This window comes from Myxocyprinus asiaticus, chromosome 25, assembly GCF_019703515.2.
Source record: "Myxocyprinus asiaticus isolate MX2 ecotype Aquarium Trade chromosome 25, UBuf_Myxa_2, whole genome shotgun sequence".
Lineage (NCBI taxonomy): Eukaryota > Metazoa > Chordata > Actinopteri > Cypriniformes > Catostomidae > Myxocyprinus > Myxocyprinus asiaticus.
In genome coordinates, this window is record NC_059368.1 from 5,320,163 (window position 1) to 5,435,811 (window position 115,649).

Consider the following 115,649-nt stretch of genomic DNA (forward strand, 5'->3'; position numbering starts at 1 on the left):
AAAACACAAAGATACATGTACTTCAAGCTTGAAATGCTCTGGGTGAAGAAGAATGATTAATTGCATTAATTTTAACATGTAACTTTTTTTTTTTTTTTTAAATCGCACTAAAATAACAGGTCAAATGGACAGAAATAATAAAAAATATTTAAAAAAACAAAAAATGTTGCAAAAAAATTCTATTTGTGGTGAAGACAATGAAAATATTGGGAAGGCAAGTAAAAATCTCAACTGGGCCAACTGAGCCCTGACCCACATATATACACATTATCATAACCTTTGACCTACATTCCACCCTTCTGTCTGCATGATCAGACTTTAAACCCCCTTCACATCTCTGCTGATCTAGAAGGTAGAGAACTTCACATTTATACCATAACAACATTAAAGGAGATAGGCGAAATGCTGAAACGGCTCACCTTGTCCCACTCTCCTTCCATGACGTGGTTTCGGAACTTCGTAGCTGACGGATGCTCCAGTCTACAGCCCGATTCCTGCATTAGCAAGTCCACCGTCTGACTAGAGAGAGAGAGATAGAGAGAGAATGTGCGGATTTCAGAGATTTCAAGTTTCCAACTGCAGATCATGCTGTAACACATTTCATTAATATCAGCAACTGGTTTTTCAGGAACTGAAGTAGCCAAACCAGCACACAATCAGGAGGTTTAATACTGTTTAAATGGGTTGATTTTTAAGTTCACTTTATTCAGCTCTTAACATACTCAAATTACCATCACCATTACCATCTTCAAAGACATGGATGCAAACCCAAATGGCTATCATTGATTCAAAACAGATCCAAGATGTTAATATTGAGTCACACATTTTAGACATAATATGGCCAGTTATTTTGACTAGGCCTATTTTGCTCCTCTAATGACAATAGTTCCAAATGATGCCAAAGCACAGTGTACACACTGTTTTATTGACCTAATATTCATTTTTTGGTTAACTATCCCTTTCATGTATTTATTATGTAGTAGTTACTATTGAATAAAAGCAATAAGGCCCTACAGCCCATGCTATATTTTGAATATGGTCAATATGGTCTGTTGCCTGTTTTCAATAACAATGGCCAACATGGGGTTTATACTCAAGAAAGCTTTGAGGGCTGAGTTTGAAAACAAGCAGCATTCTCTAACATTATGTAAAAACATTTGCCTTAAGCCAAGACTATATTCAGATGTGCAGATAATGCATGGCCTTTCAACTCTTATTGTTTAAAGGGATATTTTACCTAAAAATGAAAATTCTCTCATCATTTACCAGCCCTCATGCCAACCCAGATGTGTATGACTTTCTTTATTCAGCAGAACACAAATGAATACTTTTAGAAGAATATCTCAGCTCTGTAGCCCATATAATTCAAGTGAATGGTGACCAAAACATTTAAGCTCCAAAAAAAACCCCATATAAATGCAGCATAAAAGTAATCAATATAACAGTGGTTTAATCCATGTCTTCTAAAGCGACATGATGGGTGTGGGTGAGAAACAGATCAATATTTAAGTCCTTTTTTTACTTTAAATTCTCCTCCCTGCCCAGTAAGATGCAATATGCAAGAAGAATATGAATTGCCAAAAACAAAAAAAGGCAGCTATTTTTAGCCTTCAAGCGGTGCACAATATTTGAGTGCTACTCATGAAAAACATCTCATATGTAGATGGTAAATAGTTCAGTTCACTTATAATATGCATTTAGAATGGCACAGGATGTGCATTTTACCAGAATTTGAATAAGAAGCAAATTAAACTACTGTGAACTTGCCTACAAACAGACACATACAAGACTTCCTGGAGAGTTCAGAATGTCAAAATAAAAGCCAGAGGGTTTTAAAGTTAAAGGTGCACAACTGAGAAATATTACTGTTGTATTTAAAATTCTAAAAGTCAATAATAATATTAATAATATATTATTATTATTTGTTTACAAATTACAACAATATTTAAGTTGAATGGGTTCCAAAAAAAATAACTGTGAACGAAAATTGAACCGATATCTTAACTAAATTGAACAAAAAAATAGATCTGAATCCTTTAAAATCAAATTACAAAATTACACTTTTTTGCAACAAAAAAATAATAATAATAATAATAATAATATATATATATATATATATAAAAATAAAACTGTCTTCTTTTCTACAGAACATTTAGACTGGAATTACTGTTAATTTTGCTGCTACACAATCCAGTAGATGTGTTAACATTAAAGTTTTTCTTAATAAGCTATATATTTATTTGGAAATAATGTGTAGTTAGAGGTTTGTGTTTCTTTACATATTACAGAGAACCCCCAATTAGTTCCACACAATAATGTAAAGATATTTTACACTGATAATGCAAAACAAAACAACAACACTGGTATCGGATAGGCCGATACTGAGATTTCAGATATCGGAAGAGAAAAAGTGGCATCGGTGCAGACCTAGTAAAATGACTTCTATTTCTCACCCACACCTATCATATCACTTCTAAAAATATTGATTTAAACACTGAAGTCATATGGATTACTTTTATGTTGCATTTATATGCTTTTAGGAGCTTCAAAGTTCTGGCCACTATTCGCTTGCATTGTATGGACCTACAGAACTGAAATATTCTTCTAAAAATCTTTGAGTTCTGCAGAAAAAAGGAAGTCACACATCTGGGATGGCATGAGGGTGAGTAAATGATGAGAGAATTTTCATTTTTGCATGAACTATCCCTTTAAATTTAGTATTAAAGACACTAAGTCATGTTAACCTGACACTACAGTCAGGTGAAGGGTTTCTGAGTCTGAAAGTGTTTTTCTGTGCCTGAATGCAGGGTCTGAAATGAATGACGTCATCCTATGATTACGAAAGAAAGAGAGAGACAGGCTGATAGAGTGATTGTGTGAGGGGGGAGGGGTGAATGTTTTAATCTTTCTTCATGTTTTGGGTCCATTTTGTTTTTCAGTTCTTAGACAACAGTGTGTTCATATACTCTGCTTTGGATTCTGGTATGAATTAGTGTTTTGGTTTGAATCTGCACTGCAGTTGATGGCTTTAGCAGATCTTCACTAAAATTAGATTCAAGCTTCAATTCTAATGTAAACCAGCTGCTACACACACACACACACACACACACACACACACACACATTCCACAGCCGCCATTAAACCACAAACACATACAATCAAAAAACACAAGTATTTCATTAACCATCTCATGATTGTCTGATCATCCATCACTGATCAACATAAACAATATATTAAGTGTTAATCAGACACACTGATCAACGTGATTGTCATCTGTTATGCGGCACATAAAAAACAAAAAACAAATGTGGATTTCGGGCCATCTGACTGAAACACACAGCTGTCATCTGATAACATCTCTCTTTGTGTGTATTATATGACTGTTTAACATTTGTTTGATTTTATTGTTTTGAATGATAGATATGTACGTTATATATTCTTGGATTTTAATGTGATTTAATACATACGATATTAGTTGGTTTGACGTTGTGGGCTTGCGGTACAGACTGATTTTGGTTCTGTCAGCTAGGTTTAATCAGAACCGACCCGGTCCGGTTTGAATCCTCATGCCTGAAACACTTACTTCAGCCCTAACCCGTGTAGATGCTGTCCGATGAGGCGGATGACATCTTCCTCCGCCTGAGACAAACGCTTCTTCTTCTTCAGGGAGCCCAAACCCGTGCCCGAGGCCCCCGAGCCCGCTCCGCTAGGGTTCGCGTTGTTCTGGAGGCCGTTTGCGTCTCCGTTCTGCGCGCCGGGCGGATGGTTCTGCTCCTGTCCGGTCCCGTTTGACTGCATGTTGGTGCCTGTTTGGCTGAGGTGAGTCGCTGACGGAAGGCCCGCTGAAGCCCCGGGCTCTCCTGCTCCCTCCGCCGCCGAGGCTCGGTGCTTCTTCCGCGGGGGCGGCGACGCTCCACCGGTGTCCGAGTCGGAGGAGGAGGAAGCTGAGGCCAGAGTTTCCTCACCGAGAGCGGCCGTGGTTAGAAGCCGGTGAAGCCCGGGGTAGGGAAAGAGGCGTCGGGCTCCCGCGGTCCAGAGCGCGTTCCGTCGTGCGAGCGTCGTTCGTTTTGTTGTTGTTTCTCTCCAAACAGCTGCAGCGCTAATGGCGTACAGGCACTCTGACGTCACCGGACATTCTTCTGCTGCCTCACTTCCGGCCGGCGATCTAGCTAATAGGGGGCGCAGTTTTCCAAAAAAAAAAAAACACTTTTGGACAGTTTATAACATATTCTCTTTTCTTAGGACAGATTTGTCGAGCTGTGGATCTATAAAAGGTTTACAAACCTGTTATTGTTTGATGATAGCCCTTATAATATAGTTCCCACCAAAATGCCACAGATAAATTTCTTATTGAATAAACACTCATTCAAACAGCTACAATCTTTACAATTCACATTTCAATACATTTCTTCATTTACGATTAGAGTGGCTAATAACAAGTTACCAGTTTTATTGTATTAGCAATAACTGACCAAGGTATTTTGGCTGGAACTACTGTCTAGTCAAACATTAACATAGGCAAACGTTGCTAAAGCTCGGTGTTATTACCTCAATAATGGCTTTAATAGATGGTTAAAAAAAATCAACAAGAAGATATTAAAGTTCTGTTTAATGTACACTGGCGGCCAACAGTTTGGAATAATGTACAGATTTGGCTCTCATGGAAAAAAAATTGGTACTTTTATTCACCAAAGTGGCATTCAACTGATCAAAATGTATAGTCAAGACATTAATAACATGAAAAATTACTATTACAATTTAAAAAAAAAAAAAAAAAACTAAAACTACTTCAAAGAGTTCTCATCAAAAAATCCTCCATGTGCAGCAATGACAGCTTTGCAGATCCTTGGCATTCTAACTGTCAGTTTGTCCAGATACTCAGATCCATAACACAATTTTTCCAATTATCTGTTGTCCAATGTCTGTGTTTCTTTGCCCACTCTAACCTTTTCTTTTTGTATTTCTGTTTCAAAAGTAGCTTTTTCTTTGCAATTCTTCCCATAAGGCCTGAACCCCTGAGTCTTCTCTTTACTGTTGTACATGAAACTGGTGTTGAGCGGGTAGAATTCAATGAAGCTGTCAGCTGAGGACATCTGAGGTGTCTATTTCTCAAACTAGAGACTCTTGTACTTATGTACTTATCCTCTTGTTTAGTTGTACATCTGGTCTTCCACATCTCTTTCTGTCCTTGATAGAGCCAGTTGTCCTTTGTCTTTGAAGACTGTAGTGTAAACCTTTGTATGAAATCTTCAGTTTTTTAGCAATTTCAAGCATTGTATAACCTTCATTCCTCAAAACAATGATTGGCTGATGAGTTTCTAGAGAAAGCTGTTTCTTTTTTTGCCATTTTTTTGCATACTGTGGCAACTCAAAAACAAACATAAAGACAATGTTAAACTTAATTTAATGAACCAAATAGCTTTCAACAGTGTTTGATATAATGGCAAGTGATTTTCTAGTACCAAATTTGCAATTTAGCATGATTACTCAAGGATAAGGTGTTGGAGTGATGGCTGCTGGAAATGGGGCCTATCTAGATTTGATCAAAAACGTCTCGGTTACTGTCGTAACCTCCATTCCCTGATGGAGGGAACAAGACGTTGTGTCGATGTAGTGACACTAGGGGTCGCTCTTGAGAGCCCCGAAGACCTCAGATCTTTGAGAAAAGGCCAATGAGAATTGGCGAGTGGAATTTGCATACGGGTATAAAAGGAGCTGGCTCATTCAGGTTTTGTGCTGAGGAGCCGAGACAGGGTCCCAGCCATTTCAGCGGGTAGTACAGCGTTGTGGCAGGGGGGACACAACGTCTCATTCCTTCCATTAGGGAACGGAGGTTACGACAGTAACTGAGACATTCCCCTTCTGTCACTCACTCGACGTTGTGTCAATGTAGTGACACTAGGGGTCCCTATACGAAATGCCACAACTAGCTGAACCGTGTTATGTGGACTGCCGGTGCAGGTGCAAGCAAGCTGTTGCGTTTGTAGTAGCAGGTGCACCGGTCTGCAAGTAGACTCCCCCAACGCCCCAAAAAACGTCCCCACATATATATTTCCCCACTTCCCTGGGGGGGAAAGAGACATATCTAGTATGGAAGCAGGCCATGCCAGCTGTGGCCTTTTCTCTCTATGTTTTCTCTCCACAGAGTATTCAGTTATTTGGCTGGGGCCATTTTAACGCTCAATATATACGCCGGGGAAGGTGTTCTTTTCCTATCCTATTCTTTCAGGAGGAAAAGACCCCACGAAGACCACATCCTGCCCGGAGGGGAGGTAACATGTGGCAAGCATGTCATGTGGGCTCAGAGCCACACATGGAAGAGGCACGGTGGTAGGTCCTGCCTGAAAGTGGAAGAGCTCTACAAACACAGTGACCGGGACAGAGAGGGCTCTGTCGAAGGGAGACGCAGGTCTGCTGACAGGGAGACCGTACTGCGGAAAATACATCACAGGGGGTTACCAGAGTAACCGGCACCTGTGGGGCACCTACCTCAGTAAGGGCATATTAGCACATGTACCGTTTCCGGCTGTGAATTCCTCCGCTGAATTCGCGAGCCATAGGGCTAGGGAGGAAGGACATCCAGGGTTCTCAGGTTCGTGAACTCGCATGGGAAAAGAAGCGCACATTTTCGCCTCTTTGGAGGGGAAAGGCGCTATACGCAAGCGAAACACCTGGCCAGCTGTTTGTATTCCCGAACTTACCTATTCGTACCTGACAGAATATGGGACGAAACCGGCTCAACCCGGAGATTGTAAAATCTCGTGAAGGTATTGGGTGTCGCCCAGCCCGCTGCCCTGCAGATGTCTGCTAGAGAGGTGCCATGGGCCAGTGCCCACGAGGATGCCAGACTCCTTGTGGAGTGTGCTCGTATTCCCGAAGGGATGGCACGGCCTGGGCCTGGTATGCCATAGCGATGGCATCCACGATCCAGTGGGCAAGCCTCTGTTTGGAGACAGCGTTCCTTTTCCGCTGTCCGCCAAAGCAGACAAAGAGCTGCTCAGAGCCACGTGAGGTGCACTATCATCGAGACTGAGTCTAACTCCATGCTGAGAAAAGAGATGCTCTGAACCGGGGAGAGCTTGCTCTTTTCCCAGTTGACCCGAAGCCTTAGCCGGCTGAGTTGCCTGAGCACGAGGTCCCTGTGTGCGCATAGCAACTCTCGAGAGTGAGCTAGAATCAGCCAGTCGTCAAGGTAGTTGAGTATGGACACCCACTTCCCTTAAGAGCTGAGCAAGAGCTGCCTCTGTGACTTTCATGAAGACGCGAGGGGACAGGGACAGGCCGAAGGGGAGGACTTGTACTGATACGCCCGGCCATCGAAAGCAAACCGTAGGAAGGGGTCTGTGTCGTGGTAGAACCGAGACGTGAAAGTACGCGTCCTTCAGGTCTATCTCCGCGAACCAATCTTGATGCCAGACACACGCCAAAATGTGTTTTGGCGTCAGCATCTTGAACGGGAGTCTGTGCAAGGCCCGGTTCAGAACTCACAGGTCCAAGATTGGCCGCAACCCACTGCCTTTCTTCGGTATGACGGATTGATTGGGCTGTAAAACCCTTTCTTCATCTCGGCTGGAGGGACAGGCTCTATCGCGCCCTTGCACACAAGGGTCGCGATCTCCGCACGCAAGGTGGCGGCGTTCTCGCCCCTCTCGCTACGTCGAGGAGCCTTGCTTCATCTCGAACTCATGGCTGCGCTGAGGGGACCCTCGAAGCACTTACCTTGCTCCATGTACCCGGCGTCAGGGGGGTTGACGACGGGGAGGAGGGACTTTTTGACCATCCTCGTAGTCCGTCACAACCACCGGATGCGTGAAGGCGGGGAGCCCGCGTTTGCGGCATCTAAGTCGCAGGTGCTCAGTGCCCGGTTGCCGTGATAACGGCGGTCGTAAACACTGGCTATGTGACCCAGGGAGTGAGGAAACTACTCTTTTATTGAGAATGTGGAAGAAAAGGAACATAAAAGAAAAGGAAACCAAGATTTACCTCCCGGCCCTCCACCGGGGGATGGAGTGGTCTGGATACCAGCTCCGGGTTTGCAGCAGACATCTCGCTACCTGGATCGTCCATCTCAGGAGCGCTTAGGAGCCTTCCGGGTCCTCGTGCCGGCCCGTGAGGCGGTGGGGCGTCAGCTTCCTGTGGGGGGCTCTACGCTGGGGCCGAGAACTGGGCTCGGGCTGAGCCACCTGGGCTTTCACCGCCACAGGGGGACGCCCTCAGCAAGCAGACGGGATATGGGATCTTGAAACGCGTCAGGGCAAGATGTGTTGTATATCCTCCGTCTGCTTCCTCACTGCCGAGAACTGCTGGGTAAAGTCCTCGACGGTGTCTCCGAATAGGCCGATCTGGGAGATGGGGGCATTGGGAAAGTGAACCTTGTCCACGTCCCTCATCTCGACCAGATTCAGCCACAGGTGGTATTCCTGGACCACGAGGGTGGACATCGCCTGCCCGAGTTCTTGCGCCGTGACCTTTGTCGGAGGTCGGTTGCCGAGAGCAGCTCCTGCATCACATCGGGATCAGGACTACCCACGTGCAGTTCTTTAGTGCCTTGGCCTGGTGTACTTGCAGGAGGGCTATGGCATGCCCAGAGGCGGACTGACCAGCGGCATCAACCTACAGGCCTTGGAAGGGAGTACCGGGCGATCCCGCCAGGTGGCTGCGCTTTCCAGGCACAGGTGCACCGCAACCACCTTATTCACCTGAGGGACCTCCGTATACCCGTGGACCGCCCCGCCATTGAGGGTAGTGAGAGCGGACGAGCTGGGAGGTCGGTTTCGGGCAGAAAAAGGTGCCCTCCATAAACTCGTCATGTCATTACACATTTCCGGGAAGAAAGGGACCGGGGGGTGGGGGAGGGGCGTGGCTGTGAGCGGCACCCCAAACCCAGGAACCAATCATCTAGCCGCGAAGGCTCAGGGGAGGGTGGAAGGTTCCACTCCAACCCGACACATGCGGCGGCCCGGGCAAGCATTGCCATCTCGCCATCAGCCTCAGACTGGGCGGGCCGACCCGAAAGTGGCAGCCCAGTCGAGTCCTCGGCATCTGACATCACCAGTACGCTCTCCGATGCAGCGATCAAGCACTCATCCCGCTCCGGAGCTCCAAAAGGGACACAAAGCTGGCCCTGGGGCGAGCTGGTCTCCTCTCGGAACTCGCCGGGGGCAAATGAGTGTGCTGGGGAATGGGAGGTCTGCGGGGATTTACCCGGTGGAACCACGCCCATTGAAGCCCCCAAATCACCTCCAGTGCAGGCCGGGATGGCCTCATACCCGGAGGTAAAAGGCGAGGCGTGGGGGGCGGCTAGAGTGGCTTTCCCCCGGAAGAAGGAAAGCCGCGAACGCAGCGTTGCCATGGTCATATTCTCGCAATGAGAACATGAACCATCCACGAACGCTGCCTCAGTGTGATCGCTGCCCAGACACGTGAGGCAGCGCCCGTGGTCGTCAGAAGCGGAGAGATAGCGACCACATCCAGGAATCACACAAAGAAGGAAAGACACGTCTTTAAAAAGACGTTCAACGTCAATGTGTGTGCTCTAAAAGAGAAAATATACTCTTTAGCAGGAACATACACTCTTTTAGCGCTGTCGAAGTACCCAGGGGCGAAATCTGTACTCGTCTTGCAGATGGAAATGTGCCATATATCCAACAGCATACGCTTCTTAAGAGGTGAATAGAACAGCAGTAGTATTCAGCTCGCTGACAGTACAACCGCTCAGCTCCGAAGAAAAATTCTGAATGAGTGGTTGCGAGCCAGCTCCTTTTATACCTGTATGTCCTGGGGAGTGGCATGCAAATTCCACTCGCCAATTCTCATTGGCCTTTTCTCAAAGATCTGAGGTCAAGGACGACCCCTAGTGTCACTACATCGACACAACGTCGAGTGAGTGACAGAAGGGGAATGACTTTTTCAAATAGTGATGGTGCTGTTTTTTTCACATCAGTAATGTCCTGACTATACTGTGTGAACATTTGAATGCCACTTTGGTGAATTAAAGTACCAATTTCCTTCCGAACAGCAAAATCTGTACATTATTCCAAACTTTGGGCCGCCAGTGTACCTTCAATAGAGTCCTCAATATTTTACATCAGGCGAACAAATGATTTAAAACACTGAGAATTTCAAATATACACACACAGCTGCTAAATCAATAATCTACAGTTATGGGGGCCTGGGTAGCTCAGCAAGTATTGACGCTGACTACCACACCTGGAGTTATGAGTTCAAATCAAGGGCGTGCTGAGTGACTCCAGCCAGGTCTCCTAAGCAAACAAATTGGCCCGGTTGCTAGGGAGGGTAGAGTCATATGGGGTAACCTCCTTGTGGTCATGATTAGTGGTTCTCACTCTCAGTGGAGTGCGTGGTAAGTTGTGCGTGGACCTACTAAGTAGTGGGAATTGGGCATTCCAAATTGGGAGAAAAAGGGGATAAAAAACAAAAAAAACAATCTACAGATATTCCACACACATTCTGAGAACTGAATCTATAACCATGAGTTTTAACAGAGTACACATAAGATAAACAGAGCATTGGAAGAGAAATGCGAGTTGATAACAAAGCATTAAAATATCAGACAGCCTCTCTGTGTTTGAGCTATGTAGATCTGGAGATGTTTGACTAGTAAAATGCCATTTGCTTAAACACAAAAGACCCTGACTACATCTCTACAAGAATATGATTTCAGTGCACTGTTCTCAGTTAAATCTACAATTCAATCAATTGATTATAAAAATCTGCCTGTTGTTAATGATCCCAAGAGAACATTCTGTAGCCTTTAAATAGTTGATTTTATCCATCAGGGATTGATTGGATCAAGACCAGTAAGAGTTCCATATCAGAATGGAATAAGGTGGTTTTAAAGGAGGGATCGAAAAATAAGACGGCTTAGTGATGGCAGCCAAAAGAAGACAGCTGTTTCCCAAGGACACCAAGTTATTGCATTTTGAATAAAAAATACAGAGACAATTTTAATAGGCCCAATTTTGATAACACGTTGACCTACATGTTGAACATGGTGCTCATGTGGGAGACACAGGTGTGATTCCTGTCAGTGTGTTGCTCTGATTCCCATCTCTTTCCTCAATAATTTACTCTCCCACCTTTGTCTCTATTAATAGAATGTGGAAAAGTAACAAAAAATAAAGCAACATGTCCTTGTGTTTTAGAGTCTTCTCAGGATTTGTCTATTATTTGATGTGGAAGAGATTTTTTATTTGCAACAGTTTTGTCTTTGCCCTTCATGAAGTATGTGAACAATTCTCCTTTTCCTTTGACATAGATGGGTCCTCTTCTGACAAATTGGAAACCGTACTCCTTCAAGATGTTATAGCAGTCCTCAACCACCTGAGAAACACCAACACCACACCATAAAAATACAGACATCTGTATGTACATTTTTAAATTAACCTTATTCTATCCCTCTGTCTTTTGATTTTATCCTAACTTTTAACGCTTAGTAACTCTGAAAGTGTTCTAAGTATATAAGGCCTATAAAACATCAAATTTTTAGGTTTTTAAAACTGTCAAATAAACCGACATCAAAGATTCTTAACAAAATGTTCTCTTCTAGTTATTATTATTATTATTAATAATAATAATAATAAGATAAATGCTTCAGTCACCTGTATGTTACCCATGACCCCAGTGGATTCCATACGACTGGCCACATTCACAGTGTTTCCCCAGATATCAAAATGAGGTTTACGGGCACCAATGACTCCAGCTAACACACCTCCCTTATTCAGACCTGACAATTAAACACACACAATAAAACAATACTGTCAAACTACTATACTGTATACCGTATGCATTAGTGTTGCTTTCTGGTGTCACGCATGATGCAGCCATATAAGTGCTACCGATGGTCTTAATCTTTGTGATGAAACGAAACTCAGAGCTACACAATAAAAAATGTATATATATATATATAAAAAAAAAAGCTCAGCAAATTATTTTGAAGAGAACTTCTGCTAAACAAATGATGAAACATGCAAGTACTGATCACTAAACACAGCCTCAGGAACACAACTGAGAAATAAAGAGAAAAAGAAAGAGGGACTCACACTGTCAAAGTCAGAGATGATCTCATTCAGGATACAGAGACATTCTATTCCTCCATTGTTTATGCTCTCCTCTGTGTAAAAGTCAGAAAAGTTCGGAATAGAGGTGAACATCATGCCAATCTCATCATAAGACTGACTGTAGCGCTCCTGCAAGAGGCAAATAAACATCAGTACACACATTCATTTTTAACTATACTCAGTTACAACCATACTCTTGCTGGACTCAGAACTAAGCTCATAAAGGACTGTACTAATTCAAAACTATACTCTTGCTGGACAATCAATCCCAACTAAACTCAAACAGGAATATGGTTATTCAGAAACATACTCAATCAAAACTACGCTAATTCTTAATTATACAAAATCAGAACTATATTCAATCAGGACTAAATTCAATCAGAACTATAATAATTCAAAATTATACTCAATCAGAACTATACTCAATCAGAACTATACTCAGTCAGGACAATACTCAATCAGAACTGTCTTCAATCAAAATTATACTTATTCAGAATTATACTCAATCAGGGCAATACTCTTTCAGAACTATACTCAATAAGGAAAATACTCATTCAGATCTACTGTATACGCAATCAGAACTATACTTATTCAGAACTATACTAAATCAGAACTGTACTCAATCAGAAATATAATTAATGAGAACTGTACTCAATCAGGATAATACCCAATCATAACTATACTTATTCAGAACTATACTAAATCAGAACTGTACTCAACCAGAAAAATACTCAATCTGAACTATACTCAATCAGAACTGTAATCAATCTGACAAATACTCAATCTACTATACTCTACTATACTAATTCAGAACTATATTCAGTTAGAACTATACCATTCAGAACTACTGTACACTTAATCAGAACTGTCTTCAATCAAAATAATACTCATTCAGAACTACAGTATATTAATTCAGAACTATAATCAATCAAGACATTACTCATTCAGAACTATACTCAATCAGGACATTACTCAATTAAAACTTTACTCATTCAGAACAATACTCAATCAGAATTGTCCTCAATCAAAATTATTCTCAATCACAATTGTACTCAATCAGAAATGTACTCAATCAGGACAATACTTAATCAGAACTATACTCAATCGGAACTATATCCAATCACAACTGTACTCAAAAAAGAGTCCTTTACTTAATCAGAACTATACTTATTCACAACTATCCTCAATCAGAACTATACTCAGTCGGAACTATACTCAATAAAACGTAGGTGGGAGTGTTTGCGCTATCTGTAGGTGTATGTATGCAGACTGTACCAGAATTGTATGTAAATTAAGTGGCACAAAGAGCAATTTGCTATTTTCCTGAGAAATAGGTTATTGCGCTAAGCCGTTTGAGAAGCACTGCTATTCTCAGCCCAAAGTCTAAAATCAGTTCCTACATTTGCAATTTGGAGATTCCATCAGCTGGTGGTATTAAAGTTCTTGTCTAAAATATGAAATTATAGTGGAACATCAAATTATGTCCCTGACAATCACTGTTATAGCCGTTTTATGGAACTAAATTTTACTGAACTTTCTAGAGGTCATGGTTTATTTTTCATATATTAATATTATGTGTTTATATTTACAATTGTATTTATGATCTAATTTGAATTGGTATTTTTCCACCTGTTAACGTTACTTTTTTTTTTTAACACTCGTTATTTATAATTATATTTTTGTTTAGTTTGAAATGTAATTGAATTTAGAAATATTTTTGGTTTAAGTTTTTTGTGTTTCAATAAATGAATTTTGCACTTGCCCACTTGTGCCCCTAGACTAAGTGCATGCTTGCATGAAGACACCAAAACTTAATGGCCATGCCCAATGACTTTGCACGTATGATATAACGCACAATGCTGTGCTTAGCACTTAGCGCTCTTAAAATGGGGCCCATAATTTCATATTTATTCTTTCAGATTTAGGGTGAAATATGAACCAGACAGTTTTGTGAGATTCACCCTAAATCATTTGTTACTGTCAAAATCCTCATGGTGATGCTGGACTCACTCGAGGGAAGATGGCAGCCAGTGAACACAGAGTCAGAATCAGCAGTAATACCTCACCCACAGCCACAGTCACATAGTTCACAATCAACCTGTCGCAAACGAATAAGACACTGAATATTCCATTTATCGTGTTATATGAGTAATGTAATGAATTATACATAAGGTTCACTCACTGTGGATCTATCAGTACTTCCATGGCAGAGGTGAAGATCAGAACAAAACAACTGCAGCTGAAAGCAACACCAGTCTGTCTCTCTTTCTCTGCAGAATAACGAGTCTCCAGATCAGAGTCGACAAACCTCAGAGACAGAACAGCTGTCTTCCTCTCCTCCAGACTGAGACAGAGAGAGAAAGTGATGTGAGACCAAAATCATTATTTCAAATCAGTTATAAACTTTTGGTCTGTCATTACATCTCTTCTGCCTCTCTCTCCAGCAGAGCTTCATTCAGCAGATGGGTCAGATCCTGCTCATTTTCCATCCCTCCATCTGCTATATCAGCCAGCTGCAACTAATGAGAACACACAGACATGCAGGTCAAAGTCATAGACAAATAGATAGATAAATAGATAACCTTATGAAAAGCGTCTCACCTGTGTTTCTGTCTCCTCAGGTATGTTTTTTAATGATGTGTTGCTGCAGCTGGTCTATGTGGTGTTGATCAGCTGAAGAGAGTTCCAGGACAGACAGACAGTTAGAGAAGAAAACCACAGATCAGAGAAACAGAGTGAGTTAATGATACTCTCCCTCTCGTTGATCACTCCATTAGTTTTAGTGGTTTCTTTAGACATGAGCACCAGATATGTGTCGATGCCTTTCTCCATAAGATAGTCGCAACGCTTTCCTCTGTTCCCCGGCTCCAGTTCAAACTCACCACGCAAACAGTCCTTTGTGCTCTGAGAGATGTGCACACGCCTGCAAACACAATCATGCACATATAAACAAGTTAAGGCTACTCTATGCATGCTCAAATTCTGTGTAAAGACTCAATGCCGCAATGCAGCAAAAAATCCAGACTAACTTTTGCCTGAATTTCCACTTCAGATGCAGTTTCTGTGCCACCATTGCAGTGTAAAGATGGCTACAGATTTCTATTGTTTTATTTATTTCTTTATTTTTATAGTGATACTGATATACTGATCTCACCCTGGGATGCTCCCCGACCCCATCTTGTTTGCCACGGTAACGTCAGTGGAACAGACATCAAACTGCCAACGCTTATGTCCCAGGACTCCTCCTAGAACGGTCATGTCCACCCCCATCTGAGTTTTCTCACGCATGTAGCTGAGCACATTTGCCAAGCATATGAGTCATTATTAATTATAATATCTATAAATGTTTTTTTTTTTTCACATGTGCTTTGTGACATACAGTAAGTACTTTAGCTACAAATGGACAGACTGATGTGTTATCAGTGTATTAAGCTATAAAATTAAATAATATCACCAGACCTGGTATATATGTAATATGACATTAAATGAAACTTATACATTTACACTAAATTTAAACTAATTAAACTAAATAACACCCTATTTTTATTACAACGGATTCAAAATATACTGATTATCAGCAGCATTTAACTAAGTATTTCATTAAAAAAAAAAAAAAAAAGAAGAGAGTGACTTCAAGTAAATGATTGAACCATTTATGAGCACTAGTTCTTTTTCATGAACGTCCGAATGAACCAACTCACTAAAATGAATAGGAGTACCAGACTAAAGCCAAACTAATTATGCCTGCTCTAACCTTTCTTTTGACAATATCTTTCAGTTCTACTGCATTTTCTTTTTTGGAAACATAGATCGAAATAAACAGATAATTACATGACAAATTAATTCGATTTTACACACTTTTAAAAAATGATTCTACCTGAAACCACCTGCAATTACACCACGGACCACTAGGGGTCCACAGAAACACTGAGGTGCTAAATAAAAAGCACCTCACAGTGATCACGTTCTGTGGGTGAAGCCCCTCCCTGTGGGCGTGCACTCACCAGATGCATCTACCATGGCCAGGGCCATCATGATGAAACAGGCCACGTGATCTTAATGGTAATCTGACAAACTGCAGGTACAGTAATAACGATCACAAAGAATCTTAATCCTCAGCTGATTGTGTTGCTGTTAAAACACACAAACAAAAGTGTAAAAATACATAACTTCTTAAGGAACTGTCCATAAACAATACAAATTCTTTATTTCCTTTTTTGTATTCTCTTTGCAATGTGTATATCAATGAATATATAAAATGTGCATGTTCTGCTGTTCTCACTCACTTGTGCTAGTTTGTCGACGCGAGCAAAGTGCTAGTTTAACGAGTTCTTTTGGAGTGACGGCAGACGACAGCTGAGTAAAACCTACAATATCTGCGAAAATGATACTACCCAGAGAGGAGAGTGGCTGTCAGCTGATTACACCAGTCTGTTTTAATTCATAAAGTTTGGACAGCTTTGTTTAAAGTCATTTTACTTACATATTTTTTTAGCATTAAATCAATATTCACCAGATTTTAGAAAGGCTGTATTACCTACAACAGTAGCCTGAAACCATTTTTTACCTGACATTTTCATGGCGGTACATATACATGGTGTTGAACAGTTGGGCATCTGATTTTTGATTGGCTCCTTTCTTCATCCCCTGAAGCATTTCATCTGCTATGTGCTTTGGCAAGATTGATAACAACAACTCCTACACACACACACACACACACACACACACACACACATTATACAAGAGTATGCCATGAATGTGTGTAAAAATTTTCTTCTACAATGATATCTGACAAACATAATTTTGTATCTTTTGGTGTTGTTTCATTTAGATCTTGACAGACACCATGTGAGTTATTAGAAGACTTACAGTATATTGTCTTCTTCTACCTGCATGTTTTTGGAGTTGTGGGGGAAACTGGAGCACCCAGAGGAAACCCACACAAACACAGGGTGAACATGCAAACTCCACACAGAAAGGCCCAGTTGAGGACCTTCTTGCTGTGAGGCAACAGTGCTAACCACTGAGCCACTGTGCTGCCCATAGAAAACATCATGTTAACATAACTTTAAATAAACTTCACATTTTCTAACAATGTTTGAGCATCATTAACCTGTTTTTGTGCTTTCAGAAATTGAGGGGCTCAAACACAGCACTCGACTTGAGTGTTAAATTACCCCTTACAAACTCCATTAATGAACTAGAAAAGGAAGATTCGTCGAGACAAACATTGATGTTATCTGAACAAAGTTGTGAACTTTGTAGGTTATATTATTATTATGGACTTAAAGACAGGGTTGGGCAGATTACTTTAAGAAAGTATTCTGGGCTGCATGGCCTGGGTAGCTCAGCGAGTATTGACGCTGACTACCACATCTGGAGTCACAAGTTTGAACCCAGGGGTGCTGAGTGACTCCAGCCAAGTTTCCTAAGCAACCAAATAGGCCCGGTTGCTAGGGAGGGTAGAGTCACATGGGGTAACCTCCTCGTGGTCGCGATTAGGGGTTCTCGCTCTCGATGGGGCGCGTGGTAAGTTGTGCATGGATCACGTAGAGTAGCATGAGCCTCCCGTGCTGTGAGTCTCCGCGGTGTCATGCACAGCGAGCCACGTGATAAGATGCACAGATTGACGGTCTCAGAACTGAGACTTGTCCTCTGCATAGACCAGTTGCAGCAACACATCATTAAAAAACACACCTGAGGAGACAGAAACACAGGTGAGATGCTTTTCATAAGGATATCTATTTATCTATCTATTTTTCTATGACTTTGACCTGCGTGTCTGTGTGTTCTCATTAGTTGCAGCTACTCCACAGATTTCATATTAGCAAACTATAGTTTTGGCAAATCGTTTAGGACACCTACTATGTGCATGACATGAGTAATTTTTCCAACAGTTGTTTACAGACAGATTGTTTCACTTTTAATTGACTATATCATAGTTCCAGTGGGTCAGAAGTTTACATACACTAAGTTAACTGTGCCTTTAAGCAGCTTGGAAAATTCCAGAAAATTAAGCCTTTAGGCAATTAGCCAAATAGCTTCTGATAGGAGGTGTACTGAATTGGAGGTGTACCTGTGGATGTATTTTAAGGCCTACCTTCAAACTCAGAGCCTCTTTGCTTGACATCATGGGAAAATCAAAGAAATCATCCAAGACCTCAGAAAAAAAATTGTGGACCTCCACAAGTCTGGTTCATCCTTGGGAGCAATTTTCAAATGCCTGAAGGTACCACGTTCATCTATACAAACAATAGTATGCAAGTATAAACACCATGGGACCACGCAGCCATCATACCACTCAGGAAGGAGATGCATTCTGTCTCCTAGAGATGAACGTAGTTTGGTGTGAAAAGTGCAGATCAATCGCAGAACAACAGCAAAGGACCTTGTGAAGATGCTGGAGGAAACAGGTAGACAAGTATCTATATCCACAGTAAAACAAGTCCTATATCAACATAACCTGACAGGCTGCTCAGCAAGGAAGAATCCACTGCACCAAAACTGCCATATAAAAGCCAGACTACAGTTTGCAAGTGCACAGGGACAAAGATCTTACTTTTTGGGAGAAATGTCCTCTGGTCTGACAAAACTTTAACTGTTTGGCCATAATGACCATCGTTATGTTTGGAGTAAAAAGAGTGAGGCTTGCAAGCTGAAGAACACCATCCCAACCATGAAGCATGGGGGTGGCAGCATCATGGAAAATTATGTGGATATATTGAAGCAACATCTCAAGACATCAGCCAAAAAGTTAAAGCTCAGTCACAAATGGGTCTTCCAAATGGAGAATGACCCCAAGTATACCTCCAAAGTTGTGGCAAAATGTCTTAAGGACAACAAAGTCAAGGTACTGAAGTGGCCATCACAAAGCCCTGACCTCAGTCTGATAGAAAATTTGTGGGCAGAACTGAAAAAGCGTGTGCGAGCAAGGAGGCCTACAAACCTGACTCAGTTACCCCAGTTCTGTCTGGAGGAATGGGCCAAAATTCCAGCAACTTATTGTGAGAAGCTTGTGGAAGGATACCCAAAACATTTGACCCAAGTTAAAGATTTAATGGCAATGCTACCAAATACTAACAAAGTGTATGTAAGCTACTGACCCACTGGGAATATGATAAAAGCTGAAATTAATGATTCGCTCTAATATTATTCTGACTGTGGCAAGGAGGAGGGCGGGGCCAGGCTGTGAAGATGCACGCCAGCCCCTAATCAGGCTAATCAAGCCGACGAGAGGGATAAAGGCCACCGGAGGCAGATATTCAGGAGAGAGAGAGCTACAGGCAGCTGCCCTGTATGTGTTAATGTTTGTGTGTTTTTGTTTAATTAAATATTACTTTGATGCTTCATCTGGTTCTTGCCTCCTCCTTTCCCATTTACCCCGTTAGACTGACATTTCATATTCTTAAAATAAAGTAGTGATCCTAACTGACCTAAGACAGGGAATGTTTTCTACAATTAAATGTCAGGAATTGTGAAAAAAAAAAACATTTTTTTTGAGAGTTTAAATGTATTTGGCTAAGGTGTATGTAAACTTCTGGCTTCAATTGTACACAGCAACAATCATGGGAAACAATGTATCATGCGCGCAAATGTCCTATCTGTGGAAATAATGTTCCCCACTGTATTGATACTGCTGCACAGCTGACAGCGCTCTGATTGCCAGATATTAAATCTGGGAATCGTTATACATGAATAAGACATTGTATTTCTATTCTTTAGTGCCTACCATCAGACCTTTTGGTGAATGCGGTCCATGTTTAAAGTATCTCAAAAACACAACCTGCATTTCCTTGATTTTAACCCATGACTGTGTTTTCAAATGAGCCCAATTTTGCATGAAACCTGGAAACAATGCACACACGCTGGAGCTGATATGGGGAAGAGAGAGCGAGAAGATGTGTTTGCATCACGCATCTGTGCTGTTCAGAAAAACTGTTCAGAAAAACAATAATGTTTCTCACTTCACTGACAATAATTATTTTTTTTAATTTTTTGTTTATTTTTTTGTGGTCATTATGAAAGAAGTATTCTAAAAGTATTCTAACAAAATTGTATAAATTAACTGTATTCTGAATACAGGTGCTTGAAAATGTAACAGGGGCTGAATACAGTTACTTCACTTTTGTATTCTGAATATGTAATGACGTTACATGTATTCCGTTACAGCCCAACCCTGCTTAAAGATATACTAGTGTTAAGGTTTGGATAAGAAAGAAAGAAATAGATAGAAAGTTAGATTGACAAAATAGATAGACAAAATTGTGTTTCTCTTCTAAACTTGTTTTCTTTGCTTTCAATTAATGTATTTTTCTAAAATGTGCACTCTACTAGATTACATTATGTAGAGTAAATGTGAACCAATCAAGTATGTTCACAACAGCACAAAAATAATTTTTGCTGCTTGGTAAATCTATCTACACAATTCTTGAACATTTTGTCAGAACTTAATTGCATTGCATTCAATATACTTATTTATTTATTTATTTATTTATTTAAGTTTATTTAATCTATTTCTGCTTTTTGTTGACCTAACTGAAACTGGGCAGGGGATTTGTAGTTCCCAGCATGCTTTGCATGGGACTTGATGTAGAGAGTAAAATGTGCCAGTAGCAGGTAACAGGACACCTGGGTCCCAGAGCAGAGCTCCAACTCTGAGCCCAATTAGAGCATCTCTATAACCTGTTCATTATACACACACATATCTGCAATAACATAGCTACCTAAATGGGGAAATACCATAGATTTCTATTTATTTTATATAAAGCTAATCATTCATAATAATTACTAATATTTGGGGGTCTGGGTAGCTCATTGAGTAAAGATGCTGACTACCACCCCTGGAGTTGTGAGTTCAAATCCAGGGCATGCTGAGTGACTCCAGCCAGGTCTCCCAGGCAACCAAATTGGCCCACTTGCTAGGGAGGGTAGAGTCACATGGGGTAACCTCCTTGTGGTTGCTATAATATGGTTCGCGCTCAGTGGGGCACGTGGTGAGTTGTGCGTGGATGTCGCAGAGAACAGCGTGAAGCCTCAACAAGCCACATGATAAGATGCGCAGATTGACAGTCTCAGACGCGGAGGCAACTGAGACTCGTCTTCCATCACCTGGATTGAGGCAAGTCACTATGCCACCACAAGGACTTACAGTAGAGCACATTGGGAATTGGGCATTCCAAATTGGGAAGAAAAAGGGGAAAAAATAAAAATTACGAATATTTAGGGCTGTCGATTTAATGCATTAATGAAGTGCGATTAATTATATGAAAAATAGCGTTTTAATCAAATTAGTGCAAATAATCATGCCCTCGGTCCATACGTAAATTCCATAAAAGGGAATGTTCCTGCCACTGCAGCAATTAAAGCTTGGTGTACCACTTTGATGTGGCAGTAGGGGGCAGTCAGCTCCAGCTGTACAGGAAACCAAATAGAGCAACAGGCAGCACAGCCTTTCACACATGTGCTTGTGCACTCAAAGACAGCTGGACCATGCACAACAGAATGCAGAGATCTCATGACACTTTTTATTTTTAAACTACATTGAACTTGATAGCGTCCTAAAAACACAGCACTAATGACTAGAGAAGCTGAAAACAAGTGAAACGCGAGGAAACCAAAGTGAGACACTCCAAAAGTCTGACGCATGAGTACAAAGACCAACAATTAAAAATATCTAAGATGGAAGTAGGCCATTAAAAGTGTTATGTTCAATATGGAAATAAAACAAATAATGTTTTGACTTTCAAGCCACTTTTTGTATTGTAGAAATGCTTAACTTGTCTGCTGCCAAATATATATATGTATATGATATCATGTATTTTAATTATCTGTATTATAATATTTATTTTAAATTATATTTATAATTACTATATACTAAATTATATTTTTTTCAGTAAATGTTGATATATGTGATTGCAATTAATTAGATTAACTGTGATTGATTAGCACATCATGTAATTAATTGGATTACAAAATTTTAATTGTTTGAAAGCCCTACTATTCACTGTTTTCCTGACCAACCACTGGGTGGCGGCAATGATGATCCTGATTGCTGCTGGACTGTTTTCTGGTTCTAGTTTCCATACAAAGCGATGAAAAACTACTGAAACGAGTGATCCACAAGGAGAACAATAACCATTTTAAGTGTTATTTGGAGGAAAATGAGAGAGGCTCATCTTGTCCAGTTGCTGGCTGTCATAACAACTTGAAGAAGTCAGTGATATCAACGTAACTAACCTCGGGCCATCGCTTCATGTCATCTAGCCACTCCTTGAACTTTGGCGAGTGAGGCACAGTCAAAAAACGGTCATTGTGACTCTGTGAAGTATCAGCAGTATGAGCTACATGTTTTATATTTAGCAATTTTACACATTTATTACACTGAACTAACTAAACATCACATTATCTGCTAAACACATGCGATGTGAGTGAAAACACTTAAGACCGGAAAACGAAAACAGGCATCAATTATGAATCTTGAAACAGAGGTTTTGTCAGATTTAGTTCAGTTTTAAACATAAGTCAAGGTTAATGCCATATTTTATTCGTTCGGTCAACAAAACATTGTTAAAAACATTGTTTGTAAAACTTTTATGTGATCTAAGACAGCCTCGCAGCCTTGTTTTCAGTCAGGTCAAATTAAATATGGCGTCTACCTGGACTAATATCTTTTGAGGATATAATGCATTTAATAATGTGTGTTTGTGTACCTGTTGTTGACTCTGCTCCTTCAGCGTCAGACTGACTTCCAGAGATTGTTTGGCATCTAGAAACGCTGTGCGGTACTTTTAGTCAGCCATTAAATAAGACATCACGCCAACCAAGATGACACCAAAATACAGCATCAGATTTGCCACAAGCTACACAAAAACAAACAGACTTGTGTCACTGTTGCCTGAATACACACACACTAAAACAAAAACAGTAAAGTTTTTGGAGATTACTGTTGCTAAGAGACCATAGCCTAAACATAAAGCCCTTTTTCATCACATGATGTCAGTATCCTTTTACAGGCTCCAACCTCTGTATGACACGTAGCATAACACATTTCTCTGATGTGACCCAATGTGTCATTCAATCAATAAACTTGAACGGATCATTCAAGTTTAGTATTACAAACTTACAGACTCCAAAAAACTAAACAAAAAAAAAAACCTTTTTTGATTGAACTTGATTCAATCATGGACAGTGGTTCAACATGTTTGAAATGACTTTTCTTGAATTAAAATGACCATGTAATTTCAATTTAAATATGTCAAGTGAGGGAACCTAAATCAAGTAAACCTAACAAAATTTAACATGTCAAAATAACTCAAATGAAGCTCTTTTAGTGATGTGCTAGCAGTTTGTGACAGGAAATGTTAGCATGCTAAACACATGCAGGTGGGGAACAATACTGTATTGATGGTAGCTTTCGAAACACTGCTTCGTGAATCTTCGAAACCTTTACGAATCATTTGTTTCGAACCAATGCTTCAGAGCACGTATCAAACTGGCCAAGTCACGTGACTTCAGCAAACGAGGCTTCATTACGTCATACTGTTTCGAAACGTTTCGAAATGTAAAAAAACAAAAAACAAACGTTTTGAAATGTTTCGCGGGTGCGCTAGGGGGCGTTGGTCCTACAGTTAAACCGTGAATCAGTGTTAAATGTAGACTGTAACTGATCTCGTGTCAGTTCAGCAATTACTTAGGTGTATAAAATCAGACAGATTCAAATGAGTTACTGATTTGAATTCAGTCATTTTAATTTCCCTGTCGATCAACTTGAGTTGTGTTCCTTAAGGAAAAAAAACAAAATGTTGAGTTTCTGAGAAAGAAAGTTAAGAGACATAAAGATTTTATGACATTTAAAGAGATTTGTTTGTTTTACAAAATGTGAATACGGAATTTCAACTTTTGTACATAAAAACGTGCCTTCACTTACTTTTTTTATTTAGTACACCCAATATTCGACCATTTTTCATGCTGTGTAGCGTAATGGTTAATGCACTCATCATGTTATTTTAAGAACTTGATGTGTGAGTTGGAGTCTCATACTGACCGAGCGAAACTCTTTACAATAACGTTTCTTTATCAAATGTTTATCAAATGTTTCTTGCACAATCTGTCAAAGCATTGATATTTTGAAAAAAACTTTTTTTGCACAAAACAAAGTGTCAGAATGAAAAATATATATTGGTTGATGTTTAAAATAATTTTAAAACAGCAATCTTAAAAATATCAACTTATATAAGAATGTATACATATTCTGCAAATATTCAGATCTGTTTATTCCAGGATATTGTAGACAAACATGAAAAATATATGATAAAAACAGGAACAAGAATTTCAATGCACTGTGAATTGTAGCTGCTTTTGACTCGAGTGTTCTCATTGCATTAACACGCCTGTGACCAGCAGATGTTCTTAGTGTGCGGTGTTTCGAGGGCTTCGAAACAGCAAATCATTTTAGAAGCAATTGGTTCAAGTGACTCAAAATTTGGGACAGTTTTGTTTCTGCCATCATTACAATACTGTGTCCAACTAATGCTTTGGTTAGCAAAGCAATTGCTTAATTAACAATTGTTAGCTAAAGCAATATGTAGAGTACTCAAAGCTCCACTCTTCACCATGACAGTAACCCCTAAGACTACAACAACAGAAATTCTTCTAAATCTCAACATAACAAAACATTAAACACTAATAGTCTCCCCCTTTATATTCATCTTGCACAAAGACACATAAAATAGCACTTAATTTGAAAATGTACTCTCTCTAAACAGAAAATATTTATGCTGCATCAATGCACATGGATGTAGTAACGATGACATGATATTGTTTAGTTGAATCAGCTCAGTTAAAATAAGTTCCATTTGTTACATGATTTTTTAAAAAAAAAATTTTGTAATGTGAACATGGGAGGATTGCTTAAAACTAGTACATTTTGCAAAAAAGTGCAGACTGTACAGTTAGAGGTGCTGTAAGCGATCTGAAGCCTTCACAGGACTGAGCCGTTGAATATCTATGCCCCCTCATTCCACAACCCCGCACTCCAAAGATAATTTTGAGACCAAAACCGAGCAAAAGATCAGCATTGTTTGTTCCTGTGGCTGTCAGTTTCAACAATGGCACAATAGCACCCTCAACTGACAAACATTACACTATGTAACACAATGTTTGTTCCTGGGTAGTAAGTGTTATTTCCTAATTGCTTATGCCTCAAAAGTATAGAAAATGGCTATTATTCCCCACAAACTTTGCTTTTGTGACCAGGACAGTGATATTTTGAAATTTACCTATTTCCAATGAGAAAATGGGTGAATTTGTGTCTTTTTGTTCACAAAGTCAGAAAAAACAACATATGAATCCAAAATCCTTCTTTATCTGTGGTCTGACGAAGACACCGGCTTTGACCTTTGCCTCAGACAAGGGAAGAAGTCTTGAAGATTCTTGAGGGCTGCCGACTCCTTATCTAGAGCTCTGACGAATTGTTTCATAAGGCCCAATTTGATGTGCAGCGGCGGCATCAGCACCTTCCGGGGGTCCACCAGTGGCTCCCACTTGACATTGTTCCTCTCCACAGAGAACTCGGTCCGCTGTGTCCAGTCCCGCCTGTGGTAGTGCGCCTTGGTGCCCCTGCTGTCCCAAAGGCGTCCCAAAAAAAACATTTAACTTTAACTTTTTCGCTCTTGTCTTGAAAATTTGGCCACAGACATAGCAAAATGCGTCTGCCGGATGCTTGCAGCCTCTTGATGCTATCTCAGAAAAATGCAGATATGTATCCACTTAGGCAGCTGGAACTAAACTGAACTGGTGGGCTTAAGGCCCCTGTATTTATACTACTATTTATATTACTGGAAAGTTCTAGAAAGTTCTAGAACTTACTCCAAGTTTACTCAACACTGAATCTATCTGGAATGTTCTGGAAAATAGGTACATTTCAAAATATCACTGTCCTGGTCACAAAAGCAAAGTTTGTGGGGAATAATAGCCATTTTCTATACTTTTGAGGCATAAGCAATTAGGAAATAACACTTACTATCCAAGCAACCAAAAAAAAAAAAAAAAAACATTTGATACACAGTGTTATATGCTGATGCTTTGCAGATGAAAAGATCTAAAACAGACATTTTAGAGATGTAGGCCTTCGTGTGCTATCTGGATTACAACTATTAAAGATCGATTGTCAGAGCGTGTATTTTTACCTGGTGCCAAACAGAAGTTGCACTCACCTGAGGAGGTAACTATAGCAACAGGAAGGTGCTCAAGGGCTTTGTGTTTGATGGAGTATCAGACAGTAAATCTACATCAAAACATCAATATTAATATCTTTCTAAATTTATTACTGATTTACACTCACACACAGTATATATAAACATGTTAATTATATGGTCTATATTATGTGTTTTGTTTTAAAGTTTTTTTAAAGACTGATATGATATCTGAACTGTGAGCACACACACACACACACAAAGTGAATTTGTCACGCCAGACGAACCTCAACAGATTGAAAACCTAGAATTTGTTTTTTTAAACTTGTTGTGTAATTCTTCCTGTAATTATAACAGTTACAACAGCTTCACTTTCAATGTTAATACTAAATATTATATAAATAAAACCTCAAAAAGCACATTTATTTCTCTCCTGATTCAGAAGGAAATTGTTAAGGTTATCAATGTTATTGCGGTAATAACACTTCCTGTTAATCCAAATAAAATAGCTGGAACCTATCACTGAAATCTAATATTAATCCTTCCTTGCGTACAGTGAATAATCCCCACTAAAGTCAGAAATTCCATCTTCTTGGAGTTTTGTTAAATATTCATGTCACTGAAGGTGTTCAAATAATCTTCATACAACTGTCAACATCCACACTAAGCCTCAACAACAAAGATCTCTCTCTCTCTCTCTCTCTCTCTCTCTCTCTCTCTCTCAAGTTTTTCCTGTAATCAAACCAAACTCTTTCTAGGTTGCTACAGTGTGATCTCTCAGGAGGAAGGCCAATCCTCAATGGAATAAATGCGTTGTGGCATAAGTTTTCCATCCTGTAATATGTTGTAATGTTCCAAATGTTTAAGCTTGCTATGTTTAATCATATTTATTCCCATGTATTTTTATATGAACTTTAAAATTTCATTCTGATTAGACATCTGTCTGTATATTTTACATATTTTTTTATTTACTTTTCACAGGTGATCACAGAAGATCACAGGTAAGAAAATTCCCCTCACCCACATATGAGATGTAACAGCCATTCTTGGCACCTTTAGGGTACCAAAGAGTTTAGAACAGAAATAGTGAAAACATTTGATAAATTCAATATCTTAAATGAGTCGTATAGAAAAACATTCGCACACAATATTTGTGACAGCATACACAATGAACATAATTTTCTTGTTAGAACCTAGTCCAGTCATTTAATTAACATTTCACAGAAATAGAATAAACTAAATGATCATATGAATCAGACTTGTCATCTAATGAAATCTAAATTTAAAACATTCATTGTGTCATTGCCATGCATCTTTGCAAGTAGCCTATGTTGCACACTACAGATAAGATGCTTGCATTTTACAGACATGTCATTTATACTTAAAAAATTGCGTTGAGTTTTGTTCAAGGAGCAGGAGTTAATTAACTTAAGACAAAAATCTATCTATCTATCTATCTAACTATATATAATGAGATAATTGTCACCAAAATTCTTATATTTAGAGGCTTTTGTTTTATTTCTCTTATAGTTAATCCTCCGTAGGATATTTCAAGATCACTGCAATGCTGATGATTATTTACGTGATTTTTGACTCAACCAAAGTTCAATGACTGCCTTTCATAGGCAGATTCCGCGCAGGACTCTGGCGGCCTCTGCCGGTCAGAGCGGGTAGTGCGGCACGCTGATATGCTGGTGAAACGCGCCGTGGTGCGGGCTGTACAGCAGCTCCGTGGACGTGCCGCTCAGACCTGTGCACAGCGGCTCGTGGTTGCTCAAGACCGTGGACAGATATTTGGCCTCCTCTGTGAGTCTTTTCACCTCTTTCCTGAGCGCTGCGTTTTCCTTCTCCAAATTTTCACTCTCCTACAGCACAGACAGAAAACAAACATGGAGTGAACAAGACTGGTAAAGCTGAAGCATGAAATTCTGCACCACCAGCGCCACCAAACGGAATTGCAAAAATAAACATTGGCTGTTTCATACGGTGGCCGTGAAGTGCAAAACAAAACAACAAATCTAAAAACACAACAGAGCAAATCCAAAGGCAAAATAACAATCCAGAAACGCATTAACAAATCATAAAACACAAAGGCAAATCCGAAAAATAAAACAGCAATTCAGTCGAAACAGTAGGAATGTTGTCAGTACTTTATAGAATAAAACAAAAATTTTCATTTTACTCAAACACATACAGTTGTGCTCAAAAGTTTGCATACCCTGGCAGAAATTGTGACATTTTCGCATTGATTTTGAAAATATGACTGATCATGCAAAAAAAAAACAAAAACTGTCTTTTATTTAAGGATAGTGATCATATGAAGCCATTTATAATCACATAGTTGTTTGGCTCCTTTTTAAATCATAATGGTAACAGAAATCACCCAAATGGCCCTGATCAAAAGTTTACATACCCTTGAATGTTTGACCTTGTTACAGACACACAAGGTGACTCACACAGGTTTAAATGGCAATTAAAGGTTAATTTCCCACACCTGTGGCTTTTTAAATTGCAATTAGTGTCTGTGTATAAATAGTCAATGAGTTTGTTAGCTCTCACGTGGATGCACTGAACAGGATAGATACTGAGCCATGGGGAGCAGAAAAGAACTGTCAAAAGACCTGCGTAACAAGGTAATGGAACTTTATAAAGATGGAAAAGGATATAAAAAGATATCCAAAGCCTTGAAAATGCCAGTCAGTACTGTTCAATCACTTATTAAGAAGGGGAAAATTCAGGGATCTCTTGATACCAAGCCAAGGTCAGGTAGACCAAGAAAGATTTCAGCCACAACTGCCAGAAGAATTGTTCGGGATACAAAGAAAAACCCACAGATAACCTCAGGAGAAATACAGCTGCTCTGGAAAAAGACGGTGTGGTTGTTTCAAGGAGCACAATACGACGATACTTGAACAAAAATGAGCTGCATGGTCGAGTTGCCAGAAAGAAGCGTTTACTGCGCCAATACCACAAAAAAGCCCGGTTACAATATGCCCGACAACACCTTGACACGCCTCACAGCTTCTGGCACACTGTAATTTGGAGTGATGAGACCAAAATAGAGCTTTATGGTCACAACCGTAAGCGCTATGTTTGGAGAGGGGTCAACAAGGCCTATAGTGAAAAGAATACCATCCCCACTGTGAAGCATGGTGGTGGCTCACTGATGTTTTGGGGGTGTGTGAGCTCTAAAGGCACGGGAATCTTGTGAAAATTGATGGCAAGATGAATGCAGCATGTTATCAGAAAATACTGGCAGACAATTTGCATTCTTCTGCACGAAAGCTGCGCATGGGATGCTCTTGGACTTTACAGCACGACCCTAAGCACAAGGCCAAGTTGACCCTCCAGTGGTTACAGCAGAAAAAGGTGAATGTTCTGGAGTGGCCATCACAGTCTCCTGACCTTAATATCATCGAGCCACTCTGGAGAGATATCAAACGTGCAGTTCATGCAAGACGACCAAAGACTTTGCATGACCTGGAGGAAATTTGCCAAAACGAATGGGCAGCTATACCACCTGCAAGAATTTGGGGCCTCATAGACAACTATTACAAAAGACTGCATGCTGTCATTGATGCTAAAGGGTGCAATACACAGTATTAAGAACTAAGGGTATGCAGACTTTTGAACAGGGGTCATTTCATTTTTTTCTTTGTTGCCATGTTTTGTTTTATGATTGTGCCATTCTGTTATAACCTACAGTTGAATATGAATCCCATAAGAAATAAAAGAAATGTGTTTTGCCTGCTCACTCATGTTTTCTTTAAAATGGTACATATATTACCAATTCTCCAAGGGTATGCAAACTTTTGAGCACAACTGTACCTATAAATAGTAAATCCAGAGAAACTGATCATTTTGCGTCTCTTAATTTGTTTCCAGCTGTACATATCTATACGCCAAATTTTAACTAGCAACATACTCTTTATAATAATGAGCTAGAAGTGTGTGTAAATGATTTGTTTAAGTTTTCAGAATGAGTTAAATTTTAAAAACATTGTTAACCCACCTACTCTTTATTGTCTTTATTGACCATTATTTACATGGTTGAGAGAAGTTAATTTAGGGGGTCATGATGGTTCCCGCTCAGAAACGTCACCGATCAGTGAGCTACAGCTCTACTAGCCGCTCCGCTGCCTTCCAGTCACACTGGGGTAAAACCCCTCTGACAAGCGTCATTCAACTTTATCTGCCCACGGCCCCATAGCGACACCTTACCAGAAATGACAGCTGAACACTCCCCTTGACGGCCCACGTTTCTCAGGCAGGCCTAGACCAAAAAACATGCCATGAGAAGACACTACAGGAAACGTGTCATACGGAGGGAAATTTCAGCTTCCTGTTTATCAAGCATAGCCGTGAAGAGCGAAACCGCATACTACGCTGAACACAGAAGAGTGAGCCCTACTCACACAGACCCAGTTGACAGAATCTTACTTTCCCATTGTATATTTATCTATGGACACAAAAAATGGTGTCTTTTATTTGTTTGGCGTTTAGCAAATTCTCAAAATTCTGTTATCATTTACTCACCCTTTCTTCAGAAGTACACAAACCGAGAAATTTTTAAGAATGTACTAGTTGCTTTTTCCATGCAGTTAGCTACAATGAATGGGGACTGGAGCTTTATAGCTTCAAAAGGATGTAAAAGCATAATAAAAGTGATCCACAAGGTGAAGTCTTATTAAGTCATACAGTAGTTTTGTATGAGGAACAGATCCGAATTTAAGCTAAGTCATAATGCAGCTAATATAGTGCATAATATAGCTAATTTAATGCATTCATTGTAATTGGATGGGATTAAAGTACATTCTACAAAATGTCTCTGTTTGTGGGTTAGGGTTTTATGCTGCTCTAGATAATACATTAATAAAGTTACTCATATCTGCTGATTTGTGACCTATATGTACATTTCCCAAAAGCTGTACAACCTCAATAAAAAAAAAAAAAAAATGTAATGATTTGCGGTTCCTGGTAAGTCGTATGTGCCTGTTGGGGAAGCATCTCCCACTTTGTGTTTAACCGATTGAGTTCAGGGGAACTCAGATGAGGTCAGTGTGTGTGTTATCAGAAAACAAATGCTCAGAACTGCAGCATGGGACTGTCAGGGTGGACAACAGGTCATCTAGCTATTCAGACCACTCTTTCTGAGAAAAAATATATACCTCATTCTCAAGCACGATAAAAACCGAACACTTATTTGTTGTCTATTAATGCTTTTGTGGTTTGACTTTGTTTTTAAGTGCTTAAAGGAATAGCTGAATGAAAAAATTATGAAAGAAATTTCATTTTTGGGTGAACTTTTCCTTAATAACCAATCAGTTATATAGCAGAGGAACTATACTTTTAGCAATAATGGTCATATATAATGATGTAAAGTCGTATGTAATTGCACTGGGCTGTTGAGTTTTTGGAACAGTGTGTTAAATGATCATATACGTTGAGGAGCAAAATCTTCAGAAGCAGTGAAAGGACATGAGTAATAACAGAGGGAAACACCCATGTAACACATACACACACAGACACTGAATGAAAGTGATAGAGGGGTTTGGCTCTGAGAAAAGGCCAAATGCAATCAAACGGTTTGATGACAGTTAGACAGGCGTGTGCTTGAATTCAAAACTGGCAAATTAACATTTGAACACAAAATAAATGCAATAACGGATTGTATTGAACATGCAGAATGCACAAAATCACGACATTTCTTTATGCAGGCATACAGAAATGAGGATTGTTGTTGTGTTCTTGATCAAATACAGAAAGAATTCACTAGGTGCACGGCCGCTCGATTCAGCAGAGCGTTTCACCCACGCGGCGTAATTAATGCCAGAATCTGAAGCAAACAAGACCAGAGCCACAACAAGTGTGAAACACGACAGAAGCCGTGACGCATCACCACATGGTCAGTAAAGCTTCATGTAAATACAGTCAGAGCAGATCAGCAACGACGCCTGTAACACAGCTGGACACAATGATGCTATATGCATTTCTTTTGGATCCCTAAAACTTAAAACTCTCTCCTTTTCATGGCCAGGGCTAAGGGGGGCTAGATTTGACTTGAGCCCCATCAGAATCTTCTAAAGCCCCCAAGTCACAGCAAACGATCAAGGAGCACTCCACTCCTGGACTAATGGCAAAAAGATCAACAACCCCCCCCACCTCAACATACAAGTGCCCCACCAAACGCATCCTAGTACCAGCCCTGATCATTTTCCAGCTAAATATGCAGAGACGACTGTAAGTAAGCCATTCGCAGGTTGATTACAGTGAAAAGCGTAAACACTGTGGCTCAGTATCGCAATCAAAACATTGCTCTTTTTGAGCATCTAGACCAGCCTGACCCAACAACAATGGCCCAACCAATGGTGTGACTTTGGGTGGAACTACCTGCTTAAAGCCAACTGCAGTCAGGGAGGGAAACCTGTTTCTAAACAATCATTATTTTTGCAATTTCGTTGGTGATGCCAGTGGCAGAAATACACACTTCATATTCAAGAAGTGTTTTCAGGGTCTCTTTGTAACCTCTCACACTGATAAGTCACTATTTGTATATAAGTAAAGCTTTAAGTTTGTTTTGTCGAAGAATCGCCATAATTGGTCATAAGGCCATTCAATGAACAATTTTCTTACTTCTATGGAGCTAAATCTCAGATGTGTATTAGGTTGGTTTAGGGATGAAATTCGAAAGCTCTCACCAGGTGCAGGCTGTCTGCTTTCTGAGTTTGTCGCATTCGGCTCTTTTGCGCCGCGATCCGGTTCTTTTCTCTCCTCATGACCTTCCTCACATCATCCGTTGAACCCTGAAAATCAGCACACACGAGTTCACGTACTGTTTATATCAGCAGGAAATACACAACTTCAAAACCATTTTATTGCCTTAATGTGATGGATTTCAGAATGAAACAGGATGTTCAACAAGAACTTAATTTTATCTATTGTGAGGAATTGATACGATGATGAAAAAAAGGGCATTCTATGCCAGAATGGTGCCAGACTTGAAGCGAGTTTGCAGTTAATTGTGGAGGACTAAAACATGATAGCACCGTCTTTTGACAAGGCTTTTTTAATGGCAAGTTTTTAAAAAGGCTGCATTACCTAACAGAAGCCTAAAACAATGGCTAAATTGCTATTTAGTAAAAAAAAAATGTATTCACAATAAGAACATGTATTAAGACCGTATTAAAGGAATTTAATGCAAGTTCAATACAAGTTACGCTCAATTGAAAGCATTTGTGGAATCATTTTGAAAACCACAAAAAGTCATTTTGACTCGTCACTTTTTTATTGAAACAAAAATAAGCAAAAATTGTTACATTAAGGCACTTACAATGGAAGTAAATGGGGCCAGTGCAGAAACACTTAACTAAACACTGTTCCAAAAGTTTAGTCACAAGACAAACATTTTTGCATGTTAACATCATTTTAGTATGATAAAATGGCTTACTAACCTCATCTGGGTAAAGTTATATCGTATAACGACTTCGTTGTCAAGACGTACCACCGGTATACCCTGTAATCCCGGCATTGGATATAACAACACAGATAAGGTTAGTAATAAATCATGTTTACACTTATAATGTTTACATTATGTGGCTATACTTTTAAAACAATGTGTATTTAAGTGTTTACAGACTGGTCCCATTCACTTCCATTGTAAGTGCCTCAGTGTCACTGCAACTTTTGCTTTTTTTATAAACAAGGGTTAGGAATTTTATATATATATATATATATATATATATATATATATATATATATATATATATATATTATATTTAATGTTTTGTATTAAATCAACATTATTCCACAAATGCTGTTGATTGAGCTGAACTTGTATTGAACCTGGAACATTCTTTTAAGAAGGTCAAAGTGAAAAGGATCACTTTTTCTCCTACAGAGCTGATGTTTTTTATTTTTCTTGGTAGTTTTAAGCACAACCCCATGGTTGAAAGGTAGGGCCCACCTCTGACAGGTATGACTGCATGTTTATCACATGTAGAGTTACTCAAAGGTGTGACATTTTCAAAGATAGAGGCCTTTCTTTTCCCACAACCCCATGACGTTCTATACTGAACCCACATAAATTATACTGACTTTTTCCACATGACAAATTCACCACAACAAGAGACCCTCCAGAAGAGAGTGTGTGTGTGTGTTGTGATGTTAAATGGCCTTTGCTGTCATATAGCCACACATGTTCCTGAGTTTACAGCTTAGCTGCTTTCCTCTCTATTTCACTCCTGTTTACCTCTTTTCACAAAATTAGGTCATTGGGCAGATCAGTTGAGTTTTCAGATGTTGTAAGCTACGCTGCTTCAGTGGACTCAAAAGGTATTTGCAGTTACTGACAACTGATTGCAAGGTGTCCAAGCAGAGCAGCCACAGGTGTAGTTCATCACATTAAGGCTGGACATGTTCTACTAACATTTGATAATGATATATCTATTGTTTATCATTTAAGAAATAAACTTTTTTGCTTGAAAACTGTGCTTGTGCATTCTTTTTTACAATGAGTCATTTTTAAGTGTGGCTTAAAGGAATTCTCTCATCATTTATTCGCCCTCATGCCATCTCAGGTGTGTATGACTTTCTTCTGCTGAACACAAACGACATAAAGGCAGCATAAAAGACTCCAGTGGTTAAATCCATGTCTTCATAAGCTATCTGATAGGTGTGGGTTAGTAAAGGATCAATATTTAAGTCCTTTCTTTGTATAAATCTCCATTTTCACATTCTTCTTCTTGTGTTTTTGGCGATTAACATTCTTTGTGCATATCGCCACCTACTGGGTAGGGAGGAGAATTTATTGGAAAAAGGACTTAAATATTGATCTGTTTCTTACCCACACCTATTATATCGTTTCAGATATGGCTTTAGCCACTGGAGTTGTATGGATTGCTTTTATGCTGCCTTTGTGTCCTTTTTGGAGCTTAAAAACGTTGGTCACCATTCACTTGCATTGTCAGGACCTACAAAGCTGAGATATTCTTCTAAAAATCTTTGTGTTCAGCAGAAGAAAGAAAGTCATACACATCAGGGATGGCATAAGGGTGAGTAAAATGATGAGAGAATTTTCAATTTTGGGTGAACTATTCCTTTAAGTGACCAAAAACTCTTTGGGGCCACTGTATTTTTCATGCAGCATGTAAACAAAATAAACTAGGTTTTACTGTGTTGTTATGGGTAAAAGATGTCCTCTCATTATACATGTCTCTAGTCCAGCGAGGTTGGAGAGGATGTGGTGACCGTTGCAGTCAGATCACCCTTGATTCATCTGTGCCATCTTAACGGCAGTTTCACAATCACTAACGTTCTAACAAACTCTCTCTCTCTCTCTCATTAGTCTCTGCACTGCTGATCAATACTAAAGATAATTATCTTTCTAAATGTTGAAACCTAGCATTTCAGGGTACCAGCAGCATGAGAAAGGTTCGATCTAAGGGGTTAAAATCACCAACTGCTTCTTGAATTACACTCAACAGCACCTGTGAGGCCTGTGTGAATCATAATCTTTCACACATACATACGCACATGTGCAAATATACATATACATGCACAAACACACACACACACACACACACACCCATCCATAATTAATTACATAGACAGTATTTGAATTGCCTGTAAGACTGACAGTAAAATAAGTGGAATGTACAAAATCACTGAGTCAAATCCAACCTGACCCAAAGTTTTGTAAGTTCATGCACTGTTATATTACCTTTGTTCAGATTATGTGCATGTTGTATCACTTTCAGATGTTTAAATGTAGAAAAAAAGCTCATTGTAAGAACCAGGCATGAAGTTGCAAAATAGTATCTCTTTCATCAGAATTAATTAATAGTGATTTGTAATTATTAGATTTAATTTAATATAACAATGTTTCCTGATTGTAATCATCATCGTCATTATTAAATAATGTTTTAATGCATTTCCAGACATGGTCTTGTTTTGCCTACATTGTGGCAACCAAATATCCCCACAAAGACAGTTAAACCTGAAATCACCTGCATTGTGGGGACCAGCCAACGTTCCCCTTGAGGAAAACAGCTTAATAAACATTAGAGACAGACAGATAATCGGTTTGACCGATATTTTAAACCGATATTTACACTTTTCCACTTTACTGGTTATCACTTCTTTAATATCAGGTTTCCATATTAAGTTAGACACAAATACCTGAGATTTTAAATACTAATTAAGTGAGGGACTTTGAACAAGTGTATATTTCAACTTAACTACTTAAATGAATTTTTCGTAGACTGTGCGTTGTATTAATTTTGTAATGCAACCTATTCACCTTCAGAGGATAGTGATACATGATTACGTTTTATTGTGCCTTAAAGTAGAAATAAAATGACAAATCGGTTATGCATATAGGTTATCGGACACTTAAACACAAAAATAATCAGTATCATATCGGTCATTAAAAACCTACTAAATAATGAAAAAAAAAAAGCCCCCCCAAAAAGGTTTGTTTGAAGGTTAGTTTTAGGGGTAGGGGATAGAAAATATAATTAGCTCTGCATAAAAACAAGAAAAGTCAACAGAAAGTCCCCATCATGATAGAAAAATGTGTGTGTTTGTTTATAGGGAGTACTGAGTAAAGAGCTGCAACTGGTGCTGTTTGAGTCTCTCTTACCTGTTTATTGCCCGGTGATGGGGATTTGGTGTAGCTGGTATCGTTATTGTCAGAGCCCTGTGCCATGCCACTTCAGTCCCTGTGAAACCTCTGACCTCCTTCAGCGTCTGTCTCTGACTTTCAGTCTATCTATCTGTCTGTCTGTCTCAGGGTATGTAAGACTGCATGTGCTCAGCAGAGAGAACTGAACTAATCACTGTCCACTGACGAATGAGTAGATACAGCAGCTCTAGCACTCTTTCTTTCTTTCTCTCTCTCTATTTCTCACTCTAACTCTTTCTCTCTCTCTCTCTCTCTCTCTCTCTCTCTCTCTCTCTCTCTCTCTTGCACTGCCTAATTAGTGATGTGTGATGTGGTCTTAAAAAACCTCTACAGCACTAGACTGGAAGTCACATGGTTCCTGGAAACTTTGCATAAAGCTAATTCACAGCAGAGCCGGTGAACCTTCAGAAAGAGGGCAGACGGACAAAGCGTCATGTCATATTTTCTCCAAATGTACTGTAGCACAAAGAAGTATTTGGGGACTTATGAATGTATTGCATTAGATGACAGAATATCAATGCAAACAGCATTTATTTTAATTAATGTTTGCATAAGCACATAATTTTAGGCTTTAAAATTATAACACAGTATAAACTGTAAAAATATCTGGACACTTTCTGGTTGTCAAACGTTAGTGGATCATGTTCATAGTTAAAGTCTTAAACTACACCTGTGTTTATTTTGATTGGACCTGTACCTGTGTTAACTTGAGGGGAACTGACTTCATACCAAAACTCGGACTTGAGACCAAAAAATATCCATGAGTTTTGAACGACATGAGGGTGGATAAATGATGACAGAATTTTCAAATGTATATATAAATGCTAATCACGATCATGAAACCTGTCACGAAAATGTCCTGGTCATATATACACTACCGTTCAAAAGTTTATGGGAATTATTTTGTGACTAAAAAAATCCCAAATAAATCAGAACTATGTTATATTTTAGCATCTTCAAAGTGGCCACACTTTGCCTAGAATTTGCAGAAATGTACTCTTGGCATTTTCTCAACCAAGAGGGATCACCCTGGGATGCTTTTGAAACAGTATTGAAGGAGTTCCTATCTATATGCTGGGCACTTAGTGGCTGCTTTTCTTAATTATTCTGTCCAAGTCATGCATTTCAAAAACAATTTTTCTTTTTTTTATACAAATTTTGTTTTGTAATTAAATAAATGAATATGTTGGCACAATTATATTTTTGTCTACAAAACTAATTTCAAACATTTAAGCATACGCCTACAGATCAAAAGATTTTTAAGATCATGAGAAACATTTCAGTCAAGTGTTTCAAAACTTTTGAACGGTATATATATATATATATATATACAGAGGTGGCCAAAAGTTTGGAATAATGTACAGATTTAGCTGTTTCGGAAGGAAATTGGTACTTTATTTCACCAAAGTGGCATTCAGCTGATCACAAAGTATAGTCAGGACATTACTGATGTAAAAAACAGCACCATCACTATTTGAAAAAAAATCATTTTTGATCAAATCTAGACAGGCTCCATTTCCAACAGCCATCACTCCAACACCTTATCCTTGAGTAATCATGATAAACTGCTGATGTGGTACTAGAAAATCACTTGCCATTATATCAAACACAGTTGAAAGCAATTTGGTTCATTAAATGAAGCTTAACATTGTCTTTGTGTTTGTTTTTGAGTTGCCAAAGTATGCAATAGACTGGCATGTCTTAAGGTCAATATTAGGTCAAAAATGGCAAAAAAGAAAACGCTTTCTCTAGAAACTCGTCAGTCAATCATTGTTTTAAGGAATGAAGGCTATACAATGCTTGAAATTGCCAAAAAACTGAAGACTTCATACAAAAGTGTACACTACAGTCTTCAAAGACAAAGGACAACTGGCTCTAACAAGGACAGAAAGAGATGTGGAAGGCCAGATGTACAACTAAACAAGAGGATAAGTACATCAGTACAGTCTCTAGTTTGAGAAATAGACGCCTCACATGTCCTCAGCTGACAGCTTCATTGAATTCTACCCGCTCAACACCAGTTTCATGTACAATCATAAAGAGAAGACTCAGGGGTGCAGGCCTTATGGGAAGAATTGCAAAGAAAAAGCCACTTTTGAAACAGAAAAACAAAAAGAAAATGTTAGAGTGGGCAAAGAAACACAGACATTGGACAACAGATAATTGGAAAAGAGTGATATGGATCTTAACACCATTGAGCTTTTGTGGGATCAGCTAGACTGTAAGGTGCGTGAGAAGTGCCCGACAAGACAGCCACATCTGTGACAAGTGCTACAGGAAGTGTGGGGTGAAATGTCACTTGAGTATCTGGACAAACTGACAGCTAGAATGCCAAGAATCTGCAAAGCTGTCATTGCTGCACATGGAGGATTTTTTGATGAGAACTCTTTGAAGTAGTTTAAGAAGTTCTGAATTTTTTTTTCAAATTGTAATAGTAATTTTTCATGTTATTAATGTCCTGACTATACATTGTGATCAGTTGAATGCCACTTTGGTGAATAAAAGTATCAATTTCTTTCCATAAGAGGAAAATCTGTACATTATTCCAAACTTTTGTCCGCCAGTGTATATATATATATATATATATATATATATATACACAGTATATTATTTTTTCTGTACCAGAGTAATTTTTTACAGTATTACCGTAAAAAAAAAAAAAAAAATGCTGTTGACCAATAATTTTCTAAATTAAAATCAGCAAAAATGAAAGCAGTACCAAGGGAGTACTAGTATGATGTGTAATTATTTAACAATTATAATAATTTATCTTTTTATTTTTCACAAAGCGGTAATATGATAATGACCATCTTTGTTCATATTTCGGTAATGAGAATTGGAGTGTAAACAATGTAAAAAATCTTGGCCCTAAAAATAAGCTTCATTTTCAATATGCAAAATATTATTTCTTATTGTTTCTTATGAGTTTGGAGTGAAGTAGGACCAGGACATTTTCTTACATTTTCAGGACATTTTCAATCACCCCAAATAGATGAGATCAGGATCTTGAACTTCCTATATAAACATACTTTTAAATGGGAATCCTTAAAGGGTATTTTTTGCTATTACACTATTATATTTGCTATTGTATCATTTATAGGATATCATATTTGTTAATACTACTTATTTACTCCATTTGCTATATTTTTATTGTACCTATTTTGAACTGCTTTGGCAATACAAATGTACAGCTTCTTTTTCAAACTAATAAAGCACACTTAAATTAAAACATTGAAATGTAATTAACTGAAACTGACAGCAAGAAATAGATTGAGACAGAGAGACAGACAGACAGGTGTTTTCCCTTATGATCTGGAGTATTTCAGCAGGTGCACACTGGTATAGGCTACTATATCACCACTTATGCTCAAAAATTCCATCTGATCTCACCCTCTACATTACCATAAGATGCATGCAGCCAGAATTCTTTAAGCAGCAGGTTTTCATAAATGCTGTTGATCACAAATCTCCCACCTGAAGCCCGCTGGCAATCCAGTCGCGCCAAAAACAGCGCACTTACTGTCAGTGATGCAAATTACGCCCAGCAGCAAGCAATAAAACCATTACACTCGGTGATCTATACACTTTGCGATATTTCCCCTAAATGACACAAGCGTGTAACATGATGTCTTTTTTCTCTTTTTGAGAAAATGTGAATTGCTGTGTTAAGTGTGTAATATTTGTTTTTTTCCTGCTAGACATGTTCTAATGGAATTTCCATCCCTATAACAATAACTGCTCATACTTAGGGTTGGTATTTGAGCAAGCACCCCTATTTGTGCAAGAGAAATGTGACACCTCAGATTGCCAGTTGAGGAGATGTGTACTATTACTTTGCTTAGCAATCTAACTTACAATTTTCTCCTGGTGGACAATAAAACAAGAGAGGACTCACATTGAATGGGAAACCCAAGCCATATCTAGGGGCCAGAAGATCATAGAAACTTCATAGAGACTGAGTTGGGTCAGTAAGTGACCACCTAGCAATGCATTTGAACCTATTTTTATAGAGCTCATGGCAATGATCTTGTCAACCATAGTAACATCACAAGACCAAAACAAACACTCTAACATCTCCTTTAGTGCCTTAAAAACCTAACTTTTAATAGTTTGTTCATTTAGAGATGGAGTCAACAGAATAAGACAATCCTGAATTCTGGTTGCATACTCATTCGATGGGCTTGTCTGGAACAGATTTGAAGACAACATACTTCATCAAGTGAGCATCTGTGAATCTTCTATGTCTAGTAATGTTTCAAAATTCAGTGCAAGCCCTCGAAAACACACGCTGAGTGATTTCTGATGTGTGTGTGTGTGTGTGTGTGTGTGTGTGTGTGTAGGAGGAGTATCCAGTAAATGCAACACAATAGAAAAATATCCATTCACATCTCTGTGGCTTTGCGTCTTACTCATACACACTGCCCAGCGAACGCAATGACTTTAGAAGATTAGGCGTTAAACAGTGAAAAACGTGTATTGTACCATTCTTTGTTTGGTAAAGTCGTGACTTTCCCACACAGAACATCCCACTAAACATTTCTGGACTGATCTTCAGAAAGATGCTTTTCAACACTGTTCACAACTCTCTGACATCGGGCCGTTTAGTTTGCATTTATACAACATCAATCTTTATTGTGATGGAAAATGTTATTCTGTGGTCACTCCCATTTATTCAGTATGGACCTTATTTGGTGCAAGATGCTATTTTTTAACTGATGTGCATGAAAATGAGGCAGTGGGGAATAGACGAACACTCCTTCCTATAGGTTGCAGCGGTGCTGTAAACAATTTAAGCATTTTACCAACTTCTGCCAGTCTTCTCCAATGAATTAGACCACCTCACTCTCTTAATTCCTGACCTCCAAAGACATGTTAGCAAGCCTGAATGCACAAAATGACTGACAGGCAGAGGGTGTCAGTCCAGTGGACCGTGGTCAGATTCTTATTGGAGAACAACAGTGCCTGTCCACTTTTTCAGCCTTCTGGGTTCCCATTCATATTTTCCATAGACTTTTCATAAAATCCTTCATAAAAGAGTTCTAAACCATCAACCAAAGTAACCAGCTCCGAGGTGAATCACAACATTACAAACTTTTATTTAAAGCAAAAAAGTATTTGAAAATCTGACATAAAGAAAAAGGTGCAAGACTGTGTACTTAATATCTTTCACGACGCCTCGAACTACAATCCCATCAAGCATTGCGAATGACAAAATTGCATAAAAAATTATGGAAACATAAAACTACTGACTTTAGGGTGTTGATTATAAGTAAAGAAATAGTATATTTTAGGGTATCTATAGGAATCCAAATAAACACGATTAGCACAGTCAGTGAGCGACACATGCGGCTCTCGCGAGACTTTAGGTAACCGGGCGGTTATCTTATAAACACGGCCCTTGTTTGGCGGGCTTAGATGGCCGCGGTTCTCTGATTGGTGGATCTTTCTCTGCTGGACCATGGGTAGTGTAGTTGTTCAACAGGGGCCGGTTGCACCAGCTATACGTAAGTTACAACTTAGCCTAGTTGCGGCATAAATGGTCACTAAGTCACAATTTGCGCACTACTAAATATGTGAGCGTTGCACCATTAAACTTAGGTAGAATGTAACACTACATATAAACTAAATATTTACGTAAGCCTCTGATCAGGAGTAACGATTGGAATAAAAGAGCAGACTGATATTTTATGAAATCAGTGAGCTCATGTTTTATGTGACAGACTTCAGTCCTTTCGACATAGTTTGATGTTGACATTTACACTCGTTTACATTTACGAGAGAGAAAAAACGGACTTCTAAGAGGCTCTTCAGCTTGAAACTGTTCAAACGGTGCCATTTTCATGGTGCGTCGCCCAGTGTCAAATTTCAACACATTCAAAATATATATAGGATATTAAAATGAATAAATATTCATTTGTCCAGCCTGTTGTATTAGTATTTATTTATCACCCCTTATTTATTTTGGTTACCAGTTCCTATATATTGTTATTTACACAGGGCAAATCTACTCTTTATCAAATCTACTTTTATTACGTATCGTATTTTAATGGGGATATAATTTATTACAGCTCACTGTTATGTGAGCAAACAAGGTTTGAACATCAATCGTAACAAGATCAAATTGAAGTTCACTGCTTTTTAACACTTCTGTGTACAAACTTAAAGGCTGTTTATTCAATCAATACAGGTAAACGTCATATTATGCGACTACTCATAACTTTACGGAGAGCTTACGACCTACTAGTTAAGTCTTGCCTTAAGAACAGGTGATGCAACCAAATTAAGCACTGACTTAGTTACAAAGTAATTAGTAGTTACTATGCCCTTAGTGTGAACTTTACGTCCCAACTTACGTGAGACCTTACGCACAGCTGGTGCAACCCTACCCAGGAACTCCGCTATTAAACACGTTTTTTTTTTTTAATGTTTTTTTTTTATCCCCTTTTCTCCCAATTTGGAATGCCCAATTCCCACTACTAAGTAGGTCCTCTTGGTGGCGCGGTTACTCACCTCAATCCGGGTGGCAGAGAACAAGTCTCAGTTGCCTCCGCTTCTGACACTGTCAATCCGCGCAACTTATCACGTGTCCCCATATGTAGAGGCTCATGCTACTCTCCGCGATCCACACACTACTTACCATGTGCCCCATTGAGAGCAAGAAGCACTAATCACGACCACAAGAAGGTTACCCCATGTGACTCTACCCTCCCTAGCAACTGGGCCAATTTTGTTGCTTAGGAGACCTGGCTGGAGTCACTCAGCACATCCTGGATTCCAACTCGCGACTCCAGGTGTGGTAGTCAGCGTCAATACTCACTGAGCTACATAATCTGACATAATGCAGACAGATGGCTTCAACAAAGGCATATGCCATCGATGAACAACCTCTGAGCTCACGGTAGGTCTGTCTTTAAAGGTTTATAAGTTCTCGTTGAAAATCAGTTTGTCTATGGAAAAAATTAATGGGAATTTTACTTCTGGCACCAAACTGTTGCACTCTGTTGCTGTTTACAGAGCCTAAAATGCTGTCACAAAGGGAAGTGTGATATCTCAGGACACCTGCTATCAGGCATATCTGTCAAGTAGTGGGGGCATTTTCTGTGTACTATTAAAAAAAAGAAAAAAAGAAAAAAAGAAAAAACTCCAACAGCAGCACCTTTAATTTCCTAAAAAAATTAACATTTTTGAAAGACAGTAGTTCAACATTTCAATAGTTCAAACCAACCTGACTGTACGTCCACCCTTTACAGTCTCGTTTTCATTCATGTCAAACTAAATATGGCATCTTCCCTGACTTAGGTCCCATTGCAAAAGCTTTGTTTTTTTATATGAAACTTTACAGATGACCTACTAAACACAGAATGTTTGAAGAAGTTCACCTGAGTTTGAAGCTGCTTCTCAGATAGCACATGTACATCTCCAAGATGTCTTTTTAAGAATGTTTCATCTGGAAAGCATCGTATTCTAATTAACATCTGCTAAACATCTTAAAAAGATTGATATACAAACATTCAAAATCATGAACGTCTCATCTTTTGAATGTTAATTTGACATATGCAAGGAACGTCTTATAGATGTATTGCAGATGAGCAAACAACCTAAAAAAATATGTCTTCCAGATGTAAACACACACATCATATATTCGTCTAACAGGGCTGTGATATGAAGAGGTTCTTTAGAACAGAGACTTTCAACCTTTCAGGACATGCTCCCCCCTTCGTTTGTTTGTTTATTATAAGCTCGTGCCCCCCACCTCAACCCAGTAGCGGTTCTAGCTTTTATGGCGCCCTGGGCGAAACACGCTTCAACACGCCCCCAAAGTTGTTGACTGGGGGGTTGTGATTTTTTTTTCATCTGGAAAGCATCAGCATCTAATTTACATCTGCAAAACACCTTAAAATGATCAGATTTACAAACATTCTAAATCATAAACGTCTCAAAGACATCTGCTGAATGTCTTATTGACATCTGAGAGAAAATGTCTTATAGACGTTTTGCAGATGAGCAAAAAACATAAGAAAATATGTCTTCCAGATATAATCACACACATCAAATAGACATCTGGATGATGTACGTGTGCTAGCAGGGAAAATATGTAGACCTTCACTCTCTATATACATGTGTGATGATGGATGAACCTGTTTCTGAGAACATCATGCCAACCTGTAGTTCAATACCCAACACAGCTAGTCGTAAATCATTCTCCACTGTCAATAAACCTGAGTGGTAGGCCTACTTGTTGTTTTATATGAATGACAAACGTGGCTTCGCACTGTGGTTTGGCTGGTCATTGATAGCTTTTGGTGTGACTTTAAGGCAAAAGTCATGTCTACGTGCTAATCTTTGAACGTCGGGTGTTTGGTTTGTCTGCTTCACAGTTTTTCAACCAGAATTAATTGAATTACAACACTAGTATTTCGTTCATGAACAAATTGGTGTTTTTGAATGAATCTTTTAAGGGAATAAAATCATTCTCGTACATTTCATTTGTTTTGGTTGTGAATAACCAATCAGTTGTATCATTGATTCATTGAATCTTTGAATCTTTGATTTGAATCAATGGTTCAGTGATTCACTCACAACATAAAAGCTGCTTATTTGTTGCCACCTGGCACAGAAATGACCGAAGAAATCTTTTTGGTGAGTGAATTCAAAAGACTCGACTCACTAGGGTGAATCAAAGACTGTTTCGCCTAAGACGGACCACTTGTATTAAAGTGAATGGAAGAAAATGGAACGCCCAATATGGCAGATGTAAAAAGGAAGTCCCGCCTTATAGAAAAAAGAGCCAATCACATTTTAGAAACAGACATCGCCTGTCAGTCAACTCGAGAACTTGCATGCACATTAGCTGGACCGGCCTGAAAAATATAATTTTTTAGCGTGATTTGAGCTAGAGAAGCACAATTTATGATACCATTTTTGTCAGATTTTACTGCTGATTTGAAATATGTACTTTGATCGTAATCTTGACCAACCGTTTAGGAGATTTCTTTCTTTCCCTTTTCATGTAGATAGGAGCTGTACTTTTATGTATCTTGTATCCATAAAAAACAGCTGCCCTGGAGAATTCCAAAGATGGTCACTGAGTGGACTGACTTGGGTGAAGTACCATGTTGAAAACCCTCTGCTTTAGAATATCAGTCCAATAGAAGTGCTGTGTTCTTCACAGCAATGATTTTATCTTCAGCAGGAGGTTTGGAGAGGATGTTCTCAAACAATAAAACATGAAAAAAAAAAAAAAAAACCTTTGTTCAGTACATTGTATGATTCTGAAAGTGAAACATGTAAAAATTGTGGTAGGCCTTATCAGAATTATCACACCTAATTACACATTCATTAAAAGAGGAGCATTGGAACAGACAGCAATCCACCCAAACACACCAAGTCCTTACCACATTGATTTTCAGTGTGTATTTCAGTTATCTGGGTTGTTGGCGATTCTGCTGAATGTGTTTTGATCTAGTGTGTGCTATTGTGTTAAATAACATTTTAAATCACTTTAAATTTCACTTTAACCCTTGTGCTGTGTTCCTTATTGGCTACCACTCCTTGTGTTCACCTGTCAAAATGACAGACCCACTAAGAGATGTCTTTTTAAAGACTAGACTCCGGACTCTACAATGCATATAGCTGATCCTACTAATTCATAAATAATGCTTTTAATTAGCTGACAAATAAGAGCTGTTTCGTTCTTATCATTTGCAAATTTGTTATCACAACAATTATACTCAGAGTTGGTAAAACCATAAAAAAGATGAGCTAGCCTTGTGTTATATATCGTTGGAAATGTCTCAATTTGTAGAATGCAATGAGTACATTTGTTTCACTCAGATGCCAAACTACAGTGAGTATTAGTGTATGAAATTCCCACAGACACACATAAATATAATAAGCAGAAGTGTCTTTTTGTAATGTTTTTCCTTATTACTCCCTGAAACATACATATCACACAGACAATGATGTACTGTAACTTACAGCAGACTATGCCAATTCAAACGAGCCCAAACACGACATAATATGATAAGTAGATCTTGAAATATTCCTCAAAGAGTGTACATGGAAAAACGATGCACAAAAGGTTGCTCAACACACATTTTGTGTGTGTGTGTGTGTGTGTGTGTGTGTGTGTGTGTGTGTGTGTGCGTGGAGTATGTGCACATGTCTGAGGACTTTGTGCGTGGAAACACACATCCACAAATGTGCTCATCTAAAGGGTTGGGATGCTCCTGAACACATAATATTTCTGTATTTTGTAGTCTAATCCATTCATTTCCAATGGCCGGTCATTTCTGACCAGGAACACAAGTGTAACAAAGTGAAATAAAACTATTAAAATGTATAGGAAATGGTCCAATTTTATTTTTTTATTTTTTTCATGTACCATATGTGAACAAAGTCAAGGAAATGCATTCCAATTGGATTAAGTAAAAAAATAAAATTAAAAAAAAAAAAAAAGATTTTAAAAAAATCCGGGACAAAATGACTGAAACACAATATAATGGTTAAAAATGGTCTGTATCTGCTTTGGAGTCTCTTAATTATTTTGAAGTGAAGCTTTTGCGAGGCTGGAGGTTCCCATATAGAGAGAGAGAAAAAAAAAAACTTTCAGGACTCTGAGAAAGCAAGATTACTAAAATACTGTAACACTGGCATACTGAAATGATAAAACACTCAAGTATGAATGAATGAAAATACTAAGTGAAATACACAATACTGAGATGCTGACATAAATACAGAAATGCTGCATAATTTAAATACTGATTAGTCTACTCTCAGGGATAAAACTAGACCACATTAATTGTTGATCTCGACTAAGAACTCTTGATTTTAGGTCACTGTGGTGGTCTCGTGAAGGATCTCAGTCTGAGCTCTGAGCTGTTCTTGAGGTAGCACTAAATGGCACTCAACCAGCATTTTTGTTTCCCTCATGCGCTTGGAGAAACAGGGTGAGGAGCAGATTTTGACAACCGCCCACGTGAGAAACATGTTCTGCCAAAAAGACGTATTTTTAAATGGCTGGAACTGCTGAGCAGAAGGTCAGACATTTGATCAAAGCAGCTTTCAGAGTGTTAGAGAGACTCAGGAAAGCTGATCAGCCCAATTCTGATGTGACAAAGAGAACTTAAGACAAAGAATGAATAAACAACAAGCAACCCACTCAGCTCTGCTTCACTGTGAACTTTCAGCAGTTTTGATTGTAAGTCAGAAACAATATACTGTTGCCCCAAAAAGGTATTTAAACGCCTAACCAGCTCTTACTAATGTATGAAAGTCAAGTAGGAAAAGACAGAATGAAGTCTTTTTTTTAAACAATACATACCATTCAAAATAAAGCTAATTTCGACATTTGTTGTTATCCAACTTTAAGGCAACATGTCCATATTGACAGATTGAACTACACCTGTGGTTACTCTGCTGGGACATCTGTGTGAACTTGATGGGAACAGACTTCATGCATCCACTATCACACCGAGACCAATTATGGCTCAAAACATTAAAGTAAGTTCTCTAGAAGAGGTCTAGTATTATTTGTTTGCCAATGCGTGCAATAAGTGTGGCTTAAGTGTCCAAATACTCTTTGGGGCCACTGTATCATATGACAGACAGAAAGAAAATAATTCAGTTATTATTAAACTGAAATATTATAAGCCATTAGTGTAAAAGAGTCATGATATATTTAAAAAATAGGCTTTATTTTGATGCCCCATGTAACAAAGAAACATTACTTAGTAACAAAAGTGCCTGTTCCACAGGCATCCTGAATACACAAATACATATAACTCAGCACATAATATGATATCACAGTATAAAAGATTACATATCTTAAACACAGAGTGCAGTATACATTGAATGTATTAATGCAAACAACTGTGAACAATAGGTCAATTGAGACGCCAGCGTCAGTGAACAATGGATATGATCCAACAGCGACATCTGGTGGCTGCTGTGAGAATTTGCCTTGATGTAATTAAATCAAAGCAAAATCTTATTTGCAATCTAACAAACAACTGAAAGATGCTACACTTGTTTCTCAGCAGTACAGCCACACCTGCTGTCAGGCAGGTTTATGACAGTGGTTGCAGAGGTCCATAACTCTTTTGGTTAATCTCAGGGAAAGTTTGTTTAGTGTCCACACAGCAGACTACTCAAGGGCTATGTTTGGGATTGACAAACACAAGAAAAGGGCTTGAATTTGGTTATTCGTTCATACAGACGGTATGTCACTTTTGCCAATCCCAAACACTGACTGTGTGATCGTAGCCATGACTGATGACTCATGGAACAATTCCATGATTTGCAACAGAAAGAGTTATTTTTACGTAACATTTCCGATCACAGACATTTTATAGAGTTTTGTTATCACTTTTTGTCTGACAATAAAAGTGAATCCTGCTGTGGTTTAAAGAACACGTTCCAACTTCAGTTTCTTCTTCCTCATCTGCTGCATACTGGCGTCATGGCGCATAATGCAGGCAACTCAATGCAGTTCAGTTTTTGATATGTTTGCTTGTCTTCCTCTCTTTGCCAGCTCTATCTGGTTTGTTGTTTCAGTCGGACTGCTCTGCGAGTTGATCCATGATGTGTTCGTCACCCTCGGGGGTTTTCACGCTGTCTGTGCGGACGATGCAGGTGGGCCGATGGAGGTTGAGCATCACAATGAGTTGCTGTCTCTCTGATTTCAGCTCCTCAATCTGAGATTTCAGCTCTGAGTTCAACGTCTCCAGCCGCTCTGACTCCTAGAAAACCAACAAGAAAGCATTCAGTCAATAAAACACCTCAATCCTGCCTCAATGGACACTTTTTTTTTTTTTTTTTACAAAATTGTTGAAAAACAACCATGATTCTACTGATAAGATTTTCCGGTAACACTTTATTTGACGGTATTGTTTATGTAACTGTGTATTTGGGTAACTGACAAATGTACATCAGGATTTTAGGTTAAAGGAACATTCCGGGTTCAATACAAGTTAAGGTCAATCGACAGCATGCGGCATAATGTTGATTACCACAAATATTTATTTAGACTCGTAACCTCCTTTTCTTTCAAATAAGCAAAAATCGAGGTTACACTGAGGCACTTACAGTGGAAGTGAATGGGGCCAATTTTTGGAGAGTTAAAAGGCAGAAATGTGAAGCTTATAATTTCATAAAAGCACTTAAATTAATTCTTCTGTTAAAACTAGTGTATTATTTGAGCTGGAAAATTTTTAAATTGTCATTTTTAATCATTTTAGGGTTTGTTGACATTACATCATCATGGTAACAAAGTTGTAAAATTGGCTATAACTTTACACAGAAATGTTAGTTAGTGATTTTATCACACTAAAATCATGTAAACACACATATTGTTTATGTTTTATGTCTATACTTTTGAAAAAGTGAGTATTTTTACATTTAAAATTTGGCCCCCATTCACTTCTATTGTAAGTGCCTCACTGTAACCCAGATTTTTGCCTTTTTAAAGAAAAGGAGGGGTGAGTTGAAATTATTTTTTGGGTAATCAACATTATGCCACAAATGCTGTTGACTGAGCTTAACTTGTATTGAACCCGGAACATTCCTTTAAATGGATACGGGTGTATCAAAGGAAATGCTGAAACTGGTCACCATTTCAGTTATTCACCACTTTTAATCAGTTTGATTTCACTTGTTCCTGCAGTGAGACAAAGAATTTTTTGAAAGTACATTGTAAAATAATTTTAGGGCAATATGTAAATTCATGACCAGTCATTTTTGAAAATATACCTCATTTGGATAATGCCACAATATAATTAAAATTGATACTTTATTTCACAGTTCATGATGAGGACAATCACACCACAGGACAATGTCCACATTTCAAATTGATAAAAAAACAAGACAAAAAAAAAAAAACACAATTTGAATAAATAATTTAACGGTTATTTGCAAAATCTCTTTGCCTATGAAAATATAAGCAATAAAATAAATGGCCTTTTTTGTGGATAGTAAAATTACATGTTAGTAATTTCTGAGTAATTAATTATTTGTAATGTGTAATTATAATGTAGAGCTGATTGTACTTATACGTCATTTATAGAAACTTGTAACACGTGTAACATGGACAATGTAAAATAAAGTGTTACCCATTTTTCCTGTCTTTCCTCCTTTTATACAAACACTGATCTGATGGTAATTCATTAGAAGTGGTTTTTTTATTTATTTTTGTAACTCACCTTCTGGAGATAGTCTGTTCTTTCCTTCTTTCTGTTCCGACAGCGAGCGGCTGCAACTTTATTTTTTTCTCGCCTTCTTTTTTTGCGTTCGTCATCGTCATCTATCTGCAGGTCAGAGGTTCAGATGTGATACTTTAAAAATCAGCTTATTAATTTACGCTCAGTGATATTACACACAAATTTGCTTCCGTGGTTCAAAATAGTTTGTCAAAGATTCGTGGTGCATTAAATTAAATATTGATGCAGTATATACGGAGTTCACACGTGCAAGGCAACTCAAAATATATTATACATTTGAATAATTTTAATTATTATAATAGCAATAGATTTTAATTAATTTATATACATATGTGTGTATGCATTTTATTTTATTTTTTAAAAGCAAGATAAAGAAAGCTAAACTGATATGTGAAAGACACTTTTCTTAAAGACACACAGCCTATTTTACTTCTGTCCACCAGGTGTCACTCTTGGCTAGGTAAAAAAAAAATCTTTCAAACGATGTTTCTCAAACTGTTGCACATACTGTATAATGTTGTAACATTGAATTTGAAACAATTAAATATGGTTGTTATAATACCAGTTCTAATTACAGACATTATTAGATACAAGCACAAAGAACATTTACTTTTAGGTTGTCTCTTGTATCAGTGTTTCTTAGTTCTTCGTTAGTAAATGTCATGTTAATTTCTCACCTCACCCTTGATGACACTCAGTGGTCTCTTGGCGTGTCTGTTTAGGATGCTGAGAGGAGACAGAACAGCGCCTATTCTGTAGAGTTCGGCTAGTTTCAGCTGGTCTGTGAGAGTGGTGGCGGGAATGCCAGCCAATGGGCCGACACTGGGCAGAGAACCGGCCGTAACCATGGGATCAGGGATTTGACCAGGCATCATTGCTGATGAGAAAGAGAGGATGTCATTATTAATCTTTGTCATACAGAGAGTTTTAAAGAGTGTGTTACAGATACAAGTGCAACTATGGCTCTGTTCCAAGACCTAGTGAGCTGCCTTTGCTCAAAGTCTGAGAACAAGTTTTTACTTGGGATTAATGCTGATATGAGTCTTCATCAAGCACAGTGGAAAGCCACAGATAATAATGAAGTTTCCACAGGAGGAACACATACTCTGTAAATCTGCTTCTCAGAGAGTTATAGGGAAATTTCAAGATTCCCAAGTGTAAAACAACACCTACGCATATTGAAACCGATGCTCAAAACAGCCCTTAAATTGCCTGAAAGGGCCATTACAGGATTATGTAACAGAAGTTATGCTAATGTTTCTGGCCTGACAAACTAAGGCTAAAATAAGCTGATCTGCAGCACAGATGAATATATAAAAATGATCCTAGCTGTCAACTGCACATATCTTAACACTGACTTCTGTGCAACTCAAGTACATACTGTGTATATTTTACTCATTTGAAGAGATTTAAAAATACATTTATTTTTAAGGTAACACTTTACAATAAGGTTGTATTTGTTAACATTAGTTAATGCATTAGGTTTATATTTTTACAGCATTTATTAATCTTGTAAAAATAAAATTGTTCATTGTTAAATTATGTTAGTTCATAATGCATTAACTAATGTTTACGTATACATATTTTAATTTAAAAATGTATTAGTATACAGTATGTTGAAATTAACATTAAAGATTAATAAATGCTGTAAAAGTGTTGCTCATTGGAAGTTCATGTTAACAAATGAAACTGTATTGTATTGTAAAGTGTTCCCATTTTTAATTTGACCTTTACTTAACCAGGCAATGTGTGCTATTTCACATCCTAAAAAAACTGTATTAACTGGACAAAGAAAACCGATCACAGCAATTGCACAAGATATTTCATAATTTTAGGCTACTGGATTTTACAGTGTCTTTGTTAATTTCAAAATCATATTTTAAATATAACAGAGAAATGAAATGTCAAAACTGCACATGGGCAGTTGACAAATAACATGCACGTGGAACTTTTAACTTGTTTTAAATACTTTTCTTTTAGGTCAATTATATGTGCAAGGGGAAAGTGCATTTTAAAGGGGATTATTTTGTATTATTATTTACATTTATGTTTATTCCAGTTCACTTAAATAATCCTTCAGTGTAACAAATAGCCTATATTTTTAAAGTACAAATATTGCATTTCTCTCAGTTCGTATAAAGCCATAAAACCTGCATGTATAATAATAAGAAACAGGATGTATAAGACGTTGTTGGATAATATGAAGTTTATATGTACCATATCACACTGACTGGTTGAAACATTTCATGTCAACTACACTGGGGAAAAAAAAAGAAAAAAAAAAGAAAGTCATTGCTTTTACATAATTCAATTATGGGCATCAGTTCCACATAATGAAAATGCATTTCCTTAATACGAAATGAAAATGTAGGCTCTACTTAAAAGTTTTGTATTGTATAAACCCAAAGGAATTAAGTTAGTCTCACTTAAATTAGATCTGTCCAATTTACTTCACTCGATTTAACAACTTGCTGCTAGCTAGCCACAACACACATTAACATATTATAGTTATCTTTCTGTTCAGTATGACCATGATGGTGCTTGTTAAGAGTCTATTGTTCCTCAATCAGTCTGTATGCTGATGATCTTTCAGTCTTTGCTTCATGACCAAGAAAAACATACAAGTTGTTCAACAAAGTTGTGAAGCACCCATCCTCAACCTAACCATTAGCTTCACTCTTCTCCACAATGGTAACCTCCAAAAAATTTCCACCATCACAGAACTTCTCTAAATCGCAACATAACCTGACATAAAACACTAACAAGTCTCCTCTCCTACTTTCATTTTGTGCAGAAATACATTAAAATAACACTTAATTTCAAAATGTACTCTCCCAATCCAGTCTCATACAAAGCATGCTGGGAAATGGAAACCCCTTGTCCTGTTTCAGAAACACTTTGATAAAAAGTAACATATATTTCAAATATATGTTTTCTAATTTAACGCCGGCCCCTTAAATTCTTTGGCCAGTTCATGAATAATTTATTTGATTTTATATGATTGATTTGAAAGAATTAAAAGAACAGTTTCATGTCTATCCTTGCATTTTTCATCTGGTCGAGGTTGATAGGGGTTTTAGAAAGTAATTAGTTTCAGATAGAGTAATTAGTACAGTAATATAATTACACTGTAGAAGATGTAATTAGTAGTTAGTAATTAATTACTTTTTTAGAGTAACTTACCCAACACTGATTCAATAGAGCTGCATTCCATTTTTTTAGTGTATATGATACTCTAATCAACTATTCAGTTGTAATCAAGCCATTTTCACCATAAAGTTGAAAGCTACATTGTTTCATACAATAGCCTAATAAACAACACATCTGTTTCAGTCAAATATTAAGGATGCACCTGCAATTCTGCAATTGACCAAGTCATCTGAGGCCGTCATTGGTGAATGTCTTTTGTTCTATCGAGTCTCAGCACTCTTATGTAACTGAGCAAACAACTGCAGACCGGATGAAACTTTCCCTGCCATTAAGCCCAATGTTTAATATGTTTAACAGCTACAGATGCTTAAAAACATGAAGAATCGTTCGTCCTGCTCGATCTTTAAACCGCGTATGATATTGTCTTATAAAACAATATTTTTCTGCTGTGATTGCTGCTAACTAACTCTATCAAAGCTCTTCTTCTGTCACTAAATAACCCATAAAATAGCAGTAAAATAAAACACTTACTTGTTTGTTTTTTTGCAACGAGTTCGTGATTGTTCGACCGTTCAGCCCGTTTGTGGAATGATTCGCGTTGCATCAGCGGGTTTAAGTATAGATGAGCGCGCTGGAATGCGGAACTCTCCGCGTCCTGACGTCAGCACACGTTATAAAAGTAAGAGAAAGGGAGCTTTCGGCCCCGCCTCCTAGCAACCAAAAACACACAACACAGCAACGCGCGGAACTCCCTGTTGTTTGTGTAGCCGCGAGCGGGATATCCCATCAAAACATACACAAATGACGACGATGAACTCATATCTGAATCTAATTATGATGAGGCTTCAGGAAAATTCGAGTTTAAGTATGGACTGAACTTGAGATAAATTCCACCGTTCCACAAATAATAGCTTAATCTTAAAGCTCGTGCACGCCTGTTATCAAATTACACACAAATTACATTATTTAGTACGATCGATGGTAATATCGCGTTACCAATGATCACTTATGTAAATATTCAGCAAATATCTTAATACTCATGTTGCTGTCTAGACTACAAAGTTCCCAAAAAGTATTTGGAAACTTAAAATGTCTGTATTTAGTCATTGCTTAAGATAACAAAACATCAAACCAAGTGCCATTTGGTTTAAATATAGCACAAGCAAAACATTTTTAAAGCAAAACGTTTCACTAAATAATTTTGTACATTTTTTAATTATGTAAAAACTAATTTTAAAATGTACGCATTTAAATGTAATTTAATTTAGTAACCTTTAATCAAATAAAATATTTAGGAACTAAATGCAACTAAATATTTTGTTATAAAACTGAAACGCGTAAATCTTAAAAATATGCTAATATTTACTCACTGAGCACTTTATTAGGAATACCTGTACACCAACTTATTCATGCGATTATCTATTCAGCCAATCGTGTGGTAGCAGTGCAGTGCATAAAATCATGCAGATACGGGTCAGGAGCTTCAGTAAATGTTCACATCAACCATCAGAATGGGGAAAAAATGTGATCTCAGTGATTTGGACCTTGGCATGATTGTTGGTGCCAGACGGGCTGGTTTGAGTATTTCTGTAACTGCTGATCTTCTGGGATTTTCACACACAATAGTCTCTAGAATTTACTCAGAATGGTGCCAAAAACAAAAAACATCCAGTGAGTGGCAGTTCTGCGGACCAGGGGCGGACTGGACATAGGGAGAACCAGGACTCAACCGGGGCTGACACGGGCTGCCGCATTATGCCGAACGTGCCGCGACTAGCTGAAGAGGGCCGCAAAACGGCGCCGTGATATGCAGAAAACGGACAGCTGCGGACGGAAACGCCTTGTTGATGACAGAGGTCAACAGAGAATGGCCTGACTGGACTGAGCTGACAGAAAGGCTACAGTAACTCAGATATCCACTCTGTACAATTGTAGTGAGCAGAATCGCATCTCAGAATGCACAACATGTCGAACCTTGAAGCGAATGGGCTACAACAGTAGAAGACCACGTCGGGTTCCACTTTCTGTATTACATTCGTAATATTAAAAGTCTCTAACATGTTTTACGCTTACATACATTTCACATTTTTTCTATCAGACATATCAGAGCATATCACACCTCAGGCACATGAGAGGAAAATTCACCTAATAAAATGTCCATAGAATGAGCATATGTGTGTCTCTCAGAATCTATGTGTGCATGACTTATACATATGATTAAACAATCTAACAGATTCCTGTATATTTTTGTGTGCACTACACTGAAGCACTGACAATACAGACAGACTGCAGACAGAATCACCTCTGTGCTTCACCTATTACACACAGACATGCTTCCTCTTCCACATTTATTGTCCGACAGCATTATTGTATCATCAGTGGAGTCATCATGATTTATGAAGCCTGGAATTTTTAGTCTGAAGTCAAATTCACTATAAGCTAATTGTGTAACAGGTTCTATGCCTTTAACAAAAGCACAAATTTTAAATTTTCCAAATCACTATATGGGAAAAAGGGTCAAAAACGGCATAAAACCTGAAGAGAAATGTTTCGAGAACTTCTCTTCTTTCTCCATCAGTGGCTGTACGTTCATATCCAGTACCTGATGAGCAATGCTGAGTAAAGCACTTCTGCATTTTGTGATAAAATTAATAATGAACGAGAATGATGAACAGTTTTTTCTGACCAAATTAAACTGAGAAAACAGCAGCCAGACATTGTTCCAATCTGACCTTTTTTGATCCTGGAAACATGTTATAATTGGATAGACAGTCATTTGGAAATGCACAAGTGGTCCATTCTAAATGATGCACATTCATACACTATTTAGGCATTTTTTTGGAAAATGATGCTAATACTGCAGCCCTGCTCTGTGTTATCAAGCAGCCACATTTACACTGGTGGCCAAAAGTTTGGAATAATTTACAGATTTTGATGTTTGGAAGGAAATTGGGACTTTAATTCACCAAAGTGGCATTCAACTGTTCACAAAGTAGTCAGAACATTACTGATGTAATAAAAAAAAAAAAATTAAAAAAAGCACCATTACTATTTGAAAAAAGTGATTAAATCTAGACAGACCCCATTTCCAGCAGCCATCACTCCAACACCTTATCCTTGAGTAATCATGCTAAATTGCTAATATGGTTCTAGAAAATCACTTGCCATTATATCAAACACAGTTGAAAGCTATTTGGTTCGTTAAATTAAGCTTAACATTGTCTTTGTGTTTGTTTTTGAGTAGCCACAGTATGCAATAGACTGGCATCTCTTAAGGTCAATATTAGGTGAAAAATGGCAACAACAACAACAACAAAAAAAAAAGAAAACAAAAGAAACAGCTTTCTCTAGAAACTCATCAGTCCATCATTGTTTTGAGGAATGAAGGCTATACAATGCTTGAAATTGCCAAAAAAAAAAAAAAACTGAAGATTTCATACTAAGGTGTACACTACAGTCTTCAAAGACAAAGGACAACTGGCTCTAACAAGGACAGAAAGAGATGTGGAAGACCAGATGTACAACTAAACAAGAGGATAAGTACATCAGAGTCTCTAGTTTGAGAAATAGACGCCTCACATGTCCTCAGCTGACTTCATTGAATTCTACCCGCTCAACACCAGTTTCATGTCCAACAGTAAAGAGAAGACTCAGGGGTGCAGGCCTTATGGGAAGAATTGCAAAGAAAAAGCCACTTTTGAAACAGAAAAACAAAAAGAAAAGGTTAGAGTGGGCAAAGAAACACAGACATTGGACAACAGATAATTGGTGTTATGGATCTTAACCCCATTGAGCTTTTGTGGGATCAGCTAGACTGTAAGGTGTGTGAGAAGTGTACGATAAGACAGCCACATCTGTGACAAGTGCTACAGGAAGTGTGGGGTGAAATGTCACCTGAGTATCTGGACAAACTGACAGCTAGAATGCCAAGAATCTGCAAAGCTGTCATTGCTGCACATGGAGGATTTTTTGATGAGAACTCTTTGAAGTAGTTTATGAAGTACTGAAATTTTTTTTTTCAAATTGTAATAGTAATTTTTCATGTTATTAATGTCCTGACTATACATTGTTATCAGTTGAATGCCACTTTGGTGAATAAAAGTACCAATTTCTTTCCATAAGAGCAAAATCTGTACATTATTCCAAAATTTTGTCCGCCAGTGTATATTTGTAACATTTACTTTATTAACAATTTTCTATTGGAGAGAATGGTTGGTTTATAACACTTTTTTGCATTCTTAAAAAAAAAAAAAAAAACCATACATTTTCAGCAATGCTCTTTGTCCATAATGAATCAACCTTCCTTAGGGAAAAACCCCTTTTTTCAATGTCTTTTCAATAAAAGTGAACTTATGGATTTTTTTTATCTATATTGTAAACATTACTTACATTTGAAAAATTGCAAGAAAAAAATCAATGCAGTCTCACGTCAAAATCGTATTAATGTATACGATTAACCAAGTTAAATCGTACGATAATGTACGATTATTGCTCGCATTCAAGAAGCGAGACTCAACTCTCGTACAGATACAGAATACATCGCGATATTTGGCAAGAGTTTACCTGTGTCCCCCTATTTATGTTTTATATTAAACCCTTAATTTACGTTATTAATCAATTTTTCCACATTTATATTAAAGCACTGCATTATATCTGTCCACTATACTTAGGCTGTCTTTGTATTCTATTGCTTTTTACCGAACACATTGCTGGCCAGCTAGGGAGATTAAACGCGAATGTCTCTCACGTTGATATATCAGATATTTGATCAATTTTATCGTTTTCATATAAGTAACTGATAATAGTTCGGTGTTCAATTATTACGGTTCCAGTGTTGTTGAAAACATTCCAGACACGTGGCTGTAAACGTCAGTAGCCTAAATGCTGCTATATTAAAAACTGCACCCTGAATTCGTCATGCAGAAAAAAGAGGAAATCCTGCAGAACATGTTTGATTTCAGCCAGTTTAAATTCAGATGAATCATGTGCCATGGCACATGTTGACTAATCCAGAGTTAAACTTTAATAAAACTGACCATATACCATCGTCTTTCTGTCTGACGGTCTGTCTGTCTCTATCAGGCACACTAACATTTATTTTCTCAGCATACACTTTCTTAAAGGAATAGTTCACCCAAAAATTAAAATGACCTCATCATTTCCTCAATCTCATGCCATCCAAGATGTGTTTGACTTTCTTTCTTCTGCAGAGCACAAATTAAGATTTTTAGAATAATATTCCAGCACTGTTGCTCTATTCAATGCAAGAGAATGGTGGCCAGAACTTTGAAGCTCCAAAAAGCACATAAAGGCAGTGTAAAAGGAAATCACAAGACTCCAGTGGTTAAATCCATGTCTTCAGAAGCGATATGATAGGTGTGGGTGAGAAACAGATAAATATTTAAGTCCTTTTTTTTTTTTAACATAAATCTCCACTTTCACTTCCACATTTGTCTTATTTTGGATTTTGGTGATTCACATTCTTCGTGCATATCGCCACCTACTGGTTGGGGCTGGTCAAAGGTGGAGATTTAGAGTAAAAATGAATTAAATATTTATCTGTTTCTCACCCACACCTATCATATCGTTTCTGAAGATTTAGATTTAACCACTGGAGTCGTATGGATTACTTTTATGCTGCATTTATGTGCTTTTTGGAGCTTCAAAGATCTGGCCACCATTCACTTGCATTGAATGGACCTACAGAACTTCTAAAAATCTTCATTTGTGTTCTGCAAATTAAAGAATGTCATACACATCTGGGATGGCATGAGGGTGAATAAACGATGAGACAATTTTTAATTTTGGGTGAACACCCTTTAACAAAGTGACATTATATTGTGTGTGCACCAAGAACACTCTGTTACTCAACGCATATATTGCCACCAGCAGAGGATCACCTTTCCAGAGTGATCTGAGCAGTAAGTGATGAAAAGCACATTTCTTCTGTAACAGCAGGAGAGTTCCATTCTGCTCATATTACAGTGACATCTGAGTGTTTGATGATATTCTGAGCAATGATACAGGTGAACACTGAGGTGTGTTACAGTATGGAATATCAATCATCTATGATTGTATCTCAGAATAATAAAGAAAATCTATCCTGTGACATTTAGTGGGTCCAAATTTCTGAGACCACATTGAAAATATGGGATGTTTTCATTTAAACCTAGATATAGAATGTTTTCGGATTGTAAAAAAAATTTGTTTTTTTTTTTTAAATAAAAAAAATAAACCTCTGCAAATGTAAAAAGAAGAGGAAATATTTAAGAGTCTAAGTCACTAATCAAATGTAAGTAATCACAAATAGCCTACTTAGAAATTCTGAAATTCATGCAAAATTTTCAATTCAACTTTTCACACAGATTATTATGCTGATAATATATTGTACAGCCTAATGTAAATGTAGGCCCATTAAATTATAAAAGAATACAAAATAGAAGCATTTTCACTATAGGCTCAGATTTTTGCACCAGCTGTATACTGTAGGACGTAAAAAATAAACAAAAACAAATGTATTTTTATACTTCATTTAATTAAACCAATATTTCTTGTATTTTAAAAGAGTGAGTTTAAAACATGCAGTGCTTGAACATTGTGCGCAAGAATGTTTAGCCACACACAATGATTTTCTTTATCTTACATTTAAATTCTTGCAAACTCTTTACAATGGAACAGTGGCCAGTTTATTCCATTTGACCTCATCGTAACAAACTGTCCAATATAACAGCAGCATTAAACGCTTCTAATGTACATTGGACAACCAAATCAAGATATTGAATGTTGTATTATTTAATAACTTTAACAATACAAAACGGTTCCCGTAAACTACCGAGAGCCTCTCTCTCTCTCTCTCTCTCTCTCTCTCTCTTCTCTCTCTCTCTCTCATTTCCGGAAAACCTTCATGGGTGAAACGCGACTCTGCTGTTTCCATAGAGACCGAACAACAGGTCGTTTTCATATCCATATTTGGGCACGGAATTAAACCGAGAGAGAGAAAAAACTGTGTGGCGTACAAATACGCATTGACGTCATGCGCTTTACGTTGCGTACCAGGTGGAGAGAGAAGGAACTAGGAGAGAAACGTTCCGAACCGCGACAAAAATTGTGTATCGATAAGTCACGGTGGATGAATCGTCACACAGAAACCTTGAAATTCTACTCGAACGACATAATCAATGGTTGCATAAAAATAACGAGACGCACGCCCCATTTTAAGCGTTTTTGTAAAATGAAAGCGTTTTTGAAAGAGATTGTTAAGCTCATCGCAAGGATCATCGATAGCCTATAGCCTACATGACCAAAATATTCCTCACGATGCATTCATTTTGTTGTAGACATTACATGCACGTGACAGAATAATTGCCCAAGCTACTTGAAAGAGATGCATCAAACACCTAAAATTCTGGCTTTTCCGACTCAGTTTATAAGTAAAGCAATAGCAGCAGTTTTTCTCATAACAAAAATTTAAATAAAATACACAAAAAAACATCCACATATTTCCTTATTCTTTGTTTATTAGAGGCATGCCAGACCACAGAAACGGAAGTAGGAAGAACAAAACTGCATTATAGATTTTCATGGTCAGGATCACATTTGACTTTTGACAATACCACAAAGTACAAGCTGTTAATCAAACAGTTAGTGTAACAGACTGCACTGTACAGCACAAGATCACCTGATACAGATAGACCCACAGGAACAAAAGTGCATGAACACATTGAAAAGCATATATCTTGATGAATAACAATACTTCTAACATGTTGAAGAAACATATCTGCCTTGGTACATAGGTATAGTGACTTCACTGGATGTAAGGACCAAGTTACATCTTATTTCTTTTGAATGTTATTATTACACAGCATTCATTATATTCTGTGAAGCATAGAACATGTTGACCCATTTATGAAAACATTTGTTAGGGTTTTTCGTTTCATCCACAATTCTTTCACACCAACAACATTACCGTCTTGTTCCCAATGTACCAGAGCCTTCATAAAGTCATCAAGACTTCTTTGGATGCATTAGATTTACTCAAACTCTCTTTGTTACTGTCATGTTTCTCTAAATCTGCATTGTTGAAGTTGAAAACAGGTACAGCGTTGCTGCTGCTACAGGTCGGGCTACATGTAGGGGAGCTTATGGGTTCTAACCCACCTCCCATGGACATATACAGGGTTTCCCATTCGCTCAAGCCCAAAGAGCTACTTAAATCGATGTCTGGCACTAACAAATCCATGTCATCACCACTGTCTATCACATTGCTAATGTCTTCCATGGTCACATCCCTCATATCAATGTAGGGTTCCACCTCAATGACACTGGAACACAGAAGGACGTCGGAGTCCCCGAAGATCGCAGCGCTGGTGGGGTCGGGCTGCTGGGGAGAGGTGGGCACCTGATTATGTTCTGGGGTGGTGTTGGGGGCCTGAAGGGGTGTCTGCTCCTCCTGGGCTTGGATTTGTTCCTCGGTCTCCCCAGCTGTCTCCTCCTTTAGTTTACAGTGGGGTTTGTGAGCAGAAAGAATGTGTTCGAGACTTTCTTTCTCTTTTAAAAGACTAGCAATCTCAGACTGCAGTGCTGCCTTGTCTTCCTCAAGGCTATCAGTTTCCTGGAAACACATGCATGACAGGGTCATAAATTAACAGGCGCTCGCAGCAAGGATGCACTGAAAGTGACAAAAATGCCACCAAAATGTTAATGTTGGGGTACAAAAATGCCATTGTTATGAATTCCTTATTTTTACATCTAATAAATGTCATTATATTGTATATAGGCCTATTATAGGGATATCACATAAAATATGAGCTGATTTGATTTTAACAGTCTATCTAGTTGTTCCGATAAACTGTTTATTGTTATAAATTGATTACAGATTGACATGTTTGACAGTGAAAGAAGTTAGTAGTTTCTCATAAATGTTAAAAATGCCCCTTGGGCAGCTGATGCACAAATTTCAAAAGTAACAATTTCTCACAAGGCAATCCTGTTACAGAATACATTGAATTGTATACTTACAGCTTGGAGACTGTTGGTTAGTTCTCGTCTGCGATTTCTGCACTTTGCAGCTGCAAGTTTATTCCTTTCTCTTCTGATTCTCTTCCTCTCCTCTTCCTCTGGAGAAAGCTGAAACACACACACACACACACGCGCGCGCACGTGCGCGCACACACACCTATTTAACTACAATTTATAGTGACCAAGCAGTACCAAAACCCTGAAATCTACATATTTAAAATGGCATTGATGCACCATTTTGGGGTCTGAACATGGATGCGAATGAGATTTCAGAGCTGTTGCGCAGGGGAAAATTTTAAAGCGAACAATTACTGTACAACTTCATAAGACTTGGAATGATGTGCACGAGTCATATGGACTGCTTTTATGGTGCATTTATGGTCTTGTACGCCCATTTTGGAGCATGACAGCCGTGGTCACTATGAACTGTTGTTGTATGGAAAATAGCTGTGTGAAGATTCTGAAAAAAATCTCCTTTTGTGTTCCACAGAAAAATTACACAATGATACACTGTAAAAAATGTCCATAATTTTAACAGTAAAAGACTGTAAAAATGCTACAGTAAAAAAATGTAAATTGGTTAACGAGTATTTACTGTAAAATATATGTAATATAATGTATATAATTAATCGTAGAAATGTATATTATGTTTAACAAGAAGTACATGTACTTTTTTACTGTAAATCATTGTTAAAATTACGGTAAAAAACAGTAATCTGGCTTTCCCAGAATTATATTTTATGGGAATAGTTATGATTCTTCTTATTTTTAATATCAGTTATGCACTGTGGGGTGTTCTGTGTTATATTTTATATTTTATGTAGTTTAGTTAATGTTTATTGCATAATTTAAATTTCACATGTTACCCTGATGGTGTTAAGAGTTTGTGTGAGTAACACTGAGCACTGTCTCTACATGTTTATTCGTCATTGCTCCTGGAAGGGCCACTATTGATGAGCTTCATGTCATCATGTGCCTTTCTGTAATTACTATGGTGATTAACAATACATTATTAAGTGAAAAGTAGATTTTTACAGTTTCAGAAGGTTAATATATTAAGTTTATCATTATAAATGATGGTACTGTACTGTAAAATATACCGTAAAAACAACAGTTTTAAACTGTAAAATGTACAAGTTGTTCTGTAAAGTTGTTTACATTTTTATGGTATCTTTTACATAATTATTCTGGCAATCACAGTTGCCAGTTTTTTGTTTTGTTTTGTTTTTTTGTAAAAACAACTGGATTTTTTTAACAGTGCATTAGAGTGAGTAAATAATGACAGAATTTTCATTTTGCATGAGCAATTCTTTTTTTTTTTTTTTTTTTTAAAAAGCCCATATTTACCTGATCTTTCACCCATTTTCTCCGGCCAGAGAAGATCTTTCGAGAAGCTTGTTTATCTGTGGAGTGCCATGAGCTCTGTGGTCTCTCGTGTCTTGCAGTTTTGCAGGGTGACACTGAAGAGATGTCAGTGGACAGAACCATCCACTTCAGATCTGGAGCTGAAGCTACAGCAGTGACCGTTGGAACAAAGGGACCATCGGCTGCATCTGTCTTTGGACACTCGTCCTTTACAATACCTGCCTTCTGAGAATGAGCAACATATATGTTCATTTTGTATGCTCTACATAACACACACATATACTGTAATATATATATATATATATATATATATATATATATATATATGCATATATGAAGTACATATATATATAAAACTGTATGCAAAACGGATTTTATCTTCAAAATCTTCTATATATCATTAATCATTCATTACAGCCATTTTAAATAGTCCATTTTGATTATATTAACATGCAATGGATTTTACCTGCGTATCCTTCATCTGAGCGGCTGATGTGTGCAGCTGTTCTTCTGCAGACACCTGACAAACACTCCGGTACGAGGATGTGTTTTTGGGCATCACTTCTGCTAGATCACGCCAGGAGATGCTGAGAACTAGATTACTGTGTGACTAATGCCACCAAATTTTGCTTAGCAGTTCCCCACCCCCCCTTAAATCTAGATTGAGGTTACTATACGCTAGGAGTCACGAGCCATCAGCCCCGTTTCTCGTTATAGTGAGGCAGATTTTTATGAATGAAATCTGTGAGACGAGACTGTACCACTGATCCGGAGGGGAGACAGTAAATACCAGCCAGATATATACAGAATTTCGCAAATATTCCGCATTCATCGTTTTATTCAATTGCATGCATTTGTATTTTATGAAATGCAAGATTTCTGATTAGGTTAAATAATGTTAAAGCGTTCACATGAATGAACAAGATACGTCATTTTACGTGCCTTGCTTGCAGCTTGTGCCTTTTGCATTCCTTCGTGTGGTTGTGATATAATTGATGCATATATTACACAGACGTACAGCCAAATATGATAAACTTGGTTCATCTACTGGTCCCTTACACGGTTACTGTGCTATTTAAGGAGGAATATATAATTAATTCAAAAAATACTTTATTTGACGTAAAGCTGTTATTTTTTAAAAAGACAGTTTTGGTCAAGATTGACTAAATGAGCAGGCTAAATCACAGTGAAAGAAAAAAATGAACATGCTGCGTTAACAATCGGATGATTGCTGTGATATTTCAACCGCACCCAATTAAAAACGATGAATTTTTTTTCCGTCTCCCTTGTCTTATCAATCAGAATCATGGATCTCCCACTCAAAGCGCTCCAGCAACAACCCTGTCGCTATTGTGAGCAGCCAATCAGAGAGCAGCATGTCCTGACCATATATGGCGCATCCGGTGTGCAGCCTGTGGCTACAGCGCTACTGCGGCACAGACTATTTTTATCATATCACACTTAATTCAATGACATTCTAATGACGACATCTTCGCCAAGGTACCCAAAATGATCTACTCGTGTGTGTTTTTAATTTCTTCTTATAAAAATGGGCTATTTCATAACTGCTGGTAAACATTTCCCAGTAAATTATATTTCTTAAAGTCATTTTATAAAATCAAAGGTTTTTTATTTGCTAATTTGCATTTGAACTCTACGAAAACGCGATTCGGCTCCATAACCTGTGTGAAAATCTCTATTCATAGCTCAGATGAGGTAATCCCTGCTTTCACACAAGGGCGTGCGAGTGGGGCCTCCCTTCTGTCGACAGTCCAAAGTCTTTCCCGGCAGATCCGCCTCTAGTTGCTGATCTGTGTGACCTTATGAACGGAACAGGGCCATATGCAGGAATGAATGCTCAGTGCAGTTGCATTAAACAATTAGTATCAGCCAAGTATAACACAGACAAATTTCCTGTTTAATTTCCCAACTGGATGCCAAATACAAATCTGATCTTTTCCAGTAAAATAACGTGTACTGTTTTGTTCTGGCTACCCCTGGATTGGCCATAATGAAAGGACAAAAAAAAAAAAAAAAAAAAAAAAAAAAAAAAAACACTTTGTTTACTGTTGGTAATAGACTCGTTGTGTAAAAGGAGAAACTTCAGACCAGATTTGCAAAGGTTCAGGTTGCAGTGACGTCCGAGGGAGGGGCGTCGCTCAGACAACGCGGAAGATCAAACAAAACACGCACAGAAAAGTAGAGCAGACGATTGTGACGTAACATGGGAACGCTGATCGAGCTGTTTTCGTTTGTTAATTAATGACAACGTCTGTCTGTTTCAGACGCGTTTATTCGCTGTTAAAGGCTGAAAGTTAAATGTAAATACGCAAACATATACAGAACACGTAGTTACTGATCAAAAGATCAGATGAAAATAAGAAAAAATAGACCAGAAAATAAGTTTTAACTCTTTTAACTAAGAACTGAACTGTAAGTTATATTCTAAATATAAGCCATTTAATCAAGAACAGAAGCACTGATATAGGTGTCTGAATAAACATGAGAAAAAAATAGTTTTACCTTTGTCTATTAGGTTCTAAAATACAGGTCCTTTGAAAAATGTAGGCTACATCATGTGATTAACTGTTGGTGGAATTAGTAACGCAACACTCACTAAATAAGTGTATATAAAAAAGTTTCTTATATATAATAACATAATAATAACACTAAAAATACTAGAAATATCTATTTTTATAAATGTCTTATATATCGACTATATATATATACTAAATATATACTATATATATATATATATATATATATATACACACACACACACAGTATATATATATGTATATATATATATATATATATATATATATATATATATATATATATATATACATACACTGATCAGCCACAACATTAAAAACACCTGCCTAATATTGTGTAGGTCCCCCTTGTGTCGCCAAAACAGCGCTAACCCGCATCTCAGAATAGCATTCTGAGATGATATTCTTCTCACCACATTTTTACAGAACGGTTATCTGAGCTACTGTAAACTTTGTCAGTTTGAACCAGTCTAGCGATTCTCTGTTGACCTCTCTCATCAACAAGGCATTTCCGTCCACAGATCTGCCGCTCACTGTATACTTTTTGTTTCTGGCACCATTCTGAGTAAATTCTAGAGACTGTTGTGCATGCAAATCCCAGGAGATCAGCAGTTACAGAAATACTCACACCAGCCAGTCTGGCACCAACAATCATACCATGATCCAAATCACTGGGATCAAATTTTTTCCCCATTCTGATGGTTGATGTGAACATTAACTGAAGCTCCTGACCAGTATCTGCATGATTTTATGCACTGCACTGCTGCCACACGATTGGCTGATTAGATAATCTCATGCAAGATTGTTGGTGCCAGACGGGCTGGTGTGAGTATTTGTGTAACTGCTGATCTCCTGGGATTTTCACACATAAAAGTCTCTAGAATTTACCCCGAATGGTGACAAAAACAAAAAACATCCAGTGAGCTGTAGTTCTGTGGATGGAAACACCTTGTTGATGAGAGAGGTCAACAGAGAATGGCCAGACTCGTTCGACCTGACAAAGTCTATGGTAACTCAGATAATCGCTCTGTACATTTGTGGTGAGAAGTATAGCATCTCAGAATGCTATTCTCAGATGCTGGTTGGCACTGTTCTGGCGGCACGAGGGGGACCTACACAATATTAGGCAGGTGGTTTTAATGTTGTGGCTAATAGGTATATATATATATATACATACACCCTAATAGCACACATACATTACCCAGACATCTATTTGATCTGGAAGAATCATTTATTAGGTCACCTGCAATACGTCTGTAAGACGTTTCCTTTCGGATGTCAAATATACATGTAGAAGATGTTTATTATTTAGAATGCTTGTAAATCTAATCATTTTAAGATGTTTAGCAGATGTTAATTAGAATGTAATGCTTTCCAGATGATTAAACAGACGTCTCGGAGATGTACGTGTGCTATCTGGGTGTGTGTATTCTTAAGAGGCGAGCTCAGCATTTCATTAAGGGATTCCTCAAACGTGGTAAGGCAGTTCAAACTGGAAATCTGCGTGTTTGAATACTGCTGTTCCGTCATTCGACACGCCTATCATTGCGCAAGGCACGAACGTTGCCCGAGGCCATGCATGTCTTCTGTTTTGAAGAAAGTATGAAATCCAGGTAAACATGGTTTGAAGGTGAACTGTAATTAACAGGCCTTTTAGCGTCGGAACAAATTGTTCTACATCACAAAAACTGATTAAACTGCCGTTAAAGCAATTGCATTTATACAAAATAATGTTATAATGCAATGCTATTGAAACGACTAAACTATAAAGGGGTGTTTTGTGAATCATAGTTATTACAATGTACCCAAAGCAGACTTTATTTTTGGTTTTTGACAACACTGAAGTCTTCTAGAAGTCGCTTTACATAATTTATGAGTATTTCCCATCAGCGCTCCGCCTCTTCAGGATGCATTCCATATAAGGTAAATGACGTCGTGGGATACCCTGCTATGGAACATTATGCATTCAGCTCCGTTTTAAAGATTTATGCTAGACTAAAAACGCTTTCACAAACTTAAAAATAATTTATTAAGACTAATGTCCCAAAATATGTATTAATCCAGTAAAACGTGCTCGTAAAGTCGTGGTTTTCTAATGTTTCAGCGCAATCACTGGAAGTCATTGGTAACGCCTTCAACTGACGTCAGACAGAGAGAGCAATATAAGCACCGAGAGCGCAGCAGAGCAGCATTCAAACTTTGGATACCAATAGAAGGAAGAGCGACAGACGAACACGGAACTAACCGATCGCGGCTCTTTAAAATCAGCAGGCCTTCTGACTTTCTGGATATTTTAATACTGGATAGATTTTACTCATCGGCTTTTGACAGGATGATGTTTACCAGCCTTAACGCCGATTGTGACGCGTCTTCCCGGTGCAGCACGGCGTCACCGAGCGGCGAGAGCGTCGCGTATTACCCGCCTCAGGTAAATATGATTTACTTTGTACTCTAAAATAGAGCTACTCGTTCATAAATAATGTATCGATTATATTTGATTTAATTACAATACACAATTCGATTATTTACAATACAAAATTGAATCTTTAATATTTATTTAAGCTTAAGTCATTAAACTAGTGTACTATTAGAACACACTTGCATGCATACACTCATACTCGTCAGTTACATACATTAAAAATGAATCCTTATGTGCGTTTTTTAGGAGTTCACGGACCTGAGCGTCTCAAGTGCCTCTTTCGTTCCGACTGTCACGGCGATCTCTTCATGCCCGGACCTGCAGTGGATGGTTCAGCCTATGAGTTCATCTGTGGCGCCCTCCAACTGCGGAGCTCGATCTTACACCCCGAGCCCGAGCCCTTACCCCAAAATGAGGGTCACTGGAACTAAGTCCCTGAGTTCAAACAAGAGAACCAGAACTGAACAGGTAAAAATTGCACTGATTGGTTGCTTTTAAGGATTGGTTAAGAATTGCTTCCACATTTGTTCATTTATATGCAGAATTGGGAAGATAACATTTTTATGTTAACCTTTTTACAGCTCTCCCCAGAGGATGAGGAAAAGAAAAGAGTCCGCCGTGAACGCAACAAGATGGCCGCAGCAAAATGCCGCAACCGAAGACGAGAACTCACTGATACTCTGCAAGCTGTAAGTATTTCTCAAATCCTTAAGGAAATTATTAATAGGCTAAAGCATTTGCGCAAAGTCAAGTCTAGTGTCTATCAAACTGACCGTATTTTTATTTATATTTTTTTCTATATCAGGAAACAGACAAACTCGAGGATGAGAAATCCACCCTCCAAAATGACATCGCTAGCCTTCTCAAAGAGAAGGAGAGGTTGGAGTTCATCCTCGCTGCACACAAACCCATCTGCAAGATCCCCTCAGGGGCCGATATCCACTTCCCCAAGCCGTCCGTCTCTCCCATCACCTCTGAATCAGTCCCGGAGATCCTCAGTGTTACTACCTCAGGAGTTTCCACACCAAGTAAACCAGCTGCAACCTCTTCTAGCACCTCGCTGTTTTCTAGCACACCCTCCACTGACAGCTTCAACTCGACGGTGAGGATCTCAGACCTGGAGCCCTCACTGGAAGAGTCTCTGGAGCTCTTGGCTAAAGCAGAGATGGAGACCGCTCGCTCGGTTCCTGATGTGGACCTGTCTAGCTCTTTGTACACCCAAGACTGGGAGCCACTCTACACGCCGGCTAATAACGACCTGGAGCCCCTTTGCACACCTGTCGTCACCTGCACCCCAGTCTGCACTACGTATACGTCTTCCTTTATGTTTACCTACCCAGAAAATGACATCTTCCCCACCCACCGGAGGGGCAGCAACGACCAGTCATCCGACTCCCTGAATTCTCCAACCCTCCTCACGCTTTAAATCATCCTATAGACATTTAGTATTTGAATTCTGACACACAACTTGACTTAAAATGGCATAGCAGGGCTATGGAACTGACTCCTATCAAGCAATCGTTATTGCTTCCTATATTTATCGATACCATACATGCCTGCCAAATGTAGCAAGATAAGCATGGGTTAACTACTTTTAAATTAATGATCTAGTTATTGTTAAATTAAACTTATAATATAGTTTTCAGTTGGTGCTAGATTGAATTGTTGTATTAGTGTGTTCTGGGCAATATAGAACTAACATGTTTTGCCTTTATGGTTGATTTTTGAATGTGTGAATTTTGTTATTTGCTCAAATGTGTGCTGCCTAACCATTGCATTAAATGGTCTAATGTCCAAGTATGAAGTTTTCTGTGAAAACGTAGTCTTTTTAATTTATGGGATTTTTATTTTTGTACTGAAATGTGAACTTGCGAATTGTTTGCAAAACTAGTCACAATAAATATATGTACGGTAACTATTTGATGCCTTTGTTTTATTACAAGCATATCTCAGTTCTGTCCACAAATTCTGTTTGTCATAGTGTGCATCGCAATGTGAACACATTTAATAGGCAATATTAGTTTAACTAGCTACTTGCACTCAATTTTAAGATTTATGCATTTAAATTTCATAACAAAATTATATCAAATTGAATTGCGTTCAATCTTTAACAAATTAAAATTAAACTAAAAATTAAGTTTTATCAACTTAATTTAGTTAATCACAATCAAATTAAATTTTGTTTTGAAATTGAAAAGCGTTAATTTAAAAAATGGGCTTAGTTTAGCTTTTTTGAGTGAAGAAAGAGCTATTTCCTTCACACATTAATGTTAGGGTAGGCATCAAAATAATTTATTGATGTCCATAAGGTGCTGTTCTATGTACATAGTTTCTTATTTCTACAGTGATACTGATAAACATGTTTATTAAATTGTCAAATTATTCAGTCAATTAACCAAGACCATTTATGGCTGTAACTAGAACTGTTTGCATAATATTCTCCAGAACATATTGCAGCCCAATAATATTACAGAGGAAATGAGGATGATTATGTGCGTAAGAGACGGTGATGCAATAACACTATTATCTTTTTGTCACTTCCTTTCACTCTTATCAGTTACATGCATTCAGTGACCTATACACAGAAACTGTGTCTTCCAGAAATCCCAGAGCTGTACAGTTTGACAATATTCCACAAAGTTGTTTAACCTAAATTCAATAAGTGGCGATTCAAATGATACCTTCTAAGAGAGGGGGCAGTGAGGTATTGACAGAGTGAAAAAAAAAAGAGAAATAAAACATTTGGAACAGACTAAAAAGTGAGTTTCAAAACTACTGCTTCGTGTCTCAAAAAAAGACACAGCCAGTCATTTACAGTAGTGGCCCTGACGTAAAATCACGTAGCATGCAATAACCCTCCGTCTATTAATACAATTGGCAGACCCTGGAGAGAGGCTGAGACAGAAATAGCAGGTGCGCTGCCTTCACCATCAGCATCAACAGCAGTAAAATTAGAACACAGTGACGCCGACCTGCGTCGATACTGCAGCTCAGGGGAGGAAACAGGCAGGCAACGTATACTGGAGAGCAGAGGGAAAAAAAACAGGAGAAAAGGGAAAAAAAGACAGAGAGAATTCAGGCTAAAGATAGACCATAATGCACTGCTGCCTCACTAACACTGATGAAGACACACAATTGAATGGCTGCCATTTTCAACATCAGCTGGTGGATTATTACCAATCTCAGACACAATCAGGCAATGTCTTGAGAGGGAAAAAAATTATAAATTCAAAGAAATTAGCTTTTGTTTCTGACTCGCCCTCCACACATCCCTTACACATTATGGATTATAGATGATATAGATTTTCTATAGAGTCTCCAGTTTGGTCTGAACTGTGGAATGAATGTTGGATATTTGTAGTAAGAAGGTTAGTGTGTGACTGACCACTAATGTTAGAGTAGAAAACACAATAACAAGAGACCATCTGCAGTAAAAAGCAGCAAATGTGCTCTCTGTAAACTGTATATTATTCACATGACACCACACCATCAAATCTCCTATCTTTTGCCTACAAAGATTTAGCCTCAAGGAAGACTACTTCACAGATTTTAGGTTGTTTTTCAAAGAATTCCCCAAATGTATGCAGGTTTTAGTTTTATATAAACAGCATTTGTGGCAGAATGTTGATAACCACAAAAAAATTTTTTTTTTAAAAATAATAATAATTTTGACAACCTTTTTTTTTAAAAATGAGGTTACAGTGAGGAAATTACAGTACAATGGAAGTGAATGGAGCCAATTTTTTAAGAGGTTAAAAGCAGAAATGTGAAGCTTGTTATAATTTTATAAAAACACTATAATTGTGTATTATTTATTTGAGCTGTCAAGTTGTTTTTACGGTCATTTTAGGGTTTACGCAGTTATGTCATAATGGCAACCAAGTTGCAAAACTGGCTATAACTTTACACAGAAAAGGTTAGTAAGTGATTTTATCACACTAAAATAATGTTAACATGCATATCGTTTACATTTTGTGGCTGTACTTTTGAAATGGTGTGTATTTTAACATTTACTGATAGGACCATGCACTTCTATTGTAAGTGCCTCACTGCAACCCAGATTTTTGCTTTTTTTTAAAGAAAAGGAGGGACGAGTGGAAATGAGTTTTTTGTGGTAATCAATATTATGCCACAAATGCTGTCGATTGAGCTTAACTTGAATTGAACCCAGAATATTCTTCTAATTGTTCTGTTCTAACCATCAAATCTCCTATTAACCTGAACAGGTAGTCAAAATTGTGTCAGTGCTAAAACATCTCATAAAGAGGCAAACAATGTAATGTAAAAATATGAAATAATATATTAAAGAGCACTGTGTATTTATTAGCGCAAGTCATTTTAAATAAAGCCATTCTGCTAAAAAAAGAGAACAAATATATTTTCTGTACACTGGCTGAATGTTACCTCAGACATTTTTTTAATTAAATGTATTATTATTAGTGGTGCTTGCGAAGTAAAGCATCACTATTATAATCTCACATACTTATTATTATTGTTCTATACAAAATTCGGCATCTAACTTGTCCCGCACTGTTTGTCGTAGACCCACGAATGAGGTGTTAAATCTAAGGAATGGGGGGTACGGTACCCTCCCAGGGGGGCAAAAAACTGTCCCGAAAAGTCCCATAGATTACTATGGACATGGATTTTTTTCCCTACTATGACAAGACATTGACCAAAATGTGTCTTATATCTCCCAATCAGAATGTCGTAGAGACATGGGGGCGGGCTCATTTAACTCGGGCTACCAATCAGTCTTTAAGTATCATCTTGGAAACTATCTAGCCACGCCCTAGCAACCATTTAGAGCACCCTAGCAACCAACCCTAAATGGCTCAGTGGATTATCTTTGGATCAGACTGTCAAAGAAACTTTGGGGTTGACTCGTTTGAATCGGGGCAGCAAGCAGCCATTAAGAATCACCCTGAAAACTTAATAGCTATGCCCTAGCAACCATTTAGAGCACCCTAGCAACCAAACCCCTATTGAATTCCATTCAAAATTGCTTAGATGGAAATTTCCAGATCAGAATGTCATAGAGACCTCAGGTTTGGCTCATTTCACTCAGGACAGCAAGAAGCCTTTTTAGTATCACCCTGGCAACTGCCTAGCAACCATATGGGCTTACTCTAGCAACCGTATTACAAAGCCCATACCTTTGCACCAGCTCAATGTAGTAAAATAAGCTCATTTGTCTTATTTTACTCAGTATAGCAAGTAGCCTTTACATATCATGCTTGAAAATACTTAGTTACACCCTAACAACCATTTAGTGCACATTAGCAACCCAAACTCATAGACTTCCATTCAAAAGGTTAAAGAAGTATATCTATGAATCAGAATGATATAGAGACCTCAGATTTGGCTCATTTCACTCAGGCTGGCAAGAAGCCTTGTTAGTATCACCTTGGCAACTGCCTAGCAACCAGATGGGGTCACCCTAGCAACCGAGTAACAAAACACATATCTCTGTACCTGAACATTGTAGAGACTTCCAGGTTGGCTCATTTGACTCAGGCTAGCAAGGAGCCTTGTTAGTATAACCCTGGCAGCTGCCTAGCAACAAGATGGGGTCACCCTAGAAACCATGTAGCAAAACACATATCTCTGCACCAGAACATCATACAGACTTGGGGGTGGGCTCTTTTCACTTGGGGAAGTGTACTAAGGCCCTTTGTTGAAGAGGTTTGCCATGGCAAGCACCACTCACATTTTCCTCAGGAAATGTACCTATCTAATTATTATTTTTATTATTATTATTTGTGAATAATTGTGGGCCAAGTCCAACAGGGAAGAGGAGGCTTGGGGCTTGGTGAAAGACAAACTCACTGGAACAAGGCATTCTCACTAGAGCGGAGGAAGCTGGTTGTGGCTGAAATCCGCAGACAGGAGGAGTCAATATGGCCATGTTGCAAGCCAAACAGGGCCAGTGGATGAAATGGGAGAGTGTGGAAAAAATGAAGATCAGCTGGAAGGACTTGTGGGAGGTGGAGACAAGCAGGATAAGTTTCTTCATTTGTGCAACCTACAACGTCTCAACCAATGGTGAGATGAAGATCAATCATGCCCCCTGTGTTCATCACCAGCAACATTAAGGCACATCCTTACTGGGTGCAAAGTGAGCCTCTCCCAAGGACGGTACAGCTGGAGACAAAATCAAGTCCTCGAGTGCTTGGCAGCAACTCTGGAAAACAAGAGAACAGCCTTCAATGCCTTGCCGACCAGGAGAACAGATCCAGCTCAGCCAGTAGCATTTGTCCGGGAAGGGGAACAAAAACAGTGGAAGATCCCACCAAGGACCAGCATTGGACAGCTCGATGCAGCCCAGGACTGGCAAATGCTAGTGGATGTGGGCCAACGGCTTATGGTCCCATCAGAAATAGCCAATACAAACTTGAGGCCAGATCTGGTGCTGTGGCCCAACTCTCTGCACACAGTCTACATTGTGGAGCTCACAGTCCCTTGGGAGGATGCCATGCAAGAAGCCTTTGAGAGGGAGAAGCTGCAATACACCGAGCTGGCAGCAGAGGCAGAACAGAAGTGATGTAGAGCAAAAATCTGCCCAGTGGAGGTAGGGTGTCGGGCTTTGTGGCAACATCCACTGTAACGCTGTTGAGGGACCTGGGGATTAGTGGACAAGCCCTACGCCAGACCATCAAGACAACATTGGGTGTGGCAGAGTGGAGTAGTCAGTGGCTGTAGCTCAATAGAAAGGACTCCAGTTGGTCTCCCAAGTGAGTAGGCTAGGCAGAAGCTGAGGGGGGTGGTTCTGGGATGCCAGAACACACTGCTGAACCTACTGGAGATTTTGTGGACCCAGTCAGCGAAACGTTATTGAAAGTAGGTGCCCACTTGACAACCCCAATGACATGTCTGCCCAGCCTTCATCACCTTCACAATATTGGAATAGTGTAGGTCAGTCCTCCCATCACCATCAGGAGGAAAGGAGCAAAGGAGAGGTACTTTGGACTTTATCATGTCCTGTGTATCTGAAAACATTATTATTCATGAAAGTTGCCCCTTGGAATTGATTTTCAGAGGCATTTTACTTTTAAGGGCATTTTTCCTAACCAAAACACACAGTGTGTTCAATTGAGTCAAGTAATGGAAGTAAAGTCTCTCTCTGAGAATCTGAAAAATAATGGCTGTTACTTATAAAATCAAATTAAAGGGAGCTGTTAATGATAGAAGACAATTATAAAACAATAAGTGCTCTGATTTGTTATTTACATTTTTTATTGATTCTTATATATGATACAGAATAAACAATAGTTACAAACATATAAACAAACAAACAAAAATATGTGAGAAAAAAGGGCAAAAAGAACCTCAAGGATTAAAAGAATAAAACATTTATTAAAGGAATAATTTAGGTTCAATTAAAATTAAGATCAATCGACAGCATTTGTGGCTTCATGTTGATTACCAAAAAAAAAAAAAAATGATTCTACTTGTTCCTTTTATTTAAATAAAGCAAAAATTGAGGTTACAGTCAGGCACTTACAATGGAAGTCAATGGGGAAAATCCATAAACATTAAAATGCTCACTGTTTCAAAAGTATTGCAACAAGACGTGAACAATATGGATGTTAACATGATATTAGTGTGATAAAACTGCTTACTAACCTTTTCTGTGTACAGTTATATCCAATTTTACAACATTGCTCCAATGATGACGTAATGCCCTAAAGCCCTAAAACGGCTGTAAATCAATTATTGAAACAACTTTAAAGCTCAAATAATAAACAAGTTTAAACAGAAGAGTTAATGTAAGTGCTTTTTATAAAATTATAAGCTTCACATTTCTGCCTTTTAACCCTCCAAAAATTGGCCCCGTGCACCTCCATTGTAAGTGCCTCGCTGTAACATCCATGTTTGTTTTTTTGTTTTTTTTGTTTGTTTGTTTTTTAAGAAAATGAGGGATAAGTAGAATTTTTTTTAATTTTTTTATTTTTTAAATTTGTTTTGGTAATCAATATTCTTCGCAAACGCTGTAGATTGAGCTTAATTTGTATTAAATCCTTCAATGTAAAACATGTACTTGTGTTTTAGAAGGATCTGTGTCACTCCAGCAATATCCACAGGTGTCGCTCCTGATGCCGAGAGCCACGCAAGTCAGTGCGCATGCGTGGAGTAAGAGCGCAGGCGCAGAGTGAAACGCGTCCGGGGCCTGCAGCACAGTGGAGCGATCAGCTCATCATGGCGCGGATCAGTGTGTTTTCTCTTTTGCTCATACCGGTTTTGATTCAGTCTGTCGTGTCGATCTCATTCTATCTGCCGGTGCGCAGCAGAAAGTGTCTGCGGGAGGAGATCCATAAAGATGTGCTCGTTACCGGAGAATACGAGATCAGCGAGCAGCCCAACACGAAAACCAACCTGAAGGTGACGTCACCACAGGATTAACTACATTAAAATTCATACATGTAATATTTACTGCTCTAGTTAACTTTTGGAACACATTAAACTGAGTTTCGTCGTAATTTGCGGTGATTTCAATGAATCTGTACCTTTAAATTCAAGGCCGTAGGGGAGCGCTACATGGCGCTTCCTGGTTGGCCGGTGACTGAATGACACAAATAACGTGTTTATGTTCGTTTTAGTAACATTCAGATGTTTGAATGTATGTCTGCTTTTTGTAAATGATGTTCTGCGGTTCTTTAGCATCACTACGCGTTTAAAGATAACTGGGATGTAGTTTTTCCGGTTCTCTTTGACCATGGTTGTAACACGTCAGTCTTATACATTGACCAGACACTGCACCTTTAACGCTGTAAATCAGAGAAATGGTTAAATCTAGTAAATGTGTCAGTCCTTTATGGCACATAACATTCACAAACTCCCAAAACAGTATTATGTATAAAATCTTAAATTAAGACTTCAGGTTTTGTGCTACAATACTGGACAGTATTGTGCTATTAAAATAAGAATATTAATAACTCAGAAGATAATACACATTTGCTCTTAATAATGCCTCCTGTCTTAATCAAACAAGTGCCTTAAAATAAATTGTATTGATGCTTCAGATATTTATCTGTAGTGCCATATGTTGCAGTCCTTTTGTGTGTAGCACATGTTTAAAGTTTATTCTGATTGAATGTTGCGACCCTTTTAGATCACAGACTCCTCTGGACACATCCTCTACTCGAAAGAAGATGCGACCAAAGGCAAGTTTGCCTTCACCACAGAGGACTATGATATGTTTGAAGTGTGCTTTGAAAGCAAATCGCCCATGGGTGAGTATTTCTAACTTTTTTACACTTTAAAAGATGGGGCCTGTTTACATGCACAGACATATGCTGATTACTCCTAAAAATCAGCTTGACCCTCGTGCACTGTTTGGTCATTTTTGACCAAAATCAGTTTTGTTTCTTCAATAAAACTGATTTCCTTTATCTGACGGGTACAAGACTTGGTGACTTTTCGTTGATATCTGAACACACACAAAGAAATTGGAGTTGATTCGATCAGTGGTAGCAAAGTTACACTTCCGGTCAAAAGTGACCGCCATTGGAAATGAATGGGAAACACTAAAAATCACAGATTTTTTAAAAAATTATTTATTATATAAAATCTAAAAAACAGCCACAATGCAGAAAAAACACACACAGACATTAAGGGGTGGGACTACCAAACATCAAGAGTGCAAAACACAAACACACACACAAAACTGAACTGGTCAGACTATAAAACAGAATTATTTTTTGTGGAAATTTGTTAACAATAAATAGCCACAATGCAGAACACTTACACCAAAATGAAATGGTGAGACCATAACATAACATAAATGCTGAACACACACACACACACACACACACACACACACACACACACACATTCATCTTATTACAACCAGGGAAATATTAGTTTATTACTGGTTATTCTACTCATTTCAAGTATGCAAAAACTGACAAAAATAACCTCAAACAAAATGTTAAACTTTGACAAAAGTAGTCTTTGATAATGTTTAAATATATATCTACATGCAGCACTTGTGAAAAAATCTAGAAATGATCTTCTCTTCAACCAAAGATGAACAAGTAGCTGTCTTCAGCCATCTAGTATTTATACTTGTAATTTCAACTGGTTTTTTTTTTTTTTTAAATGGACAGCACAGATTGATTCTTGACTTTCAGCTTTCAAATGGTATATTATTTGAGGATTGGTTCAGTATTTGAGAAAATATTCAAAAGAAAAGTAAAAAAAAAAAAAAGTCAATTTTCAAGCTCAAGGTCATATAGGTAAATAAATTAGTAAGTAAAATAAAAAAGGTCTAAATACCCCCCAAAAAAACATCCAAAATGCACAACTTTAGTAATTTTACATTATTTAATTTAGAGTCATTACATTTGTTTCATAACAATTAAAAGAATTACACGTTTATTGTGATGTAATGATGAACAGTGCATAAGGGTTAAGAAATCGGACAAAGCAAGAAATCTGTTATATGACATATGAAATAATCACGTTATCTGTTTTGACATCAACCTGTGAGGCATGCACACAGAGATAAGCTGGTAAGAACGCTGGTTAAGGTGTTTACATGCAACACGAAATCGGCGTAATGGGCTAAAATCTACCGGTGTCAATCAGTTTATTTTTATGCCATTTATGGCCTGAAAGATAAAGGAACACTGTTTAATGTGTTTACATGAACACACATTGTCTGGTTATTAAGCATAATTGGTTTAAGAATGTGCATGTAGGGGGCCTGGGTTGCTCAGTGAGTAAAGACACTGACTACCACCCCTGGAGTCGCAAGTTGGAATCCAGGGCGTGCTGAGTGACTCCAGCCAGGTCTCCTAAGCAACCAAATTGGCCCGGTTGCTAGGGAGGGTAGAGTCACATGGGATAATCTCCTCATGGTCTCTATAATGTGGTTCGCTCTCGGTGGGGCGCGTGGTGAGTTGTGCGTGGATGCCGCGGAGAATAGCGTGAGTCACTACGCCACCATGAGGACTTAGCGGATTGGGAATTGGGCATTCCAAATTGGGGAGAAAAAAGGGAGAAAATCGAAAAAAGAATGTGCATGTAAATGCGTTCTAATAGGAGAGGTGTCATTTGTAACAAATTAACATTTAAGACATTGGCTGAAATGTTCAACTTGAAGCTGATGAGGATCTGGAATTATTTCAAATAGATAGATAATTGCCTCATTAATCTGATAAGTATAAGGCATAAAACTATCTATACATTCTTAGAGAGGTGTAATAGTAATAATTGTGTAAGATATTGGATCAGAATGTGAATCAGCCTTGATATACTCCGTAAATTGATTTACATGATTTTTACCTTGACTCCTTAGGAACTGGAAGAGTTCCGGACCAGCAGATCAACTTAGACATGAAGCACGGTGTTGAGGCCAAAAATTATGAAGAGGTGTGTGTGTGTGTGTGTGTGTGTGTGTGTGTGTGTGTGTGTGTGTATATATATATATATATATATATATATATATATATATATATATATTATTTCTTTTTTTTTTTTTTTTTTTTTTTTTTACTTTTTATGTTTTAACAGTTTTAGTTAGCTGGTTTTGATTGTTATTTTAGATATTAAAGGAATGTTCAGGGTTCAATACAAGTTCAGCTCAATCGACAGCATTTTCAAAATTTAATTCAAAAATTAATTTCCACTTGTCCCACCTTTTCTTAAAAAAAAAAAAGCAAAAATCTGTGTTACAGTGAGGCACTTACAATGGAAGTGGGGGCCAGTTTTTTGAGGGTTTAAAAGCAGAAATGTTTTTATGAAATTTTTATAAAAACTTACATTACGAATTATGTTAAAATTCATGTCTTATTTGAGCTGTAAAGTTGTTTAAATCATAATTTTTACAATCATTTTAGGATTTTAGGTTTTGTTGACATTACAATATTGGCTATATATACACAGAAAAGGTTAGAATGCGATTTTATCACAGATAAATCATGTTAACACGCATATGGTTTACGTCTTGTGACTATACTTTTAAAACAGTGAGTATTTTAACATAAAAAATTGTAAGTGCCTCACTAGAACCCAGATTTTTGCTTTTTTTTAAAGAAAAGGAGGGACGAGTTGAAATCCATTTTTGGGGTAATCAGTATTATGCTTCAAATTCTGTGGATTGAGCTTAACTTGTGTTTAACCCGGAACATTTAATTGGAGGGTCGACCAATGGATTTAGCTGATACTGATAACTAAAGTAGTGGAAAAGGCCGATAACCAATTTGTCGGCCGGTAGCCGGTATCAAGTTATAAAATGTTAAAATTCTTGGTCTTTACTTACTATAACTGGCACAGACATAGAGGCTACAAGAGTCCAAAACAAAAAAAAATCCCAAATGCAGTTTGTGCAACCAAAATCCCAATAATGACCAGTGAAAAAATACGATTTGGTGCGTAATACGGGACTTTCAACTGTAAACATACACCAGGAACTATTTTTTTTAAAATGACGGAGACTTGGCTCTGTTATAATACTCTATATCAGTGGTTCCCAACCCCGTTGCTGGAGGCCCCCCAACATGGCACATTTTGTATATCTCCCTTTTCTGACACACCCAATTCAGGTCTTGGAGTTGCCACTAACAAGCAGATGAGTTGAATCAGTTGTGTTTGATTAGGGCGATATCCAAAATGTGTAGTGTTGGGGGGCCTCCAGGAACAGGGTTGGGAACCACTGCTCTATATAGTATAAATTAGAATTGAGCTACACAAATGCATCTGGAACTTGTTATTAAAAATTCATTGTGTATTTGTATATTGAGCATATAAATCCTGTCAGGGTTTGTAGAAAAACTCGAACACTGTTCTAGACAGTTGTGTTGGTCTTGGTTAGATTAGTTAGTTTGGAGTCATTCTGATTGTGCAACTTTGTTCAGATTGCCAAGGTAGAGAAACTGAAGCCCCTGGAGGTGGAGCTCCGTCGGTTGGAGGACCTTTCTGAGTCCATCGTCAATGATTTTGCCTACATGAAGAAGAGAGAGGAGGAGATGAGAGATACTAATGGTAAAAATTGCTTAAAACAATCCAGTAACACATACCACTGTCATCAGGAGGTGAAGAGTGAATAATTCACAACATTTGACATTTTACAGATGTATTTGTAAAAAGTTCCCAGAAATACACCAAAATTCTATAATGATGCGTTCTCTGTTAAGCCATTTTCCACATTGTTTAGATTCGGTTTAGGACTCTATGTTTGTATGTGACCTCTGATGTTCCATTTTGTCTTCTCTTGTGTTTTGCAGAGTCCACCAACATGCGTGTGCTGTACTTCAGCATCTTTTCCATGTGCTGTCTCATTGGTCTGGCCACGTGGCAGGTGTTCTACCTGCGCCGTTTCTTCAAGGCTAAGAAGCTCATTGAATAAAATCTGCCTGAACAATCAGGGACCCAGAACTACTTCCTGACATCAGAACCTCCAGCCCCTGACATTTGCTTTGCCTTGGCAATTTATTCCGGTTGCCATGGGCGACCTGAAGTTTATCGGGAGTGCATCAGGGAATTCTCTGGGAAGTCAATGATGCTTGGCGGCCAAATTGTCTTTCAGTGCGTGTACATTTTTGATACAAGCTCGCTCTGTATAATTTGGACAAACCACCCAGTTTTCTTTTTTTTTTTTGGGAGGGGGGGTTGGAGATTCTTGTATTTATACTAAATGACAGCACAAGCCCCTATAACTGATAATAGATATGCTCCTGTTCTGTGAGAGAAACTAAGAACTGCTTTTGTGGTCTTCTGTCAGTCATGAATGTGTGTGTTACTATTGATTCAATTGTACTGGTTTAATATATTCTGGCTCTTTAAGTTTTTGCTATTATTTGGAGAGATGGATTGAGGGTATCACAAAGACTGATGTGTTTAACCATCTTTGTCAAATGCCAATTGTTTGGAAATGGAAAGCCATTTTTAAATTCAAAAAGAAGTCCCACTAACTGCAAATGAAGCGAGTGAATGCACATCAACAATTTTACATCAGAGGTTAAAACTGTCACAGATCAGTCTAGCTTTCCGAAAATGATTATTTTTTTTTTAGCAGTTTTATTTTGTGGTGCACAATCTTTTTAGTGTGTGTTTGCTTGTGGGAAAGTTTTAAGTTGATCGCTAATAAGGTTTTTTTGTTGTTGTCGATTGTTAGTTTTTGGTTTCTCCACAGATTGAAATAAATGTCCAATATAGCAAAACAAAATCTGCAGTGGGTTAAAGGTGGTGTGAAATGCCATAGCTGATCCATCCATTCTGTTAACAGTTTTCAAAACTGTATTTGTTACAGGATCTACCTGAATTTGATATCATACAGACCAAACAAAACTTCACTTAGTATTTGCTCTTCTTTTGAAATGTTTTAATGGAATAGTGGTTACACAAGTCATGGGTGGAAGGTATGGATCAGATTTATTATTATTTGCTGCCAGTTGTTTAATTTTGCCCAGTGTTCAATCATTTCCAACAGCAATGTTTATTTTCTTCTGATTAATTTAGGTGTAACTGGATTTCAGAAATATAATTGGTTTGTCATTCAATAAAAATTGTTAGTAAAGTACTTAAGAGTTTTTGTCAAATGATCAACAACCTCACACATAACAGCAAAAAAAACAAACAAAAAAATAAAATCACAATCACATCATAATTTAGTTGTTCGTAGATATATATCTAGCACACATACATCTCCGAGATGTATATTTAATTATCTGGAAAGCATCACAATCTAATTAACATCTGATAAACATGAAAAAGTTCAGATTTACAAACATTCTAAATCATAATGTATTGCAGATAAGCAAACAACCTAAAAAAAATGTCTTCCACATAAAAACACACTTCACACACTTTAAATGTAATTATAATTCTCTACATTCTGGTGATATAATTTTCTTAGACTGCTCACAGTCTCTACCTTTTAATGAGTATATTTAGACTTTTATCAACAAATATATCATGAAAATAGTCCCAATGAAGTATGATGATGAAAATGAACATTATTCAATATCGATACATAAGCCTAATTTTTAATAATCAAATGGTCTAGACACAAGTCTGTTAAAAGACCAGTTGCAGACAAATATGCCCTTATAGTCACAAATACAGCCTATTAAAGGAGTATTCCAGAATCGATACAAGTTAAGGTCAACCGACAGCATTTGTGGTAAAAATGTTGATTACCATAAAAATTAATTTAGACATCCCTCCTTTTAAAAAAAGAACAAAAAATCTGCCAATCCATAAACATTAAAATACTCACTGTTTCAAAGGTAGACACAAGATGTAAACAACGTGTTAACGACTGTAGTGTGATAAAATTGCTTACTAACCTTTTCTGTGTGAAGTTATTTCCCATCTAACAACTCCATTGCCATGATGACATAATGCTGTGAACACTAACTAATCCTAAAATGATGATATAAACAACATTACAGCTCAATTAATACACAAGTTTTAACAGAAGAATGAATGTAAGTGCTTTCATAAAATTTTTCTGTTTAAACCCTCCAGCAATTGGCCTCATTCACTTCCACTGTAAGTGCCTAACTGAAACCTTGAAATATATATATATATATATATATGTTTTGTTTTTTTAAAGGATGGACAAGTCGAAATTATTTTTTGTGGTAATAAACATAATGCCACAAATGGGAGTGTATCTATGTTCCCAGGGTCCTAAGTTCCCAAGGTCCTATATTCCCAGGGTCCTATATTCCCAGGGATCTAAGTTCCTAGAGTCCTATTTTCCCAGGGTCCTATGTTCCCAGAGTCCTGTGTTCCCAGGGTTCTAAGTTCCCAGAGTCCTGCTTTCCCAGGGTCCTATGTTCCTAGATTCCTGTGTTCCCAGGGTCCTATGTTCCCAGAGTCCTATGTTCCCAGAGTCTTATATTCCCAGGGTTCTAAATTCCCAGAGTTCTATTTTCCCAGGGTCCTATATTCCCAGAGTCTTATATTCCCAGGGTTCTAAGTTCCCAGAGTTCTATTTTGCCAGAGTCCTATGTTCCCAGAGTCTTATATTCCCAGGGTTCTAAGTTCCCAGAGTCCTATTTTCCCAGGGTCCTATGTTCCCAGAGTCCTGTGTTCCCAGAGTCATATATTCCCAGGGTTCTAAGTTCCCAGAGTCCTATTTTCCCAGGGTCCTATGTTCCTAGATTCCTATGTTTCCAGGGTCCTATGTTCCCAGAGTCCTATGTTCCCAGAGTCCTGTGTTCCCAGAGGCCCATGTTCCCAGAGTACTGTGTTCCCAGGGTCCTATGTTCCCAGAGTCATATGTTCCCAGAGTCTTCTATTCCCAGGGTTCTAAATTCCCAGAGTTCTATTTTCCCAGGGTCCTATGTTCCCAGAGTCCTGTGTTCCCAGAGTCATATATTCCCAGGGTTCTAAGTTCCCAGAGTCCTATTTTCCCAGGGTCCTATGTTCCTAGATTCCTATGTTTCCAGGGTTCTATGTTCCCAGAGTCCTGTGTTCCCAGAGGCCTATGTTCCCAGAGTCCTGTGTTCCCAGAGTACTGTGTTCCCAGGGTCCTATGTTCCCAGAGTACTGTGTTCCCAGGGTCCTATGTTCCCAGAGTCCTGTGTTCCCAGAGTACTGTGTTCCCAGGGTCCTATGTTCCTAGATTCCTATGTTTCCAGGGTTCTATGTTCCCAGAGTCCTGTGTTCCCAGAGTCCTATGTTCCCAGAGTACTGTGTTCCCAGGGTCCTATGTTCCCAGAGTCCTATGTTCCCAGAGTACTGTGTTCCCAGGGTCCTATGTTCCCAGAGTCCTGTGTTCCCAGAGTCCTATGTTCCCAGGGTTCTAAGTTCCCCAGTTCAATATTCTGTTAACACACATTAACCCTCCTATTGTGTTCGGGTCAAATTTGACACATTTCAAGTTCAAATATTTCATAAATATTATCCATATAATATTTATTTAATAAATATTAACCCTAAACACTAACCCTAACCCTATAAATCAGGGGAACATTGGACCCTGGGAACATAGCACCCTATACATTTGGGGAACATAGGCTGTGTCTCCTTTGGAAGGCTGCAGTATACCGAGTGTCCTCCTTTAAACAAGCCTCGTTTAAACGAGACGGTCTTCGTAGGACAAACGGAAACGAACATAACATGATTGCTGACAGCAGGCCACTCACTTAACAAGCACGAGCCATTTAAGTGATAAGGGAACAAAGTCCCTTTGGAAGGGAATGTATGAGGTACATTTTAGGAGAGTTATAATGATGTAAAGAGAAAAGAAAATAGATTTTACAGGTGTACTTTTAGTCTAATACTTTATTTTAATTATATATTCTGCACCCATCTACTGAGGTACTGCAACTTGGGAATTAACATTCTTTGCGTTTGAACATTACATTTACGGGCAAATTGGCGTCATTTTTGTATTTTTTTAAAAACATTTCCATTGAAGCAAAGAATTGTGGGTTGTGAGTGCACGCGAAAGATACACCTCATGCATCCTCCGAATTCCCGTGAAAGAAGGTTGCATTGGAAGTGTCCTACTCGCTTTTCTGAAAGAGACAGCCTCAATGACGTATGCGGCAGAGAAATGCGACCTCCGGAAGACGCATCCTTCCAAACTTATGAATTTACATGCTGCAAAAGTACGAACTTTTTCGTTTTGTCAATTTAGTAATGGGAGCGGGAACACAAGCGGTTGGTGGCGCTATTAATACACAGACCCCCAAATCGACGTTAAACTATCGAAGAAGAACGGGAGTCTGCAACCCGGTGGAAATTGCTCCGTTTGGTTCCGTGAGGTGAGTCAGAAGAGACTCCTGTTGAATCTGCGGTTTATTGAGACAGCAGTAAAAATGCCCGGTGCGGATAAAGAGACGGATCTGTCCGAGCGCATTGAAGCGTTTCTGGCCGAGATGAAGCGCTGCGGCAGCGGGGCTGGATCTCCCCGGGGCTCCGCGGAAACTGCCCGAGAAACGAGCGCTCTACTCCGCAGAATCACCGCGCAGGCCCGCTGGAGCAGCGCTGGTGAGCGACAACAAAACCTTTCCTGCTTGATAAAAGCCATGATGGAGACAGGGGAATGTTTTCTATGGTTATCAGGAGAAAGTTGTGAGTTAAAGATTGTGATGGCCCTGTTGTCATTTCACAGGTGAGCTGATGGAGATCATACGGAAAGAAGGCAGACGGATGACCGCAGCGCAGCCGTCGGAGACCACCGTGGGGAACATGGTCCGCAGGGTGCTGAAAATTATTAGAGAAGAATATGCCAGGTGAGACACTCGCATCGGATTCAGTGTACGCTGCTCGGGCCTGTCAAGTCAACAACATTCAGTCTTCATTTAATCACCCTCATGTTGTTCAAAACTAGAGCTGGGGTGAAAGTGTCGGTTTTCCGAATAATCGCGATAATCATTCACAAATTATCCCGACATCCACTCTTAAAATCCCAAGATCGAGTTTTTTTTATTTATTTTTTTTTACTTTAAAGTTTATTAAATGTCTTGCCGAGTTTATTATTATATCTGATAATTATATAGAAATTTAACTGCATAATTTGGGCCCTGATGTTAATTTTTTTTTTAATACAATTTTTGTGATCTACCAAGAAGGTCTCCTGTATAATTTACAGAATTATCTGATATAGAATATCTTTCACATGTTAGCAAAATGGACATTATAACTAGGGATGTGCCACGGTGGTCGACTAATTGACTAGCTGTCCAACAACTGACTAGTCGATAAGTGGGGTAATATTTTTAGTGGTGGTGGTTTTAATGGGAGATGCAATTCTCAAATTAATTGAGTCTCAACTTCTTGGAGAGCCGTTCTGCAAGAAGTTTCATCTCTTTAATGATTTAAGTTTAGTCCATTAATGCATCGCTGCTTTTTCAGCCATCAAAGCGCCGCCGCATCAACAATACATTACAAGACGGTCCCTGCCAGATGTTAAATCTTCTGTTGAGTAATGTTCCCATATTTGTGAGGTGCTCTGGAGAGTTTTAAGTATTTTGCTGGTTCTATCTGACACTGCAATAGTTACAGTAGAAATGGTTTAAACTGCTGGACGCTGTGAACTACATGTGCACCCACCTCATTAGTTTGCAGCTCTGCGCTTTTAAGCACACAGCGAGGATCATCCTGAAGCACTGTGGGTATGTTAAAGTGCGTCGTTCTGTGTTCAGGATGCGCACGAGGTTTTGCTGCTCTGTATTGAGGCCTTTCTTATTGCTTCTCTTACTTTGATAGTTTTGTGCAATAAGATGTTATAGTTATTTAGCCTTTATTTTTGGTGAATATATGTTAGTTACCATGTTGTTGTACCAGTGCTGTGTTTAGCGTTCGTATATCCCTCTGAAATGTCGGGGTCACGTAAACACGAGCCTAATTATTATTATACATTATCATCCCCAACACCGACTAGTCGACTTGTAAATTGTTAGTTTTGCTCATCAGAAATATACCCAAATCAGAATCCAATCAAATCATATAAAAGTTGGAATCTAATCGAGAGCTTGTGAATCGGAATTGAATCAAATCGAGTAATCTGTATCGATACCCAGCTATTTTCCAAATAGTGTTGACACTGCTTTTTTCTATAAAGAAAGCATACAGCGAGCTTAATCAAGCTCAGAAAGGGATGCAGTAGCATCATGAAGTGGTTCTTACGACTCATGCATTATAATCCAAGTCTTTAGAAGTCATACGATAAGTTTGTGTGAGAAACAGTTCATGATTACAATGGAAATGCACTTTAGATCAGGAGGTTAGAGAACAGATTACTGTACCGCAGAATGCAACTAGAGGTGAGAATGTATGGGCAGTTACTATTTCTGACCCTTAGTTACGCAATGTGGAACATTGAAATCATTCAGCTTTAATATAAGAAACTGTGAAACCTCAGGTCCAGAGGCAGCAGCGAGGAGACGGATCAACAGGAGTCTCTGCACAAGCTGCTGACGTCGGGAGGATCCAGTGAGGATAACTTCAGACAGCACTTTGCCCATCTCAAAGCTAACGTCATTGAAGCCATCAATGAACTGCTGACAGAACTGGGTGAGAATCCAGAGACACCAGATCTCGAACCTTCATCCAGCATCCTCATTCTTAGTTTTCAGAGTGACTGATATCTTCTGATTTTGCTTTTTATTTAACATCCTTTTTGGCTCTTTTTTTCCCATAAAACTACACAGTGTAGTGCACTTTAACGGCCACTTAGCCTTTATTCAGACATGTAATGAAGTGTATATTCTTATGAAAAATACGTTTTATGTATAATATGATTTGGTTCTTCTGTTTGTTCCTCAGAGGGCACCACTGATAACATCTCCATGCAGGCGTTGGAACACATCCACTCTAATGAGGTCATTATGACTATTGGCCGCTCCAGAACAGTAGAAGCGTTCCTGAAGGACGCAGCACGGAAACGCAAATTCCACGTGATAGTTGCAGAGTGTGCACCCTTCTGTCTGGTCTGTACTTTGAATACTTACATTTTATAGTCTTAGCAGACAAAAAAAAAAAAAAAAAAAAATGGCATTGATGAATAGAAGTTTTATGTAAATGTTTAAATTTTTAGGAAGTTATGAGGTGAATATTACAAATATTTGAGTTTTATATTGTATGTTTATATATGTTGATATGTTTAAAGGATGTTCCTGGTTCAGTACAAGTTATGCTCAATCAAAATCCTTTGGAGTATTGTTGATAACCAATGAAAATAACTTCGTCTTGTCCCTCGTTTAAGCAAATATCGCAGTTACAGTAAGATACTTACAATGAAAGTGAATGGGGCCAGTCGTTAAACATTAAAACACACATTGTTTCAAAAGTATAGCCACTAGACGTAAATTCTATACATGTTAACATTATTTTAGAGTGAATTAATCTCTGTTATACTTGATTTTAGTGTGATAAATGCACAAATTACAGTTACAGTGAGGCACTTACAATGGAAGTGAATGGGGCCAGTCGTTAAACATTAAAACACACATTGTTTCAAAAGTATAGCCACTAGACGTAAATTCTATACATGTTAACATTATTTTAGAGTGAATTAATCTCTGTTATACTTGATTTTAGTGTGATAAATGCACAAATTACGGTTACAGTGAGGCACTTACAATGGAAGTGAATGGGGCTAGTCGATAAACATTAAAATACAAAATTTTAAAATGATTCAAAAGTATAGCCGCCAGATGTAAACATTTTACATGTTAACATGATTTTAGTGTAATAAAATTGCTTACAGGTTTCACAATCGTTGCATCGTCATGGCAAAAAAGTTGCATATTTGATATAACTTTACATGGATTAGGTTAGTAAGCGATTTTATCACACTAAAATAATGTTATCACGTATAGGGCTCTGTTTTCGTGAGTGTGCAAAGCGCAGCGCTACGTGCAACAAACGTGCACTATGTCTCAAACAATTTTCATGAGAGCGCTAATTCTAAGTGCAATTTCCATTCCAGTGCAAGTGAGCGTGGGTGGGAGTGTATGCGCTATCTGTGGGTGTATTGTATGAATGAAGTGGCTCAAAGCGCAAAGTGTTGAGCTAAGATATTTCATAAGCAGGTCTGTTTTCAGCGCAATGTCCAAACTCAGTTCCTGCATTTGCAGTTTGGAGATTCCACCAGCAAGTGGTAATAAAGTTAATGTCCAAACTCTGAAATCAAATGATGTCCCTGACAATCAGAGTTGTAGCCGTGTTATGAAACAAAAATTTGTGAGATTTGTGTTAAACTTTCTAGAGGTCATGTTTTTTTTTCTTCCATTTATTATTATGTTTATATTTACAGTTGTATTTATGATTTCATTTCTGTTGGTATTTTTCCTCCTGTTGTCATAGAGTGATTTTTAAGTCACTGCAAAAGATGTTGGTGAAAGAAGCTGGAGAAGATAAAATGTTTGGATTTGATATATGATTTGTTTTGACAATTGAGTTATTTTGATATTTTTTCGTTACGTTTGAAGTGTAATTTGAATTTAAAAATATTTTTGGTTTAATTTTTTCATGTTTCAATAAATAAATTTAATCGATTAATCAAAATCGACCAGTAGAAGTGAAGTGCGTGCCGATACAATCACTCTTAATACTAGCTATGATAGTATGTCTCACTAGATGAAAATAATAAATAATACTTACGTTCCCTATAATTTAACGGAGCATACATCCAAATCCTGACAAGAATCAAATTTTCTAAGCATATAAAAGGAGTGTGTCTATATTTTTATTCTTCTCATTCATTGCATACACCAACTTCTTATGATTGTGCTGTTTTTGTTTATATCACTGGTGCTTGAGGGAATGGATTATATAATATGATGCAGACGCTGCAATAACCGGAGAAGAACCTCCAAATTAAATTGCATTTGACCCAGCTCATTATTCTTCACTATGATTTCGCCAAACCCACTTGCGCCTGGACTGGCATGCTTGCACGAAAATACCAATACCAAAATCTTAAAATAGGACCCATAATGTTTATGTTTTGTGGCTATACATTTGAAACAGTGTGCATTTTAGGGTTTATAGTGGCCCCATTGACTTCCATTGTAAGTGCCTCACTGTAAAGGTAATTATTATTATTGTATTTTTTTTAGCTTAATTTGTATTGAACCTGGAACATGACTTTGATTCTGAAATTATTTTTGTACCGTTATCCATCAGGGACATGAAATGGCCACAAGTCTTTCAAAAGAGGACATTGAGACGACCGTCATCCCAGACGCTGCCATCTTTGCCGTGATTTCAAGAGTCAATAAGGTAAATTGAAGCTTTAGCAGAAGTATTAATGCGTGTTGTTTTCATAGATTGCCAGAATCACACAGGTTAATTTATTTACTGCTGGTCTCATATTTTGGCTTGAGCACATTTAAAGCCTTGATGACTGTTGGAACCTGCAAAATACTTGATCGAATCCCTTGCAGTGTTTCATTCATGTGAAATGTGTGCTTGTTTTTCAGGTCATCATCGGCACTCAGACGGTTCTGGCTAACGGGGGTCTGCGGGCGGTTAACGGCACACACACATTGGCTCTGGCTGCTAAACATCATTCAACGCCTCTTATTGTGTGCGCACCCATGTTCAAACTCTCGCCGCAGGTATCTGAAACACTTTAAACTATTGAAAAACATCCAAGTCAATGTAGAAAGGATCATGTGGAAATGAACTATGCAAACTTCAGTGTTGATTTAATTGATTACAAGGAAATGTTGCTTATTTTTTTCCAAGTAGTAAATATTTCACATTAATGTGAAACACTGGCAGATTCTCTCAGCTCTCAATTTTTGTCTTTGTGGCTTTGTTTCAGTTTCCTAATGAGGAGGACACGTTTCATAAATTTGTTTCACCACATGAAGTGCTTCCCTTCACGGAAGGTAATATCACAATGCAATGTATCTGATATTTACAAATATATTACATATGTACTATATATAAGTGTGTGTGTATGTATGTGTATATATATATATATATATATACAGTTGTGCTCAAAAGTTTGCATACCCTGGCAGAAATTGTGAAATCTTTGCATTGATTTTGAAAATATGACTGATCATGCAAAAAAAACTTTATTTAAGGATAGTGATCATATGAAGCCATTTATTATCACATAGTTATTTGGCTCCTTTTTAAATCATAATGGTAACAGAAATCACCCAAATGTCCCTGATCAAAAGTTTACATACCCTTGAATGTTTGGCCTTGTTACAGACACACAAGTTGACACACACAGGTTTAAATGGCAATTAAAGGTTAATTTCCCACACCTGTGGCTTTTTAAATTGCAATTAGTGTCTGTGTATAAATAGTCAATGAGTTTGTTAGCTCTCACGTGGATGCACTGAACAGGATAGATACTGAGCCATGGGGAGCAGAAAAGAACTGTCGAAAGACCTGCGTAACAAGGTAATGGAACTTTATAAAGATGGAAATGGATATGAAAAGATATCCAAAGCCTTGAAAATGCCAGTCAGTACTGTTCAATCACTTATTAAGAAGTGGAAAATTCGGGGATCCCTTGATACCAAGCCAAGGTCAGGTAGACCAAGAAAGATTTCAGCCACAACTGCCAGAATAATTGTTCGGGATACAAATAAAAACCTACAGGTAACCTCAGGAGAAATACAGGCTGATCTGGAAAAAGACTGTGTGGTTGTTTCATATGATCACTATCCTTAAATAAAAGACTGATCATGCAAAAAACTGTCATATTTTCAAAATCAATGCCAAAATGTCACAATTTCTGCCAGGGTATGCAAACTTTTGAGCACAACTGTGTGTATGTGTGTATATATATATAAAAATATCATAATCTAATTAATTATGTGACATGCCGATTAATTGCAAACATCGTTATTTGCTGAGAAAGGCCCACAAATTAAGAATTCATAATGCATAATAATTAAAATATAATACGTAGAGGTTGACTGATAGTGGATTTTGCCAATACCGATGACTAAGTTGGTGGGAAAGGCCGATAACAGATTAATTGGCCGATTTGTTTTAAAATTGATTTATAGAATGTAAAAAATAGTAGTAATAATTTAAATATTTAAACAGTGTGCTGCATGCACATTCATGTGTGTTTTGCAATATTAACATTAAGTCATTGATAGTTAATTTCCACAATGATAGATTATGAAAGTGTCTGAAAATTGACATCCCTACCGGGGATTCTTATTCTGAAATGACGAAAAAAAACTAATCGCCATAGATTTTTGCCAATAAAGAGTTACAAAAAGCAACTGTCGGCACCGATTAATCTGTAAAACAGATATATATTATACCTCTAATAATATGGGGGGCCTATAATAAAAATATAGTACAGATTGAAATTTAAAGAAAAATGATTGTGGAAGATGAATAAAGCATTGATTAGACAATACAAAAGTGGCTTAAGAACTCAAGCTTGAATTGCTCGTATTGTAGGAAAATCCATACTTTTATTATGGAATTTACATACGTGTCAGGGGGCATGATTAATTGCTAATTTTAATGCATTCTTTTTTTATATAATTAATTGCACTAAATCGACATGTTAAATTGAGAATCCATATACACACACACACACACACACACACACACCTGTAAATTATATTAAGAACATCTTGATTTTACTGTTTTCAGGTGAGATCTTGTCTAAGGTCAACGCTCACTGTCCAGTATTTGATTACGTGCCTCCAGAACTCATCACACTGTTTATCTCAAACATCGGTGGAAACGCACCATCATACATTTATCGTTTGATGAGTGAGCTTTACCACCCTGAAGATCATGAACTTTAGACTGAAATAAAGAATCTAATTCACTTTTGTGTTTGTCAATTTGGCTTTCAAGACCAGGATTGTGAATATTAAAGATGCATATTTTATTTAATATTTGAATTTAATTCGTCAAGATACACACCACTGTATGTTTACAGAGTTAAGATAACATTCGTGAGTGTACTGTTCACATTTGATACACCAAAGATATTCTGCAAACAACTTATAGAAAGTTACAATTTATAAAAGGTGTCCAATGATTAAAAAAATGCATCAGAAAAAACTTCTGAACAAGAAAACAAATGCTGCATTAGCATGATCCAGAAAGAGACCCAAAGGCAGCTCTGCATGAATTGTAGAAATGTTGCACCTCAGTCTGTAGCATTCATTGATTCATATTTCTCAACTGTGGGAAAAGAAAAACCATTTTTTTTTTTTACTTCACATAAGCAGTATAAACTTAAACATGTCAAGAAATGTAACGTTATTGAAGTCGTTTGAGTTTGTGCTACCTGCTCTGTGTTTTGGTCCATTTCAGAGCACTTCTGGGCGGCACTGTGATGGCAGGATGGTAGAAAGTGCAGCCAGCTCGCTTACAATGCGCAGCAAATCTACATGGCTACAAAAACAAGAGGATTCATGAGAATGATAAATGTGGTTATAAAACAAAATCCACCAAATGTGTTTATGAAATTATATATACACTCACCGGCCACTTTATTAGGTACATCTGTACACCTACTTATTCATGCGATTAAATAATCAGCCAATCGTGTGATAGCAGTGCAATGCATAAAATCATGCAGATACGGGTCAGGAGCTTCAGTTAATGTTCACATCAACCATCAGAATGGGCGAAAATGTGATCTGTGTGATTTTGACCGTGGCATTATTGGTGGCGCCAGACGGGCTGGTTTGAGTATTTCTGTAACTGCTGATCGCCTTGGATTTTCATGCATAACAGTCTCTATAGTGTAAAGAGAATGGTACGGGAAACAAAAAATATTCAGTGATCGGCAGTTCTGTGGGCGAAAACAGCTTGTTAAATGACAGAGGTCTGAGGAGAATGGCCAGACTGGTCCAAGCTGACAGGAAGGTGACAGTGACCCAAATAACCACACGTGACAAGTGCTATGCAGAAAAGCATTTCTGAACATACAACATGTCGAACATTGAGGCAGATGGGCTACAGCAGCAGAAAACCCCTCTGGGTACCACTACTGTCAGCTAGGAACAGGAAACTGGGGATCTGGGTAGCTCAGTGGTTTTAAAAAAAAAAAAAAAAAGAAAAAAAGGACACTGGCTACCACCCCTGGAGTTCGCTAGTTCGAATCCCAGGGCGTGCTGAGTGACTCCAACCAGGTCTCCTAAGCAACCAAATTGGCCCGGTTGCTAGGGAGGGTAGAGTCACATGGGGTAACCTCCTCGTGGTCGCTATAATGTGGTTCGTTCTTGGTGGGGCGCGTGGCGAGTTGAGCTCGGATGCCGCGGTGGGTGGCATGAAGCCTCCACACGTGCCATGTCTCCGTGGCAACGCGCGGGTTGATGGTCTCAGACGCGGAGGCAACTGGGTTTCATCCTCCGCCACCCGGATTGAGGCTAATCACTACGCGACCACGAGGACTTAAAAGCGCACTGGGAATTGGGCATTCTAAATTGAGTGAAAAAAAATAAAGCAGGAAACTGAGGCACAGGCTCACCAACACTGGACCGTAGACGATTGAAAAAACGTCACCTGGTCTGACGAATCTGGATTTATGCTGAGGTACACAGATGGTAAGCCCACTGCAGCCTCAGCTTTCCGTTCTTGGCTGACTGAAGTGCAAGCCAACATTGTAGCCCATCCACCTCAAGGTTCGACATGTTGTGCATTCCGAGTAGCTATTTTGCTCACTTCAATTGTAGAGCGGTTTTCTGAGTTACCGTAGCCTTTGTCAGCTCGAACCAGTCTGGCCATTCTCTGTTGACCTCTCTCATAAACAAGGCATTTCCATTCACAGAACTGCCACTCAACAGATGTTTTTGTTTTTGGCACCATTCGTAGTAAATTCTAGAGACTGTTGTGTGTGAAAATCCCAGGAGATCAGCAGTTACAGAAATACTCACACCAGCACGTCTGGCACCAACAATCATGCCACGGTCGAAATCACTGAGATCACATTTTTTACCCATTCTGATGGTTGATGTGAACATTAACTGAAGCTCCTGACCTATATCTGTGTGATTTTATGCATTGCACTGCTGCCACATGATTGGCCGATTAGATAATCGCATGAATAAGTAGGTGTACAGGTATACCTAATAAAGTGTCCTGTGAGTGCATATATTCATAATGTACACAGCACCATATTTAAGGACAAGTAGTCCATAAAAGTGCTCGACCTAATAATAAAACATAAAAAAAAAATAATCCCAGAAGGTTTGTTGCTCTCAAAATGAATAGAATCTATGGATCTGATGAACCGCTTCTTGCCCAAAATGTTACTTGTCTATGTGTGTTAAGAATTAATTATAATCATTTTGGTAGCAAAAGTGTCGACTTAATGCTCTTACCATTATATTTAACAAAAATATAAATAACGCAAAGCAGATTAGATTTTATCCATTGGGAATTGACTGATTCATGAAAAGTGCATTACAAGATTGCAGTGCATTGTGGAGCAATGCATCCCACCCGAAACACTGTGGACATTGTGTACAAAAAGACGTGTATGAAAGTAAACGGTGTACATTTTCATGTTGACTTTATATGGAAAATAACCCACTGATTTGAGATAAGGGACAACACATATCCTACATACAATACTCCTCTTTGTTAAAAATCAAGAAATTCATAAACAAAAAAAAAACTGAAATAGTTATTTAAAGAAAGTGTATACTTATTTTTTGTACTTATATTTTTAAATAAGTCAATTTTTTAAAATGCATGCTCTATACTTGGAAGCACATGTAACTTGTCCTCAGCAAGTAGTCACAAAGTGTTCAAAAATGCAACAAATTCATAAATATAAATATTAAATGAAAGGTAGGGATCTGTAACATATCAAACAATACACAAAGTATGTCAAATTATATTTCCCATAAAAAAAAAATAAAAACAAACTGCCTATCAAAGTTGTTAACTCAGATTTTTTTATAATCCTGAATAAATCAGGCTATAACTCTGAGTACCCCTTTCCCACTTCCTGCTCATGGTGGATGCAACAGTAGGACACATAGTCTGGTAAGCTTTATATTATAAACAAAATGTTTAAGTCTCTGCGGTCACAGCTTCAACATATCAACTCTTATCCCATTGTGATCATTTCTGTTAAGAATTTTGGAATCATTTTGGCATTTTAATTTAGGTTTAAGAGGCAGCTTCAACTAAGGAAAAAAAACAACATGGCTCCAGTGTACAACACATAAGGATGGAAAAATCTTAAATTATGAAAAAGTATTTTATCACTCAACTCATTTACTGGACACCATTATTAGATCATTTAAGACCTAACACTCTTGTTGGATGGATCCAATTAAAATAGCATGCTTTTTAGTGTGTCTGATGAAGTTGACAAATTCCAGTAAGATGCAAGTTATGAAGTGAATGTCAATTTTCTGAAGAATCTTTTTTTTTTTTTTTAATATAAACACCTGTTCCCTTACATGGTTCATTAGCTGAGACCTTTGTCTACAAATAGATCTATTTCAAATGAATCTTTAAGATTTAAAACATGTTTTGTCCCTTACCTCAAGAATCAGTGTACCGTTAAAGACTGAAATTCTGTATCATTGGAGTCTTCAATGCGTCAGAAGGCTGAATGTAACAATGTGCAAATAACACAAAGCAAAAAACAAATTCAGCCCTCAAGAGAAATTGGCTGGTGTAAAATGTTCAAACTCACTTTGGGATGGTAGAACGGACAGTCCACCTTTTTACACTCTGGGAAGAATCGGCACACGCTGCTGGAGGGAGCTGGAGCTGCAGGGTCAAGAGGTCACAGGTCAAGTCACAACAAAAGGGGCATTTTGGTTACACTTTATTTTAGTGTCTCTGTTACACATATTACAATAGTAATAACACTAACAATATGCAAGTACAAGCAGCTCTACAAAATAACTACACAGCAAATCCATGTAATTCATTTGCATTACTTATAATTATGTAAATACACTAACAAACACTAAAATAAAGTGAGACATTTAATACTTTCCCCATGTAATTTCACTTCCTCTCTCACACATACACACCTGCTAGAGTGGGATTGCTGTGGACTCTTCGGCTGACGTGTGTGAACGGACAGTCTGCTTTCGTACACTTTGCATCATATTTACAGTTTGGATGGATGAACAGACACTTGTCACCAAATTTACAGTTGGGAAACATTCTTTGAGAGAACAGATACATGATAATAGTACAAAACAATATAATTCATGTGTATATGAGGAATAAGAGGAAACGGTTCACAGTGAGCGGCTGCTGTTTTGAGTGTGTGTATGTACCGTGTATATAGCAGTGTTTTCTGACAAGACATTTGGCCTAACATGCTAAACACTTTAATAAGAATCCCATTTATTACAACAAAATGCTGTAGGGGATATGCATATTTAGCTACACATTGTCATATGAACAAGTTTGTAATTTCACAGATGTAAGTTTTACTAACATGACAAGTTCAGACTTTTAAAATTGCTTTCAAAAAGTAACTTCTGTTTATTTCAAGTTGATCATAACCAGTGGTTCAGTGAGCAAGTATGCCACCCAAGCCGATTCAGAGTTGTCTGACAGAGTTTGGTCCATGATTCAATCTGACGACTCCGGTGTTCTTTTCAGACTGATTCATTATAACAAACCATATCAATCGAGGGATTTGTTCACACATTGGACAGAGTTGCACTCCATGTTAGTGTTTTTACTAGAGGTAGACCGTATAACTGTAGACTATATAATGTTTTCAGATTATTCAGTGCCGATAGTTGCTTTTTGGATTGTTTATCTGCAAAAATTAACGCTGACAGTTGCCAATAGTTTTCTTTTTGTTATTCCTTTGTTCCTCCTCTGGAAGATTCTACAGTCTTTCATCACTGACAACACTCTTCCATATTTTTATCCTCACTTCAATGCATATTTTGATTAGATAAATCAAGTGTTTTCAATTGAAGCTAGGGCATGCAAATGACTATATTGGAAACGTGCCCGTCAACATGAAAACACCTGCGTGCATAGTTATTAGCGAACTGGTGTAAACTTACCTACATCTGTAGAGAGATTTTCCAAGAACATGTCAATTTTTTTGGTTTGATTAGTCTACAAAAGGAATCAAATCTCCTTGAATACTTTTTTTCTCCCCCTTCTTTTTTTTGGCCAAAAGCCATTCACACATCTGCCCAAAATAAGATATGCTTCTTATCATAATTCTTTTATCTGTATTCTACCCATTAACACTTTTATACACCAATCTTTGCAGTAGTATCAGTGTCATCATTAATTACAATAAGTGTAATCGGCGCATTATAGCCATGTATAGCCTGTTAGCGCATTAGCTGAGTTTGTGTGAATTCTACTGATAGAATGAGGGATGTCTAATATTGTCATTAGTTGATGTTATACATGTAGTCTTGAGCGTCCTCATACTTTAATGCTCCTCGTCTAAACACCTCTCCCAGCAGCGTTGCTGTGTCTGAATGTTCGCAAACAGTATATCGTTGCTCAGCTGTTTCTGACTCCTTTTTACCACTGAACAAAGAAGAACTCCTTTTGGTTCATAATGTGTTTGTGTTCATGGTCATGGGGTGTGTTGCCTCTCACTTGCACTGTGTGTTTGGGTGATGGAATAAACACTCGTCTCCAATTTTGCACAAAGGCCAGAACTTGCAGCGTTCTGGAAGCTTCTGTCGTTTAGTCTGAACCGGCTCTACATCCATGTCCTCCACCTCATTTATCTTTGCATCTACAGAGGAGAGAGAGAGAGAGAGAGAGAGAGAGAGAGAGAGAGAGAGAGAGGGTGAGCAAGGGACAGACTCTAGAGTTAATGAGGGATGTTACACATCTAGATCGCCCGTCACCTTAGCCTACCTTCCATTATTAACATGACAGAAGCGCAGCTACAAATAATTACAGTTTTGAAATGAAAAAAGCACTTTTATGGTGCTTTCTGGAATGAGTAAACGATGACAGAACTGTAATTTTTTTAGGTGCACTTTCCCTTTAAGAGTTCCTTTTACCGTCAGCATTCAGGAGTTCAGTACTCAATCTCAGATGGACGGCAGGCTTGGCTCTGTTATTTTCCAGAAGGTCAGAGGTCATGTTGAACTCATCCTCAGGCTCCATCTCCTGATCGGTGCGATTAGCTAACGGACTGGGAACTCCATCCAGTGTGACGATGAACTTTGGACTCGCTCCACCCACCTCCGCTCTCTCTCTGTAGGGAATTAAAACGAGACCGAGTTACGTTGATGGATCAAGTGGATCTGAATGGGATGTTTTCTATGAAAGATGTCTGGCACACCTGGGCTGCACCATTCGAGATGCAGAGGGTGGGTCTTCACTCTGACTGACAGTGCCAAGTCTGTTCCTGATTGGTGGCGGTGTCTGATCCAGCTCTGGTTTTCTCATGATGAAAGAGCGGGTGTCCAGTGCCTGCAGTCTCGCTGCCTCTAATACCTGCAGTTCTGAGTTAAAACATGCAAAAAGAACCATTTACTCACACAACATCAAAAACATATTGAGTTGATACAATGGGTGCTTTAGAGATTTGCCAGATTAGTGTCAAAGCTTTGAAAGACATTCTTTTGAAAGATATTCAGCTTTATCATCCGAGTTATATCTGAAATAGTCTGCACACTGTAAACTCTACTGAAACAATCCAGTTGTCCTTATTAAACATTACTTGACATATCAAGTTTTGAAATCATAACTAGTGGTTGACGGATATGGGTTTTTTAATGGACGATGCCGATACCGATATCTATAGAGCAGGACGGCTGATGGTCGATAAATGAATGAATGTTACATTTATATAGCGCTTTTCTGACACTACACTCAAAGTGTTTTAGACAGTGAACAAGGGGACTCTCCTCAACAACCACCAGTGTGCAGCATCCACCTGGGTGATGCGACGGCAGCCATAGTGTGCCAGTATGCTCAATACACATCAGCTGTTGGTGGAGAGGAGAGAGTAGAGTAATGGAGCCAATTCATGGATGGGGATTATTAGGAGGCCATGATGGATAAGGGCCAATGGGGGGAATTTGGCCAGGACACCAGGGTACACCCTTACTCTTTACGAGAAGTGCCCTGGGATTTTTAATGACCACTGAGTGTCAGGACCTCAGTTTAACGTCTCATTCGAAAGACGGTGCCTTTTTATAGTATAGCACCCCCATCACTATACTGGGGTGTTAGGACCCACACAGACCACAGGGTGAGCACTTGCTACTGGCCTCACTAACACCTCTTCTGATAAACAAAGTTTAACAACAGCAAATCAGGTGTACACTATTTCTGAACTGAGTATTTTACTCAAATTTATTTAAACTTCAAGAGACAAAATCTTGAAAACAGAGTGTTGACTATCCAAATCTATTAGTAGATCTTGGAACTGACACAAGGGAAAGTTAACACTTCTGTTAATCGGCCGATGCCGAATCCGATAAATCGCAAAATGGTCAAACACCGGCAGATTACTCGGCCCATCACTTATCACAACTGAAATATTTACATTCCTTGAACTTATTTGTCTTGCAAGTACAAAATTCAGGCTGTAGGGAAATGATATTTAGCTGTACATAGTTGTTTCATGTGAAGTCAGTTAAAGTGTTTAGTGTTCTCTTTGGTGAAGTTGGACCCTGTTCTCTACATGTAATTTCTCCTTATGTATGTGAATGTGCATAGCTGAAATATTTGTGCACTTTTGTGAGGAATCAAATTTACTGAATGACTAACCTAGAGTCAGTCATCATATGCGTTCTACGTGCTGTGTGTAAAATTCCTCACCATATTCAGTGAGCTGCTCTCTGCTGCCCTGCTCCGGAAGCTCCAACTGTAGACGAGAAGCTAAAGCCCTGGATTGTGCTGCAAAAAAAGCCAGAGAGAGAGAGAGAGAGACAGTCAAAAAGATTGTTTAAGGATGGACAAGTCCAGATTATTAACTTAAATGATGATAATAATAATAATAATAATAATAATAATAATAATAATAATAATAATATGGATGCACAGCACTTGCTAGCTGGGCATCTACAGTTTAAAAAAAACTACAAATATTTGTAGTTTGGTGGACTCTTCAGCACAATATTCTGGTGCAATGTCTCTTTTTAGAAACAAGCATACTGACTGTTCAGCAGTGTGTCCTGGGGCGTGAGAGCTTGCAGGTGCTCTTGAACCAATCGGATCGCAGCATTATTCATCTCGTCGCTGGCTGAACGTGTCCGTGGCGCAACTGGAACGGTCTGCCGCTGGGGAACTGCACATGATATTGTAGATCAACTCTCAAACTTTCAGGTCAACAGGTAAATTTAATTTACACAATCTGAATGAACTAAATCCTTTGTTACTTTAACCCTTATGTGTTCTGACATTTGTCAGATTCAACATGCTTTTTTTATATATAAAAATCGTATCCTTCATCAGAGAGGTATAGAATTGTGACTTCTCTTTTTACCATTGACACACACACACACACACACACACACACACAAAACTGAGAAGACTCCAAAAAAAGGTCACTTATTCTGTTCCAGGACAAATCTATCCGATCATAGAAATAAACAGGAATATAGCTGTAAGCGGCAATCATTAGGGTCCTAGCAGACATGGACCGTATTCACAGTGCAAAATTTGGCTCTGACAAGGATCTTAAAGTCTGGTCAATGGGTTGTCCTGTTGTTTAAAGTGTTTGATCATTATGCAGAAAAAACATTGAAAAAAAGAAAAAAAAAAAAAATGAATCTTTCCAAATAAATAAAAGTCTGCAGACAAAAACCTTACAAAAGCACAAGTGAATATTAGACATGATCTAAGACACTAACATGGCTTCATACAGCACATGCAGTTGAAGAGACTAAGTCTATACCTTAGCCTCTTTTGCATTGTCAAAAAAAAACAAAAAAAAAACCAGCTAATGTGAATAAGGTATACAGCTCATACATGCTCTTAGGTCATCCGAATCTAATTCACAATGAATGGCTGTGGTTAGATATTGATCATTTCTGTTGTTATTTATGCACATATTAACATTACACACAGCACAGTTAAATTATCTGTTTCAAGGGTATGATGACGTTCAACAATTTCTTAACTTGTCTCCCTCTAGTGGAGAGAATTGATATTACACTCCGCATCTGTCCTTCACTGTTGAATGAACTAATCATTTTGATGTGTTGCTGACATCAGAAATTTGGTATCAGACTGTCCTTGTGATCATGACCAAAATAAAAATTTTACAGAATAGATCCTCTGGATGCTGAGGACACATTTGTCTGTCAAATTTCAACTGCCTTGATCACAGTTGCAAAAAATCAGGATTTACTCAAGTTATAGTGCCCCCTACCACTGTAAATTGCTGAAATTTTGCATGTGACCTCACAAACACATACACAGAAATTAATTGATGAGAGTAAACACTGCCACAGTGCAGAACACACCCACACAAACACTCACCTACCCACAACACACACAAAATAAAAAAAAGGAACTGAATGGGCAAGGCTATAACACAGCTACAATGCAGAACACACACACGGCAACACGCGCTTACACACTTACAGAACTTAGAAGTACAAAGTTAACTCTTCAGACATAAACATTGCATCTTTTTGTTTCGATGCAAAAAAACTTCACAGCTCCGAGTTTGAATTGTAGCTATTAAATGTTTGCAAAATAAAGTCTTCTCTGCATGACACCATGGTCACTTTTGACTGTACATTGAGTACTAAATGTGGCATTATTGCAAACACAGATTATTCAGAGCAAGTGATTAAAAAATATAGCTAAAATTTGACAAATAATAGTCTTTAATAATGCCTGAATATATATCCAAATGCATAACTTGTGATAATATCTAGAAATTGAGTATCAGCATTGAGTTACAAAGACCATTCAACAATAAGGGGAACACTGAGGCCAATAGGATGTGGTCACTGCTTTATGTTCTGTTATTTATTTTTTTCCCAGCTGATGGCAGCAGATGCTCCTAATGCATGGTACAAAGCAGGTGAAGTGTGTAATATTTCAATGTTAAAATGTTTTATACCATCCCAGCTTAATATGAAGCAACAAACAGTATAAGAAAACCATTCATAGGTTGACTCCCCCCAAAAATATAAACACTGTGGCACTCTCAAAACTTTGCAGTGTTTGAGAAGCCCGACTGGCCTCATATAGCAACATTAAGAACCATTAGCATGGGTTTGGCCGGGACTATTTGTTTGGGTAGACAGGGACTGTGTTTGGGCAACCTGTTTGAAAACAGTCCTTGTGCCTTATTCATGAAACACACAACCCACTGAATTTAAAGGATAAATTAAGCACGGCTTTACTAACAATTTACACAAATTTGTTCTGCTCATGTTTCATGAAATAAGGACCATTTTTTAATTCTGTTTGGTGACACTAGTAGTGCACACTTCACCTTTAAAGGTATAGTGAATATGAAACTTCTATCATCATTTACTCACCCTCATGCCAACCCAGATGTGTATGACTTTCTTAGCCGAACAGATTTTTAGAAAAATATCTCCGCTCTGTAGCTGATTATCTGTTCCTCACCCACACCGTATTGTAACGATGTAGATTTAACCACTGGAGTCTTATGGATTACTTTTGTTTCCTTTATGATTTTTGGAGCTACAAAAGGTCTGATCACCATTCATTTGCATTGTATGGACTTACAGAGCTGAGATATTCTAAAAATCTTCATTTGTGTTCAGCTGAAGAAAGAAAGTCATGCACATCTGAGATGGCATGAGGCCAAGTAAATGACGAGAGAATTTTAATTTTTGGATGAACTATCCCTTTAAGAGTAATGAGCTAATATGCAATGTTGCCTATAATCTACATCCTCAACTTCACAGGAAAGTATGTGTAACGAATATTATTAATAAAAAAAAAAAAAAAAAACACTTTAAAAACACTTACTATCAGTATAATATTAAATGCATGTATTGAACCTGTGTATGCTGTGGTCTTGTTGATTGACTCCTGAGCTTCTGAGATTGCTTTGAGGATCAGATTTTTATTGGCTTGTTTGGCTGGCGGGAGTGAAGGCCTGTGGAGAAACACACATACAATACATTAGTGACTTCTGTTAAATGTAATTATTCAATCTTGGCAACAAAATCTGTCAACATTATTTAATTTATGTAATAAATGACAATAATTCCAGCATGGAAAAACTTCTCAAAGATCTTTTCTGCTAAAACTGACAGAGGTGACAAACGGACACACTTGCGCTCAGGTTTAGAAGGTAGAGACACTTTGCTGGGAAGACCGTAGCCATCAACTTCATCCTCTTCCTCGTCCAGATCATCACTCTCCTGACCCCGGTCATGACCTCTGTGAACCCGAACCACTGAACTGGCCACGGGTGCCTTTCGTTTCCGGGACAACTCCTGCCACAAGGATGACATTCACTGAGGATGATATGGATAGCTAAAAACAAAATGTCTTTAAATAAACAGTTCGCCCCAAAAATGAAAATTCTGTCATCATTTACTCACACCCATGTATTCTATGCAGCACCACATGAGGGTGTGTAAATGACAATTTTTATTTTTGGATGAAATGAGCCCTTCTACATTCCCACTGTACAACAAGCAGAAGTTTTGCAAAGTACCAACATGTTTTGCTTATTTTTGCATGCGTATTTTTGCATGCGCAAAGTTTCGTTCTCTCATTATCACTCACCCTGCTGCTCTCCTCTGAGCTCCTGTAGCTCCGCCCATGGCAGGAACCTGACCTTTCTTGACCTCTTGTGACCGCTGAGAATCTGTAAGCATTGGCGGTCCGTCCTGAACTCTGGGTGGAAGACTCCACGGCCGGCTGTGATCTCTCCACAGCCGAGCGGCTGTATAACCCCCGCGTGTGACCTGAGGTCAAGCCCTGTTCCAAAGGGTCATAGGCAATGAGGTCTTCATCCAGGTCAGGCTTGATGTCAATCACAGCTTCAGCTGACGCCTCCATCAGAGGTTTGACTGTGGATGTCAGTCTAGTAGATCTTTCAGAGGAACCTCTCCTACTGTACAATAAAAATCGAATATCAGTTCACACAGTTAAAGTCTATTTTACTTCAGTAATGTGACGCATTTCCAAGTAAAACGGTATACTAATGGGGGAAATATAGGGCGGGTCTTGACTGTATCCATCAAGAACTGACTGGATCATGAAAAGTTGTGCATGTATGACAGGTGGTCGGAGGAGAGTGATTAAAAAAAAAAAATAAGAGATTAAAAAGACAAACAGGTTTTTTCTTTGGAATAATGTGCTTTGATGAACTGTTCAAAACAAGACCTGGAATGTGTATTACAGGAGTAGTTCACCCAAAAATAAAAATTCTCTCATCATTTACTCACCCTCATGCCATCCCAGATGTGTATGACTTTTTCTTCTGCTGAACACAAATGAAGTATTTTAGAAGAATATTTCAGCTCTGTAGGTCCATATAATGCAAGTGAATGGTGAGAAGACCTTTGTAGCTCAAAAAAAACAAATAAAAAGGAAATGGAAGTAATCCATAAGACTCCAGTGGTTAAATCAACATCTTCAGAAGTGATATGATTGAAGTGGGTGATAAACAGATCAATATTTCAGTACTTTTTTTGCTATAAATCTCCACTTCCACATTTTTCTTTGTTTTTGGTGATTTGCATTCTTCGTGCATTTCGCCACCTATTGGGCAGGAAGGAGAATTTACAGTAAAAATGGACTTAAATACTGATCCGTTTTTCACCCGCACCTGTATTATCGCTTCTGAAGACATGGATTTAACCAATGGAGTCCTATGGATTAATTTTATGCTGCCTTTATATGCTTTTTGGAGCTTCAAATATTTGGACCTTGTTGACTTGCATTGTATGGACCCACAGAGCTGAAATATTCTTCTAAAAATCTTTGTGTTCAGCAGAAAAAATGAAGTCATACACATCTGGGATGGCATGAGGGTGAGTAAATGAGAGAATTTTTATTTTTGGGTGAACTATCCCTTTAAAGTAAATAAGGTAAATTTAAATTTCATGTTGACTTGAATAATCTGCAAGGTATGTGTGAGAATTAAATACCTGGTGTGGCGCTCATGGGCGGAGCTTGAGACCCGCCCCTCCACCTTATCAGAGCGGGAGCTGGACACGGCGAGAGCGCGAGGCTCCTCCCTCCTCCTGTCATCCACTGTCGGGACGCTCGTCTCCGAGTGAAGGGCAGGTGGACGGAGAGACGTAGGTTCTGCAAAAACAAACAATTCAAAACAGAAATTAAAACTAAAAGTGAGGCAAACCAGAAATCTAATTAAAAAAATAAAAAAATAAAATAAAAACTGGATGAAACATACCAACTGCAACTGATCTCAGCTTGTCCAAAACACCATGTAACCTGCAACACACACAAAAAAACATTTACTTCTCAACCTTCTCTTTATTGTTTTTGGTAAAAATTTACAGCAACAAAATGGCATTTCCAATGTTTGAATTTTAACTAGGTTGTCAATCGATAAGAATAATAAAAAAAAAAAAAAAAAAAAAAACTAAATTACATGATATGCCAAATAATTTGAATTAATTGCATGTGTCAATATTTGCTGAAAAAGTCCCCAAATAAAGAATTCAATATAATCAAATTATACATAAATTGTATATTCATAATTCGTTCACATCAAATTAATGACGTGATATGCCAATTAATAAATCGAATTGCATATATAAATATTTGCTGAGAAAGCCCAAAAACAACACTTCAATATTGAATGATTAAATAATTCTAAATACTTTTCAAATACATATTATAAAAATAACTCGGATAATTAAAATGCATTACATTGTGGCAGACGAGTAAAGCATTTGTAAGACAAAGTGAAATCGCTTTAGAAAGCAACATATTGATTAATTCCACATTACTGAATATACAGTGCATCCGGAAAGTATTCACAGCGCTTCACTTTTTCCACATTTTGTTATGTTACAGCCTTATTCCAAAAAGGATTAAATTCATTATTTTCCTCAATTCTACAAACAATACCCCATAATGACAACATGAAAGTTTGTTTGAAATCTTTGCAAATTTATAAAAAAAAATAAAATAAAAAAAAAAAACCACGTACATAAGTATTCACAGCCTTTGCTCAATACTTTGTTGAAGCACCTTTGGCACCAATTACAGCCTCAAGTCTTTGAGTGTGATGCTACAAGCTTGGCACACCTATTTTTGGGCAGTTTCTCCCATTCTTCTTTGCAGGACCTCTCAAGCTCCATCAGGTTGGATGGGGAGCGTCGGTGCACAGCCATTTTCAGATCTCTCCAGAGATGTTCAATCGGGTTCAAGTCTGGGCTCTGGCTGGGCCACTCAAGGACAGTTGTCCCGTAGCCACTCCTTTGTTATCTTGGCTGTGTGCTTAGGGTCGTTGTCCTGTTGGAAGATGACCCTTTCGCCCCAGTCTGAGGTCCAGAGCGCTCTGGAGCGCTCTGTCATGTGCCTTTTACTGAGGAGTGGCTTCTGTCTGGCCACTCTACCATACAGGCCTGATTGGTGGAGTGCTGCAGAGATGGTTGTTCTTCTGGAAGGTTCTCCTCTCTCCACAGAGAAATGCTGGAGCTCTGTCAGAGTGACCATAGGGTTCTTGGTCACCTCCCTGACTAAGGCCCTTCTCCCTCGATCGCTCAGTTTGGCCGGGCGGCCAGCTCTAGGAAGAGTCCTGGTGGTTCCAAACTTCTTCCATTTACGGATGATGGAGGCCACTGTGCTCATTGGGACCTTCAATGCTGCAGACATTTTTCTGTACCCTTCTCCAGATCTGTGCCTCGATACAATCCTGTCTCTGAGGTCTACAGACAATTCCTTGGACTTCATGGCTTGGTTTGTGCTCTGACATGCACTGTTAACTGTGGGACCTTATGTAAACAGGTGTGTGCCTTTCCAAATCATGTCCAATCAACTGAATTTACCACAGGTGGACTTCAATCAAGTTGTAGAAACATCTCAAGAATGATCAGTGGAAACAGGATGCACCTGAGCTCAATTTTGAGTGTCATGGCAAAGGCTGTGAATACTTATGCACATGTGACTTTTTTTTCAATTTTTATTTTTAATATATTTGCAAAGATTTCAAACAAACTTCTTTCCCGTTGTCATTATGGGGTATTGTTTGTAGAATTTTGAGGAAAATAATGAATTTAATCCATTTTGGAATAAGGCTGTAACATAACAAAATGTGGAAAAAGTGAAGCGCTGTGAATACTTTCCGGATGCACTGTAAGCCTATCAATGGCCTACAGTTCATGAAATACATTTTGCATTTGAATCCATCAATCTGTCTGAGATAGATTTATTATAAGAGCTTTTCTAGGAGCTACTTTGGAAGGAATCTTCCATATTATGGTCTGGGGACATAATTAATTGCGTTTATTTTTTTTTACGTGTTAATTTTCATATAATTAATTGCACTGAATAAACATTAAATAGACAGCCCTAATCTGAACATGTTAAAAATTATAAAAAAGAAAAGGATGTCAATGTAAATACAGGCTTGGTCTAGGGTGGGACTGGAATTGATTAAAGTCATTAAAAATATTAGAAAAGTAACATGTTAGAGTTTACTACAGATAATAAAATAATAAATAAAGGGATGCCATATGGCATTAAATGTGTTAATACTTTAACTCAGTGACAACTTCTTGTGAACAAAGCTTTTTTGAGATTTATTTTTCACATTTACTTAGTTTCCAAGGACACCAAATATGATACTAATCCAAAGAGAGAGACTTTCCCCTACCAAACAGTGAACTTGATGGTATTATTGCCCAGAAACAAGGACAGGTCGTCCGCCATCTGCTGAGGGTTCTTCTTATTGGCCACCATGACCATGATGTAATCAGGAAGCTCTTCATCTGAGAGAGACAAGATAACATGTTTAAACCGACCTGACTGTGGTCACCAGGTTTTATTTCAGCTAAACATAGAAGCATGTAAATCAAAAATTTAAACTGGTGAAGTAAATACTGACAGTAAAAGATGAGATCTTAGATGTTTAGAAGAAAAAGGTTTTCACTCTAAAACTGCCTAAACATAGTCTATTCAGCCTAGCAACAGATGAAGAACAAGATATATATTACTAACAGTGGTCTAGGTGATACAATCGACCTGTGAACACCATGTAAAGACATAATTCACACTTCCAGCTCAATTAAAACACATCTGTTTCCTTTCTCTGCAGAGTTAGCAAGACACAACCTTTTATAGTTAAAAGTAATGCATGAAATTACACCTAAGATAGCTTGCATACATGTAAAATCATACTTTTATTTGAAAAAAGAAATTAATATTAAATATACACTGGCGGCGAAAAGTATGGAATAATGTACAGATTTTGCTGTTTCAAAGGAAATTGGTACTTTAATTCACCAAAGTGGCATTCATCTGATCACAAAGTATAGTCAGGACATTACTGATGTAAAAAACAGCACCATCACTATTTGAAAAAAGTCATTTTTGATCAAATCAAAAACAGGCCTCATTTCCAGCAGCCATCACTCCAACACCTTATCCTTGAGTAATCATGCTAAATTGCTAATTTGGTACTAGAAAATCACTTGCCATTATATCAAACACAGCTGAAAGCTATTTGGTTCGTTAAATGAAGCTTAACATTGTCTTTGTGTTTGTTTTTGAGTTGCCACAGTATGCAATAGACTGGCATGTCTTAAGGTCAATATTAGGTCAAAAATGGCAAAAAAGAATCCGCTTTCTCTAGAAACTCGTCAGTCAATCATTGTTTTGAGGAATGAAGGCTATACAATGCTTGAAATTGCCAAAAAACTGAAGATTTCATACAAAAGTGTACACTACAGTCTTCAAAGACAAAGGACAACTGGCTCTAACAAGGACAGAAAGAGATGTGGAAGGCCAGATGTACAACTAAACAAGAGGATAAGTACATCAGAGTCTCTAGTTTGAGAAATAGACGCCTCAAATGTCCTCAGCTGACAGCTTCATTGAATTCTACCCGCTCAACACCAGTTTCATGTACAACAGTAAAGAGAAGACTCAGGGGTGCAGGCCTTATGGGAAGAATTGCAAAGAAAAAGCCACTTTTGAAACAGAAAAACAAAAAGAAAAGGTTAGAGTGGGCAAAGAAACACAGACATTGGACAACAGATAATTGGAAAAGAGTGTTATGGATCTTAACCCCATTGAGCTTTTGTGGGATCAGCTAGACTGTAAGGTGTGTGAGAAGTGCTCGACAAGACAGCCACATCTATGACAAGTGCTACAGGAAGTGTGGGGTGAAATGTCACCTGAGTATCTGGACAAACTAACAGCTAGAATGCCAAAGATCTGCAGAGCTGTCATTGCTGCACGTGAAGGATTTTTTAATGAGAACTCTTTGAAGTAGTTTAAGAAGTTCTGAACATTTATTTCAAATTGTAATAGTAATTTTTCACGTTATTAATATCCTGACTATACATTGTGATCAGTTGAATGCCACTTTGGTGAATAGAAGTACCAATTTATTTCCATAAGAGCAAAATCTGTACATTATTCCAAACTTTTGGCCACCAGTGTACTTTTATTTTATTTTTACTTTGATGTTTTCATTCATCAAATGCAATTGACAAAATACAGAACTATGTTTTTCTTGCTGAAACTGAAAGAATCACTATTGAATTAAGACTGATGTAAGATCTTACCAACATAAGCACCAAGTTCCTGCAACTTCCCTTTGATAGCAGCCTGAAAAACAGGAAATGGCGTTATTACAGGCAAACATGAATAAGTGAAGAACGTATATGCACTGATACAGAAACAATAACCCTTCACAAACCTTGAAGTACTATGGTACAGTGATGGTATTAAATAGCAATACCATGATACTTTGTTAAACACCGTGACACAGCATAATTTCAAGGTATTTACATGGTACCCCCAAGTTCACTGAAATAGAATACTATGGTACTTTTTGTTTGTGAAAATCACTCAGATATATACACACATTCCCACTTCACCGGATGTAAACAAACACACACAAAACATCCCAACACACTTAACAACAGAGAAACACACTTAATAAAAGAAAGTACAAATTAGTAAAAGAGAAACGCGCCTTATAAAACACAAATAATAATCAATAACAGAAAAGCACACTTAACAGCAGACACATTTAAACACAGCTGCTATTTAGCTAAGTTAGCATGCTTAAAGGACTACACGTTTCACCCGTATTTTCTTGCTAATCTCGGTTCCGATCTCCATATTTATTAGGTTCTTGGTTTTCTCTCTGTATAAGATATTATTTTAACCGATAAAACATTACAGAGAGAAGAAAGAATAGAGTTTAGCTGCTGCTAGGCCTGGCGTGCAGCGTCTCTACTCATTCTACGCATGCGCAGTACATTCAGCGTCATAGGTCCGCAATGTTATTATTAAATATAGCTTATAGAACTATTTTTGAATGAGGTTGAGCAATATGCGCTCATAATAAATCAAAAATAAAAAAGACACATGAGGCACTTCTTCTCTTTAATTTATTGTATATAAAGAACACCAAGGCACTTAAGACTGTAAACCTGTGCTTTCTCTTAAAAATATTTTTGTAGCCTAAATGTTGATGCGTAATATTCCTGCTTTTATATCTGGTGCTTTTTTCTTTACTAATGTACATTATTTAATTTAAATCTGTACATTCATGTATATTTTTGGTTAATACCCTGGTCATATATATATATATATATATATACAGTAGCCTATATATATGACCAGGGTATTAACCAAAATGATACATGAAAAAATACAAATGTACAGATTTAAATTAATGTATACTAATAACACACTCTTATTAGGTACACCTGTACATCTACTTATTCATGCAATTATCTAATCAGCCAATCATGTGGCAGCAGTGCAATGCATAAAATCATGCAGATATGGGTCAGGAGTTTCAATTAATGTTCACATCAACCATCAGAATGGGGAAAAAAAAATTGATCTCAGTGATTTGGACCGTGGCATTGTTGTTGGCGCCAGACAGGCTGGTTTGTGTATTTCTGTAACTGCTGATCTCCTAGATTGTCATGCATAACGGTCTCTAGAATGTAAAGAGATTGGTGCGAAAAACAAAAAAACTTCCAGTGAGCGGCAGTTCTGTGGACGGAAAGGCTTGTTAATAACAGAGGTCAGAGGAGAATGGCTAGACTGGTCCAAGCTGACAGGAAGGTAACAGTGACCCAAATAGTCACACGAGACAACAGTGCTATGCAGAAAAGCATTTCTGAGCATACAACATCTACAGCAGCAGAAGACAAAGTTTGGTACATTATTCCAAACTTTTGGCCACCAGTGTATATATGTTTACATGTGTTTTTGAAATGTAAACAACTGGTCAAATTTGCTTTGTATTCATTTAATAATTAGAATAATAATATTAATAATAATTACAGTAGTGATAATTACAATAATAGAGACATAAATATTCAATATTTTATGTAGCCTATGTTGAAAAGAAGTGTGGATACTATCTCAAAAATAGCCTATCATAAGAGATGGAAGAGGTGTCTTTTAAACTTCAACATAGATTTTATCCAGGAAATCAATATTTGCAAAAATGTAAATAGACATTTTTGTAAGGACTGCCCTGGTTTACATTTATTTTGGGCTGTGTTCACTCTGTAACATTTTGCTAACAGTTTATCTAGACAATAAACTGTTTTAAAATGACTCTTATCACAATTTCAGACAGATTCTGTAAAGCCAGAAGAAATGTAAATCTGCTAGAAGAAAACAAATCTTTGTAGTGTTCTTGAGTTCTAAAAAGAATATCCATTGTAATATATTTATAGATTGTACATACAACTGAATAAAAATATAATTTGCGTTTTTATTATGATTAATCAAATATATCGCATAAAACATGCATAATAATTCTATTATAATATTTTATCATTATTATAGAGTATTTATACCATGATGAGTGATACTCATCCAGTCCGCCAGCGGATCTCACGGGCAGAAACGGCGTGATCGTTCTCGGAATCGGTGTAGCACCGGTCTGAACACGAGCTCCGGGCTACAGGATGACGCGGGTAATGAACTGGACACGCGTACTTTCCTCTTTTCACCTTTTGTGTTATTTTAATCTGTTATTTTCTTACCGTTCAACTGGAAAATCATCTATATAGTGGCTGAGATGTGTGAATATGACACTGATGAGCTGTGTGTGTTCAGTGGACTCTGCAGCTCTTTCGGCAGCAGTGAGGGTTTGTCTCCTGAAATCCCTAAAAATCACATAAAGTCAGCATAAAAGTCATCCATACAACTCCAGTGGTTAAATACATATCTTCAGAAGTGATACGATAGATGTGGGCGAGAAACAGATCAATATTTAAGTCCTTTTTTACTTTAAATCTCCTTTTTCACTTTCACATTCTTCTTCTTTTGTTTTTTGGTGATTGCATTCTTCGTGCATATCGCCACCTATTGGTCAGGTCTGGTTAAAGGTGGAGATTTATAGAAAAAATGTGATCTGTTTCTCACCCACACCCACATATCGCTTCAGGAGATATGGAGTTAACCACTGGAGTCTTATGGATTACTTTTATGCTGCATT

The 115,649-nt window shown here is 38.0% G+C and overlaps 8 protein-coding genes and 1 pseudogene across 9 annotated transcripts in view; 3 read left to right on the forward strand and 6 right to left on the reverse strand.

Moving 5' to 3' along the window:
* The window catches only part of LOC127415656 (WD repeat-containing protein 26), a 19,791-nt gene extending 15,661 nt beyond the window's left edge, over nt 1-4,130 (reverse strand). The window contains exons 1-2 of the mRNA XM_051654456.1: nt 3,584-4,130; nt 420-519 (exon numbers count right to left, since the gene is read on the reverse strand). Of these exons, the coding sequence (XP_051510416.1) occupies nt 420-519; nt 3,584-3,798 (315 nt within the window). The 5' untranslated portion in view covers nt 3,799-4,130. The remainder of the gene's footprint in view (nt 1-419; nt 520-3,583) is intronic.
* Nucleotides 4,131-11,023: 6,893 nt separating this feature from the next.
* On the reverse strand, nt 11,024-22,891 carry LOC127415582 (adenylate cyclase type 3-like; annotated as a pseudogene).
* Nucleotides 22,892-26,992: 4,101 nt separating this feature from the next.
* On the reverse strand, nt 26,993-37,214 carry LOC127415701 (basic leucine zipper transcriptional factor ATF-like). Its single transcript, XM_051654521.1, has 3 exons — nt 36,912-37,214; nt 32,971-33,075; nt 26,993-28,137 (listed from the first exon to the last, which is right to left on the reverse strand). Exons 1-3 carry the CDS (start codon nt 36,975-36,977, stop codon nt 27,934-27,936), a joined length of 375 nt encoding a protein of 124 aa, XP_051510481.1. The 5' UTR covers nt 36,978-37,214; the 3' UTR covers nt 26,993-27,933.
* An 11,414-nt stretch (nt 37,215-48,628) lies between these two features.
* On the reverse strand, nt 48,629-54,952 carry LOC127415699 (jun dimerization protein 2-like). The gene is made up of 4 exons (XM_051654520.1): nt 54,851-54,952; nt 51,847-52,046; nt 51,152-51,256; nt 48,629-49,693 (listed from the first exon to the last, which is right to left on the reverse strand). Exons 1-4 carry the CDS (start codon nt 54,921-54,923, stop codon nt 49,505-49,507), a joined length of 567 nt encoding a protein of 188 aa, XP_051510480.1. The 5' UTR covers nt 54,924-54,952; the 3' UTR covers nt 48,629-49,504.
* Nucleotides 54,953-61,827: 6,875 nt separating this feature from the next.
* Nucleotides 61,828-67,414, reverse strand: LOC127415675 (protein c-Fos-like). 2 transcript variants are annotated; one of them, XM_051654490.1, is made up of 4 exons: nt 65,169-67,414; nt 64,685-64,924; nt 63,338-63,445; nt 61,828-62,930 (listed from the first exon to the last, which is right to left on the reverse strand). In XM_051654490.1, exons 1-4 carry the CDS (start codon nt 65,259-65,261, stop codon nt 62,313-62,315), a joined length of 1,059 nt encoding a protein of 352 aa, XP_051510450.1. In that variant the 5' UTR covers nt 65,262-67,414; the 3' UTR covers nt 61,828-62,312. The 2 variants fall into 2 exon arrangements, with proteins under 2 accessions (XP_051510450.1, XP_051510449.1); XM_051654489.1 differs by having other exon boundaries at nt 64,685-64,927; nt 65,169-67,413.
* Nucleotides 67,415-69,436: 2,022 nt separating this feature from the next.
* Nucleotides 69,437-71,591, forward strand: LOC127415669 (protein c-Fos-like). The gene is made up of 4 exons (XM_051654481.1): nt 69,437-69,685; nt 69,923-70,144; nt 70,258-70,365; nt 70,482-71,591. The coding sequence occupies exons 1-4, from the start codon at nt 69,590-69,592 to the stop codon at nt 71,100-71,102; spliced, it is 1,047 nt and encodes a 348-aa protein (XP_051510441.1). The 5' UTR covers nt 69,437-69,589; the 3' UTR covers nt 71,103-71,591.
* Nucleotides 71,592-77,785: 6,194 nt separating this feature from the next.
* LOC127415691 (transmembrane emp24 domain-containing protein 10-like) lies at nt 77,786-84,200 on the forward strand. Its single transcript, XM_051654513.1, has 5 exons — nt 77,786-78,058; nt 78,789-78,909; nt 80,979-81,052; nt 82,537-82,663; nt 82,906-84,200. The coding sequence occupies exons 1-5, from the start codon at nt 77,801-77,803 to the stop codon at nt 83,025-83,027; spliced, it is 702 nt and encodes a 233-aa protein (XP_051510473.1). The 5' UTR covers nt 77,786-77,800; the 3' UTR covers nt 83,028-84,200.
* Nucleotides 84,201-87,185: 2,985 nt separating this feature from the next.
* LOC127415674 (translation initiation factor eIF-2B subunit beta-like) lies at nt 87,186-94,913 on the forward strand. The gene is made up of 8 exons (XM_051654488.1): nt 87,186-87,628; nt 87,753-87,873; nt 89,505-89,656; nt 89,909-90,072; nt 92,273-92,368; nt 92,569-92,706; nt 92,916-92,982; nt 94,733-94,913. The coding sequence occupies exons 1-8, from the start codon at nt 87,457-87,459 to the stop codon at nt 94,888-94,890; spliced, it is 1,068 nt and encodes a 355-aa protein (XP_051510448.1). The 5' UTR covers nt 87,186-87,456; the 3' UTR covers nt 94,891-94,913.
* A 36-nt stretch (nt 94,914-94,949) lies between these two features.
* Nucleotides 94,950-113,426, reverse strand: LOC127415650 (zinc finger CCCH domain-containing protein 14-like). The gene is made up of 17 exons (XM_051654450.1): nt 113,264-113,426; nt 112,738-112,780; nt 110,823-110,937; nt 108,390-108,430; nt 108,124-108,283; nt 106,754-107,084; nt 106,295-106,458; nt 106,018-106,115; nt 103,185-103,313; nt 102,845-102,922; nt 101,358-101,520; nt 101,074-101,270; nt 100,658-100,799; nt 99,100-99,236; nt 98,754-98,830; nt 95,382-95,488; nt 94,950-95,275 (listed from the first exon to the last, which is right to left on the reverse strand). The coding sequence occupies exons 1-17, from the start codon at nt 113,297-113,299 to the stop codon at nt 95,272-95,274; spliced, it is 2,022 nt and encodes a 673-aa protein (XP_051510410.1). The 5' UTR covers nt 113,300-113,426; the 3' UTR covers nt 94,950-95,271.
* Between the last annotated feature and the right edge of the window lie 2,223 nt (nt 113,427-115,649).

Excerpts from the sequence above, each read along its gene's own strand:
- LOC127415701 (XM_051654521.1), bottom strand. The coding sequence starts at position 36,977 with ATGGCACAGGGCTCTGACAATAACGATACCAGCTACACCAAATCCCCA. Across the intron at positions 33,076-36,911 it reads CATCACCGGGCAATAAACAG|GGTTCAACGGATGATGTGAG; the intron begins GTAAGAGAGACT and ends GCTGATTTTCAG. Across the intron at positions 28,138-32,970 it reads AAGCAGACAGCCTGCACCTG|GAGAGTGAAAATTTGGAGAA; the intron begins GTGAGAGCTTTC and ends TCTGTGCTGTAG.
- LOC127415699 (XM_051654520.1), bottom strand. The coding sequence starts at position 54,923 with ATGCAACGCGAATCATTCCACAAACGGGCTGAACGGTCGAACAATCAC. Across the intron at positions 51,257-51,846 it reads TGAGTGTCATCAAGGGTGAG|ATAGATGACGATGACGAACG; the intron begins GTGAGAAATTAA and ends TCTGACCTGCAG. Across the intron at positions 49,694-51,151 it reads GAACAGACTATCTCCAGAAG|GAGTCAGAGCGGCTGGAGAC; the intron begins GTGAGTTACAAA and ends TTGGTTTTCTAG.
- LOC127415675 (XM_051654489.1), bottom strand. The coding sequence starts at position 65,261 with ATGCCCAAAAACACATCCTCGTACCGGAGTGTTTGTCAGGTGTCTGCA. Across the intron at positions 64,928-65,168 it reads CTCAGATGAAGGATACGCAG|AAGGCAGGTATTGTAAAGGA; the intron begins GTAAAATCCATT and ends GCTCATTCTCAG. Across the intron at positions 62,931-63,337 it reads TAACCAACAGTCTCCAAGCT|GAAACTGATAGCCTTGAGGA; the intron begins GTAAGTATACAA and ends ATGTGTTTCCAG.
- LOC127415669 (XM_051654481.1), top strand. The coding sequence starts at position 69,590 with ATGATGTTTACCAGCCTTAACGCCGATTGTGACGCGTCTTCCCGGTGC. Across the intron at positions 70,145-70,257 it reads AGAGAACCAGAACTGAACAG|CTCTCCCCAGAGGATGAGGA; the intron begins GTAAAAATTGCA and ends ACCTTTTTACAG. Across the intron at positions 70,366-70,481 it reads TCACTGATACTCTGCAAGCT|GAAACAGACAAACTCGAGGA; the intron begins GTAAGTATTTCT and ends TTTCTATATCAG.
- LOC127415691 (XM_051654513.1), top strand. The coding sequence starts at position 77,801 with ATGCGTGGAGTAAGAGCGCAGGCGCAGAGTGAAACGCGTCCGGGGCCT. Across the intron at positions 78,910-80,978 it reads TGAAAGCAAATCGCCCATGG|GAACTGGAAGAGTTCCGGAC; the intron begins GTGAGTATTTCT and ends TTGACTCCTTAG. Across the intron at positions 82,664-82,905 it reads GGAGATGAGAGATACTAATG|AGTCCACCAACATGCGTGTG; the intron begins GTAAAAATTGCT and ends TGTGTTTTGCAG.
- LOC127415674 (XM_051654488.1), top strand. The coding sequence starts at position 87,457 with ATGCCCGGTGCGGATAAAGAGACGGATCTGTCCGAGCGCATTGAAGCG. Across the intron at positions 87,629-87,752 it reads GGCCCGCTGGAGCAGCGCTG|GTGAGCTGATGGAGATCATA; the intron begins GTGAGCGACAAC and ends GTCATTTCACAG. Across the intron at positions 87,874-89,504 it reads ATTAGAGAAGAATATGCCAG|GTCCAGAGGCAGCAGCGAGG; the intron begins GTGAGACACTCG and ends GTGAAACCTCAG.
- LOC127415650 (XM_051654450.1), bottom strand. The coding sequence starts at position 113,299 with ATGGAGATCGGAACCGAGATTAGCAAGAAAATACGG. Across the intron at positions 101,271-101,357 it reads TCTCGAATGGTGCAGCCCAG|AGAGAGAGCGGAGGTGGGTG; the intron begins GTGTGCCAGACA and ends AATTCCCTACAG. Across the intron at positions 95,489-98,753 it reads GTCCGTTCTACCATCCCAAA|CCATGTAGATTTGCTGCGCA; the intron begins GTGAGTTTGAAC and ends TTGTTTTTGTAG.